Source organism: Eretmochelys imbricata, chromosome 13, assembly GCF_965152235.1.
Source record: "Eretmochelys imbricata isolate rEreImb1 chromosome 13, rEreImb1.hap1, whole genome shotgun sequence".
Taxonomy (NCBI): Eukaryota; Metazoa; Chordata; order Testudines; family Cheloniidae; genus Eretmochelys; species Eretmochelys imbricata.
Window position 1 is genome coordinate 30,523,282 of NC_135584.1, and position 144,179 is coordinate 30,667,460.

The window sequence follows — 144,179 nt, forward strand, 5'->3', positions numbered from 1 at the left end:
CGGACCATTTTTACCATTTGTTTCCTATCTAAGTTTTGGAGCGCTGGGGAAGTTCCAGAAGACTGGAAGGAAGCTAATATTGCACCAATTTTTAAAAAGAGTAAACAGGATGACCCAGGTAATTATAGCCTTGTCAGCCTGACCTAAATCCTGGTCAAGCTAATGGAGCGATGGATATGGGACTCGATTAATAAAGAATTAAAGGAGAGTCATGTAATTATGCAAATCAACATGGATTTATGGAAAATAGATCCTAGTCAATTAACTTTGATGGTGGGGGGAGATTAGAAGTTTGGCTGAGAAGGTAACAGTATTGATGTAATATACTTTGACTTCTGTAAGGCTTTTGACTCGGTACCACATAATATTTTGGCTTGGTCTACCCTACAGTTAGGTCGAGGTAAAGCAGCATATGGGGACCTAATTATGTCAGTGTACACACCACAGCCTTGCTCCCAGCGATGTAAGTGCCCTACTACACCAACAAAACTCCACTTCCACAAGAGGCGTAGGACTTATGTTGGTGTAGTTAGGGCAACACAGTATCCCTGTAGACACTGTCTTACTAATATCAGCTGTTGGTGGTCATTCTTGTCAATTTCTTGTCATGGAGCCGTGAAATTGACAAGAAAACTGGGATGTCACACCTGGGTGGGTGGCTCCAACTAGAGCCCAGCTGCCAGCCGGGCTGGGCCCAGCTGCCAGCCGGGCTGGGCCCAGCTGCCAGCCGGGCTGGGCCCAGCTCGCTTAGAGCCACGCTGCCCCCCTGGGACCCAACTCCCCCGCATGGCTGCTGCCGAGGCTCGCTGCTGGCTCCCAGGTGGGCCGCACCCTGGGCTCCCTAGGTGCTGCCTGGAGGTTCCCTTTGGGGAGCCTGTTGGCTGCCCAGAGGCTCCCAGCTCCCTGCAGAGACCAGGAGCTGCTCAGGCTCTGGGCATGGAGCTCCTTGCTGGGAGCCCACCCAGGCTCCTGACAGTGGGGAACAGAGAGCTGGGGGGTGGGAGAGGCTCCTGGTGGGGACCTACATGTGAAGCTCAGAGCCTAGTAAGGATGCTCACAACCAACGGAAGGAGGGGAGTGTGGACATGAACCAGTTACTGCAGTGGTTGTAAGTTGACCTAACAGTTTCTAGTGTAGACACACCCTTTGATTAAAAAAAAACGAGAATGATAAAAAATTAACATGGTACACATTAAAACAGATTAAAAACAGGTCTCAAAATGTAATTGTAAATGGGAAATAGCCCTCAAGCAGATGTTTGTAGCGGGATCCCAGAGGGATTAGTTCTTGGCCCCAAAGTATTTAACATTTTTATCAGTGACCTGGAAGAAAACATAAAATGATCACTGATAAAGTTTACAGATGAACTAAAAAATTGTAGAGTGGCAAATACCACCCTTCATTATTTACCATTCTGCAAATTTTTGGGTTAAAAATTCACTAATTCAGCACGATCTGGATTGCTTGGTAAACTGGTGCAAGCAACCAATGTGTATTACTAATATGGCTAAATGTAAATGTGTACATCTAGGAACAAAGAATGTCAGCCATACTTACAGGATGGGGGACTCTACCATGGGAAGCAATGCAGAAGAAGATTTGGGGGTCATGGTGGATAATCAGCTGAACATGTGCTCCCAGTATTATGCTATGGCCAAAGAGCTAATGCGATCCTAGGACACAATCAGGGGAAGCTCAAGGAGGAGTAAAAAGGTTATTTTACCTCTGTATTTGGCACTGGTGCAACCGCTGCTGGAATCCTGTGTCCAGTTCTGGTGTCCGCAATTCAAGAAGGATGTTGATAAATTGGAAAGGATTCAGAGAGCCACAAAAATGATTAAAGGGTTAGAAAACATGCCTTACAGTGATAGACTCCAGGAGCTCAATTTTTAACTTAAAGAGAAGGTTAAGGGGTGACTTGATCACAGTTTAAGTATCTATAAGGGGAACAAATATTTGATAATGGGCTCTTCAATCTCACAGAGAACGGTGGAACATGATCCAGTGGCTGGAAGCTGAAGCTAGACAAATTCAGACTGGAACTAAGGTGAAATTTTTTAAGAGTTAAGAGTAATAAAGCATTGGAACAATTTGTCAAGGGTTGTGGTGGATTTTCCATCAGTGACCATTTTAAAATTAAGATTGGATGTTTCTCTTAAAGATCTGCTCTAGAAATTATTTTGAAGACGTTCTCTGGCTTGAGTTCTCCAGGTGGTCAGACTAGATGACCACAATGGTCCCTTCTGGCCTTGGAATCTATGAATCAAGACAAGAATCCACAGGAGAAATTTGAGGCACAGACGATTCACACTGAATACCTATCTGCTGTCCAGTGTCTAAGGCAGAACACTGAATGAACCGCCACTTCTCTCTGATAGTGCCATGGTTCCCAGGTGTCATTTCAGCAGGAATGCAGTACCTGGTGGTATCTCCCTTGGACTGACTTGAATTGCTTCCAGGGACAAGGCTTTTTAGGTTGTGGCATCATGACACAGAGCAAGGCTGGCCCTGTGGTTAAGTCAATACATCTGGACTTTATTGCAGACTCTGCCATAGAGACCACGTGACACTTTGCCTTTCCGAACAGCAGTTCCCTGTGTGTAACAGGGTTGTAGTGAGCACAAATTACTGTACGTTTGTGAGGCACTACCTCCCTAGATTGTGGCTTGCGGGATCTTGGTTTACTTAAAGCCAAGCCTGTGCACTGTAACCAGAGCTAAGCTACAGAGCAGCTATTTCAGTACCTCCATTAATTAATGCTGACCGTGGCATGTTGGGTGAATGTGTTGGCTTGGACAAAAACGTGCTCACAAATTGAACACCACTCAGGTACTAGATAAGAATTTCTTTAAAATTTATTGGACTAATTGTGTTACATTCAATATTTGATGTGTTTCTTCTGGACAAATAATTGGCCTAAATACATACAAGCCTTTGTGCCTTCCCTAAACAAATAAGAGATAAAGTACTAGAGACAAGGGAACATAGTTCACATCTTCATATTTACAGTTTGCCTTTACTTTACAACTTAGCGCCAGTAATATTTACAGAAAAATACAATAGAAACAAAAAGATCATGTCTTGGCAACATACAGAAGTTCACACAAAGTGTACATGATTTTAAGCACATGATACCTGGCAATCGCATTTCAAACCAGTCCTGCTAAAACCCGGTGTGGAAACAGTATACGTTTGGTTCCTTCAAAAACATCAACCTTTAAACGGTGTGATCATTGAATCATATCTAACTTTTTCTCACCATTAAAAGTCAAATTTAGTTTGCTATCCTTCAGGCTAAACATCCAGAACACTGCATGAGAGAAATACACAGCTATCTGTTGTGAAGCCAGTGGTTTGATTAGTTAGGCTACAAAGGACTAGCTTCGCTTCCTACAACTTCTCTGAGGATGCTGTCCACAAAGGTATCTAATCTTTCACTGACATGGATTTTCCCATTCATTTGCTGTAAATTTGTAATACCCTTAGTACTTTTTACAAAGATACTTTATAACTCTTTAAATGAGATGTAAGATCCTAAAATTATTGCAACTCTAAGACAGAAATGCTAACAAGATGACAGTATGTTACCTTTTCTCAAATTCTATTGAAATAATTTATCATTAAAGGGATACTCTCAGTTTAAACATTTTTACAAACCCCAAATAGAATGTTTTCAGGATATAGAAAGGGAAAAAAGGAATATTTAAATTGAGACCTGTGTAATGTTTGTAACCCAAATACTGTAGTGCTATCCTGGTGCCTGAGACTAGACTGAAAATAAACTATACGCAAGTGAAACAGTCAATATGTTGTCTAGCAAGAATGAAATGCAAGTAGTAAGTAAGCCATGTAAGCGTTAAGAAAATTTTGTGTGTGCGGAGGGGAGGGGGTTAATTTTCAGTTGTAATAATGTATGGTGTTGTTAGAAACATGTGAGGAAATCTGGATTTTTAATCTGCCAGTGTTTCTTTAAGCATGGCCAAGTCAAATCTCTCTTATGTGGTCTAACAATTTGGTGGTAAATACTCAGGGTGATATGCTGGATCTACTAAGGAGTAGTTATGTATTTGTGTAATCACTATAGTTTTATATTGGACAGTGTTTCTCTAGAAGTTCTACCCTTCTCACTATTTCAGACAAGTGAAAAACCATTAATGGCCAAGCCGTAACAGTCACGTGGTGACGTGTTAAACAGCCAATTGTAAAACCAAATTAAGATTGTGTCAGTAAGGTATAAAGCCCTGTTGCCCAGGCTCTAGATAAATACAGCAGTGATACGGGTATGCTCATGTCTCAGTTGAACTTAGAGACTCAAAAATAAACCATGAAATGGTCTTCACCCAACAGCAGATCTTTAATCTTTCTAAAAGTAAAACGTGAAGACTATTTGGCTTTCTTGGACTGAACATCACAAAAAATACCCATGTCCCTCTCAGTACAGCTGTCTTGATGTTTCAGACTCTTATTCAGGCCTGAATAATGGACAGACTGATGACTTTTGCAGCTCATTAGTCTATATGTGAACTACTGGCTTTATCTAGACTATTCTTACATTGGTCAAACATATATGGTGGTTTGTTTTTTAAAAACAGTTCTTGATAATGTGCAGACATTTGATTGCTCAACATGTTTATTACACCACTTCAGTATACGTGCACTGGTCATGCCATTTAATCCGTGGACTAAATGTGTTTGGTCATATTAGATCAATAGGTACATAAAGACTGTGGGTAAATTTAGTGCTCATGCACTGAACGAGCATTGGCAAGATGCTACACAAGCTTCCCTCTACAGCTCTACCACTGGACTTCATGTCCGACCTGCAGCAACCCCTTTGCTATTTGAATCCTGGGCATGGCAGGACAAGCAAGGACAAGCAATCACGCAAACGTTTGCAGTGCTTCTTTGTGGTCTCATTTTTCACTTGTGATCCACCTGGATTTGAACCCAGATTCCCAGAGGTGAGTGACTAGTATGCTAGCCCACTGTAAGGAGCACACTCCATCACCCAACCCCCACTTTGTCACAGCCTCAAAAGTTCTTTCAGGTGGATTTTTAGGGCACTTTTTCAATTTATTCTTTGTAAAAGACCACTTCTTGTTACATTAATATTGTGTGATGAAATACTTTCCTTACTAAGCCTGTTTTGAAGTCAGAACTGTTGCAAAAAGTAACTTTCAAAAATAGAAAAGTTAAATAAATATCAAAACTTATTGTGATTTGCATTAAAAGTCTCTGAATGTCTTTTCATAATCCACATTTCATGCTACAGGCCTGTTTTACTTGGGACTAAAATATGCATATTTAACTGTGAGGTTAGGACACAGAAAAGGGAGGGTCTACGGTTCTGAAGAAAACGTTTGACCTGTGCTCACTAAAATGAGGGAATAGAGGAGTTTAGAGCTTACAAACCCTCTCCTTGCTGTAAAAGGCAACTGGCCATTTTCATCAGTCCTTAGGAAAGGAAAGCACTTTCAGAAACAGTAGCCACTACTTGAAATGAACAAGCTAAAAGCAGAGTGTCTTTATAGTATTTTATGTTGAATTATGAGCTAGATGTGCAATAGTCACTACAAAGGGGCTGTGGTAGCCTGGATCATCCCAGAGTGGAAGAGAAAGCACATTCAGCAGGGTGATTGTTCTTTAGGGCATAGTTTAACAGTTTGAGGAGCAGTCTGACACCTGCACAAATATCAAAGAGTTAAACATTCTTTAATGGGCAAGCCCCCAAATCTCTTCTCCCATTTGCTTTACTATTGCTGAAATGTTCTGGACCACACTCAGAAATATGGTTCCTGGTAACAGTCCTTGTACATACAGCTATCTAAACAGTCTTTCTGGAGAGAGTCATTTTTTGATCTGATGGTAAGCAAGCAGGCAATTTAACCATTAAAATGGGTTATTTAGTTAGCGACATAAAACCAAATTGTATTAAAACCAAGTGACATTTTGCAACAGACTGTAATGCCTTAGCTTTGTTTATACACAAGTGCAAGACAACTCGGTTATCTAGTAGAAAAAAATTCTTGAAAGTAAGGTAATCTCAGGTTTTCTGTGTATACCTGGTATAAGTGTAAATATGCATAAAACTCAGTCATGCCGAACACCAGCAGTAATTTTGGAATTTATTGAGAGGTAACTATGGAATCACAGCACTTCAGCTATGGATTTTGTGACTTGATGTTTATGAACTAACCTTTTTCTCCTTCAGCTTGTTATAGAAGTTGAATGCGCTCCGTCAAAGAAGTCTCTTCTATTGAGTTTGGAGGTATTTTTAAGAACTTCTATTTAACTCCTTACGGTGGATGGTTAATGCTCCGAGATGGGGTCTCTCTTCCCCAGCAGGTGTGAAGGGAAGATGACTCTGTTCCTTTCTTCTTTTGTGCATGTGTGCATTTAGACAACTTTCATTCAGATGTGGGGGCCAGGTTTATTTGTATTTCATTTTCCATCCCCCTATGCAGAGATGGAGGTGTGTCCTTCTCACTGGATGAGATATTTATTTGTTCTTTCCTCTAATTAGGTGAGAATGAAGGTTGTGCTAAGAGATGTTGTTTTGAGTATCCAGGAGGACTGGTGAGGAATGCAGTGGTTGGTTGTGGGTGGGTGAGCAGGCAAGGTAAGTTAATATCCCAGCTACCATGTTCTTGATTTCATGTCTTGTAAGGAACTGGTCTCATGATCAGTTCTTGAACCGAATCTCCTGGAGCAGCGAGGAAGGAAGCCCCAGCTGTTAGTTCCTGAACCTATGCCTGGAACCCGTCATTTTCTGTGAACATGGGAGGCTATCAGGGCTGTATTCAAGCCTCTCTCAGACATACTTGCTATATTTTTTCTAACAGAATGGGAAAATGTTTAAATGGTGAAAGTGGTATAATTTCTGCCTCTCTTGTGCAGGGGACATGGAGTTCCGTTCAAAGATGTGGTCTTATTAGGATGTTGAAGGTTGGGAGCCTATTCATTCCTGACTCCTCCTGCATGGTATCCACTGAGTCATTTCTCTCTACTCTGGAGGACTGAGGGGGAGATTTTTTGCAGGGTGGTTTGGGTTTTTTTGGTTGTCTAATTGTTTCGATTACTGTAGCCACCAAGCTCTGATCTAATTGTCCTGGAAGGATAGTGGTCTAGGGATTGCAGTTCTTGAGCCCAACCTCCTGGAAAAGTGAGGTATAAAACTCTGGCTCCAGCTGCTTGTTTCTGTATTTATTGACAATGTCAGCTATTTTCTGTTTTCGGCGGACATGTGGAGGGTTGTATGAATCACTTTCCAGCCTCTTTCTCCGACAAATATTTATTATGGTTTGTCTCACTAAGAAACCTGAAAGAGAAAAAGCAGTGTTAAGTTTAAACAAAATCAATCCCAGTTCTTCTCCTCTGCTTTCCTAGCTAGAGGACGGATATTTCAATCCGGGCTCTGTCCCAGCTAGAGCCCAATGGCAACTGTTGTCAGTGCTCTGGGTAAGTGACCCTTGTTAAAGGGTAGCTAGTGAGGAATCACAACTTTCCACCACCAAGAGGCCCCTTTGTTATTAAACATTATTTTAAAAGCAAATTTTCAATGTAATGCTTTAGAGATTGCCTGTTGGGCTCCTCGTTTGGCTGAAGCAGGGACTGCATGAAGGGCCACATCTGCTATTCCTTGACCGGCCAGCAAAAGAGAGTGGTTCGTAAACGGAGTCTCAGCCACCCCGAGTGAGGGAACATACTGCCTGCCCCGCTCTCCCAGTCCCAAGGGGCTGAATGCACCACCTCTACAGCATGTTGGCCCACCTGGGAGTCACGGGGAGCTGCAATCCTGCCCACTCTCTCGCATGGCAGGGCAGAGAATGAAAGTACTCGAGTGTGTAAAACTTAAGTCTGTTAAGGCCAAGTTCTCTGGGCCACCCCACCCCAGAGGCACAAAGCGAGGGAGGGACTGACTGCTTTTCTCTATCTGGCGATTCCCCCAGCATGGGGGAGCCCCAGCGGGAGGAGAAGTGGCTAAAATCATCATTTTATTTTCAAAGTTTTCAGGCTGTTTGTGATATTTGAAGATTTAAAAGAAAGATGATTGAACAGTCAGATAGCAAAGGCACTACTAGGTTCCCACATATACCCTTTCACAAAACAGAACTTACCAAGAGCTCTCCTACTAACTATCATTCCATCCACCAGGGGGATGACCATGTTGAATTTCCCAGTAGCGCCTTGCACTTTTATCCTGAATAACCCAGTGTTTAAGGGATGGATGAAAACCACAGGAACTTCTCTTTCAGGAGTGGTTGATCTAAAGAAAAAACCAAACCACTTGTTAAATTAGTAACACAGAGACAGTATTTTGAGAGAACATTTAAGGGAAGGGGAAAGGAGACAATGTGCTTAGCAAGAACACTCAGAAATGGTCAGTAAATAAAACAAGCTTTTCTTTGTGCGAGATGGTCAATCACATTGTACACCACATAGCTGCTGAAAGTGTCACAACCTTTTAGGACGCCAGCAAAAAGGTGCCCGTGAGCCTGGCCAATAAGAGTTTCCACTGTCCTGTGATCTGTACTTAAGAATGGTGGGATCACCTAGAATGCAGCGTTTAGAGATCTCCTTCTGTGACAAGATTCCAAAGTGCTGCAGACACCAATTTAATAAGTTTTAAGCCATTTTATAAGTGAGTAAAACAGAAGTCGAGAGGGTTCGGTGGCTGGTCACACAGCCAGAGAGAAAACCCCAAATTGTCTGATTCCCAGCCTCATAGTCTAACCCCTGCAACAGAAGAGTCCTTTCATTAGTGGCCAGAGAAAAAGGAAGACTGAAAAACCACGTGAAGAACCTCACTGCATCATTCTGAACAAGACCGCATCTTTGACGTCGTTCTCATGCAGCTGTCTTAAGAAAACTGAACAAAGCTAATGTAGCCAGTCAGGAACTATTTTGAAGCCCCACATAAGCGATTGCTCGCAAAAAGTAGAAAAATTGTAATGAAAAGAAATTCGAAGTCATACCTTAGGGAAGTGCTACTATTTGATGTAGTTTCTACACCAGTGCTGGTCTCAGAAACCAGATCAGAGAGGGGAAAGTTTTCTGGAAGAAAAAGAGGTTTACAGTACAGGTTAAGTATTCACTTATACAAATTTAGACAGAAATCAAAACAACTAAGTTTAGATAATTTAAATGCAAACTACAGTGGTAAATCACAATCTACTATTTACCTAAAAACAAAATTCTATTTAATAAAATATTTCACATACAACTCAGTTACTGGCCCTGTTATTACATTAATTCATTATAAAAAGCAGAAGTTCTACACACCTATATCATCATAACGTTCAACCCAGACCACAGACACCTTGGTTTCAGGTCCCATTGGTGGAATGGTCCGGCCCTGAGGCAACTTCTTTGATCTGGAAGTAGGACTGAGCTGTTTTGAAGAAGAGTAGAGTACAGTGGCATTTACAAAACAATGAAAATTAAATTAAACATTTAAACAAGCAACAATACTGTAGTCACTCTTAAGACATTTTTGGACATCAGAGAGACAAGAGGTGCACCACTAGGAAGCACATGTGACAGCCACAAGATGGAGCTGTTGTTGTTTAGGCTACAGCTTTCAGGGTAGTTTTCAGTCTATTATAAGCCATGATTTCGGGTTTTTTTCACACTTGGTTTATAACACTTATTTTTATTGCTTGGGAGGTTAACATTGAAATCTGTTGATGAACATCTCTCCGTTTACTTTGTTGCTATTGTCTGAGTTCAACTGGTTGAACTAACATCCTGGTTCATGCATATAAACACTGTGACATACTCCTGTGCTATTATGGAAGCCTACACATCATTCTTTGCAGCCCACAAGCTATGATGCTGCTCTGAAAACGGCAATGGGGTATTGTATCTTTCTTGTCTCAACGACTCCAGAGCAAATTTGCTCAGTTAACAAATAAAAAGATTTTTCTTAATTCCCTATATTGCAAACTCATTCTGGAATTGAAAGCTGAGCAGAGTTCTTTCTGGCTCACAAAAATCAATCAAAGATTCTGCCATCAGTTTACACATTATCAGCCCCACTGAAAACAGACACAGCTGTAAGTAACTTAAGGTAGAATCTGATGCTGCAATGGGAACGCAGCTCAGAATGCTGGGGATGATGTGTACAGCAGAATCCAGCTCCTTTTCCCATAGCTACAGGGGATCGGCAGTGCTAATGGGAGCAAAAGGCAGTCAAACTTATTTTAGTCACTAGAGTATGACCACAGAAGTGTGGAGGAAGGAAGGAAGGAAGGAAGGAAGGAAGAGCCAGGGAATGGGCATCAGACCTTTTTAGTTCTCTTATTGCTGTGCCACTAGCTCAAGTTACCCTCTTGTGCCTCATTGATTCCACTGTGCAAGGGCATTGCTCGGAGACTGTCAGATTCAAGGTTTTTAAGATACTTTAAGATCCTATAATGAAAGGTGCTAGGAAGGCAAAGGAGTGATATGAAAAATATTTCACACCTGTTAAAAAAAGTTTGACACCTCTCGCCTATCAAACCCAAATGGTTTTATTTTAACCTTTCAAACAGATACACACACAGTCCTGTAACAGTGGAGGGAGATATTTTCAAACGCATAAAAGGCAATTGGACTTGCAACTCCCATTGACTTTCAAGGGAAGTTGGGTGCCCAGAGGTCATTGGCCATTGGGTGCTTTGGACATTAGAAGAGATTTTGTTCTGAACTAAGTTATGAGCAAGGAAAACATAAGGCAGCCAGTTGGAAAATTCCATCAATTCGGGGTGCATGTGTGTGTGGGTGGGTGTGTGTGCACGCTCTCCCCAAGGTTACCTGCCAATTGTGTTTCTTAGGGAAACAACGTTTTTATGTAAGAGTATCTAGCCCTTCAGGTTCCTGAAGGCAGTCATCCAAATGTAAATGGAGATAGCAACAGCCTGGAATCTGCTGGGGGGGAGGTTTAGATTGGATATTAGGAAAAACTTTTTCACTAAGAGGGTGGTGAAACACTGGAATGCGTTACCTAGGGAGGTGGTAGAATCTCCTTCCTTAGAGGTTTTTAAGGTCAGGCTTGACAAAGCCCTGGCTGGGATGATTTAACTGGGAATTGGTCCTGCTTCAAGCAGGGGGTTGGACTAGATGACCTTCAGGGGTCCCTTCCAACCCTGATATTCTGTGATTCTGTGCAGACACATGAGCTGGAGGAGGCGGCAGAGTTCTCATCATACTTGGAGCAGCTGGTAGTACAGCTGCAATATTACACTGAGATCACCAAGGAGAGAAGGCAGTAAAATGGGCCTATTCCATGGATTCATACAATAAGCATCTAGGTCAAGATCACCAGGTGGTCTTGGCACCAAGCTAGTCTTTCACATTTCCCTCTCCTATCATGTGCCACACTCTGGATGTCATACGACCTACACTTGTTTGTGACCAGCCACTGGGAAGTAGCTCCTTGGCAGCTATTTCTCAGTGGTTTGAGATATTTGTATTCAGTCACTGCATCAATACACAGCCTAGTAGATATAATTGCCTAGTTGTCAACATTAATCTTACCACTGCTGATTGTACCAGAATTATCCTGTTCTAATGAAGTTGGATAAACCTGACACATCTTGGTGATCCCTCATTTGAAAGGATATTCTATCGTAATAAGGCTGCAAGTGAAAGAACATGCAAAAAAAGTCTTCTCTGTCTCACTAATTTGGATAACTGACCATACGAACACTACTTTTACCCTATTATTTTTAGACAGTAATATTAGGCAGATGTTGATCCCTCATTGTGGTAGGCAGGGGTTAGTGATTTTCTATAGAAATACATCCAGCATCAAGACAATACTGATCAATGGACCCTCATCATTCAGGGTTTGGGGTATGAGACTCTAAAAGCAGATAGTGCCATGCAGAACAGACAATGTCAGGAATAATCTTGCCAGAGATCGACTGTCCCTGGTCATAGCATTCAGACATCTCTCCATAGTTATGGTTGCAGCTAGTTCAGGGCCCACTGCTGCAATCTGATCTGTGCGGGTGGGCAGACAGGCAGACCCTTGCAGCCACAAAAAGCTCTACTGACTTCAATGGGGTTCTATTATCTACATGGATCAGATTACTGGCTCTGGGCTTTATGAAGCGCATTTTGATTCTAGTCCTCCCCTTCAAATACCTTTAAAAGGTTAATTGGACCTGAAAGTTTGCACATGCTGTCTTTAGCCAAGAAACATGTGCTTTTATTTTCAAAGTTTTCAGGCTGTTTGTGATATTTGGAGATTTAAAAGACAGATCACATTTTTGAAAATAATGTTTTTGGTCACATTATCTCTCAAAAATGGTCAGTCAGGAAACTTCAAAACTTGTCAAATTCAAGAGTCCTTGAGGAGATGCAATGTCATCTGAAGAGAACTGGGGGTTTAGGGTCAGAAAAACACAAAATTTAACCCTAACTTAGAATGTCCAGGCTTTCTAATGGTTTTAAAAACACAAACTATAATGTTTGCTTACTGTCTCTACCTAACCTCCAGTTTGGCCAAGTCTTGTGTCCTGGAATATATGCTGCAATAAATGTAACAATCACTTACCTAAGCTTCTAGCCTGTTACCTTGTCAGTTCTCATAAACTAAGGCGACTGGATCCGGACAGAATTGACACACTGACACAACAACTAGTACAGTTGGGGTAAAAAAATTGCCTGTCCCCATCCCCTCCCATTCTGGTTGTGTGTGGAATGATGACAAATGTGGGCATTTCCTAACTCCAGGATCAGAATAAGTATACAGCTCTACTCATTAGGAAGGACATATTCTTCCTCCTCATATTGCCCTGATTCCCCCTGCGATGACCAGCCTCCAAAGGGCAAGGAAGAACTGCATTTGCTTCTAGGCTTTAGTTACTGCAGCGACAACAGGCTCTCTGTATGAGGTACTCACAAAGCAGCATGTTTAGCAGGCATTTGTTTTTAAGTGGATAAACATGTCAGATTGAAGTCCCTGTGCTTCTCATTGACTCAGGGAACTAGAGACCTAAGGGACCACTGAAGTCAGACCAACTTAAAGATGGAAGTTTCATATGCTACTGCCTTACATAAAGAAAGGTTCTTTGCAGACAAATATACATGGAAGGCAATTGCAATTAGTTACATCATATGTTTTATCAGCTAATGCAATATATACCTTAAAGCAGAATCAAGAAATTCTGTTTAAAATGTTTAAGGTCTCAAATCAGTAACTGAATGTACTGTGACAAGGTCGGGCCAGATGGCTACAGGAGAGTAACAGAAGGCAGATATATTAGCCCCAGGCTAAGTAGGTCCCTTTTCCCTGGGTAAGGTAACAGGGAAGGTTCCAGAACAATCAGGAACCTTCTGGAGACAATTAAGATGACAGGCCAATTAGAACACCTGCAGCCAATCAAGAAGCTGCTAGAATCAATTAAAGCAGGCTAATTAGGGCACCTGGGTTTAAAAAGGAGCTCACTTCAGTTTGTAGTGTGTGTGTGAGGAGCTGGGAGCAAGAGGAGCTGAGAGTGAGAACGCAGACTGTTAGAGGACTGAGGAGTACAAGCATTATCAGACACCAGGAGGAAGGTCCTATGGTGAGGATAAAAAAGGTGTTGGGAGGAGGCCATGGGGAAGTAGCCCAGGGAGTTGTAGCTGTCACACAGCTGTTCCAGGAGGCACTCTAAACAGCTGCATTCCACAGGACCCTGGGCTGGAACCCGGAGTAGAGGGCGGGCCCGGGTTCCCCCCAAACCTCCCAACTCCTGGTCAGACACAGGAGGAGTTGACCTGGACTGTGGGTTCATGAAAACGGCCAAACTGAGGGCTGCTGTGAAGCTCCAAGGTGAGCAAATCCGCCAAACAGCGCAAGACCCACCAAGGTAGAGGAGGAACTTTGTCACAACACGTTTAGACTTTGGGCCAGTGTTTCATATAAGAAATGTGTAGTTTCTACAAATCCTTCACTTACAAAGTTATGACAGGATTGGTTCTGTACCCACCATAAACAGAACTCTTCCATGCTTGTAATTTCAGCTGCTGCTGCAGGACTCAGCACCTTGAACTTTACACATGTACTGTAACTAACATGGGATTTTAAACAGAGCAGGTGGGAAAACTCTGCAATTTCAATACATACTGGTCCATTCTGAATTTCTACAATATGGGTTAGATTCTAACCAGTTTCATAAGTACGACATGCCAGTTTTCTTTGGACATGTTTCATGAGTTTGGGATGTAGACCAAGGGTTAGGATATTTAATCTAACCGTAGGATTTTAAATATGTATATAAATACTATGACACAGCAATCTTCTACTGCTATTGCAACTGTGGGCATCAACAAAATCAGAACAGAGACTCCAGATTGCTGTTAATAATCACTAAGGCCTATTGATGAAGAGTTTCAAATACTAAAAAGCTGGATTACAAATATCAGTGCTATAAACATCTACTGTATTTGCTGTAGAAACATAACAATTTGCACACAATATAGCCCTTTGCTGCAAATGATATGTTGCCTTACCCGCTGCGAGGAATTGAGATTGTCTGTATGATTGGGGAAGAGTTCAAGTGTCAGAGATGGCTGCTTTAGTATCCCAGGCAGAAGATCCATGTTAGAGTCACTTTCTTGGTCTGAGACATTGCTTTCCAATGAATCAGCTGAAAGCCAAAAGGAAGAGGAAAGAATGTTTTCCTTCTGGCAAAAAAAGGTGAAGTTTAAGATTCTGAAGTTAAACATGCCCATGATTACTCAGAGTACACAGCAATGCTACACATATTGCTAAAAATGGGACAGGGTGGGGAAAAAACATTCCAAATCCAACCAAGGGTGTGAAGAAGAATGATAAGAGAAAAATATCAAAAGCTTGTTTCAAAGAAGCACTTGCCTTTTACAGAGCCCTCTAGCCAGTGTGTCATTAAGCTAATAACTCCAGCCAGTAACCCCAGCCAGTTCCACAGAGAGTCAACACTTCAGTCAACAGAAACAAAGGCTGTTGAATAATCTAATAAAACTACCATGACACATGACCCTTGTCCTTCATTAGGAGGTGATCAACAACCATAGATTTCGCTGCAGTCTTGAAGTTATGCTCAGGTCTCAAGACAGACTGATAAGGGACAAAGAAACTGTAGGAAACTAGAGGACAGTAAAGTTAGCCAGTCACTGCTAACCTGATCATCCACCCTTTTCCTTGGCAGTTTTCTAGACAAGGAGGAAGTAGACCACGCTTGACATCAGGAAAGATGGTATCTTGAGCAGACTCTAAACTGACTGGCCCTTTGCCTTCACAAAACAGGAGACCTTGACAATCCTAGTTAACAACAGATCCAAGCACTCTCTTCCCCCCTCCTCCATTTTTCAACAGCCATGTGCGGCAAGAGTCCATCTCCCAGATGGTAAAGAGAAGACCATTCACCACATTCAAAACTTTGGTCAGCAAAATGTAAGTGATACTTGACCAAAGCTAGCAGTCGGTTTGCCACCTTTTGTTCTAACACTGCAAATTGTATTTGCAACACATACAGGATTTTCTTTCACTATTTATTTACATTTACATAAAACAGAGTTAGTGCCTATCCAGATACTTATATAAATCTCAAAATACTAGATTTCCAGTGAGACCTGAAGGTCAAGAGACCTACCTATTTAGGATTCTGAGGGTGGTGAATTAGCGTGAGCTCTAAAATTCAGGGCCCCTCTCAGAGAATGCCCTGCCAATGAGTCTGGGAGCTCTAGAAACTGAGAGAAGCTAAGATCACTAGGCATGGGGGGTCTGCTTTTGACAATGTCCCATTAGGTTTCGTGTTTCCTATGCAGTACGATTTCTCACCCTCCAAGTCTAGCATTCTCTCATTTCTGAATTCATCTGAGATTTCATCTGGGTACTGGGGCGCAGCAGAGAAACAGCTGGATGGAATGGGCAGGGTTGGTTGGTGTGGCAGCTGGATTAAGTGAAACTGTAGTTAGCAGAGCATGGGGAGGAAGGTTTGGGTGGAGAGGGAAGACCGTGCGTATGTATGCATGCTCCGGTGGAGTGGGAACAACAGACTGGAGGAGAGATCTAAAGGGACCCCCGAGAGAGAGAAGCTGGAGATTGGGCCAACAGGAGCTAAGAGACAAGGTGTGTTCAGGGGAGGGGAGGGGAGGGACGGGACATCTGGCAGTGCAGACAACAGCACAACCACCCTTTGATCCAAGAGCGACTCCACTGCATATTTTGGGGTAAACGGTTAGCAAATGCTCTAATTCTTGGAGCGCATAATTAAGCGGGTATTTCTCCAGGCGCGTCCTAGGGGCACATTATCCAAGAAACCCCCCCCCCCCAAAGCAATCCACTGCCTGCAGAGCTGCTCTGAACTCACGAGCTCAGCAGACAGGTGCATATTGGAATCACAGCCGCGGTGCAGGGGCTGCCATCCCCTATTCTACGACAAGCTCAGGAGACTGCACTCCTGCAGTGAAAACCTGACTGGCCGCTCAAGGCTTGGGCTCCATCATACGAAGGAGTGGAAAATAGATGATATTGCCACATCAGGATTTTTCTTTTTATTATACATTTTAGGAACCAATTTTATAACAAATCACTTACAACTGACACTGCTGATTTGATCCTTCCCCCCCATTTATTTAGTGAAGAATCTGTATTTGGGGCTGTGTTTCTAACTGGGGCCTCTGGGTGTGCCAGTAATATAAATATTAAATTATCTCTGTTAACACAGGCCTGGGTCAAAGAAGAGCTATGTAAACAAAGTGTTTTTAAAAACACACATGGCATGTATACAGTGATCTTACTTAAGGACTCCACTGGGGAGGGAACAACGAATGCTATTTCTGTAAGGGCATCAGCATAATACAGAACCTTCTTCTGCCCATTGAATATGCTCGGTCCAGTGTCTTCTGAAGAAACAATTTCATCTGAGAAGGAAGAAACAAAAGTTAAGTCAAAAGAAAGAGCTTCACAACTCCTTATGCACTTCACCAGTAAAGGACTTGCAAGCACCAGGACTCACCTGGGGTAAAGGAGTAAAAGAAAGAAGTTAAGATGAAAGCCGAAGTGCACACTCAAATCTAGTTATTACCATGCAACAACCACAGCCGTGGCAATCTTTAAAATTGCCTACTTATCCCCTTCTGTACTTGCTTACTAAGAGTACAATTAATCCCTGGCCATATTGCAGTCTCCCCTCAGATATTTGTGGACAGCTATGTTTCCTCCCCTGAATGAATGCTCTCAGCTCTCTAAACCTGCCCACTCATTTCATCATTAATAGCTTTCCTCTGGTGGTCTCCAGTTTATCTCTATTGACTGAAATGTGGTGGCCAAACCGGAATTCAAGATTCCAACTATGGCCTAGTCAGAGCAGAATAGTTTCCTCACTTGTTTGATACTGCTATTACTACAGCCCAATAAAAATACTAGCCTTCTTGCAACACTGCATGGTTGGCCACTCAGTTATCAACTCATCTAAACTCTGTACCAGGGCTGTCAGACATATAGACCACAGACCAGATCCAGCCTGGATGATATATTTGTGGCTCTCATGACATTTAGGCTCCCCAGAATCTTGCCTTTACATTTAAAGAAATGGTTTGAGCCATCATAGTTGCAAAGAAAACCTTCCAAAGGTGAACCAAGTGTAAACCAGCACACCGATGTCTACCAAAGTCTCTGGACAGCCTGATACAATATCTCTGAGGGGTGTGAACTGCCACGTTCTCCAATCATCTCATTGGAGCACCAACACTAAAGCCCAAGAATACGTCAGCCTCCACACTGCATTGCTGACCATTTGAGCTGACAGAACAGGAAAATGGATGGGAATGAAGCCAGCAGGGAAGTGAGAGTTGCTGCTAGGAAGAAAAGCAGAATGAAGAACAAAGAACTCTCACAAAGAAAGGAAAAGGAAGAAAAAAAGAGGAGGAGAGAGAGGGCAGCAATAGCAGTGGCCTAAAAGCAGCAATTTTTTCACTGAATGATACTGAATGTTACAATAAGGGACTAAATATTAAACATAATTACTACATATAGGCTGCATTCTCCTACTGCTCTCTCTTCAAACACCCACTGACAGCAGTGTGGGAACTAAGGGAGTATGAAGTCCTGAATTTATATCCTGGCCAATGGACCATAATTAAACATGGAATCCGATCCTCTCGTTATAACGAGTTTGACACTCCTATATGGTACTTCTGAGTAGCCAATATTACCCTAGTCTATATTTTTGCTATTCCTTTCTATATGAACTGCTTTTAAGTTTATCTTGATCAAATCTCAATTTAATATATTTACAGTCAGTTTCTCAAGTCGCACAGTACATCCTGTGCACTGAGACACATGTCAAACCTCTGATTCTATCTGAATATTTGCTTGTATCACATCGCATTAAACTCCACCCTCCATATTGTTAATTAAAATATGGAACAGGCATGGATGCAGAATTGACCTGACTCAATATCTCCTCCCAACTGTACACAAGAACATTATTGTTCTCTACTTCAGGTTTGTGCACTGCAGACTTAACTTTAAATAAATAGCATCATTAAAAAGAAAAAAAAAAGTCTTGGGTATAATAAAAGCTGTACACCAAATACTAGCAAATGTAGGCAGACTTATATGGAAAGAAACAAGATTTACAGTGCTCCAAGGAATTAGTACATCCCGAAGCAAGAAATTTCAACAGCCTGTGCATTCTGAAAGAGCCCCAGAGTTACAATTCACTAAACAAGTACCAGATCTTACCTTGCTCAGGTCCCTCTTCATCACTGCAACTGTTAATGGACCAACTTGTTGAAACATGACCAGTCCAACCAGGGTGCTTTCCCACATCTACGGCCCAGCCAAGAGACAGCAGGAATTCTAGGAAGTGTGGCTGAACATTTCTGGAAGACTCTACATTCTTCAGAATCTGTAACATATTCCAATTCACAATATGAACAGAAAGCTGGAGGCGGCAGTTTTCACTGAATTTTTCTATACAGCAAATGTGGTGCTGACAAAACGTCCTCTAATCATACCTAGAGCAGTACAGCTTTGGCCACGTTACTCAGGTGCCTCAGTCTGGTTTTAAAGAACCTCTCTCTCTCTCTCTCTGAGTGACAATAGTTCAGTCTCCCTGACTCTTTCATTTCTCTTTGCTGAGACTGAGGGAGCCAATTACAAGTTGATGAGTTTGTTGGCTTTGTTTTGGGCAACACCGACATTTCCCATTCATTCCACACAGGTCCCAGGGCCTTAATCCTGTAATGAATGCACCAGGAACAGACTTCTGAGCCAACACAAAGCCTCACTTAGTTCTGGGGTCTTTCTGTGCAAATCTCATTGCAGCACTGAGGCACAGAGATGTCTGGTGCCAATTAACCACTGCTGACCTGGACGAAATCTGAACAGTGATATAAAGGCAAGGCCCCATGTCTTACACAGCACATTAGACTGAAAATAATGCAGCAGGACCTACAGACATGTCCCCTTCACTCTCGCCTCCTGATCCTGTGCTGTATCATCAGTATGAAGTTCCTTGCTCATTCTTGGGCTTGGAAGGATTAGATTTTTAAATCAGTAAACTTCCACCATGCACACAAACTGATGAAAAAATATTTCCATAGATCATTGAAATTTACAGTCAGGCAAAGCAAGAAAAATGCTGCTTGAGAACTCCGTCTGATTTAGGGATATTTACATTGTGTGTTTTGATATGTTGACAATGGGTGTTATAATGGTTATAAAGGTGTAACTTTTTTGAATCTCAATGTCTGCTGCCATTTAATTATTATTGGCTGAACCCACCCATTAATTGCCTGCAATTGAAAATGTAAAAAAAGAAAAACACTACAAAAATGCTAAAAATGCTTAATTTTGTGCAACTGTGAAAATTTAAATCTATTTTACAAATGCTTAAAAATAAACACTGATATTATCCACCAAAACTATACATAAAAATCTAATTCTGCCACGCCTCGTTATTTTGAGTCTGAGTTCAGTTTTACTCTCCCCTCCACGCCCAGTCCCACAGGTTTTTTATAGAACGCACAAAGAGCTGCATTTTAGGTACCACTGAGGCCGGGAGGAGGTTTTGAAAAGCATGTAGGAGACTGTGGAGCTTTTGCAGGCAGGAAGGGGTAGGAGGCACTTGTGGTGTTTAGCACATAGGAGACGGTTAGGTCTCCTGAAGAAGGAGGGGGATGAAGCTCATCTCTCTCTCTCCTTCCTGGGACATGGGAGAGAGGACTTTAAATATGGAGCAAGAAGGGTCTGCAGTATTCATACAGCACCAGCACACAGGGCCCCAGTGTGCTAGGGACTATACAACCAGAACAATGTGCTTACAGTGTCAGTAAGAGCCTCCTTGCACCCACCCATCCCAAGAGCCCCATTTCACCCTATCCAACAATGGATACACACATTACATGGAAGGCTTTGTTAACATGGTCAGTAGTGAGACAGTTAATGATAACATTCAGTGTTTGGTTATGGTTCAGCTGCATTGATATGAGAGTTCACAAGTCTCAGAAGTATTGTTCTGGGCCATCTGCAAACTCAGGCATACACAGCTGAATGGGTTTATATCTCATTCACATTAAAAAGGCTGATCTTCAGAGCTCTAAATAAGGCTAGAGATGTTTTATAGGAAAATTTACATTCTGGAGCATAACTATGTGGCTATTTTTAAAAAACAGCTATTATGCGGCCATTTCCATTTGCCTGGATAAATAATTACATCACATGTGAGGCTCTACCAAAAGGCGAAAGAAGATCACGGGTACTAACAGCCCTGCCCATAAAGATGGGACACAAGACCAGTTAGGTTGGAAAACTGCGAGTTGTCTGAAGTGTGTAGCATCTGGTAATACATTGTTATCACTGTGCTTCCTTAATGAAAGCCCAAGATTTGTTCGGAGTTTCAGAATTGTGCACACATTTGCACATGCACATGGGTGGTCAGATACACTACTTCCATACCACAACTAGGCAAGCAAATGCAACTCAGAAGATCAGGTTTTAACGACACAGACTTTACATGTTTCAGAGTAACAGCCGTGTTAGTCTGTATTCGCAAAAAGAAAAGGAGTACTTGTGGCACCTTAGAGACTAACCAATTTATTTGAGCATGAGCTTTCGTGAGCTACAGCTCACTTCATCGGATGCAAGTGAGCTGTAGCTCACGAAAGCTCATGCTCAAATAAATTGGTTAGTCTCTAAGGTGCCACAAGTACTCCTAGACTTTACATGTATTTTAATGGTTCTGTTACTACATATGGACTATATTCACACAAAAATTTCTTTTGATACAAATAGACCGCTGAAAAACAATGTAGTAACATACTGTTTCTCAGCAATGTCCTATTTTAGTGTACCTTTATGCAGCTGTTTACCCAATGTATTTCTCATGGAACCTGTTCTTACACGATGATTCAAACTGCATAATTTTCTTTCAAAAAATACTGAATACACTTTAAATTGCTGATATGTACCTATAAATCCATGGGAGAAATGGTATATAGAACTGTACACAGACTCAAGTGAAAGCTAATTTTTCCTTAAGAGGACATAAAAGCGTAGGTATTTCCAATTCCTGCATATTTCAATTCTATTCAGCAGTTTGGACTGGTTGCATACTTGCCTAAAATGAATCATAAAATTTTAAAATTAAATATATTTAGAGAAAGGGGATTACAACCCCGTAACATATGCCAGCACATAATGCTGCTCATTACTACTTCAATTTACTATTCTGCCTCCGTAGCACACTGCTACAATATGTTTTTTCTGGGTAGTTTTTGTATCAGTGATTTTCAAGGACTTTGTTGCGTGTGTACAGTGCTGTGTTGTACAGTACTATAAGATGCTATGCGTGCATTACGATAGATTCAAAGCTGTTTTGTAACAGTCCATGAATACCGTATGTGACCTGGGATATTGGAATGTTTACCGTATGCATATGGGGTTAATTCAATAGCAGGATGATCAAGAAATGTGGGCAAGAAGGAGGACAACAGCCCAGATAACTGCTCCTCAGCAAACTCCTGGGACTATTGACTCTAACATTACTACCCCCCCCCACACACACACACACACAAATATTCCTGCTGAGTTACCCAAACTGGTTTAACCAGGCTCAGAAAATACTGGAGGAGAGAACTTTGGCCTGAACTAAGAGACTCTCAGGGAGGGGAAAGGTGAACCCAGACTCCAGAGGCTAAGGGAAGTTACACCTAGCAGGGTCCCCATAAGGAGGATGTGGTAGGCCTTTGTTGTTTCAAAACCTTTTCTCTTATATTCTGCTTTGTTTCTGTTGTTAAGATTAAACAATACTTTGTTTTAAGAAGCTGTTTGGAGTCACTGATTTACTGCTATTTACACACTCCAAAACGGAAAAACTGTAGAGAGCGAGTCCAGTTGGACCTGCTGGACAAACATGGTTAATGCACAGGGTACTGTAGCCTAAGACACAATCTAGGAGTGGGAGAATCACAGGTTTCCACCCCAGGAAAGGAAACAGTACGAGGCCTAACACTTGTAGTGGTGCAATCAGAGAAGGAGTCAGAGCTGCAAATGGGACATGTGTATCTAAGGCTACAGAAACAATTTTATATTGTGCTATTTGAAAAGAGGATATGGCTACCATAAAGACAAACCATGGGACAATTTCAATGAAGCTGGTGAAGAGAGGAATAAGTTATATGCCATCCTGGCCTCTTATGATGCAAGGCTGATTCACCCGGAGGGAAGGCCAACAGAGCTGCTGCTACCTGTCCTCCCTCAGAACCTGCCAGAAGCAACAAGTTTGAAGGGGGTAAATTCGCCCCAAGAACAGAAAAAAACCCCTCTCCAGCTAGCTCAAAGAGCTCCCTTCACTTGCTGTAGAGAGTAAAAACAACTGGATAGTGTCAGCCAGCTAGCATTTCAGAGGCAATAAACTTCACTTGGTCTTTGCTCTGATCTTGTCCCTCTGCAGACAGGGCTCAGCCACTCATCTAGGGTAGCACTGGATAACACTGGAGAAGGGGTTACATTTGATCTTAAGGTGATTACGGTCAGTGCAAACACCATAAAAATTAAATCTCAGTACTTTTAGAAAGTGGAAATACCCTGAGTTCCTCACCTCCCGTTCAGTCCTGTGGAGATAGGAACAGTAGTGCATTTTTTATTAACTTGGCTTTGATCACATGACTTAGTGCACATTAGGTGATTCAGGAAATCAAGTACATTACCTGAAGACCTCAGGGAATACCCAAAACCTTTGGATAATTTGGGGGTACCAGCAATACAGAGTCTGAAACAATGTGCTCAGGGCCTCCTACCTTACCACCAGACGTCAAAGTCTACAGGACTGACCCCACAATAATAGACTGCTGGTTGGGCTCCTGAAGGCTGTCCAGCTCTGCAGGATTATGGTTTCTACTAAGAAATCTTTATTTGTCTAAGCCCATAAAAATGCATGGATCAGAGCAGCTTGCTCAGCAGCAATAAGGTACTTTAACTTACATGCCTTAGCCCTATTTTATCATACTAAGATTTCTGGCCTGGGAAAAGCCAGCTGCACAGGCTTTCGACACCCAAACATCACTTATCTGAAAGGTTGTCAGGTGGCATGATCCTGGCTTCAGGTAACAGTAACAATATGTTCCACCCGTGCGTTTAAGATAAACAAGGTTGTGCTGCATTTTGTTAGCTAAACATTTCCAAGCTTCTAAGATGTGGAGAGGGTGCCTGGAGTAAATTAATTAGTTCTGTGACAGACACCTACATTTACACTACGTACAGTGTGGAGTACACAGGGAATGAGGGGAAGGCACTATAAAAATGTCTCCTTATGATGAATTTATACACTCTCTTTTAGAATAGTGGGTTTCCAAGCTACAGTTCAGATGCAAGGATGTCGCTGTTTGGCTCTGCAGTCCTCTACCCTGATACTCTCACTACTGATAACGTTTGAACGCAAACAAGTACAGTCAGTGCAACACATACCTTACAAAGCAATAACTCCTTTTTACTTGTACATTTAGTTTTCCAATTCATTGATATTTCTGTTTGAAATGAAAGCCTACAAAGGCAAACGACTTGGTCTTTGCACACCCCTGGAACAAGTTATGGTACTGGTCGTACGCTGGGCCTGTGAACCTTGAAAGTGTCCCTTTAACATCAGGTTCTGCAGACAGGTGTCTCTATACATTTAGACCAGTACTGGATAACAAAGCATTATTAATCCTTTTGGCAAACATAACTAGTAATTGTCCTCATTTTACAGAGGAAAAACAAAGCACAGTGACTTGTTGGAGACCATACAGCAACACAGTGCAGAGCCAAGAATCCTGAGTCCCAGTCCTCTGCTCCAGCCATTAGACCACACTGCTATATAACTAAGAGGTAAATGAAGCAAAGACAAACTGAGACCAATCAGTGCTCCAATTTTTCACCTACCTCCTGGCTTGTTTTCTGGCCTGCCTTCATATAGAAAATGAAAACTGTATCAAAAGGACGACATGGCAGTAGATCCAAGTAACCAAGGTCATCAAAAAACCCAGGGAGAGTGGAGTCAAGTGCAATCAGATGAGGAGGTAGACGGCTGTTAGCAGTTTCCTACCCAGAAAACAAAGAAGTTCAAATTTTTAACTATTAAAAAAAACCCTTTCCACCAGTAATGTTCTTTGATGGTTTCAGTATGAATCATTTTAAAATACATTGACCATAATAAATGCATTTTTTTTCTAAATAAGATCAAAACCGCAACTTAAATTTCTAACATGACATAAATGTGACACCACAAAAGCCTTGTTTTGTATGGTTTTGCAAAGAAGCTTGCACTATTTGATGTCACTGTGTCCCTGGTTCACAAAAGAAATTCTAGAAGAACCAAGAGATTTCCCTGAATGGAAATGACAGAAATAATTTTGAACTTTTTAATATTAATGCTTTCCCACACACCCAGGCTAGGGAGGACTTGTAGCACACAAACACTGTGCTTAACTCCACATGCACTTTGTTTTGCAGACCATCTGGAAGGAAGAAATCACTAAGTACTTCTTGTGATTATTATTTCTGCAACAGCTCAATTCTCGGTTTGTTGACAGTCTGTACAGAGCTAGAGACAAACTCCACGGTGAGATATAGAGAGACCAAAAGCAGGAGGCAGTGTTTCCATCTGAAAATTGGATTATCTGTACTAACTCATAAAATAACTTGTACATTTAGCTAGTGTTTCCATTATATGGATCCAAAAGTGCTTTATGTAACAACTTACAAACCATATATGTATGGATAACTGGATCTGTTTAACAGAATACTGCAATCCTAAAGAAATGTTTAGGGCTGAAAGCCACTATGGCATCCAACTGAAATTGTAGGAAGAATTTCAAGTACACAATATGTAATTATCCCAATTGAGGTACCTTTTGTAAAACCAGCTTAGAGCTCTTCAGTCAAAGCTTGAAGCATTAGACCGCTATACCCCTGGCTTCCAGAACTCCTGAGACGTTCAGGGGTTCATTTCCCTACATCGTAGCAGACCACAGCTATCATAACAGTGACTAGCTCCAGCAGTATATTTACACAAGAGAAAACTCCATTAGCAAAGATGCTAAATGACACTGTTTTGTCCTACAGGGTATTGGGGTGTTTGAGATTATTTGTGAAATAGGAAGGGAGATATCAAGTCACCTTCAGTGCCTCTAATGACAGAAATCCAAAATGCGAGAGGAAGAGGCGTGCTGTCTGGAATTCCTGGGCAGGAGGCGGGGGCTTACACTCAGTGATAGGGTCAGGGAAACTCTTCTTGCGCCACTCTTCTTCACTCTGCTGATCTATAGATGTCTCATAAGTGATCTGTTGGGCCATACCATTCCTCAGCTTCTCATGCCGCTCTTCCAACTGAAACACATTATTTCACAGATATGGAATACTGATTCCAGCAACATCTCTTTCCCAGCATTTCAAAGCACCTCCCTAGCTAGTTCACAGAGGAACAAACCACAAGCTTGAACAGTTCCTGGAACACTCCCGCATGTTTATGGGAGCACAGAGTAGTGTGGTCCCACCAATGTGGAGGAGGGCCAGTGGATGTGACATGAAACTCCCCAATCAGTATCATATTTGTTTAGGACAACTGTGGCAAACGACATATCCAATATTTGTCCTTCAAATGAGCTGGAAGGATAGCACATTTTTCACTCTAATCTAATAATGCCACATTTACAAGAGCTCTCACAAGACAGAAGAAGAGGTGCTAACCTCTGTCTCTGGAGCAGCAGCAGGAAACAAGTCACTGCTTCAGGTCATTATAGTGTGTCAGGATTAGGGCAAAACATATTGTGTGGGGCTCCCCAATAGGCCAATAATAGGTAGAGTCATATCACAGGTCCTACCATCATCCCTAGATAGTTCCTAGACTTCACTAAGCTGCAGTGAGTTTGTCACCTCATTAACGGAAGTTGGTAACATTCTACTACAATAACTCTAAAGCTTTCCTGTTGGAAAAGGTAAGTGCCACGTAAAGGGTGTAATTTACCAAATGGACTCTGAAGCTGATAGGCAAAGAACAGAGGAAATAATCAAAGACCAAAACCTCTTACTTCTTCATTAACAATTTCATGCAAGTCTGGAATGCTCAGGTCAGCTTTCACAAAGGGGATCTTGTCCACCTCCTCAGGAAAGGGCCGGTGTCTCACACTGTATTTGATTCCAACATCATTTTTAGGAGCAGGTCGAGGTTCTGGTAAAAACATCTGTTACAATGAAGGGAACAATTTTATGTCCAATTTAAATGCTTTGTCCTGTAGCGCAATACATTTATATTATACACAAAGAAAATTATTTCTATCACAATATCACAGATTCATAACCACAGGTAACAATAGGCTTTATTTATTTATTTATTTAAGAAAGCATTCAGAAAACTAATTATTATTCACTTGTAAGGATTATAAAAGTTTTAAAGCAAAGTTTGATATTCAGTCCTACTCATTATGGTGGTTTGACTCGTGGTTACCTATGAACCCCGGTTTTCAACACAATCTCTACTTCAACACAATCTCTACGCCACCAATCCCATTCAATTACATGGAAGTTGCAAGCCTTTCTGGGGTTGCTTTAGTTTTAGGTTAAACCAATTCTAATAAATGTTTAAAGAGAGCTAAAGATTATTTCTGATTGTCTCCACCTAGGCCCTACTGAATGTATGACTAAACCAGGGAAGGGTGCTGCGTGTCAGGCTGATGATCCCAGGGCTGCACAGGAGGGATATTGCAGGTCAGGATGAACTCACTGGCTGAGGTATGCAAGAAGCTTGCATACAGCTTGTAATTACTGGTTTCAGAGTAACAGCCGTGTTAGTCTGTATTCACAAAAAGAAAAGGAGTACTTGTGGCACCTTAGAGACTAACCAATTTATTTGAGCATAAGCTTTCGTGAGCTACAGCTCACTTCATCGGATGCATACTGTGGAAACTGTGTTATTATTGTATTTTGCTCTCAGCAGTACGATCAGGTCCTCATGACCACCAGAGTTATCCAAACCCCAAAGTCTGAGTGGGAACACACTGCCACATAAGCTACGCAGGATAAGAGTCTTTGGGGTTGCCCGGAGCGCCACATTACTAGCTTGCCTTTTTTTTTTTAAATTTAGAGGTATAAAATGCTAAACAGTAAGCAGCGCTGTATCCTTGATACACTCCCACTGACACCAACAAGTATTTCACATGCCAAGAGAACCTTTCCATAGTTTCTATCAAACCTCACTATCTTGCCATACCATTAAATGTCCTAACTGAGGGACACATCTGCATAAGTGCTAGGGTAGCTTTAGAAGCATTACAAGGATTATATGCTGCCCCAAAGCTTGCTTAGCCATGGGTAGACTGCTAAGAGCAATTTAAGTTTTGCTTGGGGGGTTCCCTATATTTTTGGATTTGTAGAAGGTGACCTAAATATAAAAGGGACAGCAGAGGCTGACAGCCCCAAATTTCAACCACAGTCTGTGTCGTTGTTTCACTGTAATAAATCCATTTCCAGTCATCCCCAAAAACCAGAGAAATGTATGTCAAAACCATAATGCTGGAAAATGTTCACAAGAGCCAAGAGTCCCAGAAGCTATGGCATCACCTCCACTCAAACTATTAATGTCTGAACACTGAAGGACATATACAGTCCCTTCATGCGACACTTTCCAAACAATGCGGGGACTGTTTCCCTTACACACAAACAATTGAGAAGTAAGCATCATTTTTGTTCAACACTCACACTCTAGTATGTTAATAAATTTGTAAAGAGCGCCAGAGATGTGTATCATTACCCACAGTTAAGGGCACTGTGACTCAGCCATACATACAGTCACCAATTCTGTGGGTTATTTTGCAATTTTAGTGAAATTTCTGCTGAGCATCTGTATGTTACATATTTCCCATTGGGCTCTGACAGAGACCTTTTGATTTGCTTTCGCTCCTCTTGGCAAAAGGCAAAGTTGCTGGGCCCACGCAAGTCTTCCAGACACCCCACGGATCAGAACCGTGACAGAGGGGAAAGAGTCATCTGCAGAGTGCACAGATAAAACATATTTTAATATATTATGTAATAATTTAATGCAACTGGCAAACACTTAAGTGATCAGCACAGACAGACAAATGTATTCATACCCGTAAAAGTTTCAATATACTATATCACCATGTAAACTTGTGTGATTTTCAGGGTAACTCCTCCCATCTGACCCATAAGACAGATCCCTGAAGGGTAGCAAAAATAAAGGATGATCTTTGCTGCAACATGGAAATACTGTTCTGCTGGCCTCTCAACATTCCAAGTGGACTCATACCCTGGCTCCAGATCACCTTGGTTCGACTGCGAGAAGTGGTCAGTTTCATCACAACGCAGCGAACAGGTTGTAATGTCTGCGTGCAGAAGGCCAGAAGATCAAAAAAATCTGCTGCCTGCTCAGATGTGCAGCAAGTGGATTCATAGAGGGACGTGCATGTTTGTACGTTTACTTTGCTGTACAGGCCATGACACATCAGCAGCATCTGAGAACAACAACATGGATTTGGACCAGTCCTTGGAGGATTTTAATGCCAGTGATATTGGGACAACTTAGGACAAACACAACGTTATTCTGAGAGAGAAGAAGTGCTCACTTGAGAGAGTGTGTGTACTATTCTAGGAAAGTCAAGGAGTGTTATTGTAAACTTGCTTCGATTAGATAGATATGGGTGCAGGTGTTCATCAGTGTCCAAATGGGACAAAACTATCCGCTAGAATTTAAAGCTAGTGATGGTCAGTGAAGTTAGAGCAGTGCTGCGGGCACTTTGGGCCACAACCTGGTAACTGGACCCATGTTTCTTTTTGGCTGGCAAAAAGGATAGTCCCATTGTGGTGTACACTTTCAGCGTCCATCTGAGGATAGGGTGCTCAGCCACTCTCGCTGAGGCATGGGTGAGGCCCCTACTAAAGTCATCACTTCATACTGATGACCTTGTAATTATAGGCTAGTATCACATCTCCCATTTTGGGGAAAGATTACAGAGATTCGGAGTCTTCAGATTTCCTTGATCCTGGTCAGTCCCACATATGGGAATGAACTAGTCCATAGCCAGAAGGCCATTGACCAGTGATACAAGGACCATGCGCCCATGCTAACTGTTAGATCTGTCTGACATGCCTATTTATGAGACAGTCAACATTCTGCCAGAGTGGATGGAACCACTCTTAAGTGTCCCCCTTTTTATACAGGAATGCCCAGAGAGTGATTTGGAGCTAGTTTTTTCAGCTCTAGGGCATGCTTGCGCAGGGTACTGCAGAGCTCTTACTCGAATTCCCTTCTTGTTCAAAGTACACATGAAACTGCTCGCAGAGTTTGTAAGGAGACATGGGTTATGGCACAGATACCCTGTTGCACATCTCCTTTACAGCTAATGCCACTGGTGCAGTGGAATGGCTCACCCAGTGTCTGCTAGAAATTGGAGCTCAATTGAAGTTAAGCCCCTACAGATGAAAAGCAATGACGCAATGCAGCGGCTGGGAGTCCGTACCCACCGAAGTATTTAATAGCAACAGAGCCTTAAACTGAGCAAATCAATAACACAAATCCATGTAGTCTGACATACATTTTAAGCATTCACCCTTTAATGGAGTGGAATGTGTGACTTTTTAAAATGTACTGAAGTGTTACTGGTTTTTTTCCTTAAGCTGTATTTACAGAGCAGTCAGCTAAAAGCATGCGATCTCACAGGTTAGTGCACATTTTGTTGGAGAATTTGGCAGGGTTTATATTCATTGTAACTACAGTGACACTTTGTTGATCTTATTGTATAAATCCCTGCAATTACATGCCAGTGTTCCACACTTCAGTGGAACACCCTGTAGAACAGGTTTCCAGTGTGTGAAAGGCAAAAGAACAGCCTAACTAAAACAAAGTCATTTTGCAGATATGCTACAAAGAATTTTGATCTACAGAACCAAGAAGACATAAAATGTTTAACTTACTTTGCTCATTCCCTAAAGGCTGTTCCAACATTGCCAGGATGACACTATTATCAAGGACAAAGTAGCGGAAGCTGTGTTTGTTAATGGTAGGTAGACGGGAGTATTTAATTAAGGTGGTTTCATTCACCAGGCTGCAAGGAGAGGCAGGGCCACTGGGTGAAGGAAATGCTCCAAGTAACTGCATAATACTGCAAATCAGAGAAGAATTCAGTCAACAACACATCCTAAAAAGATGCATCTTGATCCTGTCTGAGATGGGAACTTTTAGATATGTTGTTCCCTTTGCATCCTGACATAGGAATTTGACAACTGATCAAACCAATGATCCACATAATCCAAGTCCTGTCTCAAACAGGGACCAATAATTGAAGGCTTCAGAGGACAATGCAAGAAACCCCGTGAGGAACAAATAACCTGTCCATGCGGGAAGTTACTTCTTTATCACAGGAAATCAGCAGTTTGGGAATGCTTTGAAGCATGAGAATTTCTACCCCTTTTTTATTTATTTTAAACTTTTCGTATATATCTGTGACTATTCTTATTGTCCATTGAAGTGTTTAACTCCTAATCCCTTCTTGAATCCCAAGCACTGTAGCAGCCATAGTAGGTGTGCTTGCTATCACTGCTTTAGTGTTACTTTGAACAGAAATTATTCAGCAGAGCCTTCATGAACCTAGGCCCCTAATTTGAGGAGTTCAGCCTTTGAAGTTTTCAGATTACAAACTCTTCAGGATGAGGACCAGGTCTTCATATGTGGTTGTACAGCACCTAGCATAATGGAGCCCCTGACCCAGGTTGGGGTCCGTGGGCACTACTGCGATAAAAATAATCAATAATAATGTGAAATTATGCAAGGTGGGGTTTTTTTTAATTATTATTTTACTATTTTCCCAGATATTATCTGTCTCCACCAATGGAACAGCACCATCTCAGGGTTTAATTTCTGAAGAAATTCCCTGGCCAAGAACAGTGAATGAGGGAATGATCATGTCTAGTGATGATACTACCTCTTGACAGAGCTTTTTTAAAAGGCATAATTTCTAGGGGATAGATCAGGTAGGAGATTGCTGTGGATCTACCTGAGCTCTCCCCCAGAAATTATGCCCTTTAAAAAAGCTGACCAGAAGTAAAATCACCACCAGATATGAGCATATTTAATAGTTAAATCTTTTCCCCCCTAATTAATAATTTTATTTACATAGATAAAGGGAAAGTGCCTGGACTACAGCAATATATGCATAAGTACTTTTATGCAATACCTAGTTTATCTGCAAGTTTCTGGTGAATAGTTACATTTATCTTGGTAACTATATGGAATCATTTTATAGTTCACATTAAACTGTATGACAATTTACTACAAGTGGAATAAAAGAGAAGGAAGTTACCCCCTTTTGCAAGCCACTTGTAAAGTTAGCAAGTGAAAAATATCTATCCATCCCAAGTTACCCAGTCTACCACCCATCATACCCACCCATTAAAACAGTGTTCTTCTGAATGCTAATTTCCCCAGCAGCAAAATCCTGCCAGGCAGCTGACATATTCTGATGAATACCATACCATGTTAATGTAGCTTCAGCTGCATCCTTCACCCTCATTGACGCAGGATTTGGTTCTTTATCTCCTTTGTACTTGACCTCTTGTTCACTGTTTTTGGATTTACTTCCTGAGATGCCCAATTCCACAATCTCCAACACCTCTTTTAAACAGTCCTAAAGTGGGAAAGGGACAAATTGTTTAAAGCAAAACACACAGATCTGGTCCTCCCTAAAGATTTCATGCAACAATGATGTATCATCACCATTATAGCCACAGATCAACACACCTACCTTCATATCCACCCAAGCACACCAAGAAATCTGTTATCTACAGCAAGGCACTTAGATACCACAGAATATGCTCCAAGGAGAAAGTCTGGGATACACACCTTAACACACTCTAAACCACCGTCACCCAACAAGGATACTCCAGAGAAGTAGAACACATCATATAACGGGCCACCCAAATACCCCAAGAAAACCGGCTTAAATACAGAAAAACCCAATCAACTGTACACTCCTAAGTTGTCACTTACCACACCACACTGGAAGCCATATGGGGTATCATCAAACAACTACAACCCATATTCAGCAAGGAACCCACTCTGAAAGAAATCTTTCCAAAGCCCCCTCTTCTGGCCTTCAAACAACCCCCCAACCTCTCTAAGATCATCAACAGAAGTAAACTCCCCACAGACCAGGACACACCAACTCAAAGTGGCACCAGACCGTGCCAGAAGAAGAGATGCAAAACCCGCAGATTTATCTTCACTGCTACAATGAGGAACACCCCCCACAACCCAACTTTCAAGATTCATGGATCCTACACATGCTTATCATAACACTGGATGAGTGCACTGGATGAGGTACAAAATAAGTGCTCCAGAAACAACTATGTGGGTGAAACCAGAATCGCTATACTCTCAAATGAACTCACACAGGAAAATAATGAAAGACAAAAGCACCCAATCATCTGTGGGCGAACACATTTCACAAAGCGATCACGCTATATCTGACCTATCAGTCCTCATTCTCAAAACTGTGCAATAGTTTCAAAAGATGAGTCTGGGAGCTTAAATTCATAACTCTGCTAAATACTAAGAATCACGGTCTTAATATAGACACTGGACTGATGGCTTATTACAATAATCTGTAACCCACTAACCCCACTTTTTGTCCTAGACTGCAGGTGTGTTAATGGACCACTTCACCTTGAATGATTCCTTGGAATATGTGCTAACTATTTATGCTAAACTATTTGTTCAATCTTGCATTTATCTGTGACACGCTGAGTGCCTTTCCTGGACCACAAGGAGAGCTCTGTGTAGCTCAAAAACTTGACTTTCTCGCCAACAGAAGTTGGACCAATAAACGATATCACCTCACCCACCTTGTCTTTCTAATGATGTACTGTCAATTCAAATGAAGTTCTGCCATGTGAGTTTTGCTGATCAAATATAGTTTTGAGGCTCTTGCACTGCTAGAACACTATCCCAACTACACACGTACATGGTAGAATGCAAAAATGTAGGCCCTCAAAAAAGCTTTGCCGAATTTGTACAAAAGCACATTAGAAGAGTGCTGCTAAATGTTATACATAAGTTAAAATTATACACCATCTCTTCACAGTTATATATGTGGAACGCAACAGAGAGGATGTTATTAGGAGAGTGATCCAGAAAAAGTCTTCTATAAAAATATTTAAGCAGACATGTATTAAATGCATTTCAGAGAGATTGCTTCTGATGTTTTAAGCAGAATCCCAGAGTGTTGCAGCTCTTTTCCATATTTCTACTATTTCTTCACAGTCAGCTTTTCTTCTTTAAAGTTTCTAACCCTTGCAATTGCAAAGAACCTTCATAATGTAAAATGAAACCCTCAGCTTGCTCATTCAGCCTCAATGAAAAAACTACAACTAAACAGCATCAAATCTACTGAGACACACAGGGAGTCAATTAGTGCATCCATAGCGGTGACGGAGAGAAGGTTTGCTGGTGACGGGGCCATTCTGCTGAACTTTCTTGAACTGCAGTCATGTCACATAAAAACCCAAAGAGTGAAATTTTTTTCTTTGGGAGCTGTTGCAAGGTAGGATGTAGCTCCCAGTGTTGTTGTAAAAGGGTCAAACTTGGATATTCCAGGGGAGAAGTATCGTTTACAGTAGAACCTCAGAGTTATGAACACCTTGGGAATGGAGGTTGTTTGTAACTCTACAATGTTTTCTTCAGGGTTACAAACATTTCAGTTCTTTCAAAAGTTTATTTAATACAGCTTTGAAACTTTACTATGCAGAAGGAAAATGCTGCCTTCCCTTTATTTTTTTAGTAGTTTATGTTTAATACAGTACTGTACCGTATTTGCGCTTTTTTTTTTGGGTCTCTGCTGCTGTCTGATTGTGTACTTCTGGTTCCAAACCAAGTGTGTGGCTGACTCGTCAGTTTGTAACTCGGGCGTTCCTAACTCTGAGGTTCTACGGTGTCTTATAGAGGAAAGCCATGGAATCTACACATGGTTTACTAACACACATTGAACTCCCTTCCATCTGGGGAGCTGTAGCAATTTTTTCTCCTTGTAATCCAGGAAATTCCTGATGATACACTGGTCTTCACAAGATACTGCCTACGAATAAGGTGCCAGGCCTCTAGCAGACCTAAGAGGTTAGGTGAGAGCTCTGCACTGCTGCCATCCCACGATAGTGGGCTCTAAAATATTTTTAAAGGGATTAAAGACCACCTCATGAATCCAGAATGAACCAACACTTGATGTGGAATATAAAGTGATGATATGAGTTAACTGCATATAGTCAATGTGTGATCAGTGTTGAAAACCTTCAATGTATGAAAGAACACACAAAGTCCACTGAGACCATGCTGCCAAAGACAAACAGCTCAGCCCCCGATTCACTGGGAGAAGCCATTTGATAAAAATGAAAACCTTTTAGGACTATGTCTGCTAACGGTGTATAAGTGCTACTTCAAAATACATATCTTCATGTTGCTGCCTTGAGATTGCGGAGCATTGTATGTATTTGTGCACACACCTGGCCTATCTGTGGATACAAAGGGAATAACTGTTCGTGGGTGCACATTAAAAATTGGCCCAGAATGTTCAAAATATGCAGACGCAGAGACAGTGATTTAAAACACCAAAATATAAGGAGCACTGGCACCGTAACGGGTGAGCTCCTCAGCTGAGGTAGGTCAGTACATCTCCACTGAAGTAAACAGAGTAACACCATCTGAGAACCTGCCCCTCGAAGAAAACCCTACACCTCTATTTAAACCTACTCTTGCTAACCACCACCTAAGAACATGATTCCCAAACAAAACACTGTTTACAGAACATTGCTGAAGGTGACCAAAGGAATTTTTTAAAAACTGGGTACATGTTCTCTTTTTTGCTTCTTTATGATGAGTATGGCAGGAAGTGGTGGTTTTTTCCTCCTGCTTATTTTATCTCAGAAATTTTATGGAAAGTCTGCTCTCCTTTCAGTTTTGCTGGAGAATTTGTTGTGGGTCTCAGAGCTTGTTTACTGTGAGCTCCCACATCTTATTGAAGGGTTAAGAATGCTAGATCTTTAAGAAAGGCTTCCTTTAGCTAAAATGTTAGGCACAGAAGTTAAATGGGAGTTAACAGACAAACCAAAGAGAGACAAGGTTGGTGAGGTAATATCTTTTATTGATATTACCTCATCCACCTTGCCTCTCTAATAACCTGGGACCAACATGGCTCCCACTACACTGCATAAAATAGTTTTAAGCAATCTGACTAAAAATCCCTTTCTCCTCTCAATTATTGGACCTCCATTTCATGACTCATCACATTATTATTTTACTAGTTCTCAAGTTATCAATCTTCCAGCCTCGGCAAATGAGAGTGAGTAATGAAGGATTGTGGGGCAGTGGGGAACTAGCTAGAGCCCTCACTTTTTCTTTTTGGACACTTGCGAAGATTGTTTTTAGGCACAGATTTTTGTAAAGAAAGTGAGCGGTTTGTGGGGGTTAGTCAACTTAACTCTTTTCAAACTCACTTTCTGTTGGGGAATTTCCCTGTCTTTTCAATGAGTGCCAAAAGTTTAAGTCAGTTTGTTGATAAGGCCTGACAGAGAGTAGTCCTGTTCAAACAGATCTCTGCCTTCAAGTCCCTTCTCCATGCCCTCCCCAGGTACCCTGTTTCCCCCTTATATATCTATGCCCTCTTACCTCCTGAATTTGCTTTCAGCCTTCCACAGCCCCAACCCATTCTGAGACCAGGGAACATAGCTCTATGACACCCCTTTAAGTCCCTACAATTCCAAATCCATATCCCCCCATCCTAACCCCATTTTCACAGGTCCCGTAGATGGCTCCATTTACCCCAATCCCCTATATCTTCACCACCACCAATGCATTTCACCCTGTTCTCCTACCCCTCACCCCACTCTCCATGCCTTCTCACCTCTAGCAACGCTACTTAGAGTCAGCCAGAAGTTAGTTTATGTTTGTAGGATTTCAAGCGGACTGCATTTCTTTAAACCTGGAAATATACACCTGAAAAAGTACCCAAGAACAGGTGGTTTAGGTGTGCAAGCCTTCTAACACAAAACAGCAAGAATTTAATTTACCTGTAATCTTCCCTCCATTAAACAGGAACAGCACAGATTCTCTCACCTTCTCATCCATCATGTCTGGGTGTTCAGTGAGCCAGACACAGAGGCACTGAAATGCTGCAACAATCATGGAGTGAAGATCTCTAGAGTGGAGTGGAGCTGGACGGCTGCATTGGTACACAATGTAACTGCACACTGAACTAATAGCTCGCTTGCTGTCAGTTGAATCAACAATCACCTTCACCTACGTAAAGCAAGCAGTGGAGACACTATCAGCTGAGAATTTCTTCAGGAACTCTTTCAGAGAAGACAGAACTTGTTTAGGTGCTTCTAAATGCTAAGAAATACAAAGAAACATTTCAGCGCTGCTCTCTGACATACATGAAAACACTGTAAGTAAGACAGGTTTAATATAATGCTGATATGCAATGGAACACAAAAGTTACAGTGAAGAGATCGTGCAAGAATCCTACCACAGTATGTACTGGTTTGCATCTAAAGAACAGAGGACACCAGTTGGTTTACTAGGGGACTTGCAGCAAGTTGGATTTCTGCTTAGCTTCCTTATTTTGGAACTTATGGGTTGTCAGCTCTCTCTTGCAGGTAATTGGACCTATCCACTTGTCAGAGGTCAGGGATGCCAAAACCTAGACAACTTTCTCTTTTGTGTGACTTCACAAAAAAACTTCAAATCCAGACTCCAGCGAGAAACTGCTGAATTGGAATTCATTTGCAAATTGGATACTATTAATTTAGGCTTAAATAGAGACTGGGAGTGGCTAAGTCGTTATGCAAGGTAGCCTATTTCCCCTTGCTTTTTCCTACCCCCCCCCCCCCGACGTTCTGGTTAAACTTGGATTTAAACTTGGAGAGTGGTCAGTTTGGATGAGCTATTGCCAGCAGGAGAGTGAGTTTATGTGTGTGTGTGTGTGTGTGTGTTCCCGGGGGGGGGTGGGGGGGTGAGAAAGCCTGGATCTGTGCTGGAAATGACCCACCTTGATTACCATGCACATTGTAGGGAGAGTGGTCACTTTGGATGAGCTATTACCAGCAGGGGAGTGAGTTTGTGTGTGTGTATGGGGGTGGGGGGGGGGTGAGAAAACCTGGATTTATGCTGGAAATGGCCCACCTTGATTATCATGCACATTGTAGGGAGAGTGGTCACTTTGGATAAGCTATTACCAGCAGGAGATTGAATTTGTGTGTGTGGTTTTTGGAGGGGGGTGAGAACCTGGATTTGTGCAGGAAATGACCCACCTTGATTATCATACACATTGTGAAGAGAGTGGTCACTTTGGATGGGCTATTACCAGCAGGAGAGTGAGTTTGTGTGTGGGGGGGCGGAGGGTGAGAAAACCTGGATTTGTGCTGGAAATGGCCCAACTTGATGATCACTTTAGATAAGCTATTACCAGCAGGACAGTAGGGTGGGAGGGGGTATTGTTTCATGGTCTCTGTGTGTATATAATGTCTACTGCAGTTTCCACGGTATGCATCCGATGAAGTGAGCTGTAGCTCACGAAAGCTCATGCTCAAATAAATTGGTTAGTCTCTAAGGTGCCACAAGTACTCCTTTTCTTTTTGCAAAGACAGACTAACACGGCTGTTACTCTGAAACCACTCCAACAGTGGAACTCTCTGCTCTCAGCCTTCATTTAACATTGCAGCTTTCTCCCAGGAAAAGAGGAAGCGAAAGGAAAGCAGTTGGTGGAGCAGATCCTTTCAGCAGTAATTACCTTGCTTCTTCTGCCAGGCCCCTCTCTGATTAATTAGTGGGAAACTCCCCAACATATAAATGGGAAGGAACTTCTGGCCTGAAAGGACAACCATGGAGCCAGAGCCCAAGGTCTTAGAAGCTAGTGAACAGTACCATAAACTGGGGGCAAAGGTTGGCTTGATAAAGAGTTAAAGATGAAGAACTGTCCTCCTTTCTTCCCTCCTCCCAAATTGGATTGCTCTAGCCAAATCAGCCCTCTTGGATTCCCCTGCTCCCTGTAATTTAGCCACATCTTAGAACGTGTAACAAGGCAGACCCCGGTGCCTAGAGCAAGGAGCTAGAATTCCTGTCCTCAGACAGTACTTTGCCTGCTAGTGTATATATCTACGTCATGCCTCTGGTGGTGGGGACACGGCTCTGAGCCCAGAGACAGGCAGCCTTTCCTCCACCCCAGAGCTGGATGCCACAGAGTGGGGCCACCGTTAGAAACTGTCTCAATGACAAGCAGGTTGAAGGGGGTAAGTCTGGTGCCTCCCAATTCTCCAACTATTCTGAAGGTTGTTCTCAGGCAAAATCCTCTCTAGTGATTACAAAAGACTTCCCAATGGCACTCTGCCAGTTATTCCCATGGTGAATTTAGATCCTCACAGAGGCTGGGATTTTTAATTTATTTACTGAGTACTAAACAGTTTTAGTGCTGTCCAAGAACAAGTTGGGGCAGATCCTAGCCAAAGAGCTTATTGTCATTTATTATGCAAGGACTTCATTGACATTATGTACATGGGGACGTCTCGTTGGAGGTCACTAGCTGACTACAGAAGGCGACAGCGGCACCAGAACAGTAAGGAGAATGGCTGCTCTGTGGGGAGGAGGCCTCAGGCAGTAGACAGTGCTCCACCTTCACCCAGTCCATCAAGGTCAAGAACCAGTATGCCGTACTGGTAACAGAAGGAGATGATCAGACTCATGGCTGAGGAAGAGACCCCATCTCCCCTGAAGCTAAGAGATTCAGGGCCACCACCCCTAAGAGGAGGCAACATAGGGTGCTGGTGATGGGGATCCCCCCCACCCGCCCTTCGGAAGGGGATGGAGGCATCTATCTACTGACCTGACCCGTCATCCCAGGAAGTTGCTGCCTGCCTACAGCCTGCATCCAAGACGTTACAGAAAGATTGCCAAGGCTCATCGGTCTCTTATTAGTGGGCACTAATAATAATGTCAGATGTAACACTGAGCAGATCTATAGTGACTATAGGGCTTGTGGAGGCAGAGTGAAGGAGTCACGCATGTAGGTGGTATTCTCATCCATTATCAAAGTTAAGGGTAAGGGCCCAGGCAGGGACAGATACATTCTGGAGATGAACACGTGCCTGCACAGATGGCACTGACAGGATAGCTTTGACTTCCTTGACCATGGGATGGTGCTCCAGGACGGAGGACGGCTGGGAAAGATGGGGTACACCTGCCCAAGAAGGGGAAGGGCATCTTCGCACACTGATTAGACAACCTAGTGAGGAGGGCTTTAAATTAGGTTCAAAGGGGCAAGTGACAATTGCCCAAAGGTAGGTACAAAAAAAGATGGTTTGACAGACAGCTGGAAGTTTTTTGGGGGTACTGGGAATGGTAAGTTACAATAAAAGGGGAATACAGTGGGGGGAAATCTGCTCAGGGTCTGGACTGCTGCAGGGAATGCCAAAATCCAGGCAAGTGGTTTGATCCAACTACTCAACTGGGAAGAGGGGAGGAGCAGCAAGCTCATTAGCTTCAGACTGAGGAGCAGAAATACAAGTTTCAAAAAGAAAGATACTATTTCCTTATTAAAAATATAATCTGTAGGTTTTCAGTTTACAAGAGTGACTGTTTCCTGGGCAGAATGGAAGGGGAAAAGCAAGGTGTGGCCTTTACAGAAAGAATTTTTAAATGGGCTCATTGCCCCGGTAGATTTTCCAAGGCAGTGAACTGCTCTGGAACTGGGGTGATAGCCTTTTAAACCAAGGATTTCTCATTAAAACCTGAATGTGTTATACAATTATCTAGCCCAGGAAATCATTCCAGGAATAGAAGCGAGACATGCTTCATATTTCAATCAGCAGAACCACTGTTTCTTCGTACAGGACATCTTGTGGCTAGATATAATATCTGAATTATTTAAAACCAAAACAAGTGAAACTTCAGCTCTCACCTTTGCCAATCCAGAAAGAAGCTCTAATGCAGCTAGTGAGATACTCATGTCCTGTCTCCACTGTGAGTTGAGTCTTTGTGTTACCAGGTGAATACTGCGAATCAGTAGTCCAGCTGCTGTATCTGTATTAAGAGCTAGGATATAATCCCAATACCACATCCCACAGGGAGGGAAAATAACTAAGCATTAGTAACAATAAGCAAAGCAATCCATCAGGCACAGGCCAAAGCAACCACAATAAGCACAGAAAACAAAATTACATACACCTCAGAAGCTAGCAATTTAGTGAATTTCACATGGATTAATTAATTAATTGGTTTATAACTCCAGCATGTTATATATCTAAAATCAGACTAGCCTCTACTCTCAAAGCAGACTCTCTGTATGCATATTTTATTGGATTTGCCAGTGGAATGTCGTTAGACTAATTCATCTGAAAACACATTTTAGGTGGCCGCTGCATGCTGCATAGTACTAGCTAATGCGTTTAACACTGTGGAACAGTGGAACGGCTAACAGCAGATTTACTTTATACAGACACTTTTCGCTATAGCGTTTAGGTTTCTGTAAGAGATCATAGTTTGAGTACCCATAACTTCAACTCATTCAGACATTAATGTGATGTACAAATATTATACAGCGTTCGACTTAAAATACATACGCTGAAAATTGCTACAGCATTTCATGGAGATTAGCTCCAGGCACGGAGAGAATTAACCCTGGAAAAAAAAGATGCAACGGCACTGCAATTCTTTCCAGACATTTGATTTTCCTGCACCCCAGGCTTGAAATTAAATGGCATGTTTTCAGTATCTGCCGTCTTTATAATTTCATATTTGAGGGTCATTTATGTTGAATTTTTTAAATCTGGAGATGGCGGGGGGGAACTGATTTCAGAAATGGACTGGAGAAAGGGACTGGAGCACCCACAGAAAAAAAAGTTAGTGGATGCTTAGCACTCACCGGCAGCCAACTCCCCGCTTCTTCCCCCTCCGCGCCTCCCGTCCATCGGCAGCCACCGATCAACTCCTCCCCCTCTCTCACAGTGCCCCCCCCCCCGACACCGTGATCAGCTGTTCCACAGTGTGCAGGAGGTGCCGAGGGGGGGGGGGGAGAGGGAGGAGTGGGAATGGGGCGTGCTCAGGGGAGGGGGCAGAACTGGGCAGGAAGAGGCGGGGTGGGGGTGGAGCAGTGGCAGGAAGAGGCAGGGCAGGGGTTAGGGCTTGGGAGAGGGATGCGATGGGGGTAGGGGCGGGGCCTGGGGCAGAGCGGGGTTTGAGCATCCCTGGGGCCCAGAGGAAGCAGGTGCCTGTGACTAAGAGGGACAGGAGAATTATGATGGAAAAAAAGGAATCTTCATTAAGAATATGTATCACACATTTTAAAAAACCACAGTAATTCTTAGTAAGACACTCTGGAACACTAGTAACAGAACTCAAGTATCAGCTATAGTTAAAATTTGAAAACGGACCATCCTGATTCTTTTGAACTTTCCTTATGAGGCTCCAGATGAAAATAAAAAAACTGCTTTTATGAACTTCCCAAATTATGTTTCTATTTTGAACACTATACTTTGTCTGTATAGGGTACAAGAACCCAATAAAATGAATGCTAATAGTGCTAAAACGTCTTTGGCCAAAACATAATGGAAGTCAGTCTTTAGACTGTATCATAGTTACAGAATTCAGCAACTGATTCATAGAAAAAAGGTCACTATGAACCCTACAAACAGATACTTTGCATAAGACATGCCAAAAGCACTTGTCTCAGTGCAAACTCATACCAATTAAAACATGCATATTAAAAACAAACCCGTGTGCTGAAAAAGCAGCATTCAGATACCAATTAAGCCATTTCCAGACAAACTGAAATCTTGCACAGATACAATTCAACAGCTGACATGAAACTTAGAGCATACATTGATTTCCCCTGCCATTGAAGTCAATGGCAAAACTCATCTTCAGTGGTGTAGGACCTGGCCTCCAGAATGTACATCTTCAGTAGACACCGTACTAAGGTGGTCTGTTCTCAGATATATCTGGTTAACATTAGTGATTTAATGAAAGACCGACAAATGGGAATCCATGCTTTCACTCAACTCAGCTGGATCACTGCATACACAGATTTAGTACAGGGTGGATTTTATTATAAGGTCAAACAAACTCCAAACTACATCAAATTAAAGCAAATCAAAATTTTAACATATTATATCAAGTGGTCTGTGTAGCTGATGTCCTGTTTTATAGGAACATAATTAATTTTCAAACCAGAATCCTTTTAACTATGATTTAAGAAGGGCAGATCATCAACTTGCGTAAATTGTCACATCTACACCAAAATCAATGGAACTATGACAATTTACACTACCTGAGGATCTGCCCCAGTATCAGCTGCAAATCGTAAGAGGATCGAAAACATACATTACAAAGATAAGCAATTTATTAACTTTTCCCATTTTTCATAAGCTTTCAAGCTCATTTTACTATTATAAGATTATTAACAAAACACTTATAACAGGACTGAAAGCTAATAGATAAATACATATAGGAGCAAAATTTAGCAGTTAACACCAGATCCAAAGGGCTACCCACCATATCCATCACCTCTGGTTGAAAATATCCATGAAGGTTCATATATCTAAAGATCTCATTAAGTCAAACACAACCTGGAAAGGAGTTTTGTAAAATTGGGATATTATGGCAATTAAAAAAAAAAAAAAAAGTTTAACTCCTTACCATAATCTCTTAGAAGTGCTTGTGCTGGTCTCTCACTATCTGGAGTTGTGGGTTCTGTGCTTCCTCCGCTTGCTGTACTAATGCCACTGTTAGTGCGACGGTGGTTTTTCAAAAGGTTATTTTCGCCACCATTCTGTAGATTGAAATCAGTATGAATGAGGGAGAAGACTGTATAGGTTAGTGTTCTGCATAATTGAAAACACTCTTAGAAGATGTACTGAGAAGAATAAAAAGGCGAAACCTAATGGAATCAGCTTAGATATCTTGGAAAAGTATGTATAATACAGTAATTACAATACACTAAAACAGTTCAGCTTTAACACAAAAAACTCACCGTTTCCATCTGACAGCCAATGGCTTCTAAAAGTGCTGAGTCTTGAACAATATTTAACATTGCTCCTGCAACATTAAAACACAATAAGAGGTGAACTGCTTACAGTTCAAATGTGTGAAAAACAGTGTGTGCGCTGCTAAAATCTACAAAAATGTGTCAGTGCTCACTTTTATAAAAGATCTGTTTAAGGGTTTATGATAGCCACAAGAATTTGCTTCAGACTCTGAAATTCAACACAGGGGGAGATAAACTAGCTCAGATTTTGCTGTAAATTATTTTAAATTCACTTGGATTGACAGAGAGGTTCTTTATGCTCCTCTCAACTCAGAAAGGCCTTTGTCTTTTAATAAAGCTTTTATGTTTTTAAATCTTCACTCGTTTTTAATTAAAAACTCCCTGAACTCAACTCCGAAAAAGCAGTCTACTCTGCAAGCACAGAAAGTATGGAGATTGGATTTTGTATGAGCTGCACACACTATGAAACCTTTACAAGGACAAGGCACCAGACACTGATTTAAAAGGAGCTGGCCAGGGACAGTTTTTTACTATGTGTATGTACAGCACCTAGTTCAATGGGTCCTGATCTTGACTCTGTCCTCTAAGTGCTACAACAGTCCTAGTGACAGATAAACAAAACTACATGTTCAGAAGGCCCAATGAGCTGGCTGTGCGGACACAGTATCTATGATTCCCCATCTGTAAAATGGGGATAATACTTACTAAACATCACTGGGACAATTTTAGTTGTCTATCGGAATGCTTTCACGGTGAAAAGTGCAATGTAAGTGATTTCTTAAGCAAAAGAATTTAAGGCTAGAACTTTGTCTCTTTCCGCTTGCATAGCGGCACACAATTATTTAAGTCCTACATGATCCCTGGTAGTTTGCACAGTATTCTGCTCTATGGTATTGAGAACTCAAATCCTAAAGTTCAGGATTTTTCTTATAATCCAGCATAAAAACAAATAAATAAATAAATACATTCAAATAACCTAGTATCATTTGAGTGTTGTTGGGGTCTGTTTCAGTTTGCAAAGCTCCTATTAGTATATTCACAAGCCTCAACTTCAAGGATAGGAAGGTTACTGGTTTATCATATGATGATGAGCTGTCATCATTGCTGAATTTTCCTTCCAGGACAACCTGAAGAAAGAATACATTTCCTTTAATATCAATTAGCATAGACATGGATTTGATCATCTCAGAGCACTTGCATCTGTTATTTGATTACTTTTACAGTTTAAGTAATTTAACTAATCCAAAATGAAAGTATTTGACTCTCTGCAGCATTACCAACATCTGTGATTACTATGGTATTTCCTCTGTAAGTGAAGAGCTGGATACAAGAAAGTCAGTGCTAAATGGAGCAGTTAACGAGATAGCAAAATTGGGCTTGGTATAATTGCAGCATAACAAAGAAAGCAGAGTAAGTCAAACATAACCCAATTCTCTCTTTCCTTGGAGGATGGAGGAACCTTGTGGATTTCTAAGATATTCAGACTTTGAATATCATTAAACTAAACTAGCCTGACATCACACTTGAGCACAGTAATATCCTAACCTACACATTTCTTCCCTCTCTCCACAAGTACATCCCCCATTGCCATAATTTCTTACTCTGAGGATGGAGGGACATCTCTTGGGAACCCCTATGAAGGCTGTTCTTATATTAGCCAGAAGGAATGCTGGAAAGCAAGGTGTGCCATCTTCTTTCAATTCCCCTACAGCCCCTGAAGAGCTGAGCTTGCTGGTTCAACAGCCCTAACAATCTGGAAGAAAGACCAAACCTGTACCCTTTTGTGCAGAGGACAAACCGCAGGACCACTGAGTCAGCTCTGCAACTTCACGTGTAACATGAACATGGATTATTTCTGAAAAATGTTGACAAAATATATAAAATAATCTCACAGAAAACAATCATGTTAATTCATTACCTCAGATTTTATGGTCCCAAAATGATGAGGGAGAGGCAACAATGACAGCAAAATATTGATAGAGGATCTTCTCAGCTCTGTAGGGTTTACGTAGGTTTTAAACTTTGAGAGCTCTCTGCCAATAAGAAAAAGCATTAGAAAGGTAATCAACTTTTCACAGGAGTTTGGAATTAAATTTAATTCCATACTGATTAAATTTAGAGGCACAAAAACCCTAACAAAGAGCACACAGTATAATATGGTAGCTGTTTCACTTTGGGCTTAGAAGCCTTACTTTGTGTTATCAATTATCGGACTTTGAATTCATGTATGTCATGAGTGATTTTCTTTTTAACAGAAAGGAGTATCTGGAGCTCTGGCTTCAGCATAACAACCTAGGACTTTAGATTCTTCATTTTAGAGCTAGGCTTTAAGAATTCAAGCTTTAGAGACAGAAAGACCCTCCAGGCAAATCCTCCAACTGCAACATGAAACAGTCCAACAGCTTGATATACAATGCAGTAATCAGCTAATAAGATCCACAGAACCATGGTAAGTGTCACGATTTCATTTTCAGTGAGTTCAAATGAAGCTTATCTACCCCAAACAAGAACACACATGCTTCCATGACTGGTTTTTAAAATGCAGTTTGAAACCCATCTATTAAGCCCTTCCAGTCTCACCACCATTTCACACCTACTATTTTCAATAGCATGTCATCTCATACTAGTCCAACAGAATGTTTTACCAGGACTAAGAGGACTAAGTATTTTATGAGGTGCCCACCCAGCAGCTGAGTGTACACTTTTTGGTACTGAAGAGCTAGACAAGGAATACAGCAGCAAATATTTCCCTCTAAACCATTCACACACTATATTTTAAACTAAGGTAACCAGTTGTGCATAGGCATACAATCACACACACAACGAGTTAGCTATATAAGGTATGGCATCTGTTGCCTAAGACCTAGAAACAGGATCTCCTTTTATGAGGGCAAGACAAATTGCCTCTTCAATCAAACTGAAGGAAAAAAGAAGCATGTGACAGTTTTAATCTGTACTTTCCTTGTTGAGCCAGAACAAGGTTCTTTAGCCTCCACTCTAATCTAATCTAACATTCAAACCCAATGTGATTGTGCATACAATCGAAAAATAGGGGCATTTGACATTTAACCTCTTACACTGAACTGCCCAGAAGGAATAAACACACTTCTGTGAGTAAATACGCAGATATACACTATATTTCAAATATAGAGATTTGGTTAAAAGCAGTTTAAGCCCTTTGGCAAAGTCAAAGACATGCTAAAAACTGGACCCAAACAAGGGAGCCCATGATTGAGAATGTGCACTTAGCTTTTTTTTTTTTTTTTTTTTGGGGGGGGGGGGGCGGAGGGGGGGATAATTGTGCTTCTGAATGGTAGTTTAGGAGCAATATGTACAGCAGGGAAATTCACCCCATTTTCCATTAAATGCCACTTCCTTTTTAGCAAAAAGGTGCTCCCTTTATCCTGTGCCACTTACTCTCATAGAATCATAGAAGATTAGGGTTGGAAAAGACCTCAGGAGGTCATCTAGTCCAACCCCCTCCTCAAAGCAGGACCAACACCAACTAAATCATCCCAGCCAGGGCTTTGTCAAGCCAGGCTTTAAAAAGCTCTAAGGATGGAGATTCCACCACCTCCCTAGGTAATCCATTCCACTGCTTCACCACCCTCCTAGTGAACTAGTTTTTCCCTAATATCCAACCTAGACCTCCTCCACTGCAATTTGAGACCATTGCTCTTTGTTCTGTCATCTGCAACCATTAAGAACAGCCGAGCTCCATCCTCTCTGGAACCCCCCTTCAGGTAGTTGAAGGACGCTATCAAATCCCCCCTCACTTTTCTCTTCTGCAGACTGAATAAGCCCAGGTCCCTCAGCCTCTCCTCATAAGTCATGTGCCCCAACTTCATCTGATTTCTTTTTGCCCAATCCTCCAATTTGTTTAGGTCACTCTGGACCCTATCCCTACCCTCCAATGCATCTACTTCTCCCCCCAGCTTAGTGTCATCCATGAACTTGCTAAGGATGCAATCCATCCCATCATCCAAATCATTAATGAAGATGTTGAACAAAACCCGCCCCAGGACCGAACCCTGGGGCACTCCGCTTGATACCGGCTGCCAACTAGACATCGAGCCGTTGATCACTACTCATTTGAGCCTGAAAATCTAGCCAGCTTTCTATCCACCTTATAGTCCATTCATCCAAACCATACTTCAACTTGTTGGCAAGAATACTGTGGGAGACCATATCAAAAAGCTTTGCTAACGTCGAGGTATATCACGTCCACAGCTTTCTCCATATCCACAGAGCCAGTTATCTCATCATAGAAGTCAATCAGGTTGGTCAGGCATGACTTGCCCTTGGTGAATTAATGTTGACTGTTCCTGATCCCCTTCCTCTCCTCCAATTGCTTCAAAATGGATTCCTTGAGGACCTGCTCCTTGATTTTTCCAGGGACTGAGGTGAGGCTGTAGTTCCTCGAATTCTCCTCCTTCCCTTTTTTAAAGATGGGCACTATTTTTGCCTTTTTCCAATCATCCAGGACCTTCCCCGATCGCCACAAATTTTCAAAGATAACGGCCAATGGCTTTGCAATCACATCAGCCAACTCCCTCAGCACCCTCAGATGCATTGCATCTGGTCCCATGGACTTGTGCATGTCCAGCTTTTCTAAATAGTCTTTAACCTGTCCTTTCACCACTGAGGGCTGCTCACCTCCTCTCCATACTGTGCTGCCCAGTACAGGAGTCTGGGAGCTGACCTTGTCTGTGAAGACAGAGGCAAAAAAAGCATGGAGTACTTCAACTTTTTCCACATCATCTGTCAGTAGGTTGCCATTCAGTAAGTGTCCCACACTTTCCCTGACCTTCTTGTTGTGAACATACCTGTAGAAACCCTTCTTGTTACCATTCACATGCCTTGCTAGCTGCAACTCTAATTGTGCTTTGGCCTTCTTGATTACACCCTGCAAACATGTCAAACATGAGGTGGACTTTGTCATAGGTCCAGTGTTTTCTCTCTAGCTTCATAATGAAGTGTTCAGCCAAACCCTGGCAGGTGTTAAGTTTCTGGTTTGTCAAGAGCTTGTACCTCAGCCATACCATGTATGACTGCTACACTGAAAGGCCTCTGCTAGCATAAGGTACCGGTGACATTGTCAGTAGTTGTTAGCCTAGGAAGACTATGCATGATGTGCATTATCTTGCTTTTCATCTGGCACATCTCTCTTGTTCTGTCAGATTCTAACATTAATTGTGGTACCACGGAGAACTCATACTTTCCCAAAGTCTCACACTGAGATCTGGACACGACCAGGAGACTAGCAAAAGAATGACCTGTCTGCGGTTAGCTCTGTAATAGTTCCTGCCACCTTCACTCTGACTTTATTCTTTGCATTCAAGCACAACTTTAGTCTGCTTTTCTTTATTGGAGCTCATGATAATTCTTTGGGTTTTGAAGGCTTCACACAAGTATCCATTCAACTGACATCTTTAGCTATCCCATCACTGAAGACTGCTTTCAATCAAAATATTAATGAGCTCCTCTGTCATATGTGAATGGGTTGCCAGTCCAAACAAGCTCAACCTGTAGCTTTAAAATTGCCCTTTTTTGGCATTTAACAGCACCTAAAGAGTCTAGCTGGTGCTTGGTTATTTCTGGGGAAGACACCCCTCAACCCCAGATTTTGAGCGAAACAGTAAGTGATGTAGTTCTAAGGTTGCCAGGAAAAACTGGGAAAGGGCATTTGGAAGCTGTGTTATGCCCACAAAACCCCTTCCTCCTCCCACCACAAACAAACCAAAAACTTTTAATGCTCTCTTTCCATGTTTTAGGGCTTCGTCTGAACCAAGCACACAGAAGGGTGTTAGTGATCTTTTAACAACCCAATTTCCTTTTCAAAATTCCTCCCATGTGTCAGGGTCAGACTTTTCTATACCTCTTATTTCAGCAAGGTCCCAGGCAACCAGTGCAGAATAGTTGGCAAAAAAGTATTTCAAAGTCTTCCAGTGCTGCAAGGTGCAAATTCCAATTAGCAGTCCTGACAGATCAAATAAAGGGCAGCAAAGACTCAATCATGTTCATATATCGCTGCACTATCTCAAAAGTTGGCTGATTCGCTGATTCAACCTCACTGAATTTCTTGATCCATTCTGCAGTACTGCAGCTCCCCATCGTGTGGCAGTAGGTCACAGAGAGCTGAATATACATTGGATGCATGGAACTGGTCTTGCAAGTCCTGTGCCCCTTGGAAAAGAACTTCAAACACATCCATCTGTTTTTCAAAGAAGACATCTAGGTATCATTTTTAAAAGGGCAACAAGTGTTCGGGTGTGTGCTTCTATACAACAGAAGGAGCACGTGTTTTTTTGAAATGCATGCCCTAGGACCTAATACAAGGCGAGTCTTGCCCACAGCTGGCAGTTGTCCCAGAATCTTCAAACTTTTTCTTGATGCACGCTCTCCCTCCAACCTCACCAAATTCAGTTTATGAGCGCACTTCTTATACTATGTAAGGTGCCACCGAGCATTGAGTTTAACCAACTCCCCTACCGTGGTATTTTCCAAAGATTCAGCTACTAGTCCAGAGGTGGGCAAACGACAGCCCACGGGCCACATCCAGCCCATGAGGTGGTCCTGCCCAGCCCTTGAACTCCCAGCTGGAGAGGCTAGCCCCCGGCCCCTCCCCCGCAGCCTCAGCTCGCCATGCTGCCAGCACTCTGGGCGGCAGGGCTGTGAGCTCCTGCTGGGCAGCGTGGCAGGCTCTAGCCGGGCGGTGCGGCTGCCAAACATGCTGCTCTGAGTGGCATGGTAAGGGGGCGGGGAGGTTGGATAAGGAGCAGGGGGTCCCGGGGGGGGGGGGGGGGGGGAGAGAGGTTCTGAGGGGGCAGATGGGGGCAGGGACCAGGCTGTTTGGGGAGGCAGGGACCAGGCTGTTTGGGGAGGCACAGCCTTCCCTACCCAGCCCTCCATACAGTTTTGGAACCCCAATGTGGCCCTCAGGCCAAAAAGTTTGCCTACCCCGTACAAGTGAGTACTCTTTGTCTCCCCATTGATGCCTGAAAATTATCAAGACCAAAGTAAAAAACAAGGATTTTGTAATCAGTTATTTTGATTATAATTCATTGTGTTATGTAATGTATGTTATGTAACTATGTGCACACCAATTATAGATTGACTCAAGTAATTTCTGGCTGGATGCTGACATCTTAACCAGTGCCTCATTACAACTCTTTTGGTAGAATAAAGCAAGCTGATAATCAGTACCACTGATTCACGTTTGTTTGTTTTTTTTGCCAATTATGGCAAATCAACTTGAAGTGCTCCTTCCATTTAGAGTCATCGGTAATATTCAAAAAATGAATTGGGTATGATGTTCTGAGCACTACCTGATAACACAGCCTTGTCAATTGAGGGCCACAATTCAACTTTGTGAGGACTGCATGTCTGACTTGTCTGTGTTAAAGAATAGTTTTTTAAATGTTGATTTTTAAACATGTTCTTGAATACATATCTACATAATAGTTCTAGGTTTTTGAATACATATCTACGTAATAGTTCTAGGTTTGTCATGTTCAGTACCATGGGCAAGAAAGGGTTTTCAAATGATACCCAACTCAACTTATTTCCAATGCTGCATTATCAAAATGACCAACCATAACACCTGGAGCAGGGAGCTAGGGGACAAGAACATGATGTTCCTTGGAAAGGTAACATGCTAGTATTGGGTCAAAACCCCAACAACATAATTAAAGCTAGGCTTGGAAGGATTCAATTTTTAATTGGTAAATGTCAATTTCACTGTGCACACACAAACAGACAATAAATATTTCCAGCAATATTAATAGAAATTTACAGATTGGCAAAGTACAAAAAATACTGTTTGAGAATTTATTAAAGTTGATTTAAGGATATTTCCTTTGTATATTTTGACATGCGATGTTGGCAATTTGTGTTTTAACTTTTATAAAGCTTTAACATTTTGAATCTCAACATATAGCGTCATTAAATAATTATTGCCTGACTCCCTTACTGGCTGAGCCGCCCGTAATTTCCCAGAAATGTGAAAACTTAAATCATTAAAGATAAAAAAATGCTTTAAAATAAATATTGATATTATCCATCAAAATTATATTTTAAAAAGATCAAATCTGCCAAGCCTTGTTAAAGGAAAGGAAATGCAAGAGGCTGTGTGCACTATGGTTATTGTTATAAAGCCAGAGTCATTACCAAGCACTAATGTTGCTGTTTAACCTAGATTTACTGGGTCAGTGACTCTCAGGGTACCGTTTTGAATGCACTAGTGAAAACTATTCACAAGTAACTTGTCAAAAGAAAAATTGTGACATCTACATGAAAAAAGTATTTACCTGTCAGGTAGAATCGTTTCAAGGGCAGAAATGAAGTAAGGAACCACCACATCAATCCCTTTCAGGTCACAGCAGAACAATGGAGGAGAGTTTAGAATAATGCTGGCCAGCACTGGGTGGCAAATGAAATCTGCTATCTGCAAACCCTGAATTAAAAGCATGTAAAATCTGAAAGAGAAAGACAGGATTAAATGGTTTGTACAAAAAGAGCCTTTGCATTAGCAACTAGACTGGTCATTAGTCAATACCTATTTTTAACCTTTTAAATTAAAATACAGACCAAAATTTTTCAATAACCAGGAGCCTACAGTTATGCTCCTCAATCCATATGAACCAAAGGGTGGCATTTTCAAATGCTCCTAAATGACTTAGGAGCACATATCCCATTGACTTCAGACTGCAAACTCTGATGGAGTAATATACCCATATCAAAGCATTTCAAGCTTTGATTTGTGGAAGTTCATATATTGGAAGATGATGTTGGTCACAAATATAGCACAGGTTAGAGTCTTACCAATTTTGTTTAAATTTGTGTTGTTCACACAGTAAGGATGCTAACAAGGCCCCAGTCTTGTCTTTTTCAGCATAGGTAAATATTGTAAGTATGAAATTTCTTAGTAGAATTTCAGATTTTTACATATTTGTTTCTACTAACATTTAGGAAACTAAAGGAAAAAGTACAAAGCATTCTACTTTCCATTTTATATTGCTAAATTAATAACGAGCAACATGCAAATAAAACTCTAAATATAAAAAACCTAATTTGGTTTAAATGACTACTTTTATCCAGCCTGCGATACTTTCTATTAAGTCCTCATGCAAAGGTTTTGGTTTTGCCATTCCTGCTTTTAAAAAAAAATATTTCCCTCCCACCTGTTTATGATGTGAATCTTTCGCAGAATACAAAATGTACAGTGCTCACTTTATGTTATTTTTTATTACAGATATTTGCACTGTAAAAATGATTAACAAAAGAAATAATATTTTTCAATTCACCTCATACAAGTACCATAGTGTTATCTCTTTATCATGAAAGTGCAACTTACAAATGTAGAACTTTTTTGGTACATAACTGCAGTCAAAAACAAGAAAAACTAAAACTTTAAAGCCTACACTCAGTCCTACTTCTTCGCTAAGACAAACAAGTTTCTTTACATTTACGAGAGATAATACTGCCCGCTTCTTATTTACAATGTCACCTGAAAGTGAGAACAGGCATTGCAAGGTATTTATGTGCTAGATATGCTAAACATTCGTATGCCCCTTCATGCTTCGGGCACCACTCCAAAGGACATGCTTCCATGCTGATGATGCTCATTAAGAAAATAATGCATTAATTAAATTTGTGACTCAACTCCGTGGGGGGAGAATAGTATGTCTCCTGCTCTGTTTTACACATATTTTGCCATATATTACGCGTTATAGCAGCCTCAGATAATGACCCAGCACATGTTGTTTGTTTTAAGAACACTTTCACTGCTGATTTGACAAAAATGCAAAGAAGGTACTAATGTGAAATATCTAAAGATAGCTACAGCACTTGAAGCAAGGTTTAAGACTCTGAAGTGCCTTGCAAAATCTGAGAGGGATGAGGCATGAAGCATACTTTCAGGAGTCTTAAAAGAGTAGGACTCTGATGAGGAAACTACAGGACCTGAACCAAACCAAATCAACCTTCTGCTTTTTTCAACATCGGAGTTAGATGCCAAAAATGAATATGCGTTGGTCCGCACTGCTTTGGATTGTTATTGAGCTGAAGCAGTCATCAGCTGGACACATGTCCCCTGAAATGGTGGCTGAAGCATACGGGACATATGAATCTTTAGAGCATCTGGCATGTAAATATCTTGTGACAGTGGTTACAACAGTGTCATGTGAACGCCTGTTCTCACTTCCAGGTGACATTGTAAACAAGAAGTGGGCAGCATTATCTCCTGCAAACGTGAACAAATTGGTTTGTCTGAGCAATTGGCTGAACAAGAAGCAGGACTGAGTGGACGTGTAGGCTCTAAAGTTTTACATTGGTTTATTTTTGAATGCAGTTTTTTTTTTGTATATAATTCTACATTTGTAACTCCAACTTTCATGATAAAGGGATTGCACTACAGTACTTGTATTAGGTGAATTGAAAAATACTATTTCTTTTGTTTTTTACAGTGCAAATATTTGTAATCAAAATTAAATATAAAGTGAGCACTGTACACTTTGTATTCCGTATTGTAATTAAAATCAATATATTTGAAAATGTAGAGAACATCCTAAAATATTTAAATAAATGGCATTCTATTACTGTTTAACAGAGCAATTAATCGCATTATTAATTGCTTGACAGCCCTAATCACAATGGTTCTGGAAGAGAACATCTCATGAGATTTCCATATTCAAATTTAAGCCTACGTGGCTTCATTATTGTAAAACTGGAGACCATATAGGAACATCTTTCAATGTCTAATGCACAAATATGCCTTGTGTCTGTGTAGTAAAAAAATTTTAGTCTTATAGTGGACAAGAGAAAAGATTACCATGGAAGAGCCAAATAAAGCCATCAAAAGAAAGGGATATATTCTGCATCCTCAAGAAAACCCCGATATAACTGAGTTGATGAGAGGGGGCAAGAAATCCCCCCTTGATTAAACAGAGGTTCCTAGATGCAGCATCTTTAAAGACCAATTATCCATTGATTAGCATTACAAGATTCAGGACCAAACTGGAGGCTGTTTACGCAAAATAAATTAGATTGTCATCACAAAACTGTAGCAATAAAGCAACTGGAAGATATTTTAGTACCGGGATAAGTAAGCTGGCAGTATATCCTCCCCAGTCTTCTTGCTACAAAATATCCTACATAGCGTTCCACATGCCTCTGCTCTTCCTGCTTCATAGTTATCAGGAAATTCACTTGCATCAAATGTGGAATTGGAAGTCATGGTGTCTGTGGACATTTGTGATCCTTTCCGACGAAACTCCATGCTAGCCTGGGTTGCTATAGCTGGAAAGAGAAAAAGTAAAAGTTTTCATTGTGTTTTGTCAACATACAAAACAGGCTCATGGGATCCAGGACACAAAGATCACGTCAAATTTAGTGACTATGATGAAGCTGCTAGTTCACTGTATTTGAATCAATGCCTGTATTTAAAAACCTATTTCAGGGTATTTGATTTTTCCCTAACACAGGAGTGATATTAATTCTTCAGACCCTATGTATGGGTATATTCACCCTCAGCATTGTGTACTGAGGAAGAGTACACTTACATTGAGTATGTGTGCACTGGTGCACATCAGACTAATTCCCTGCCTTGTGCACAAAAAGATCCACCATTCCACTCATCTCACTTCCTGCTCCTCTTCCCCTTTAGAAAATTAGACATTCTAATTTCCCTTGCCATCTCCTAAGATATCTTGTCACTATCTGAAGTTGTTCCATCCCCCTCCCGCCTCCCCAAAAAAACAGATGACTACTTTTATGCTTCCTGACTCCCTGATCTTTTTGACTGCCTCTTGAGTACAGAGCTACTCTGGCCCAGCTTATCCCTCTGGCCTCTACTGTTGAAGCAAGTCATCTGCCTATTTCCAGAAGTCAGGAAGAGGACAGGACCCATATCAGAGTGAAAGGGACGGCTGCGAGAGAGGTGGGATATGTCTGAATGTGTTGAAAGTTGCTGTTGTGATCTGGTCCCTCCACCACACAGTGCCTGTAATTGCCATGGAAATATTTGAAGTTAGCCAGTCCCGGGTGTCAGCTACCAGCAAACTGGGCAGTTGCCTAGTGGCTACTTCATAGTATTAATGAAAATTTTTAAATACACTCTTCAACATGCCCTACAAACATTTCTAAACTATCAAAATGGCTTTGGATAGCCCCATGGACCTAAGTGAGGTTGGCCATTCTTTAGCATTGTTTTCTTTTCCTGCAGAATATATCTGTGAGTGACATAACTCATGTAGTTTATGAATTCCTCTTAGAGATATTCCTAGCCCCTATGTCAGTGCCATGTGCACAACATGGAGAAAGCTAGTCACTTTGCTTGCCCCATTATTTCCTCTGGAGTGGCAGCCAAGAAGGATGTACTGAGTACTCCCTGGGCAACAGGAGAGACACTTCCCTGTGGGATCCCCAAAGACATTGCTTGTGATTTTTAGGAAAGGCAATCATGTGCCAGTATTACTTCAAAAACCATACAGGCTGGTTTGGTTTTGTGTAGGAACACATCAGAATTTCACCAGTAACAGACACAATTTAGGGCCTGGGATGCTGGGGAGGGGGAGGGGGGAAAATCACATTTGCAAAGGGTGAGGAGTTTGAAGTCATACAAACAGAAGTCCTGATTATGCTTTGCCAGTTACATTATTTACAAGTTGTATGGAGAGTTAATTTTTAGAAAGTTCCTAACAAAAAAGTCTTTATTCAGTTTTTCTTTTTAAAAATTCTTGGTGTAAACTATTTGATGTTTGTTACCTTAAAGATTTTTATGGCATAAGTGGCAAATAAGCACAAATCTTTATGCATCTTCCCATGAGCCATTTTTGTCCTAAATAAGCTATCCAGCAATATAGTATAGTTGGAAAAAAAACACTACATGCACAATGCATACAAATCAAACACTAGGTCTGTATAAAAATAAGCTTTAAGTTAAAAAACAAAAACAAAAACATGGTTAGTGCAAAGTCCTGAAATTCATGACATGATCACAGACTATAGTACATAAATGATGGGACTGATTCAGGCAGATTAATTTGCTTTTGCCAACAATCTTCCCCATTCAAAAAACATACACACAAAAAATTACTTGTCTTTCCCAAGTAAAAGTGCAAAAGCTACAAGAGACAATGACAATGACATTACAAATAAAAATATGGGATTATGAAAAAAGAAAAAAAAACATGACTGCAATTAAGGAAAAGCTACTGGTTCCTACTTACAAGATTTATAAGAAAGAAGAATTTGGATAAAAGATGCTGCAAGATAATAGAAATAAAATGGAAACAAATCAAAGGACAGCAGTAGTTATAAAATACTTTAAAGATGGTGAAATTGTAATATAAGTTAAGATGCTTTTCGCTTTTTTTAAAAAATAGATTAAAAGCTTTATGACATAGCAAGCTTGTTAAACACATAAGAAATTGGCATTCAGGTCCAAAATTATGGTTTTGAAAGTACCATGCAAAACAATGAACAAAGAAATCTACAAAATACTAATAACGTTCAGTTTTGTTCATGTTAATGTACATTTGATCTTTAAATCAATGTATTAACCCATCCCAGCTCAAGCTGTGCTTCTCCTGGACTATGCTGTACATGAAGCATATTACAGGACTACACTAGCACAGTATCATAAGACTTGCTTACTTGGGGTGAACCCACATGGGAGTGTTACTTACCAGTAATGCTGCTTGCCCCAATTCTCCTCTTTCCCCAACCACAAATTCTTTATACTAAAAGTGTTATGGCTCCAGCTTCCAGGAAGCAAGATGACAAAGAATCCTCAACAAAGGCCAGTATAAATGTACAAGCCTGCTCACTTCCATCTCACTCAAGAAGCTTCCAAAGCAGAAATAATAAACAGGTAGCAGAATAATGACAAAGATTCAACACCTTAGATGCAATTCTCAAGGAAAGGTGGAAAAGAAGGAAAACTTCAAACAATTACCAGAAAGGGAAAAATTACTTACCTTGTAAAAACTGCTTCTCTGAATATTTTGGGACAGATCATGAGCTGAGATGCAATCTCTCAGTGTTATTCTGGAAACAAACAGCTGGGAATTCCCACAGCTGGACCCCACCTCCTCATATCACATCCCCCAGAGTAAGGCATATGTTGAGGGCAGAGGGGAGCCAGAAAGGAGCATGGTGTGAGCAAATTCTACTCCGGCAATCCCCAGCTGACAGATGGCTTTTGGAGGATGTTACCAGTCACAATACTGTAGAGCAGACTAGGGGATGCTCTATAGCATACTGGGATCAGTGAGTTGCCACCAGTTCCTTGGTGGCTCACCCTCTCAGCTGCACCTTCCATGGATACACAGCTGAGAATTAGCCCCTCATCCTCCAGGATTCACCTGGTCTTCGCACATTAGCAAGAGATTGATGTAACTCCTGTAGTTCATGGTTTTTTGTCCTGTGAAGGCAGTAGAGCACATTCCCAAGTCTCTCTACTGGCTGTCATGTGCCACCCTGCTGAAAACCAGTACTGCTGACCAAACAACCCACAGTTCCTTGAACTGTGAGGGAGAAAAAGGCTTGGGACATTCTCTCTCTCTCTCTCTCTCTCTCATTATCTCCAAGTATCTAGGTTCTGACCCAAAGACAGTGAAGTCCCTTCTCCAGCTTCCAAATGGAGACTCTAGGCATTGTAATTCAGGCAGGCAGTCTGGGTGATTTGCTATGTTCAGTCCACCTAGAGTGCCTACCCATGCAAAATAAGCTAATTACAGTCAGTTTGGGGCTTTTGGTCACAATGCTGCGTACACTTACTGAGGTGGTGGTGGTTCTCCCTAGGGTGCATCTAATGAATTGGAGTTCGCTACTTCTGACACTCGAGTGTCACTCTGAAGTCTAGCAAGTGGGTGGCCCTGGAAGACGGAGCCTTAACAGACCTAAGAGCACTGTGTAGCTGAGCTCAGTGCCAGCACACCCATCTTTGTGTTGTGGATCAGGCTACCCACACTCCTGCTAAGCTCAATGATTGGAACTGCACTACTGCAGGGCTTTGTGCCATTGCTTGCAGAGTTAGGGACTCCACCAAGCCTCAGTCCCTCAGTGCACCAGGGGTCTTGGTACTGAATTCCAAGTCATTAGAGGAACACCAAGGAGAACTACTACCATCTCAGTAAGTGTAATCTCATGCCACATTTCTTCCTTGGTTGGGGTGACATTTGCCGGATGCACTGGACTTGATCGGAAGGCAGGACTAGAGACACAAAGATATCCAGTGAGGTGTGTCTGAGAATGGCTGAAGGGTTGGAACAATGGCTGTTGACACATAGCATCTCTACAAAGGGGATCCTTTGCTGTCAGTCAAGAAGGAACTGTCTGGAACGGTCAGAGCTGCATATGTATTTCTCTGACATGTGCGACAGTCAGTATGTGGCCTGGTTTACGATGTACCTCTGGAATCCTGCAGAGCTTTTTCTTTTCTTTTCTTTTTGGGGGGAGTGCGGTGGGGTGGGCATAATTTCCCTTCATTTGCTCATTTCCTCTTCCAGCACCCTACAACATATTCTCTATACGAAGGCTAGCCATTGAGCAAATAGCTGGGTTTTTGGTTCGGTGGATTAAAAAAGGTTCATTTCAAACCAAAAGAAACGGTTACTCACCCTGTGCAGTAACTATGATTCTTCAAGATGTGTCCCCCTATGGGTGCTCCACTATAGGTGTACTTGTGCCCCCTGCACCTTTCATCAGACATTTCACATAGCAGTGTTGGTTCAGCCCACGCAGACATATTACTTGGTCTCGTGCTCCACTCTGCTACACAGCATTGCGCTGGCGAACCACCCTCATCTCGTCTCTACCACGAAGCTCCAGAGCAGAGAACTCTGACGCACAGGGGAAGGCGGGTGAGTAGTGGAGCACCCATAAAATGGCACATCTTGAAGAATCACAGTTACTGCACAGGATGAGTAACCATTTCTTCTTGAAGTAGCGTCCTTCCGGGTGTGCCTCTCTAGGTGACTACCGAACAGCTCCCTTTAAGGAGGGGGGTGCTTCAGAGTAGAGTCCAATATTGAAGAAAGTAAAGCTGAGCCAAATGCAGCACTGGAAGCAGAGTCATGAGTTATTGCATAGTTCTCAGCAGAGGTATGTACAGAGGCCCAAGTTGTGGCTCTACATATTTCAATAATGGGAACATTTTTCAGAAAGGCTGCTGTGGTAGAAATAGACCTTGTAGAGTGAGTTTGTATGCCCAAGGGAGCTTGGAGACTGCGAGACTGGTAGAAACAAATGCAGTTGGATGTTCATTACTAGTGTTGGATATCTACTTGGAAAGTCTTTATTTAGAAATTGCAGACCCTTCTGATCGATCTCCGATCGAGACAAACCATTTGGGAGACTTTTAAAAGATTTAGTCCTGTCAAAATAGAAGGCCAGGACTCTTCTGACATCGTGTGTGCGTGCATATGTATAACAGCACTTCTTCCTTACCCATGTCAGGTTTAAGGTAAGAGACAGGAAAGTGAATAGGCTGGTTAATATGGAACTCTGAAGATACTTTTGGTAAAAACTTGGGGCATGGCTGTAATGTGACCTTATCTTTGAAAAACATGCCACATGTGCCCCTATTTCCCCAACTTGCCAAGCCAACGTAACGGCTACCTCAAATGCTGTTTTCATCAATAAATGGAGGAGTGAACAGGTAGTCTTTGCTTCAAATGGCGATTCTGTAAGGCCTTTAAGAACCAGACTGAGGTCCCAACCCAGAGTAGGACATTTGGCTGGCAGGAAGAGATTTCCAAGTTCCCTGAGGAATATCATGGTCGTTGGGTGAGGAAATACAAAATAACCCCCTTTAAGGGACAGAAAGCCAGGTGGCTTCCAGGTGAACCCTAATGGAGCTCAGCAACAGACCCAAGTGTTTCAGTTCTTGGATGCAGTCTAATATATCTGACAGCAATGAGGTTGTTGGTGGAATGCATTTGAGGTCACACCAGCAGCCAAATCTTGTCCTTTTTTTCAAGTAAGTAGCAAACAGACAGCTTCTGCTGTGTAACAGCACTATTTCCTCTGCATAGGTTGTTTCTAATCCCATGAATCATCAACCAGCTATGCGTTGAGACAAAGAACACTGAGACTAGGGTGAAGAATCTGCCCACCTTCCTGGGAGAGACGATATGGGGTTGTCCGGAAAGTGATCAGTGAGCAAGTGGCCAGCTGTCTTAAGTAAGGAAACCATGTCTGTCTGGGCCAGATTGGAATGATTAGAAAACTCTGGCTTTGTCCTTCTTTAGAGGAGTCGGAGGGAACGCATACAGTAGACCCAAAAAGACACTGAAGGTGAAAGGCATCCCCCAAGGATCGGTAACCCAGCCTGCCTCTGGAGCAGAACTGAGCACATTTCTTGTTTGTGGCTGTGGCAAACAGGTCTATCCAAAGGGTGCCCCATTGCCAAAGTACAATGAATCTATTTCCCACTTGCAATCTTGAAATAAAAGTGCCTGCTAAGCGTATCCATGGTCACACTCTGAGCTCCCAGAAGGTAAGCTGTTGTGATGACTAACTGATTGCATATGCACCAATTCCAAAATTTGACAGCTTTGATGCAGAGGTAAGGGGCTCTTGCCCTCCTGGTTGGTTGGTATAAAACATGCATGACATGTCCATCCATCATGACCTTTATGTGTTTGCCACTATCAGTGGTAGAAATTGGAGAAAAATATATCGGACAGCCCTAACCTTTGAAAAGTCCCTTGGGGAAGATGAGAGGCCGAAAGGGAGCACCCTGTACTGAAAATGGCCACAACCAACAATAAAATATAGGAACCTTTTGAGAGATGGGTGGATCGCTATACGGAAATATGCGTCTTGAAGGATGAGGGCTAAGAACCAGTCCTCTTGATCCAGTGATGGAATTATTGCTGCAAGTGTTACCATTCTGAATTTCACAAAAGGTGTCGAGTAGCCTTAAATCTAGGCTGGGTCTCCAACTGCCTCTCTTTTTTGGAACCAGGAAGTACCTGGAATAAACCCCTTCTCTCTGTTCTGCCTGGGAACATGTTCTATAGCACCCAAGAGTAGAAGAGAGAGTTGATTTCCTATCTTAGAAAGTGATCATGAGATGGGTCCCTGAAGAGGGATGGGGAATGGGTGCTGGCAGGCAGAAGAGAAGTAAAGTGGATGGTACCCTTTGGGAACCTAATCTCCAAAATACATTTTTCACATTGATAGACTCAAAAGCCCACTGGAAGTGGTAAAGACAGATGCCAAAAAGGGAGGAAGGCAGGTGAATCATTGCAGTGAATAGGGATAGTAGCTCAGGACCTCAACCACCCCATCAAAATTGGTGCTTAGAGGTGGAAGTGTGTGAGATCAAACGCTGGGAAGCAGGACAGGATCTCTGCCCTGTCTGAGACTTACTAGACTCTCTTGTGGGCAGGTTATAGATCCCCAGAGAATACAAAGTGGCCCCTGGAGTCCTTTAACGTGTACAAAGATTCATCTGTGCTGTCAAAACAGTTAAGTGCCATCAAAAGAAAGGTCTTAAACCATATTCTGGACCTCCTTTGGAAATCCCGTGAGCTGAAGCCAGGAGGCCCTCCTCACAACTACTATCATAGAAATCAGAGTGGGAGTATCAGCAGCATCAAAAGAGGCCTAGAGAGATGTTCTGGCGAGCAGCTAGCATTCTGCAATAGCTCTCTATGTTCTGCTTGTAGATGCTCAATAAAAGGAGATTATCTTGGTATAATTTGTATGATTGTACTTTGCCATCAATGCCTGGTAGTTGCTGATTCTGAATTGTAAAGCAGCTGGTGAGTATGATTTTCTATCAAACAGGTCAAGGTGCTTATGATCTTTATATAGTGGTGCTGCTTTCCATGTTTATTAACTGCCTCAACCACCAAGGAGTTAGGGAAGGTATGAGAAAATAAAAATTCTGAGTCCTTAGAATAGACACGTTTCTAATCTGTTCTCTTGCATGGGCAGAATTGTGGCTCGGGTGTGCCAGATAATGGAGCCCCCCGAACCCTGCAAAGGTTAACAGACAGGGTAATGCGGGAAGATGAAGCTGTATGAAAGATGTCAAGAAGCTTATGATGTGATTCTTTAACGTCCTCAAGAGAGATCTGTAAAGAACCCACAACTCTCTTGACAAGATCCTGAAACTGCTTAAAATCATCAGCCAGAGATGTTAGAGGTGGCATAACCACTTTATCCATGGATGAGGAGTAGGAGTTGTTGGCTGATGGAGAGACATCTATCAGCCATCGCTTCCTGTTCCTCAATGGTTTCTTCCTGAGGTTCTGGTCTCCTAGAGAGGAAGCGTGATGAAAGCGGTCTCTCTCGGTCAGGTGTTCAAAGCACTAGAGAACTGCTGGAGAAAGACAGCTGGGGATCCCAGTATGGCCAAGGGGGTGAGTCATATAGCATGGGTTGAGGCATCCATTGGTATGGAGTGCTCATACCAACAAGATGGTCGTTGTAGACATCTCTCACAAGTGAGATCAATTTCCTCATACACTCTGGAAAAAAAGCCTCTCTTGGGATGGAGAGGAAAACCCTGGACAGATATTCAAGAAACCAAGGCATGGCCTTCATCAAAATCTTCCTCTTCCAAATCACTGGACTGGAAGAAAGCACTGGAAGAAACATGAGGTAAACAAAACATGAAACAAAGCACTGGAAGAAACATGAGGTAAAACTGTCCATACTGGACAGGTGTTTGGGGATCTCGATCGAAACCAGATCACAGCTGAGCAATGGTGAGCCAGGCACCTCAGGCACAGCAAGGTCTTAGGGAAAACTAAACTCCTGTGATACACAGAGTGTCATGGGTACAGTGTTCATGGCCTGAGCCAAAGTAATGGTGGCTGTGGGAGTTGACAGTACAATGAGTCTCTAACGCTCTGAGGGAGTCCAGATGGGCCTGAGTGAACATCTTCAGTATCGAGTGAGCAGAGACACCTCATGGCTTATCGGACACTGATAGTTTTGAAGTCTTTAAGTGCCCTGGTACTTGAAGAACAAGCAGCTTCATAGGTATTGGGTCGAAGACTGATGAGTGGCTGGAGTCATCAGCAACTGCGACTTCTTTGAGGGGGATTCCCTACCTGGAGAACTCAAAGCACGGTCTTCAGATATCTTATGAGAAGAATCTTGGCTCGTCCTCTTAGTGGTCCTCAAGGAGTGAGGCTCAGAGGCAGCAGAGGTAGCCAACTTATTCTGAGACTGGCATACTGGACGGAGGAGTCCCCCTTGCATGGATCAGAGGCGGGGCACAGCAAGCTCCCCACCATATGTAGTTGAAGTTTGATCTCCCTATTTTCTCTGGCTCTAGATTTTAATTTCACACAGAAGCTGCACTTTTGGGAAACCTGAGAGTCCCCAAGGCAACTGATGCACTGAGAGTGTCTTTCACTGTCTATATTGCAATTTTATAGCCATGCAACCCAAGCCTGCTGACCCGGGCTCTGAGACTTGGTGTCATATGTTTATCATCACAGTGTAGACATACTACAAGAGGCAATCAGATCTCTGTCATTTAACCGGACACAAGGGATATCATCCCACATGCACTAGAGAAATTTAGTCTTAAAAGATAAATTGTCGAGAGGGCTGGGTTAACATCATTACATGTTACTTGACACATGGTCTGGAGAAGTCAGCAGAGCAAAGCTCTATTAAGAAAATAGATTCAGCCATAACTGTAGTACTCAGGGGATATCCTTTCAAGGTCTCCCAAATGCCCAAGAAAAACCTGTTAGCAGCTGACATAGAACAAATGCTTCCCCTCAGTTGTGTAAAGTCAGCCATGATAGCAAGCTGAACAATTACGAAGATCCAATGCATCACCCATCTGGAGTTTCCAAACTGCACAGCTGAAAGTATCTGCTGCCCAGCATGTTGCATAAAAAGTCATACAGAATTCCTCACTGAATTTAAAATCACTGAAGCAGTTACAATGTACAGAGGAGAAATTGATATCTATTGCTGATCAGGTAATTAGCCACCAGCGGCTAATGGGCAGCTCTGCTGACACAAAGACGAACTGGACATCAGACAAGGAACAGTCCCTGGAGTGGGAACCTGCCACGTGGTCTAATTCTAGAGAATGACACACACACAAAACTGACTTTCCCCACAAAGCAAGTGCCTGAATCTAGAACAGATCACCTCTCCTTTACTCCAAGACTTCATAAAAGGAAGTTAAGTCTTTTGGGTGCATATTATGAAGCAGTAGATCTTAATACCATCCATCTCTGATAAGAGATGGAAATTTCTAGCCACCTGGAATGCAACTCAGTCCATTGAGTTCCTGCACTAACTGACATAGGACCCCCAAAGCACAAGAATCTTGGCTAGCCAGCAGACAAGTTGCTGCTTCTGAGTCAGAATGCAAGAGACAGGCCTGAGAATGCAGAGTGGCAAAGGATCCTCCTGGGCCATGAGACTCTAGATGTACTCAGAATTATACAGAAGTGGAGTCTGATTAATACTCTTTGCTTGAAGGAAGACACTCCACACATACCCCAAAGCAGAAGCAGACAAAAATGGAGTGTTTGAAAATAACTTATAAGATGTTGCAGGCTATAATCAGCTGTGCAAGGGGCACTATTGTAAGCTTTCCCAATGACAATGAAGATTAATCTGAACTGGCAGAAAAGGGGCAGTGATTGCATTCATTGTGAATGAGGGTCCAAAATCAGAGACACAGAGCCCCGGAAAACAGTGAGGGCTCATTACATTTGGGTTTACCTTGCTAGCTGCTGTGGTGGCTAGTAATCTGTCATTCAAACAAAGACTGCAGAGAGCTCTCAGCTCAGGGAGGAGTTTGGAGGCTGGCTGCCTAAACAAGCAGAAAAGTCATGCCATGTTCAAGGAGCCAGATGATCTGTAGGAACAGCTCAGGCTTGCCAAAGGAGGCAGGCTAACCCCAAGCTCCCCTCTGGTCATGAGAAGGTTAGGTGGAAGGGACAGAGTTTTCCTGCTGGATCCTTAGAAGATTCTTTCCTGTTTGACCCAAGAGCTTTCAGCCGTGATCCAGCTGTGGAATCTGTAGGAAAGCTTATTTGCTTGCTGTCCAACCCTCCCCTCCCTTCTTCTCCCCAACACCCACATTTTTCTCATTCTTGCCTTCTCTATGGAACGAGAGAGAGAGAAAAAGTTAGAGAAAAAAATTAAAGCGGAGTCATGAGGTATGGAGTTCCAGGACAAGGAGACAAAGAACTGAGGGGGAACATTTATGGGTTAGCTCCTTTATACTGGCTATGACTGACAGCTCTTTGCCTCCTTGCTTCATGGAAGACAGAGCCATAAAGACCATCACAAGGAATCTACTGTAGGATGGGAGAAGTGATGTGTCACAAAGTTTAGTAAAGGGATCCTTTTGAAATTGCCTAAGTTCTCAGAATGCACTTTGTTTGTATGGCAACACATACTGTGGTGCTCTCTGGCAGCAGCCTCTCAGCTCGGGTACACAGACTCATAACAGCAGCAGTGTGGATCTTGCTGCACTGGTGGAGGCTTTGACCAGCACCCAAGCTTGGACCCAAAAGGTCAGGGAGGGCAGGGGTCTGAGCTTGGGTGGCAAGCCCAAGCCTCTGCTGGTGCAACAACATCCACACTGCTATTTTTAGCATGCTAGCTCAAGCCCTGCTTACATGAATTTGTCTCCTCGGGTTGGGATGGTCTCTCAGCCTTAGCTAGACAGCATTTTATTTATATGGGGCCTACATGCTGAAGCATTCTGGGTGTCTCACACAATACAAATAAGGTAAGTACAGAATTCTGGAAAACAAAAAGGTCTTCAGGATCCTTTCAAAAGGAAAAGTTTTAAGTGTGAGCGTCTGAAGGATTAAGTAAAATTTTAGTGCTACTAGTGGTAATTTCCCCCCCTTATTTTGGTTACTTCAAAATTCTCTCTATTCCATTCAACAAAGTAGGTATAAGTCCTTCAACCATCAGATGGACACAGAAGCATAGCTCTGTGGTGTTACTCATCTATATGATGAGGATGTCTGGCTAACACTCTGCAGCTAAAAGACCTCCTGAGCACTAAAATTTTTATAAAATAATAATAAAAAAAATTAACATTTCTGCACTGATATCACAACAGGCGTGAATTACAACCGACGTAGTTATTTAGGTGCTAGTTCACGTGCAGACAAGTCGTAAGCATACGAGTCATTGCGATGAGCCGAAAGCCAAAGGCCACAAATTATCAATACTGACGCAGAATGAAGAAGAAGAAGGGTTTCAGCAAGCTGGATTAATGTACAGGTGAACAGTCTGTAGGTGGCCAGCACAAAGCAAGACCTGGACTGCCTGGCTGAGTCATGGAGCTTAGAGTCTTCATTTCGCAGGGCAGCAAGCGGAGAAGGGACTTTTTACTGACTTCAAGTTCAATACAGAACAGATCAGAATCCAAATGCCTCGACATACCAAAGAGTATGTTCTCCAACTGTTTTGTACTAGAGCTTGAATCTTTACCAGAAGACTCAATTTCCTGGATTGTATTCCTTTTTATATGAAGATGAGGAAAAAAGTTCTCTCACCAGGCATATAGGCAAATTCAAGTAAGAAGCTATGAGGCACAGTGACTAGCATTCAGTTCACGTGAAGGCAAACCACTAGAGCCTCCTAAGAGTATGGCTGTTGTGGACCTAAGTCCATTCGTATGCAGGAGCTGCCAGGGCCAAACTAGTCACTCTTGACCTGAAGAAAGATCGATCAGGCAATCTATAACTCTGAAAAGGAAAGGAACTGTATCTTCCTTAGTCTATAGGACTTGGGAGTCTCAAAATCAAAAGGGCTGACCCTGAAAAGGATTTTTGTTTTCTGAGTGTTACATTAGCTTTCTCCTTAAATGATATCACGACATAAATAAAGCTGTCCCCCAAGAAGGCATTCCTCCTTGTGGGAATGGGAGAAATGCACAAAGTAGTGAAATCAAGGAATTGCATGGACTGGGTCAGACTTCCAAATTCAGGAGGTTTCTGCTCACAAACCAAACCTCTACCTTCCAAGCCACAGAGAAATAGAACACTATTTTCTGTCTATCTGGGTCTTCATCAGGTGGCCTATCATCATTGTATCTTAAGTGCCTTCTTGCAGGGAATCAGCAGGACATGTCAGGCAAAGGTTGGCCTCTCCCTGTAGGCTCTGGAGAGCATAAAAGAGGGACAGAATTGACTGCAAAGCACTCCATTCATGGGCAAAAAAAAGATTGGGGTTAAAATAGTCTATGCAACTACAGACACAGGTCTGCCTCACCCATCCAGACAGCTATGTCTAACTGCTTGAGACAGGAAACTGCAAAGCATCAGCCAGAAAGCCATGTCCCTCCACTGGGGCACAAATATTACAATCTCCCTCTAATGGCATAGGACTTACATCCACTGGCTAGGCTAGCACAGAGCAGCTTTGGAGAATGAAAGATTTACTTCAACCAAGATACAATTTTTGGACAACGAGATGTTTTAATTAACACCCCCAAACTATTCCTTGGTCTCTCTCTCTGTCTCAGATTTACTGGTACGTAAAAAGTAATTTGGGTGTAAGAACTACTTCTAAAAATCCACGTAGCAAAAGTATTTGTAAGGAAGTGAGTGGAGTAAACGTACAGCTCAGATGTTGTGCACACTGCAATTTTATTTTATTCAAAATTGCTCATACTATATTTATATCTACATCCAGTTCTAAGAGAACACCTGTAAACTTTTAAAATAGTCCAACTTAAGAAACAAATAGACCAAGTTGTAAATTCAGTGTTTAAAGTGATATGAAACCCCTGTTAATAATAAAGGTATTCGTTTGCTCACCTGTGCATGCAGGTGAGAATTTACTCTTAAATTGTTCAGTTTTCCTAAGCTCAGCCACTTCTCTCTCTCTAAATATGTACTACTGGCTTGATTTTTCAGAGAAACTGAGAACATACATTTCCCACTGAAGTCAAGGGCACCTCTGAAAATCAGGCCTTATACGCCTGACATACGTATTTAGAACAAACACTGCAAAACTCACTGAATAATTATATCATATCAGCTTAACACATCAAAGAATGTATTTTCTGCAGGACAAACATGGAAGCTAGCCAATTTAATTGCTATTGAGTCCCACCTCTAAACCTAAACTTGCTAATACAAACCTCTCCTACCCGGTTATGGATTTGATTTTTTCTTTTTTAAACCACTAAATCTGACCTATTACTTGAAGAACATGTTGAACAGACCACCACCAATACAGACAGCACTACTTCTACAATATGTCGTATCTCACACAGATCTAGCCATGGAAACCAGGTTCTCTACACTACTGAAAACAAATCTAACAGTTAGGAGGATTGAAAACTACCAGTCTGTTGATGTGGTTAACCATCACTGAAAGGGAATGATTTTGCTTGAGTTTTTCCTTTTGTGAAGATGTAGAAATCCTGTTCTCCCATACTAAGGTCAAGTGAAGTTACAAGATGCAGAACGGCATCTGTAATGATGCTGCCAGTCTTTTCATGTGAATGTATTAAAGCACTGCCATTATAAGAAAAAAAAACAAACAACTTTTCTTACTCAAAGTGATGCTTTTCCAAGATACAAAGGGAAACTCCCTCACTACACTGTATTTCTTTTGTTTAATAACAGTCTCCTAGCTGACATAATGGAAACTTCCTGGTTATCTAATTAGTAACATGTGATTTAACAAGTATGTACTAAAGTCTAGGTGATATTTTATTTCTAAGATAAAACCAAACTCAGAAGAGATCTCTGCTGAGCTGCTAGCAAAGGTGCCAGTTTGGGTTAGTTCAGCTGGAAAGGGTTAACCATAATACAGTGCTTTATCAGAGAGCATTCAAATTTATTTATTTATTTTTGATTAAGCAAATATTAATCTTGCAGGTAGGAAATGTCAGTAAGCAAGGAAAGAGTTACATATATTTGGTCAGCAATATTTACCAGTCATGCTGCTGTCTCTATTTATTCCATTATGAAGTTTACAGTGAACAAATGCTGCATCAAATAACCATGATCCAAAGAGGTTCAAGATGCTGTTAACCTTTGGTCTGCGGGGAGCTGGTAGTGGTCGAGGCTCAGAGCTAGTCTGGTTTGGACTAGACAATGGAGAGGTGGACGACGACGGCTGGTGCTGCACTTTTGATGTGTGAACAGTGCTAACCTATTTGAATAAAAGAAAAGTTTCACCCTATTAGAAATTTTTAAGACAATTTTATATTCCTTTATACACAGAAGCAGAAGAAACCATCAACAAGATCAAACGGAAAAATACTGAAGTACTAAGCATAACATCTTACAGTGCTGGTTTTCATTGTTGCCTTATTCACAGTCACGGCCCGATGCCTTCGGTTATGAGGTGGGGTTGTGTTGATAGCAGTATTCTGTGGCATGCTCAACCTATTTACTGGCGTGGGGGGAGCACTGTCTGACCGGGGTCGTGAAATGCCTGAAGAACAAAATAAAGCTAAACTCAGTGCAAAGTACTTTTAGAGCCCTATGGCATAATCTGTATGACTAGATATTAAGGCATTCTGTAAATCATTAGCCTCAAAGATTCCCCCAAACACCACAGAGTTAAAAAAGCATCTATCATTCAGTATTAGTAGAGATTGACAAGCGGTCCACAAAAGCATTTGAGTTAAATCTACATGACAGACCACTGCTTATCAAAGGTGACCAAACACCCACATAAGCACCTAAGAAAGTGGAGGAGTGAGGGCACCAGACGGTAGAATGGAATGCAGACAGTTTGTAGAAAGCCACTTTCTTTCTAGTCATGGGTTCAGAACAACCAATTCACTTTTACTCTACATAGAGAGGTCTGAATGAAACTAACAAAGGACAATCCACTTCACCCTCCACTTCAATTAAAAGCTCCCCCTCCCCCAACATCCGCCTTAGAAAATGTAACGGGAGATCATTGTGGGATAGAGCGCTTAATCTTTGTGGTTTGCAGAGAAACTAATATCTTTAAGGCCAGTCTGAGAAACCAGGATACAAGGCGAAAGTGTGTTTGCAAGATTAGGGGAAAGAAAAGAAAAAAAAAGAAAAAGAAATTAATAGGCTATGGCAGGGCATTTAAGAACGACCATACTGGGTCAGACTAATGGTCCATCTAGCCCAGTATCCGGTCTTCCAGCACTGGCCAATGCCTCAAAAGAAATGAGCAGAACAGGGCAATCAAGTGATTCATCCTGTCCCAGCATCTGGCAGTCAGAGGCTTAGGGACACCCAGAATATGGGTATGCATCCCTAACCATCCTTGCTTATATTGATGGACCTATCATCCATGAACTTATGGAATGTTTTTTTGAACCCAGTTATAGTTTTGGCCATCACAACATCCCCTGGCAAAGAGTTCCACACATTGACTGTGCGCTGTGTGAAGTACTTCCTTTTGTTGGTTTTAAACCTGCTGCTTACTAATTTTGTTGGGTAACTCCTGGTTCTCGTGTTTTGTGAAGTGGTAAACAACACTTTCTTATTCACTTTCTCCACACATTCTCTGTGAGGTGCTTAAGTACTGAACCTGTCCAGATACTAATCACAGAAAGTCTACCAATATTTTCAGGACAAAGAGAAAAAGTTTAGTTACCACTATCATAGTTTATTACACATATTTACTCTGAATAGTGTAAAAAAAAAAAAAAATGGAAATCAGGTGGGTAATCTAAGGCTCCATGCCCGCAGAGGAATGGAAGAATGTAAAAAGAAAGCTATAAAGAAGCAATATTGCATATCTGAAACAAACATTTGTAGTTAGCCCATCGGCTTCTGCTCCCAATCCCAAAGTGACAACCCTGTCTTCTGCTGGGTACAGCATTCCAGGCTGTGATACATAACTGGAAGCAGGGAGCTGCAGTTGGTCCTTATTCACTTTCACCCCTCACCTTTCATTGTAAGGTCTCTCTGACACTACTGGACAAAGTAGTTTTGCTAATTAGTTATTAGGTAGCAACAAAAGTCTCAAGACCAGCCTCCCAATCTAAGGCAGGAGTTAGCCAGCCCAAAGTCTGTTTTTCCCACCTGGGGAGAATCAAATACGTGGGAGCCGGCTTAGAAATGCACAATCAAGCACTATATTTTAAAGATTCATCCCTTTGTAAATATTTATACCAGTGAAGCTTCTTTTAGAGATTAAAATGTAAATTCTATGTCTGCACTGTTCAACAACTTACAATAAGTTTGCTGTGTAGAAGGTTACTAATCTATTATTTAAAAGGCAGTACCACGTTATTAATAGACATTTTTATCAAACTGCTGAATTATAAATTCTTCACATGTAATGTATTAAAAATAAAATCAGCGCCAGGACATTTCCTATATCAGGGCAGGAAAACAGTGCAGAGAGTCAGGAATGCAAGACTTGGCAACATTACATAGCCCTGTACAAACTGAGGAGGGCAGTACGTTATATTTATTTTCAAGTACTTTTACCATGAAAATTCATCCTGAACACAATACGTACTTCAAACTCTTAGTCACTGAGTAACGTATCAAGAGTATATTCAAAGTATATATGAATCTAAGCAAATTCAAAAGCTTAACCAATGTAAAACTGAAAGGACAGTGGCAGTTAGCCAATGTGTAACGTGACACCTCTGCACTTCTGCCTGCACTGGTGCAACATGTAGCACAATACACGAAGCAAATACGATTTACACAGTGTTGCGAGGATTATTCATTTTGTAATTACAAAGAAGCAGTATTCTGTGTTAAACTAACTCAAACGTTCAGTTTGAACTTTATGCTTGATAGCAGTAAAACAAATGGTTTGAAGGGACACCATGGCAGGAACCCAGGAGCAGGATTAACCTTGTTTTTTTCCTATAAATGACTAAGGGCACCTCTTTCATACCGGAACAAACTCGAAAGGAGTCTATATACAAAGTGAAAGTGGCCTGGAGCACTCTGTGTTCCTCACCAGAACTAAACCTATTTTTGATTTTAAGAAGTCCACATTCCACAAAACCCAGCTTCTATTAGATCTTGCAGTGAGGTCATAATTCTTCATTTATGATATTCTTAGCATGGTTATTGCAGCACAATTGCAATGTTATGACTTCACTGAAGCTCAGATAAATAGCAGCAATAGTTTAGGGATAAAAATGTAATCCGTAGCAATTCTGAGAAAGTTTATGCAAAATAGATAACATTGTTAATACAAATATTTTTAAAGTTGATGCATTTGGAAGTTTGTTCCAATGTGAAAGTTTTATTCTATATCTGTTTGCAAAATCACTGCAATTAATGTATAATGTTTTAAACATCAAACACTTCAGAGTTTTGTTTAAAAACAAAAACAATAAAAAACAAAAAAAACAGCCCTATGACAAACCAATGGGTAAAAAAATTGGAACAGATTTCAATTTTAGACCTCTTCAAGGCGATAATAAATAGTTAACATTTTTAAGTTGCCATACCATAACAATGTCCTTTTAACAAATTCAAATATTTCCTTATAATACAAAAGATTGAAACAACACTTTTACAAATAATGACAGAATACTGCAGCTTTTACAACTTTGTTTTGTACATCAGTATTAGTTATCAGCCCTTCTGCCCAGATTCTTGCTACCAAAATGAGAGCAACAAGACTTAATACCATATCTGGGTAATCTTTCACACCCACTGTTCGTAAAGGCTGCAACTCCTAGAGAAGAAAGAAATCAATTTGCTGCTTTCTGCAATATACAATAGAAGCATTTAATAAAGCCATTCTTTAGAAAATGAAATATATGCTCATTGAATTATGTTTGCAACAAGCAACATCCTAATACAAACAGATTATATTAACATGTAACATTAGTATACTACTAAACAAGTATTACTAGTCAAAAGAATATTAGTTGCTTTATAAAAGCAGTGTGGCAAATACATTTTTTTTTAATTTGAGGGAACTAAACTGTCCAGGTTCCTTCAAAGGAAGAAATGTAAATTAGGTAGCATTATGTTACAGATTAACTTTTTTTCCATGAGCATAGTAGTGACATGTATTTACTCTATAGTCTTCCACAACCTGTTTTATCAGTTCAGACTTTTGGGAGTCAGAACAGATTATTTATTTGTTAATATTAAAAACGTCAGTCAAAAAGCGGAGAACAGGCAATAAGAGCTGAAGTACAATATAGCACACAAAAATCTGAGGAAGTTTTAAGTCTAGATAAATCTTCAGGAAAGTAAGAGGCATAATACCTAATACATCAAAAACTCTACATAAATTATATCATGTTACCAAACAACATTTTGAAACCTGGAGGCCTAAATTAGACTCCTAAGAGGCACCTAAACAAATGTGGCTTGTTTTTCACCAATGCTGAGCACCTGCAAATCCCATGGACTTCAACGATTATTAAATTTGTATTCCAAGAGCAATACAATCAAACATCAGTGCTTCATAGTAATAAGCACTGTGCCTCAAAGAGCTTTATAAACTAAATTGTTGGTGCTCAGAACTGCTGAAAAACAAGGTGACTTAGAAGCCTGATTTTGGAGGCCCAGTTTACAAATTTTGGCTGTACTATATTACCAGCTTTTCAGAACTGTGTACACATTTGTAGGATGATTTAGGCAAATGTAATAACTATGCACACATAACTGGCCAGTTAGAAGTCTCATTTGCCATTTGCAGGTAAATGTGCTGTGAGAACGTGGGCAAAAGCATTAGTTGTGCATGAAAAAACCCAATGCACACAATTCTGAAAATCCAGATCTAAAAGCATAAACAAAGATTACTTGAAGTCTTGTATTAAATTAGGACAGATGGTGATGTTCTAACTATATACAAATAAGTGGAGAGATTACCTAGGAACGCATCCACTAAACAGCTGATCCCACGCATGGCACGAAAGAATATATGAGGCAGATGTTTAAGGCAGGGATACTGATTCAATTCTTGAGTCATTCCACTCACATTCAGAAACTGCTCCTGAAATTTGGGGGTAGAGCTTATAATGGCTGGGTTACTCAAATCCACTGGATTACTACCAAAAAAAAAAATAGTAATATTTTAGTGTACTCATAGCAGTTAAAATCTTAACACCCAAATATGCAACCTTTGATAGTCAGACAACGTGTGTAAGTTATGAAAATTTAAAAGGACACTCAATTTAACATAGCTTGATTTTACAAAACTAATTTCTTTGCGAACACCTTAGATTATAAGAGAATTGTTTCTAGTTATTCTCTCAGCATGGACAATAAAAATCAGTTTCAGGATCTTAATGCTACAACACTTTGGTTCCTAAGGCTGCAAGAGCATCTTTCAGGTGGTATAATTACAATAAAAAAATCTGTAAAAAGCAGAGAAACATTTCTACTGACCTGAAGTTTTATAAAAAAAAAGTTTATAAAAATTATAATCACGGTCAGTGAATGGAGCTACCATCTCAAATTAAACCTGGTGAAGATCCAGAGAATACACTGTAGATAACAATCCTGCAGTTGCAGATGGAGCAGTTACAGAAAAGGTCTTTTCCATCCAAATTCTGGACTAGCTAACAGTACCCAACACTGGTTAAGAGCCATAGCACTTATTACGAATATTTAAATTGCTGCCATCAGGTTTCAGACTTGCTAAAGAAGACCCACAAAGAAAAAATGTGTGCCTTTTTCTTTTCTTATGATTGATATAAAACACTTGAAAGCCTGTCGAGGCTGGAAGACTATGGCAGATGGAGAACTAGCCCAATGGTGACATCAAGAGGACCACGAATGACAGGTGAGCAATTGAAGGGGTGAAGGGGAAAACGGATTTTTAGTTACTGTTAAAACTAACATCTATATAACTGCAATAACTAGTTAAATAAAAATTTCCTTTAGCTAAAATGTGAAGATAGAACAGCCTTGCCATTCATAAGATATCTTAAAAAGAAAAGGAGTACTGGTGGCACCTTAGAGACTAACCAATTTATTTGAGCATGAGCTTTCGTGAGCTACAGCTCACTTCGCTGTAGCTCACGAAAGCTCATGCTCAAATAAATTGGTTAGTCTCTAAGGTGCCACCAGTACTCCTTTTCTTTTTGCGAATACAGACTAACACGGCTGTTACTCTGAAACATAAGATATCTTAGTTCACAATGAGCTCCTAAAGTTTCTTTAACTAAACCAATGCAGACCAAACCTGACATATTTGCATATTTCTGATAAAAAACAACAAGCAATACACACACTGTAACAACCTTCCAGGTTTTCATCATCATGGATAAACAGTGACTAACCTTCCGTAACTGCTGTTCTTCAAGATGTGTTGCTCATGTCCATTCCAACATAGCTGTACAGGTGCCACGTGCACCACCACCAGAAGTTACCCCTCCGCGGTATCTGTCGACTCTGGTGCCCCCTAGAGTCGTGCCCTCATAGTGCCAGTATACAGGGGCCTGCCACCCTGCCAATTCCTTCTTGCCAGCTAACTCCGACAAAGGTGCAGGATGCTGGGTTGTGGAATGGACATGAGCAACACATTTCGAAGAACAGTTATGGAAGGCTAGTAACCTTTTTCTCTTCTTTAAGTGCTTGCTCATGTCCGTTACAATGTAGGTGACTCCCAAGCAGTTATATAGGTGGAAGGTTCAGAGTTCATTAGCATGCTGACTAATAGCAAGCCCACATCATCTCTGGCTTGTTGCATGATGGCATAGGGTGACGCAAACATGTGGACTGACAACCAAGTTGCCGCTCTACACATACCCTGATTGGAACTTGTGCCACGAATGCCACCGACAATGCTTGAGCTCTCGTACAGTGGGCTGTCAACCAAGGAGCTGGAAGCTTTGCTAGGTCATAGCATGAGCGGATACAGAAAGTGATTCATGATGACATTCTCTGGGCCGAGACTGGATGGCCTTTTGTTCCGGCTGTAATGGCTATGGATAGCTGGCCAGTCTTCCTAAAAAGTTTGGTCCTCTACAGAAAAAGCTAGTGCACGCTTCAAATCTCAGGTTTGTGTGTGGTTTAGGATAGAAGACTGGCAGAAAGACGTCCTGGTTACTATGGAATTGTGAGACCACCTTTGGTAGAAAGGATGGGTGTGGCCACAGCTGTACCTTGTCCTTGAAGGCAACAGTATACACAGTGGCTTGGAGGTAAGAGCCTGGATTTCTGAGACCCTTCTGGCAGAAGTAATGGTGACTAGGAAGGCCAACTTCCAAGACAGATAGAACAGGGAGCATGTTGCCAGTGGTTCAAATAGGGGTCCTGTTAGCCTTGTCAGCACCATATTGAGATACCTGTGGATACAGCCATTCACTGATTGAGTTTGAGAAGACCGACCTGCCGCCCACCCAAGGGTGAAATGCAGAGATCGCATATAGATGGACCCTTGTGGATGACTGTCGTCAGACACTCCTGCTTTAAGTGAAGCAGGTAATCTAAAATGAAGGGCAGCGATGACTCAGTAGGCAAAACACCCTTCTGCATTGACCAAATCAAGAATCTCTCACTTTGCCAGGTAAGTGGCTCTAGAAGACAGCTTCCTGCTACCCAAGAGCACCTCATGAACCGGCCCTGAGCAAGCCCATTCTGCTGGGCTCAGCCATGGAGCTTCCATGCTGTGAGGTGGAGATATTGGAGGTTTGGGTAACATAGGTGACCGTGATCTTGAAAGATAAGAGTCCAGAAATAGTGGTAGGGTGATTGATGTGTCCATCGAGAGATCTAGGAGGGTGGTGAACCAGTGCTGGTGCAGCCAGGCCAGGGCTATCAGGATCAGCCCCGTCCTATCCCTTCTGACCTTCAGCAGGACCCTGTGTATGAGAGAAGTGGGAAGGAACGTGGCGAAGACCTGATCTGTCCAAGGAAGGAGAAAGGTGTCTGTGAGCGAACCCAAACTGTGGCCTAGGAAGGAGCAGAACTGAAGACATTTCCTGTTGTACTTCATCACGAACAGATCTACCTGGGGAAATCCCTGCCTCTGAAAAACATGACATCTGTGCAAGTGGACCACTCGTGACTGTTGGAAAAGGATCTGCTGAGATGATCCACTCGCTTGTTCTGAGACCCCGAGAGGTAGGAGGCTTTGAGGTTAATGGAATGGGCTATACAGAAATCCCATAGGTGCAGATCCTCCTGACATAGGGGAGAGGAGCGAGCTCTGCCCTGTTTGTTTATGTAAAACATTGCTGTTGTGTTGTCTGTGAGGACAGACATGCAGTTGCCAAGCTTGGCAGGCTAGGCACACCACCCTCAATTCTCTCACATTGGATGTGCAACTCAAGTTCCTCTGGGGACCAGTAGCCTTGAGTCCTGAAGGTCCGTAGGCGGGCCCCCATCCCATCTCCGATGTGTCTGTGACAAGAGACCTTGATGGTGGAGGTCTCAAGAATGGAACTCCTGCACACACTGTCTCCAGGTCCAAAGGGAGGGTGGAAATAATCAAAAACAGGGGAAATGAGACCACCTTGTCCAGGTGATGCCAACTTGGTGTTTATACAGATGCCAACCAAGACTGGAGAGGTCTTAGTTGCAGTCTTGCACATTGCACCACATAGGTGCATGATGCCATATGCCCCAGAAGCTTTAAGCAGTTTCTTGCTGTGGTGATCCCTCAGGCTCTTTAGGAGTGCCTCTATAGCTCTTAACCGACTTCCTGGGAGAAAATCTCTGGCCTGGTTTGCATGGAGTACCATAAACTGGTAATGTCTGTGGTTTACCACAAATCGTACCTTCTGTGCCCTTGAAAGACAGCAATCTAGAAATATATGTCCTTTAAATCAAGGACAGCCTACCAGCCCCCTGGATCTAGAGATGGATAATGGAGGCCAAGGAGACGCGGAACTTCAGTTTCTTCATGAATCTGTTGAGGTTTCACAAATCCAACAATTGTTCTGAGGTCACTGTGATGCTGTATGGAACATGAAACATTTATAAACACTATTGATACCAATATTATAAAATTGCAAGGAATCTGATCAGATATGCCATGTAAGGTATCAGTGAAAATGTTATGATTTGCCAAGTATGATAATCTTGTTTATATGTTTGTATTACCTTTGTATCATGAGTTAGATATGTAGGATATATCTGTATTTCACACTGGTTCTGTGCATCCAGATGACACCCCAGAGAGACAGGCTAGGCAGTGCTGATGCCTATTTGATGACCCATCAAGGGTCACCATCTGTACAATGAATCCATTGAAAGGAGCCAGGGAATAAACTTTATGAGTCAGCAGGACTTTTAGGGGCATATCTAAGGATAGAGAAGAACTCTGAAGCTTTTCCACATGCTCTGAAGCTTATGTTTGGGACACAGGAAGTACAAGCCACATGGCAAAAGGAATATAAAGGGTAGCTGCATTGTCTCCATTTTGTCTTCATTCCTGCTTCTTACCTCTGGAGTAACTTTCCTACAAACAAAACTCTGAACAACCTATCCAAGCTGTGGATGTATTCCAGAGGGACTTTCAAGCCAGCAAACTCACCAATACTGCTAAGAAACTGATATATGGACTTTGAAGTCTCTGTATGTATCTTTTTTCCTTATAATAAACCTATGGTTTTAGACACTAAAGGACTGGCTGTCAGCAGAATATTTTGGGTAAGATCCAAACGAATATTGATCTAGTAATGTGGCAGACCCTTTGGGGTCAGAAGAACATTTTGTAGATGTGAGCAGAGTTCCTAAACTTCTCACTGTACTGGATCTGCATGCTGATTGGGAGCCAGAGAACAGAATGCAATAAAGGGGGCGGTGTGATTTCTTTTTTTAGCTTCTTCATAACCAGTGGGGGGGGGGGGGGAAATCAGCAGCACAGTTTGTGACGGGTTGGTGAGTTTAACTTCAGCGTTAACCACCAGTTTTGAGAGTCTCTGCACTCTTTTGCAGCCTGCCCTGAGCCTGGCATTTTCAGTGAGGGCTTCCCCAGGCACCCCAGGTCACAGTCGCCATAGGCCTTTGGGATTAGGAAGTAACAGGAGTAGAAACCCCAACCCCTTAGCATTGTTGGAAACGCCACCACTGCTCCCATGGATTAGGAGTGACTGCACCTCTTCAGCTAGAAGTCTCTCATGAGAAGGGTTCCTGAAGGAGGATGGGGAGAGTGGGAGAACAACTGAATTGAAGAGAGTATCCCACTTCCACCACGCACACTACCCAACAATTTGCAGTAATGCAGGCCCACACCTGATAGAAGTGGGACAACCGGTCCACAAAATGTAGGAGAAATAGGATCGAGACACCGTCCTGGTACACCATCCTGAGGCGTACCCTCAAAAGGCCTACTTAAACCCTGACAAATGTCTCGGGAGGGGTGGGGGGCAGGAGCTAGGGCAGATGAGGACTGGGACAGGTTCCTCCTTCTATAGCCTCTGTTCTTTCTCCTGCTGTATTCCTGTCTCTTCTGCATAGGGTAGAACCTGTGCTTCTTAGCAGGAGCTGGTGTATGCAGACCCAAAGATTTCAGAGTAGCCCTTGAGTCTTTCAAGCTATGGAGCTTCAAATCAGTTTGCTCCAAAAAGAGTGATCTGCCTTCAAACAACAGGTCCGGGATTGCCTGCTGGACCTCACAGGGTAGACCCGAAGACCGAAGCCACAAGCTTTGCCTCATGACCACCACCAAAGCCAAGGAGCAGACTACCGTGTCCAGAGCCACCTGGAGAGATGCCATAGCCACTGCTTTGCCTTCTACACTATGGCTGAAAACTCACCCCTGGATTCCTGCAGCAAGAGCTCCCTGAACTTTGCCATAGCACTCCAGGAATTAAAGTCTGCCAACCACCAAGTGCTTGTAGGTTGGTATATCTTGAGCTGGTGGCTCAGTAGAGTAGACCTTTCTGCCAAAAAGATAGAGTTTTTTGGCATCTTTGGCCTTAGGGGTTCGCCCCTGTTGCCTCTGTCTCTCCCTTTTGTTCACCACCAAAACAACCAGTGAGCCGGGGGTGGGGGAGGGGTGTTAACATACAAAAATGTATACCCCTTGGGAGGGACAAATGTACCTCCTCTCCATCCTCTTCAATGGCAGGGCAGCCCATGATGGTCCTGAGGCCATTATAATATCCACTAAATGGGGGAGGAGTCAAAGATCTCCTCTGGTTGAATGCCCAGGTTCTGGGCTACCCTCCTTGGGAGTTCCTGGTGCACCCTATAATCCTACTGGGAGGGCACCATACCTGTTCCCACCACTGCCTCGTTGAGAGAGAAAGATGGAGAAGCTTGCACAGGCACCTGGACCTGTATTTCTCCCTCTGCTCCAGATGGGTCCGGTAAGGAGGCAACCTCCTGTCCAGCACCAGGCTCGGCACAGGGGGACTGATCCCTGTTTCCAAGAGGGATGGAGCTCGTGCCTCTGATATCGCAGAATACAACCTTATGGACTGGGACCCCTGGATAGGTTGGAACGCTCAGGGATTTCAAAATGGCCACTGCAGGGGCATTTGCCATTGTGCTGGTGGCCATGTCGCCGGCGGCATGCCCTGGCCCATGTCCGGTCGCAGAGTGCTGCCTACAGGAGCAATGTCTGCTCCTGCGTGAGGCTTAGGACTCTGCTCCCAAATCAGAGTCTGAGGAGTGGCTTCTTGGCAACCAAGGCGGGCGGTACAGACCAGTGCCAGAGAGTGGTGCCATGAATGAGGGGATTCGTGTCACAACATCATGACCAGCTTGCCGTTCGCCAGTGCCTGTCTCCCTGCTACGGTGGCCCTCAGTTCTGGCGTGGTCACTGTGGCCAAGGATGGTAGCACCATGGAGAAAAGAAGGTCCCTTACAGCCTCCGGCATAAACGGTAAAGCCAAGGCTGTTGTGCTGCAGTGGCTCTCCCTTGGCAGGGAGTCCAATGGTACCAGACTCAATGACACCCTTTCCAGGGCCAGAGTCGATGATGCCGCACACTGTGTTGGTGCCTCCAACTGGCCCAGCATGGGTCACACTCTACCAGAAGCCCTATCGCCTGCAGACCTTGGGGTTGGACAGCGCCCCCAGTCTCTCTTTTTCTGCTTTTTCTTAGGCACCGGCGATTGTGAACGGTGCCGGGAGTCCCATGCCAGAGTTGATTTCCTCTGTGCTGGGGACTCATGTCGGTGCCGGGAGCCCCAGACTATCAGTAGCAAACTCCTTTCTCGGTACCGGGGATGTGGAACCGCACTGCACCACCACCAGAGACGGCAGGGCACTTCTTACTAACCTAGAAGTACACGGTGCCGATTCCACCTGCGTCAGCTCCGAAGCGGGACGGAGTGCTGCCTCCGTATGGAGGAACTTAAGTCTAGCTTCTCTGTCCTTTTTTGTCCTGGGTCTGAAGCTCCTGCACGTGGGTCTCTCCCAGGCACTTAAGATAGATATCATGTGGGTCGCTAACCGGCATTGGTTTGTGGAATGCTATACACAGTTTGAACCCTTGGGACCGAGGCATACTGTGGTGCAGGGCGGCCTAGCCCCGCTAAGCAGGGACCACTACTACCTATATTACACTACTTAGCTACCCACTAACTTAATCCTAACAGTAACTATTTACAATTTTTACAGAAAAAAGTCCACTGAAAGAAGGCATTTGCAGAATGCAAGAGACGAGCCGAAGTTCCAGCAACCACGAGAGGCGGTAAAAAGGAACCGAAGGAGCGGTGGGGTGGCAGGACGCTATATGCCGGCACGACTCCAGGGGCACCAGAGCCAACCTGACGGATACCACTGAGGGAAAACTTTCCCATGGTGGTACATGCAGTGCATGCACACCGGCGTTGGAACGGACATGAACAAGCACTTGAAGATCATCATAAACAAGAAAAGGATACACACCCATTTTAAAAAATGTGACCTACAAAGATTATTTAATACCCCACTGAGATGAATGGAAGCAATTCACATCTCCTAGAGCTATTGTTTTAGTCTTCCTGTTTACAGTCTTAAAAGACAATGGTGCATCAGGTCACATTTGCAATTTTTTTTCTCCAAATCATAAGTTAGAAATTGCTTTTTTTTTTTTTTTTTTAGGCAAACTCTTAAATTCTGCAAAAACCATTAAGTTCAAAGTTGTACGAGAAAAACGTTTTCTAACTCCCACCCACAGCCCTTGTGGCACTGTCACAAGGAGCACTTTTTTAGTAGTCTTTATTAATTTCAGACACTTAACATTAGGTCTCTCTCCTTGCTGGGATAACTTCACTCACATCCAACATGGATTTGTTGATATTCTTTCTTGCATGCTTTATATCATGTTCATATACAAGTATTACATTACCTCAGCATATGTAAAAAGCGAAACCAAGTCTGTGCAATGCACTCGTTGTCCATTTCAGGAGGAATCAGACTGGCATCTTCATCAGGAATTTTAAATGGAGGAAATGAAGGTCCATATGTAAAACGCAGCAATCTAGGGGACAAGTCAGTAAGGCTGTCATTGCATTAGTACTCCTCACACTTGGCACTGTTCGTACATATGTAAAAAGATGCACCATATATTGCTTTAAGCACATGTAAAATAAAAACCAATTACAAACCTTACTAAATAAACCATGAACATTTTACACAGTCATCCATTCAAAATTAATCATCAATCCATTTAACCCTCTCTATCCCACCCTTCTCAAAAGCTACAGCCTTGGAGCATGCCTGAAAGTTCCGTGTGCTTGGACTCTGTCAGACTAAGAAGGCATTCCACATGCCGGGACCCTCTCTGAAAACATTCTGCCAGCACACCACCCTCGCTGTTTAAAACCAGGGGACTACCAGCTTGTGTGCCATGTGTTTTGTTTTTTTTAACTGACAAGGTATTGCAAAAGGAGAGAGGCAGTTTCTCAAGTAATTAGGTCCCAAACCACTTCGGGCTTTTATTGATTTGAATCAACACATTGAATTACACCTGGAAACAAAGAGCCAGTGCAAATCCAGGTATAATATATGCTCTCCATGAGTTGCCAAGCTTATCAAGCAGACCCACTACAATCTGCAGAAGCTGGAGTCTCCAAGTGGTCTCGAAGTATAGCACCACAGAGCACATTACAATGATCCAATCTCAAGATGGTAAAGGCCTGGATAACTGAAGTGAGGTCACAGATGGAAAGAGTGATAACCTTCTGGCCAAGCAGCGATGGAACAAACCTTTCTTGTGCTTTCTGACCATCCAAAAGAAACTTAGGATCCAACCTGCCACCTCCAATTCCTCTATCTTGCAAACCGGTGAGAAATGGCACAGATTCCAATCAGAATGGTCTCATTCTTCTCCAAACTGAGTCCCTGCCACCTCAATCTCAAGTTTTTACTCTTCTTAAAATTATGCTTTGCACACCCCCAATCTGGAAAAAAAAACCTTACTTGATATTTTCCTCTCCAACTAGTGCCTCATCTGAGCTAATTGAGACTGCTATCTGTGACCCTGTATGGAATGTGGGTGAACATTTAAAATACTGATACCAATATTACAAAATAGCAATGAATAGTATACAAGATAGGCCATGTAAGGTATCACTGGAAAAGTTATAATCTGCTAAATATGATAATATTGTTATATCTATCTAATCTTATCATGAATTATAAATGTGTTATATCTGTATCTCAAATTTGTCCTGTGTTTCTGGGCGACTCCCCCAGACAGACTGGCATTAGTACTATCCAACCTGCTTGATGGCCCATCAAGGGCAATCAGCTGTACAAGGAACCCACTGAGAGAAGATAGGGGCTACACGTAGTCAGCAGGACATGCAGGGACTCCACCTACTTTTCCATACCCATGCATAGGCGCCAACTCTGTGGGTGCTCTGGGGCTGGAGCACCCACGGGAAAAAATTAGTGGGTGCTCTGCACCCACCAGCAGCCAAGCTCCCCTCTCCACCCCCCCACCTCACCTCTGCCTCCACCTCCTCCCATGAGCGCGCTGCATCCCCACTTCTCCCCGTAGCTCCCAGCTCTTGCCGCCGCAAGACAGCTGTTTTGCAGTGTAACAAGCTCTGGGAGGGAGGGGGGAGGAGCAAGAACGTGGCTTGCTCAGGGGAGGAGGTGGGGAAGAGGCGGGGCCAGGGCAGGGATTTGGGGAAGGAGTCCAATAGGGGCAGGGAGGGGGCAGAGTTGGGGTGGGGACTTTGGGGAAGGGGTTGGAATGGGGGCAGGTCAGGGGCAGGTTGAGCACCCACCAGCACCAGAAGAAGTTGGCGCCTATGTACCCATGTGCTGTGAGCTTGTGTTTGGGACAAAAAGGATATACAACTGCATGGGAAAGGATATAAAAAAAAGCAGCTGCATCATCTCCAGTTTGTCTTCAATCCTGCTTCTCAGCTCTGGAGTGAGTTTTCTACAAATTGAAGCTATGAAAAATGGACTGATAGACCTATCCAAGCTTTGGATGTGTTCCACAGATACTTTACAAGCCAGCAAATTCTCCAATGCTGTTAAGAACGTGATATATGAACTCTGAAGTCATATGTATGTATCTAATTGCTTTGACTCTTAACAACTCTCTTCTCTTTTGTTTCTTTTCTTATATAATAAAACCTTTCGTTTTAGATAACAAAGGATTGGCTGGCAGAGTTGTCTTTTGGGTAAGATCCAAACAAGTATTGATCTGGTACTGTGTCTGGTCCTTTGGGGATAAGAAGAACATTTTGTAAAGGCAACAGAGTTTGAAGTAACTTCTTACTTTACTGGACTTAGTCATGGATTGGGAGCCAGAAACTGGAATGCAATAAAGGAGGTTGTGAGATTTATTTATTTTTAAGCTTCTGGATAACCAGCATGGGGGATCAAGAGCACAATGTTGTGACTGGCTGGTGAATTTAACTATAGGGTTACCATCAGTTTTCGGAGAATCTGCTCTCCTTTTGCGGCCTGCCCTGACCTTGCCATTTTCAGTCTGGGCTACTCTAGGCACTTCGGGTCATGGGCCACACTTTTCATAGCAGCAAATTTGTTATACTAGGAAGAGCAGGAAAGAAGGGAAGAAAATCAAGTCAAAGAGGCCAAACTGTAGGACAGCAAGAGCAACGTCCAACTGGGTGATTATGCTTTTCTTGAAATTGTATTTTCACACCTAGATATTTTAGTGGTTTGCACCTGGTAAATGCTGAAGACAGATTCATGCCGGGTAGTAATTTAATTGCTTTCAAAGTAAGAGTATTTTAAAGTTGAACTCTTGAACCAGTTCCTCTAACACAATGAGGGTATATCTTTACTGCAGAGTTAACTCAGGTGATCAGATTCAGAACCCAAGGTCGCCTAGCCCAGATCTAAGCAACCACACCGCAAAGCCCTACCCAAGTTAGTGTCCTCACTGGTGCTACATTTACCCATGTGTCTCACTAGGGGTGCTATAGGGGACATCCTATGGTTCTTGGTGCTGTAATAAGCTGAGCTGCTCTGGGATTCTTTCCCAGTGAATTGTGGGAGAACTTGTCTTTCCTTATGAGCACATGGAGCGAATTGTGGGAAGGCACTGGAAGACTACCAGCACTTGAGCAATTTAGCCTGTGTCCTCACTGCAAAGTGGGTGGGTTACCAGCTCAAGTGAAAGCAGAACCTGAGCCTAGCCTATACTCCAGCAGGGCCAGCTAGCCTGGATTTAGAGCACCACTAAATTTGGGTGAAAAATTTGTTTTCTGGTGGGAGAGGCAGTAAAGGGCAACATCTCAGAAGATTCCCAGTTAACTCTGAAGTGAAAAAATACTCTTAGATACCAAAATATTAAATTTACACATACACATGCACCCCTATGGGACTAACCAATCACCATTGTTTTGATTCAGGAAACCTATTCTGAGCATATTACTAGCAGCCAAATTCAGGAAAGTTGTTGATTAAAAAGACACTTTGCTCTTTGGAAGTTGGATTAGAATTTCTTTGGGCTAAAGGTACTCATGCAGACTAGAAGCACCGAGCTTAAGGTTGGCATCAAAAAACCTCAGCTCTTTATATATTAGATTTAAATAAGCAAACAAATCCACAACAGAAGTACTACACTTTACACAAGTGTCACAGAACCCACAGGTTACTCTATATCAGTGGCATTAAAACTGTTAGACATCAGAGGGCAGTAAGATCTGAGCATAAAGCACATGGAGCAGCAGTGGAACAGAACACTGATGCATGCTTTACAACTGTTTACAACAGGGAGTTACAACTGTTCTTTCCAAACCAACGAATCATAAAAACACATCATAAACATCATATACTACTACATCTAAGCAGCTACAAATAGCCAGAAGAATTGTGTATTTAGTTGTACAAAATAAAAGATGCCACACAAATGTGTGTGTATATATATATATATATGTATATGTATGTATGTATTGGGAGGAAGTGAGTGTCCCTTAGTGGTGAAAGAACGGGTTAAAGACTATTTAGAAAAAATGGACATGCACAAGTCCATGGGGCCGGATCCAATGCATCTGAGGGTGCTGAGGAAGTTGGCTGATGTGATTGCAGAGCACTGGCCATTATCTTTGAAAAACTCATGGTGACTGGGGGAGGTCCCGGATGCTTGGAAAAAGGCAAATATAGTGCCAATCTTTAAAAAAAGGAAGAAGGAGAATCTGGGGAACTACAGAATAGCCAGCCTCACCTCAGTCCTGGGAAAAATCAAGCAGCAGGTCCTCAAGGAATCCATATTGAAGCACTTGGAGAAGAGGAAGGTGATCAGGAACAGTCAGCATGGATTCACCAAGGAAAAGTCATGCCTGACTAACCTGATTGCCTTTTATGATGAGATAACTGGCTCTGTGGATATGGGGAAAAGCAGTGGACGTGATATACCTTGACTTTAGCAAAGCTTTTGATACGATCTCCCACAGTATTCTTGTCAGCAAGTTAAAGTATGGATTGGATGGAGGGACTATAAAGGTGGATAGAAAGCTGGCTAGATCGTTGGGCCCAGCGGGCAATGATCAACAGCTCGACGTCTAGTTGGCAGCCGGTATCAAGTGGAGTGCCCTAGAGGTCGGACCTGGGGCCGGTTTTGTTCAACATCTTCATGGATAATGGGATGGATTCACCCTCAGCAAGTTCACAGATGATACTAAGCTGGGAGGAAAGACATAGATATGCTGGAGGGTAGGGATAGGGTCTAGAGTGACCTAGACAAATTGGAGGATTCCGCCAAAATAAATCTGATGAGGTTCAACAAGGACAAGTACAGAGTCCTGCACTTAGGATGGAAGAATCCCATGCACTGCTACAGGCTGAGGACCAACTGGGTAAAGGCAGTTCTGCAGAAAAGGACCCGGGGATTACAGTGGACGAGAAGCTGGATATGAGTCAACAGTGTGCCCTTGTTGCCAAGAAGGCTAACGGCATACTGGGCTGCATTAGTAGGAGCGTTGCCAGCAGATCAAGGGAAGCGATTATTCCCCCTCTATTCGGCACTGGTGAGGCCACATCTGGAGTACTGCATCCAGTCTGGGGCCCTCCACTACAGAAAGGATGTGGACAGATCGGAGAGAGTCCAGAGGAGGTCAAAGAAAATGATCAGGGGGATGGGGCACATGATTTACAAGCAGAGGCTGAGGGAACTGGGCTTATTTAGTCTACAGAAGAGAAGAGTGAGGGGGGATTTGATAGCAGCCTTCGACCACCTGAAGTGGGGGTTCCAAAGAGGATGGAGCTAGGCTGTTCTCAGTGGTGGCAGATGACAGAACAAGAAGCAATGGTCTCAAGTTGCAGTGGGGGAGGTCTAGATTGGATATTAAGAAAAACTATTTCATTAGGAAGGTGGTGAAGCACTGGAATGGGTTACCTAGGGAGGTGGTGGAATCTCCATCCTTAGAGGTTTTTAAGGCCCGGCTTGACAAAGCCCTAGCTGGGATGATTTAGTTGGTGTTGGTCCTGCTTTGAGGAGGGGGTTGGACTAGATGACCTCCTGAGGTCTCTTCCAACCTTAATCATCTTCTTCTAAATACATGTGATGAGAAGCTGTACAGCATGACATGACATATATTTTCAGATTTTAAGAAGCACTTGGACAGCAGAAGTTTTCCTAGAGTTGAACTGAAAGCGACTGTAGACAAGATAAAAAGTCAGAACAATGGAACATGATATGTAACAAGACTAGGTAACATTGTAACGTTTTGGATAACAGAGATATTAAGATTATACACAGACACAAAGAGACAATACACTGAACTGTTCATTTATGGAATGCTAACATTTATTAAAAATATGAACAGGAAAAAAAAATATCCATAGAACCAAACTTCATAGATATTGAAGTTTACGTGGTTTTAGCAGGTATTTGCTTTGCTTACCAAAAGATTTTGGATGAGCTGCTTGTTATTCAAATTTGCTACTGTCTGAAAAAGCGTGATCAACCATACAATAGATATGGTTACTGTACCTGTAGTTATGAAATAATGGACATGCAGTTATTCTGCAAATATTGGAATATATTTGTCTCTTTAAAACTGCATTCCACAAACAAACAGAAAATACAGACAGATGAAAGACTCAATCATCACAGAAAACTGGCTGAACAACATACACTGCAAGTGTGTTCATCTCAATGTCAGTTTCTTTTGAGGTTTCACCTACCTGGAAGTAAGGGCACAGATAACCTTGCTCCACTGCTCCACTACAGCAGGGTGATGCCGCCAGTTGGCCACCATTTCTTTGGCAGTTTTCCAATAAGGGGGTGTTGGGAAGCACCGAGTGCAAGCTAGCAACCACACTTCAAACAGCACACCAATCAGTTTCTCAGCCAGATTCTCAGCAATGCCACCTTATGCAGGAACAAAACAAGCATTTAAAGCCATTTAAGATGCTAGATCTCTTTCAGCCATCTCCCCTAGGAAACCCTATTGATCCTAAAGGAATCTCATGGCTATCATGCTCATACCACTTTGAATTTGTATAGATTTCAGTTTATAAGCAATGTTTAAATACCCTTAAACCTATTCTGATCTACAACAGTACCATTTGCTCATTTTCTACATGTGCATCCAGGTTTTTAAAAAGTCCAAATGTTATAACTGATAGTGCAAAGCCTAGCCATATAGGTAATGCGAACACCTGTGCAACAAGGGATTCACCTACTTAGACACGTTATCATCACAGTAACGTGTGTGTGTGTGTGTGTGTGTGTGTGTGTGTGTGTGTGTGTGTGAGTGTGTGTGTGTGAGAGAGAGAGAGAGAGAGATCTGACCATGTACGTATTAGTTTACACTTGGGTAGGTACTGACGTGTCTTCACACTGCCTCTCTAGCTAGGGGAAAAGAAAGAATACAGAGCTGACAGACAGAACTATGGGACCCCGAAGACAGAAGACCCAGTAATCTGGGATGGACCATCAGATGTCTTGCAGAGTATGTTTTGACCCCAAAGACAGAAGACCCAGTAATCTGGGATGGACCATCAGATGTCTTGCAGAGTATGTTTTGACAATTCATACAGGACAGAAATTGTTTAAGCAGGTTCAATTTCAGGCCATCCAACTTTAATTCAGAGTTTAAATACTAGAGATGGGTGGTTGTTCTTACATGGCCACCAGCAACTTTTGATAAGTTTTTCAACATGAAAACAAACTACATTTGGGGGCCAAAACCGTTATATCCATAAGAGATGCAAATGAAAAAAGTTAAGACACAAACCTTGCACAGTGGGAGCTGCCAAAAGTGTGTCATTAATCTGTAGGAGAAACAATAATAAAACCTCCCAAGTTTCTCGAGCCATGATGGTTGACTCACGAGCCAATTTCTGGACAGCCTTCAAAACCTGCAAGCATAGTCTATTCTGACTGGACCCCACGTCCTGCCTACAAGAGAAAAAACACTATTTGAGTCTCTTAACAGAACACAAAAATGAATCTATAGCTTTGAGATTGACTACAGTACCGAAAATTCACTGTTATATGCAAAAGAACTTAAAATGGCAATATTATTGAACCAAACTTTGAGTTAAGGTGATTCATGGGAATCCAACTCTGCCTCAGTGCGGAAGGTATACAGCACAATAGCTCTTTCATGACACTACACAACAAACATGCACTCCTACAAAATGCTACACCATGTATACATTTTCAGTTAGAGAAAGTACAGCTCCTTTGCATTATATTCCAATTGTTAAGTGAATGGCTCATCACTTAATGCCATGAGATCATGTAAAAACACAGAAAGACACATATGGGATAGGCAGAATTAAAGTGTAGTATGTATTATTTTGATTTTTAAGAGTGCTCCTAATTATTCCAGGCACATGTAAATTACAAAGCTTACCAAATAAACCAGTTCCCAATCTTCCTCACCCATTCATCCCAGGAATGACAACTTTCACCTACTCCTATCTATACGCACAGCATCCTTATTTAACATGTATATTACACTAAGTTCAGTCAGGATGGGGATCCTATTGTGCAATATGCCGTATAAACATGGACAGTAATGTGATCCTGCTTTAAAGAGCTTGCGACGTAAAGAAGGGTATTTTGAAGTCACAGTTAGACCAGCAAAGATGAAGGAGCTGATTACCACATTAAGTATTTTTTTTTAAATGGCATAGGGAGAGCAAAAGGGATCCGGACTTCCTCTTTGTGGAGGATATGCAGATTAGACTGACTCAGTACCTCACATGTCACCAAAAAGGAGCCCACTTATCCAAGAGAATATCTCCTAGACAAGACAAAGATAAACCTGAACATAATGGAGATGTCAGGACTTACTTATGGCCAGATATCTAATTCAGAAGAGAAGTGTTGTATTGGGAAGCAGGAGAGAATGGTGCTGGCAAACTAGTTTGGCTTCTTTGCCACCTCCTCCAACACTGCCTATCCCCAACTTACCATATGCCTAAAACCTCCTAAGCTTTTTAAAATTCTAGAAAAGTCACTGGAATAGGAAAAGCAGATTAGGGAGGTCCTCTGCATATAGAGAAAGCTTGTTCGCGGAAGCCAGAGTTTTAATATATTAGCTCTTAGGGTTATCCCATCATGAAAATATTATTGACTCTCACATACCACAACAGAGTGAGATTTGATGAGATTGTCTGGATTTCTCTACCCATTCAAAAAGCCATTTTGTGAAATATAAAGATGAGATAGGGCAAGTGACAATGACAAAAGCTTTTCCATAGCACCAGCCATTACATATCTTCTGTCACTCCGTTCTTGATGACAGGATGCCATTAACATCATAAATTTATAGCATGCAAATGTCATGCATGAATCCCACTTCATTAGGAAGGACAAGGCAAAAGCACTCACTCCACGCTCACAAGATTTCTGTGATGGAGGCAAATAGTTTGCAGCAGCAGAAAACTAAAGGGGTTAAGGGTTTACAGAAAAGGGAACTTTGAGCCAGATTAAGGGATTTCAGCAGAGTACCATCTACAGAAGATGCTCCATACTTACTTTTAGGACAAGATCTGCCAGAGCCTGAGCATTTTGTTCATCTAATGCAACTGGAAGCCTGTGTGGCACTGGGGCATTATCTAACAGCCACTGCTATTGCATTTTAGTAGTTCAATGCTTCTTGAATCAAGCGGGTTTTCCACGGCAGGCATCCAATGAAGTGAGTTGTCGCTCACGAAAGCTTATGCTCAAATACATTTTTTAGTCTCTAAGGTGCCACAAGTCCTCCTGTTCTTTTTGAATCAAGCAGGGTAGCTAGGGTTAGGGTTCATTTCATTAGGGCTAGAAGTTAGAGGCTGACATGAGAGGGAAGGACGTAGGGGACTTCTTTCTGGTTGATCAGTCAGCTAGGAGCGATTACAATTTACCCTGCTCTCTCCCTCTCTCTCATTCATATTCATTGCTCTTGACACTATTTCAAAGCTATAGGTCTCAAAAGTGAGCACAGACTAACTGTTTTAGCACTGTGGCTATTGCAGGCATGGATTCTGTACATATTGCTGTTTTAGGGGACTAAATGTTGGACTATTATAAAAATGTTTATGAACATTTACTTCTGGGGGCATAAAGCCTTTAACCTGTCTGTTCTCTACCTGCCATTTCAAGTCTGCTCATTTGTAACCAATTAGGTTGACTCAGGATAGCCACCCTTCCTCATGCATTCATCTCTTAGATGGAAGATGTACACTTGAGCTATTTTAGATATCAGCACCCTCTTATCACAATTCTGGACCATTGCCCTCCTGGCAGCCAATAGCTACATCACCTCCTGGGGGTGGGAAAGGAAACTATTTCACCAGGACCAACACTAAGAAAATATATTTATGGTGTGGATTGAATACTGTAATACAGGGAATGCTTTTATTCCACAAAAAGAGGGGGTAGGAAGTATTATCCTGAATTCTATCCCCACCAGCATTCCCCATAGTATCTGAGACACTCCCACTTAGGAAAAAAAAATTAAAAGAATAATACCATTCTGAGTTTTAAGTTTCTTCCTTCCTTCCCAGCCTGCAGAAGGAACACCTCATGGGTAGTGTATATACACAGAGCTTACTGGGGGAAAGCCAATCCATGAGCTCAGCTGTGCATTTAACTTTGACTATAGCAGACCCTGTGATCATTTTTAGCTCTCATGAGACAGTTCTGAGCCAGCTCCTGGGAAAGCTGTATTCCACCTTTGATTTGAACTCATTTTTGTTTGGGGGAGGGAGAGAGGTAGGAAAAAAAGGGGCTTGAAAATAAGGTAGAAGCTGCCAACAATTCTTAACGTGCTGCCCTACTGCAGTGGGGCAACAGGAAGCCACTTTTGCTTCTCTCCCAGGAGCTCAGAGGTGGGCTCCCTTGCCCACTGACTGGGCGCTGCTTCTCTTCCTTGGAGCAGCCACCAGCTCCAGTTCTTGCCTCCTTGTAGCAATCTGTCAGCTATTTGGGGGTGGGGCAGGGACAGGAGAGAGAAAGCAAGTAAGACCTGGTACCAAATGGAAACAGGCAATAGGACTGCTGAGCTGCCAAAAGCAGTCTAGAGGAGACAGAGTTCAGGTTCTGAAACATAGGGGAAGAAACTATGGGGAGCATAGCAGGAGCCATAAGGGATAGAGTGGGTACATCATCTCTCACCATCATCCAGCAGTCTCTCCGGCCTACTTTATTTCTATCCTACATGTGTTAGGTAAAATTCCTCTGAACTCTGACAATGCGGACCTTAATTCTGTAGCAAGGCACCTGGAGCTGTAGCCTTTGCGGAAATTGTGGAATTGCTCTGGAAGCTTCTCATACATTATAACTGATGTTTTTATTGAATTAAATATGAAAATGCAATCCGCAGAGCCTTGCTCATCTGGATATAAATTCAATTGATTTTATGCAGACTCCCTGTTTTCCGGTTTTCATTGTGCCACAGAATTTTAGGTTGATAATGCACAACTTTCAGAGCTGTCAGGGGAAGCTGCAAGTTTTAGCAGCCAGGTAGGAAACAGTTCGGGCTTTTGGCACCTGGAGAGGCCCAGGGGACCACTGGGATAAGCACATTGGCTGGGTGTTCCTGTTAATGTGATTTATGTCATTGCTGGACAGCTGAGTCAGTACTGACATGAAGAGAGAATTTTACACCTCTTAGTCTCTTGTACTAGGCTTTTTATAGACTCATGTAGACAACACTTTAAGGATGCACTTGGTTCATGCTTTCAAAGTTTTCATGACAGCTTCAAAGGGGGGCTAGGACTCCTAGGTGCTACCATAATACTTTTTTTTTTAAAATTGATAAATCAGAAGCCTAATTTTAATGTTATTTTTCGCAGCCCTCACTTTTTCCCTTGCTTCTGAGAAGGGTAAGTATCAGAAAATTAACTAGAATTTAAGTCTGTAGTAAGTCTAACATGCTTAGAAGGATGGTCCAGTGGTTAGAGCATTAGCCTAATACTTGGAAAACTTTGGTTCAAGTTTCTGTTCCACCAAACAACCTGCACAATCCTTGGCAAGACACTGCCTCTCTGTGCTTTAGTTCCCCACCTATAAAATAGAGGTAACAGCACCTCCCTACCTCAGGCAGTGTTGTGAGGGTAAACATATTAAAGATTGTGAAGGCCTCACTGCTGTAATGGGGGCCAGTAGGACTGCCTCATACAACTGAGGCTGCTGAATATTTCCTTCGTACCCTCCACCAATCTTATTTAATCTTTAAGGATAACAATCATATCTAGGTTTCTCCTTTTTCTTAAATCATATCTAGATACTGCTGCTTCTCTAGCCTGCAAGACCAGCTTGTGAAATCTCACCCACAACAGGCACTGACTTAACAGAAATTGTGCCATCAAAGAGCATCTACAGCTGCAGGGAGCAGAGCCATTACAAAAAGACAATGCAATAAAATTCACTAAATGCCTTTGAGAATTTCCCCTAGTCAGTGCTTGAGAATGCAGATAGGAGGATGGGGTTGGGAATTTCTCTGCCATAGTTTTTTGCTTGTTTAAATAGTCTGACTATCATCTTATGCTTACTTTTGACCTTGCTTTAATATAAGCTAAAATGCCACTTATCTGTGGTCTGAGACCAAGTCAAAAACTAAGATTATTAAATATTCAGGTATTAGAATTTGAAGCAAGTTACTGAATGTCCTTTTGCTTTGCACTTTAGAGCTAATCGTACAGATTAGGTCTAGTCCTATGCTACAGGAAGAGTAGGCTGTGGTAAGTGCTTACTGTGTGGCCATGACGTGTGTTTTGAACTCACTCTGCAGGCATGCAATACAAGAACAGTATATCCATCTACACTAATATATCTTGCAAGGCAAATGGTTTAGTTGCCAAAAACTTTATTAAACAGGTATGTGAACTGATGTGTTAAGCTTGGTGATAAATGTAATTTTAGAGTCAGCCATTGACAGATGATGCTCTTCTTCCTCCTCCTCATTTAATACTTGTGAAGTGCTTAAACAGATCATTGATTTGTATGTTGTCATAATAGGCCAATTGTTCTTAATCACTAGATCAGAGTGTAGATTCAAACTATTGAAAAAACACATGAATGGTGGTTGCTGTAGCCTGGAAAATCTGGTATCCATGTATTCAACAGCGACTTCAAGGATATACATCTGATCTTTTTGAAGCTTTGCTTCAACAACCAGAAGTTGTTACCTCTTCAAATTTACCCTCCCTGTAGACATAAAGGTTAGGATAGCCTTTATCAGTTTCATCAGGCACAGCACTTCCTAAAACATTTTTATGCCCTGTGTTACAGTGGTCCTAAATTCCAAGTCTACTTTGACAAAGTAAATTTTCTAGCCCACAAAGATCTGATGTAAATTGACACCTGCTCAGCTTCTGACATCAGTGCCAACAAAGTAATATGTCTAACTCTCAATGTGCACCTGAGACCTCTAAGATTTTTCCAACAGTTCTCTTAAATCTTAGTTTTATGCAAGACTGACTTCATTTTGTTTCATTTGCAGAATATTTCTTAATTTTTAAAACTGAAATCCATATTCAGTGAGTACGTAAGAGGTGATGGAATAAGGTGGCAAGTTTTTGGAATTCCACATATTGCATTTTATGGTGCAGTTTATTAACAAGAGTTTTCGATGGACAAAATTGATAGTTTGTGCTTCCATGGATTTCACGTGAGCAGCAGAGCCATCATGTATCTGTAGAGAATCAGTACTAAAATTCTTGCACCCACTTATAAGAGGATCTCTCTTATCAAAAAGCTTCCTATGCTGTCTGCAAATAAAAGCCATGTCATCTTTATGACATGAAACCTATTAATATTTAATCATGAATTCTGGAAAGTGTATTCATAGATATTAAGGGAGGACTATGATCACCCATCCTAACCTTCCTCATAACCCAGGCCAAAAATCTCATTCAGTGTTTCTTGCATCAAGCCCGTACATTTCTTTTAGAGCTAGAGCATCTCTTTTAGGATGCTATTTAGTTTTAATTTAAAGACTGCAAAGGGATGGAGAGTCCTCCACATCCCTAAGTAAATTGTTCCAGTGATTATTACCCTCATTTAAAATCTGCACTTTATTTCTAATCTGAATTTTTCTAGTTTCAACCTCAGATCTCATTATGATAGATTTCATTTTAGCAGAAAAAGGCAGATCTCTATTTCCCCCATAGGTAGTTGGGGATCATAATTAAGTCAATTCTTAACCTTGTCTTGGATAAGCTAAACTAAATAGATTGTGTTTCCTAAGTTTTTTCTGCAATAAGACACGTTTTACAGACCTCAAATCATTCTTATAACTCTTTTCTGAGCTCTTCATTCCCCCCCCCCCCCCCAACATCCTTTTTAAGTGTTGACACCAGAACTGGATATAATATTCCAATAACTGTCTAATACCATATACAAATACATCTTCTGTCTCCCAGTTAAAAAAGGATAAATAAGCAGGAGAATATCAAAACTATCTGCTTCCATTGAACCTGGCCTTACTATATCTGGAAGGTCATGCCCCCCATACAGTCAGCAAATGAGCAAAACTTATTACAATGATTTTATGGTATGTTCTACATGGAATGGCTTCATGGATTAGGCAACAACCCTACCAGCATCAAATCTGACAAAGGCACAAACCTTGTTGCAAGAGAGCTGGTCATCACTGGCAAGTCTGATTTCAATAATTGTCACAAAAAGCAACTTGCAGAGATCAGTGGAGGGTACACTTTCTTCTAACAAGACTGTCCATCCACAGAGCCGTGACAGTCGCATATTGGCTTTGCCATTAGCAACTGCATTGGTACCAAGCTTTTAAAATAAATTAATCTAAAGGCGTAAGTGATTAGCTCATGACTCTATGGTTGCCACTGAAACAAGTGGTGCGCTATCATGATTAGTGCTTACACTCCCATCATGACAAATGCAGACAAAGAAAGAAAAGTTCTACAGTGACTTAGACAAAAGCCCTCAGTGTTTACAATGGCATCAGAAACTGGTCATCAAAAAGGGGTCTTCAATGTGAGGGCGGAAATAATGCAGTAAAATGGCAGAATACAATAGGACAGCATGGGACTGGGAAAGAATAGCAATGAAACTCTGCTATTCAGTGAATGTGTGACATAGCAGCTAGTGATCATGAAAGCCTTTTTCCACCTACCAGACCAAAAAGAAATCCTCATGGACACACCCAGAATCAAACAATGGCATCTTATTGACTATACTATCATCTGGTGGCAAGATCTACGGGATGTATGAATGACTGCCTGCAGCCTTGCACATGACAGACTGATGGATAGACCATTGTATGATAAAATTCTGGAGTGTATTTGTTAATATGGCAAGTACATGGCAAATCATCATTTAAACCAGTGGCGAGCAACCTGTGGGCTGCATGCGGCCCATCAGGGTAATTCACTGGCGGGCCATAAGACAGTGTTTACATTGACCATCCGCAGGCATGGCTGCCTGCGGCTCCAAAGTGGCTGCGGTTCGCCAGACCCGGCCAATGGGAGCTGCAGGAAGGTCAATGTAAACATTGTCTTGGGGCCACTGACCAGATGCATGTTGCCCACTGCTGATTTAAACCAGACAGCTCAACGTAAAGCAATTACAAGATGAAGCTACATAAGCTCAGCTCTGCAACAAACATCAGAGCTGCTCTACCTGACCTTGCTGGCTTGACTACTAGTGCTAATGTAAACAGCAAATGGGCAACTCTTCACATACTATACATGAAGCAGCTTTTGCCATCTTGGGTACAGCAAAATGACATCACCAAGCCTGTCATGATGAGAATGACTCAGAAATCCAACAGCTACTAATTCCTCCTCTGCTCACCCCCCAGTCCTTCCCCCCTGGTTATTTTTAGTAAAGTCAGACAGGTCGTGGCTCCCGTGAATTTGTTTATTTCCTGCAACTGTCCATGACTTTTACTAAAAATAATTAACTACGACAAAGTCTTAGCCTTAGTCATGAAACCAAAGACTTCTATGCGGCTTTGAAAGATGTATAATGGTCACACACACACACAGTGCCTTTAAAGAGTGCAGACAGCCTCTTGCTGATCACCAATAAAGGAGAAATACTATCAGGGATGCCAACAGCATTTCAGTGATCTTCTGAACACACCAGCCAACACTATAGAAGAGGCACAAAGAAGAGCAGTGGATATGTCAACATCTGCCTGGTCCCTTGATGGAGTCAGCACTGCAACCAGTGCCATGAAGAACTGCAGGGATCAGATGGTATTCCTGCAGAAATAGTCAAGCACTGAGGAGAGACCTTAATGAGGCAACTACATGGAAATTCTCTCAATATATAGAGAGAGTATTGAAGAAGATGTACTGCACGAATTCAATGATGCCACCATTGTCACCACATACAAGAGGAAAGGTGAAAGTCCAACTGTGGCAACTTCCACGGTATCTCATTACTTATGAGCACTGGAAAGATTCTGGCCAGAGTACTCTGATTGTCTGCTATGCAACATCACTAATCGTGTGCTATCAGACTCACAATGCTGTCTCAGGACAATGCGAGGAACAGCAGACATATTTGTAGCTAGTCATTTGCAGGAGCAATGCAGAGAACAGCAACAGAACCGTTACCAATGAACCAAGTCTTCATTGACTTGGCTAAAGCATTTGACACTGACAGCAGATCTGGACTTTGGCAACTATTACAAAAGTTTTGTTATCCAGAAAAATTCACCAACATTCTGAGGCTATGGCATAACGAAATGCTTAGACAAGTCTGTTGCACACTGGTTCAGTATGACCCATTTCCTATCACTAATGTTAACTAGAGCTGCATAATTAATCCAACCCTGTTCAATGTCTTCTATGCAGTAATACCCAGTGATGCTACAAGAGACCTGAATGCTGGTATCAGGATAGGTTTCCTGTCCTCTGGAAAATTATTCAACCTAAACATGCTGCAACCCTCCACCAAGATCTGAGGTAGTTGATGAGCTGCTGTATGCGAATGACTGCACTCCAGAGAAAACGAACTCAAGAAGAGATACGATTGATAACAGACAAATTTGTAGAGTCTACAAAAACAGAGGCTGAATCTAAAAGAAAAGTCACGTATCAACCTGCACCAGGAAAACCCTACAAGAAACCAGAAGTCACCATCAGCAACACATAGCTGAATGCTGTTACAGACTTCTGTTATCCTGGCAGCATATTGGTGAATGATGCTACTCTAGACAAGGAGCTGACAAGTTGCAGTAACAAAACCAGTTCATCATTGGCAGACTATCAGGCAGAATCTGGCAGCAATACTGTATTAAGCTTCAAACAAAGATAAGAGATTAAAGCAGTTGTGCTGTCCTTCCTGTAGCAGGGCTCGCACTCATACATCACCTCAAGTTTCTAGATAAATACCATTTTTGACAACTGCATACCAAACTCTGCAAACAGCAGAATAAAGTTAAAAATAAAGTTCTGGAATGCAGCCACTCCACAAAGACTGAAGCCATGCTCATGGCATCAGTTACGCTGGGCTGGTCATGTGTTCAGGATGGATGACACCAGAATGCCAAAGCAGCTACTGTACAGCAAACTGGAAGCAGGTAACCACACATAAGATGGCCAGAAGAAATGCTTCACAGACACACTGAAGCATAACTTGAAGCAGTGCATCACTGATGTCAACAGCTGAGCATCAACAGACAGATCACCTGACAAGCACTAGTCAGCAATGGGGTTACTCAGAGACTAATCACCATATGGCTCTTGAGGTACAGAGGCTGAGTTGTAAACAGCAGCAGCTTCAGCAGACTGACTGTAATCCCTTCCTTGATATTGAGCTACATATGCATTCAAAGTAGAAAGGACAAAGTGTATTACCACTGTCAGCATCATCTTTGGTCATGGACAACCACCACCTATCCAGGAATCATGTTTGCCCTCTTCACTACAGAAGAGCCAAAGGAACATGAGCTCCCAGTGTGATCTTCCATAATCCTAAGTCCTTTTCCATGTCATTGCATTCCAGGACAGAATCACCCACCTTGTATGACCTACAAGGTTCCTATGTAACATGATCTTGCATTTGGATGTAATACACAAGTTTCTCATGTCAATCTGCTCAGTCTCACGTGCTTTGCACTTATTTGGCACAGAGCCTTTAGTATCCCCCTCTGTTGATTCAAGCTGATAAGTGCTTTTTGGTTTTCGGTTTTTGAAACTATACAACAAAAGCCCAGCAGGGTGCTCTGATGTGATCCAAAAACATTTTTCAATTTTTTTCCCAAATCATGCAACTATCCATGGACGTAGTTCTTGTAAGAAATGTTTAGAATAGTTAGCGTGTAAGTCAAGGACTGATTTGCAAATTAAGTTGTCTAACCATTGCAGCAAAAGCAGCTGCAGAGAGTTTGCAATTCAAAACTGTAACAAATCAGAGTGGCCACCCCACTCCTAACTTCAGGCCCAGTTGTGTTTTGCAGCAGAGACAAATAATAAATCAGTTTTATTTTACTACAAATCCTACTCTTGTTTGGCTGCCAAATGAAAGAAAAGAAAAGAAAAGAAAAAGAAAAGAAAAAAAAAAGCTTGCCTTTCTGGCAAAATAACTACGTGACTATAGCTAAGAAGCCCAGACCCCCATCTCTTCCCTCCCCGGTCACTACAGATCTGCTTCTCACCTTGGTACGAAGAGATTTTGTAGATGTCTGAGAATGCTCTGAACATAAAGATTTGGTTCCTTAACAACAGGTAAAGGAATGGAGTCTTTAGGCAATACAAGAGCCATAATCCAGTCAGTATATACATCAACACAATACTTCACAGTATCGCCCTCCAATGGGAGGGTCAGTCCATAACAAACCACCTCCATGGTCCATTTTACCTAAACAAAGAAAGGGGAGGTTGTTAAAATACTGTATGTACCAAACATAAGAGCATGTCTACATGTTTCTAAAACAAGCCCAATGGTGCCAACAGCACCCCTTTTAGGCAATATCATCTGAACATATGCATCCCTTCAAGAAGTATTTCAGGCTGTGTGTGTTTATAACATATGTAAAGGGACAGTTTCCCTTAAGGGACAGGCTGGAGCCTGCAGCCTGGAGATAATCAAGGAGGCCCTGCCACACCCTGGGGTCAAGCTATATAAAACACAGGAAGGCAAGGAGAAGAAGCCAGGCAGGCCTGCAGTCACTCCTGTCCTGAAACCTTACTAAAAAGGGGACATGGTATTCGGTTAGTGTATGTTGGCATCTCCTTGCCTTGGTCTGTAAAAGCAAACCCATTCTTCCCCAACTAAAGGAATTAAGGCAGGGCACCACAAGGGGTTTGTGGGGATGGCCCACAGCTTTAAAAAATACTTTTTAAACAAACTCCAACTTACAGATTGTAAATCATGCTACCTAGCGGACTTAACATGGAAACTAAAGCAACACATAGTAAAAGCTGTTTTATCCAACATGTTGGGAAAATGGGGGGTGTGGATAAGTGAAAAATGCTGGTTAACTAAGAGGGAGTTTGGGTACAGGAAGGGGTGCAGGCTTGGGGCAGCGAGTTGGGGCACAGGAGTGCAGGGTGCCATATCCAGGGTGGATGGTGTGCTCACCTCAGGTGGCTCCCCTCAAGTAGCGGCCTGTCCCAGATGCTCCTAGGTAGAGGTGTGGCAGGTGGCTCTGTGCACTGCCTCCACCTGCAGGCGCCACCCCCGCAGCGCCCATTGGCCGCAGTTCCCAGCCAATGGGAGCTGCAGAGCTAGTGCTTGGGGTGGGGGTGGGGCAGCTACATTTAGGAATTTAAATGTACTTCAGAAAGCTTGGATTATTTAAAAAAATTCAAAGTTACACTGCAGAAAACTACACAGATGAGCAACACTGAGTTAACATGTGAACAGAACCAGAACCTCTGTAGAGAAACACTTACTTCTTTATCTGTTTTTAGTAAACTCTCGCTCCCAGCTGCCGATGGTGTATTTAAGGCTTGCCCAAGAGGACGCACCACTGCATTTGCCACCTCTCTCCCCACATTATCAGGATAGCTGTGAAGTACACTGGTGTGACCCTGATCATTTTGAACAACAAGATGCAGGGACCTCCACTCTGAGTACATAGTGCCTCTATGCTACACACCAAGCAATACCTGGGAGAAGAGAAAGAAGCAATTATTAAATATGCTTATGGTATACATTACTAGAACTCTGGCTACACGACACAGAACATACCCCATTACACATTTAAAAATGCAAATGAATGCTTCATGCTCACGGAGAATTGGAAAGAAAAAAAGAATCAAACCGCAGCCATTCAACTCCAAGAGGTCCCTAATGTAGCCCAGTGAACGAGTATGTTGAATATATGGAATTTGTTCAAAAACGTTGATTTAATTACAGGTAAAAATCAGATATGAAGACAATCTTAAGACCTCTCCTGCATTGTATCGATGGTCCACAGTCACCTGAAATGACCCCTGCTCTTTCCCAGCAATTATGGAACAGATATTGCTCTTACTCTAACACCTTTTCACTTGGAGGTCAATTCCAGAAGTACTCAGTGAATTTAAGTGCAAGCTCCAATGTACATTCCTACACATTAGCTCCTGGCAACACCCGTGATACCAAGGAAAGGAACATGACAGATTTCAAGAAAAGGGCAGGCTAAACAAATGTTAAGAAGGATCTGTAGAAATGATCTTGTGGGAAGGTAAGTTAAATCCTTCCCCTTTATAGGTAAAGGAACTGGGGCTACTGGGGAAGAGTTGGCTAAGAAAATGAGTAAATTGTAGTGTGCACTCTCCAACTAACATGCCACTTGAATAAGCCCCCTCTTTTGTTGCAAATTAATCAAAAATGAACCTCCAGAAAAGGTACTTTAAAGCCTCATTGAATTCTCATTTCACTAGCCCACAAACCCAATGACACTCAAAAGGAAAAACAGTCAATTTCCACCTCTCTACAAGATTTGTTGTGATGTCATAGAAAATCAGGGTTGGAAGGGACCTCAGGAGGTCATCTAGTCCGACCCCCTGCACGAAGCAGGGCCAATCCCCAACTAAATCATCCCAGCCAGGGCTTTGTCAAGCCTGACCTTAAAAGCTTCTAAGGAAAGAGATTCCACCACATCCCTAGGTAACGCATTCCAGTGCTTCACCACCCTCCTAGTGAAAAAGTTGTTCCTAATATCCAACCTAAACCTCCCTCACTGCAACTTGAGACCATTACTCCTTGTGCTGTCATCTGCTACCACTGAGAACAGTCTAGAGCCAAACTCTTTGGAACCCCCTTTCAGGTAGTCAAAAGCAGCTATCAAATCCCCCCCTCATTCTTCTCTTCCGCAGACTAAACATCCCCAGTTCCCTCAGCCTCTCCTCATAACTCATGGGTGCCAGTCCACTAATCACTTTTGTTGCCCTCCGCTGGACGCTTTCCAACTTTTTCCACATCCTTCTTGTAGTGTGTGGCCCAAAACTGGACAGTACTCCAGATGAGGCCTCACCAATGTCGAATAGAGGGAAATGATCACGTCCCTCCATCTGCTAGCAATGCCCCTACATATACATCCCAAAATGTCATTGATGGCCTTCTTGGCAATAACAGCACACTGTTGACTCATATCCAGCTTCTCGTCCACTATCACCCCTAGGTCCTTTTCTGCAGAACTGCTGCCTAGCCATTCGGTCCCTAGTCTGTAGCAGTGCATGGGATTCTTCTGCCTAAGTGCAGGACTCTGCACTTGTCCTTGTTGAGCCTCAGATTTCTTTTGGCCCAATCCTCCAATTTGTCTAGGTTCCTCTGTATCCTATCCCTACCCTCCAGCATATCTACCACTCCTCCCAGTTTAGTGTCATCTGCAAACTTGCTGAGAGTGCTATCCACGCCATCCTCCAGATAATTTATGAAGATATTGAACAAAACGGCCCCAGGACCGACCTTTGGGGCACTCTCCTTGATACTGGCTGCCAACTAGACATGGAGCCATTGATCACTACCCGTTGAGCCTGACAATCTAACCAACTTTCTATCCACCTTATAGTCCATTCATCCAGCCCATACTTCTTCTTTAACTTACTGGCAAGAATACTGTGGGAGACTACATCAAAAGCTTTGCTAAAGCCAAGGAACACCACATCCACTACTTTCCCCTCATCCACAGAGCCATAGAAGGCAATTAGATTAGTCAGGCATGACTTGTCCTTGGTGAATCCATGCTGACTGTTCCAGATCATTTTCCTCTCCTCTAAGTGCTTCAGAATGGATTCCTTGAGGACCTGCTCCATATTTTTCCAGGGACTGAGGTGAGGCTGACTGGCCTGTAGTTCCCCAGATCCTCCTCCTTCCCTTTTTTAAAGATGGGTACATTAGCCTTTTTCCAGTCATCTGGGACCTCCCCCGATTGCCATGAGTTTTCAAAGATAATGGTCAATGGCTCTACAATCACATCTGCCAACTCCTTTAGCACCCCCAGATGCAGCGCATCTGGCCCCATGGACTTGTGCTCATCCAGCTTTTCTAAATAGTCCCAAACCACTTTTCTCCACAGAGGGCTGGTCAGCTCCTCCCCATGCTGTGCTGCCCAGTGCAGTAGTCTGGGAGCTGACCTTCTTCATGAAGACAGAGGCAAAAAAAGCATTGAGTACATTAGCTTTTTCCACATCCTCTGTCACTAGGTTGCCTCCCTCATTCAGTAAGGGGCCCACACTTTCCTTGGCTTTCTTCTTGTTGCTAACATACTGTTGGATCATATTAAAGAAGTTCTGTATTAAAATCACAAATGAATTTGATTCCCCACAGTTTAAATTCCAGGGTATTACTAATTAAGAGGTCTCTTGGTTTTTGGTACTGTTTCTCTCCCTCTATGTATTAAACTTGCAAGCTGCTAATTGTGTTAGTACATTCTAAGACAGAGTCTGTTCTCAAAGCAATTCTTTGAAATAGAAACTACTCACACAGAGAGAGAGACTCAAAACAATACTCTAACAACAGAAACAGCACCCAGAGACTCCCCACCCTTTTGTTGTATTTATCTCTATTTTAATCACAATTTTTAACAAAGCAAGATGGAGGATGTATGTGGATGCATGCTTGGTGTGGATAATAACTGAATGATCAGGGAGGTGCCAGCCTAAGAATCCAGTGTCCATTGGCTGAAGAAGGCGTCAAGTGGAAATAACCAGAGGACCCCCGGAGGGTAGACTGGAATCCACCCAACAGCCTCAAGAATGGGAGAACCAAAGAACAAGATAACATCTAGCAGCATGGAGCTGTCAGGAATGTGCTATCTGCTGATTGATTCAGCAACAGCATGATGAAGCAATTCCCATAGACTGGCATAGAAAGAAATTCCTACAAAAATGGACTCTAGTAAGTGAGAACTTTGGGGTCTGATTCTGCAAACCAACTTCCAGGAGCATCAGATGAGCATCTGCCAAGGCCCTGCTCCCTCCTCATGTCCAGGCCACCTGGCCAGTGGCTTGGCATGAGCAACTCTAAGGCTGGTAACTATGATAACAACCTTGGCGGGGGGGGGGCGAGAGAGTGTGTGTATAAATAGGAGATTGAATGGAATGTTATAGCTATAACTAACTGCTTACTATGATCCTTTCTGTATTCACAATAAATGTGGTATTTTGCCTTTTTCCCTTTAATAAGATCCTGCTGGTTTTTGTTTTTATTGGTATAACAATACCTGAAGAAACCCTTCTTGTTACTCTTAACATCTCTTGCTAGCTGCAACTCTTCAAGTGTGATTTGGCCTTCCTGATTTTACTCCTGCATGCCTGAGCAATATTTTTAATACTCTTCCCTGGTCATTTGTCCAATCTTCCACTTCCTGTAAGCTTCTTTTTTGTGTTTAAGATCATCAAGGATTTCACCGTTAAGCCAAGCTGGTCGCCTGCTATATGTACTATTCTTTCTACATATAGGGATGGTTTGTCCCTGTAACCTCAATAAAGATTCTTTAAAATACAGCCAGCTCTCCTGGACTTCTTTCCCCCTCATGTTGTTCTCTCAGGGGATCCTGCCCATCAGTTCCCTGCAAGAGTCAAAGTCTGCTTTTCTGAAGTCCAGGTCCGTATCCTGCTGCTCTCATTTCTTCCTTGTGTCAGGATCCTGAACTCGACCATCTCATGGTCACTGCCTCCCAGGTTCCCATCCACTTTTGCTTCCCCTACTAATTCTTCCCAGTTTGTGAGCACCAGCTCAAGGAGAGCTCTGCCCCTAGTTGGTTCCTCTAGCACTTGCACCAGGAAATTGTCCCCTACACTTTCCTAAAACTTCCTGGATTGTCTGTGCACCGCTGTATTGCTTTCCCAGCAGATATCAGGGTGATTGAAGTCTCCCATGAGAACCAGGACCCACGATCTAGTAATTTCTGTTAGTTGCTGGAAGAAAGCCTCGTCCACCTCATCCCCCTGGTCTGGTGGTCTATAGCAGACTCCCACCACGACATCACCCTTGTTGCTCACACTTCTAACCTTAATCCAGAGACTCAGGTTTTTCTGCAGTTTCATACCGGAGCTCTGAGCAGTCATACTGCTCTTACATACAATGCAACTCCCCCACCTTTTCTGATATATGTCATGTCTCATATCAAGACTTCACTACATGCACATACATAAAAAAAGTACATTAACAAGTAGATCAAAACAGTAGTATTTCACATATGCCAGTCACTCAGACTGTAAACTCTTTGGTGGTAGAGATGGTCTTTTCCAAAGAGGGAGGGAGGGAGGTACGCACACACTTTGGCTAGCAGAATGGGGTCAATAAGTGCTACCGCAATATAAGTTATGAAAACCAATACTCTAGTCAAAAATACATACATACAACATTTAGTGGTCTTGATTTTATCCTGTTCTCTCAGGACTTGCCTACACAAAGAAATGTACTAGCTTAACTCCTTGTGTGGACACACTTATTCTGGAATAAGAGTCCATGCAGTGAGCTATACCAGTATAACTAGAATAGTACAATTATGCCAATAATTTAAGAACATAACAGCCATACTGGATTAGACCAATTGTCCATTTAGCCCAGTATCCAGTCTTCAGACAGCAGCCAACGCCAGGTGCTTCAGAAGGAATGAATAAAACAGGTAATCAAGTGATTTATCCCATCGTCCACTCCCAGCTTCAGGCAATCAGAGGCTAGGGACACTCAGAGCACGGGACTGCATCCCTGCCAATCTTTGACTAATAGCCATTGATAGGTTCCTGGAGGATTGGTCTTTCAAGTTTTGGCTTTCACAACATCCCCTGGCAAAGAGTTCCACACGTGGACTGTGCATTGTGCAAAGTAGTACTGCCTTCTGGTTTTTGTTGTTGTTTTTATTTTTTAAACCCTATGTCTATTAACTTCATTGCGTGACCCCTGGTTCTTGTGTTATGTGAAGGAGTAAAAACATTTTCTTATTCACCTTCTACACACCAATCATGATTTCATAGACCTCTATCATATCCCCCCCTTAATAGTCTCTTTTCCAAGCTGAAAAGTCCAGTCTTTTTACTCTACTCACACAGAAGCTGTTCCATATCCCAAATCATTTTTGTTGCCCTTCTCTGGACTTTTCCAGTATATCTTTGTTGAGATCTGCACGCAGTATTAAAGGTGGATTTATATAGATGCATGCTGGTATTTTCTGTCTTACTATCCATCCCTTTCCTAATGGTTCCTAACACTGTTAGCTTTGACTGCCGCTGCACATTGAGTGGATGTTTTCAGAGAACTATCCACGACTCCAAGATCTCTTTCTTGAGTAAAGAGAAAAGGAGTACTTGTGGCACCTTAGAGACGAACCAATTTATTTGAGCATAAGCTTTCGTGAGCTACAGCTCACTTCATCGGATGCATTCAGTGGAAAATACAGTGGGGAGATTTACATACACAGAGAACATGAAAAAATGGGTGTTTCCTTATAGTGTGTATGATGAAAAAATGGGTGTTATCATACACACTATAAGGAAACACCCATTTTTTCATGTTCTCTGTGTATATAAATCTCCCCACTGTATTTTCCACTGAATGCATCCGATGAAGTGAGCTGTAGCTCACGAAAGCTTATGCTCAAATAAATTGGTTAGTCTCTAAGGTGCCACAAATACTCCTTTTCTTTTTGTGAATACAGACTAACAGCTGCTACTCTGAAACCTGCCAGTAAGCTTTAAGTTACAGTTCCAACATAAAATAATCAAAAGTGGCATTTAAAAAATGCCTCAGATTCTCTTCCCTTCAATTAAGGTTTACAGTTTGGGTTTGGTTTTCTTTAAGTTTGAGCTACAGGAGGCAGGACTTCACAGCTCTGCTTACAGTCCTAAGATCCCTAAAAATTGCAGGCAGGCACTAATCCAGTGGTTCTTGCTGGAGGTACACAGATGTCTTCCAGGGGGTATGTCAACTCATCTAGCTAATCGTCAAGTTTTACTACAGGATATGTAAAAAGCACTAGCGAAGACCGTACAAAACTAAAATTTCATATAGATAGTGACTTGTTTATACTGCTCTATATACTAAAATCAGTGTTTCTCAACACAGGGGTAGCAATCCCGGGGGGGTGGGGGGGATCAAGTGCACAGCCAGTATTAGGGGGTAGCAAGGAGGGGCCCCACGAAGCTAAGGTTCATGCTGAAGCCAAACCCCTGCCACTCTGGGCTGACATCAGACTCCTGAAAAGGGGTATGGTAGCCTGGGAAGGTTGAGAATCACTGCGCTAGCCCATCTTCCAGGAAACAAAGATGTGAACGTTGAAGTATGGCTTGCAAGCCAAGAGTAATAAAAGCCCATTTGTTCAAAACATTTACACTCAACCTTTCCCCTAAAAGACGCTTGGACCAGTACCAAACAGGGCAGGGCTTGCAGGGATATTAGTCTTTTCAAAGAGCGGGCTCACCACTGAAAAGCTTTGTAAGTTAGCAAAGCCTCAGGTTAGCAATCCCCCATGCTGTCTTCCCAAAGAGCACTGTAGAAAGCCTAAGTGTGATATTTATTTTGCTATTTTCCAGACTCAACTGTTGCCTGGTTTGAGGCAGAAGCCGGATGCACTGCTGATTAAGTCAATATCAAATGCATAAGAACATAGATTCTGCAGGAAAGATATCCCTCCCTACACTTCCGTAAGAAAGCAATTTTTATTGTTTTGAAGTGGTGGGAGCACAGGAGCCAGAGACCTAAAGCTTGGAGAGAAGAGGACGATCACAAGACCCAGCTCTTTGAAGGGGAAAATGGATGAACCACAGGTAGAAGCAGGAGGAGGTGGTGGTGGTCAGGAAAGCAGACAGTGCCAACTAGTCTAGGACCAAGGCCTTGTCTACATGGGATATTATATCAGTAGGCAGGGCTGTCCTTACCCATATGCAAACTATGCAGCTGCACAGGGCACCACGAAATTTGGGGCACCAAACCAAATTTCCTGGTACCCTACGCAGCTGCGTGCTGCTCCAGCGGCCAGCCCAATCCCGCCGGCTGGCTGAGCCTGCCAGGAAAGCTGACCCCACCCCTGCCCCAAAGCCCCTGTTCTGCTCCACCCCTTCCCCCACTCCACCCCTTCCCCAATGCACCCGATGAAGTGAGCTGCAGCTCACGAAAGCTTATGCTCAAATAAATTGGTTAGTCTCTAAGGTGCCACAAGTACTCCTTTTCTTTTTGCAAATACAGACTAACATGGCTGCTACTCTGAAACCTATTTCTAAAACGGTTTGTGCTTTGGTATCCAAAAAGCCTAACAGAACTTTTTCTGATGCTGAAAAAGATCTTTTGTCAGATTTAAGACACAATTTTATAGTGCTCAAAAAAAGTGTCAGGGAGAGGAAATATCTTTTTGGTAATCAATCTAGGACCACTGCCTGGAAGAGTTTACTGATCAATAAAGCATTTGTAAACAGTTTATAGCCATGGCAAGTTGGCAGAGACGAGATTTAAAACATACATTTATAAAAACAATTTAGTGTGTGTATATTTTGATGTGTTCTTGAATTTTAACTTTATCAAGCCACTAAAATTGGTCCAAAAACAACAGTTAGTATTTTTACTTCAGCTGCAGTTCCCTGTCCCTTTGAAACTTGGGAGGATATTCAAGTTTCCTAGTGATGTAATCACAGCTATCTTCAAGTTCAACTTGCTAACAACACCCAAAGTTAAAGAAAAAACATCTGAAACGTATTTCTCCACCTAACTTCATTAAACCATTTCACAGCCTCTTAAATTTGGAAACAGGAAGTGCTTATGTCCTCAGAAGAAGCACAGAGCAAAAAACATCCTCTCAAATTTCACAGGGAACTACAGAGGAAGTACAAATAATAACTTTGTTTAGTGGAGCAATTGAAAGGTTTTCAAGCTAAAATATTTTTGTTGAATTTTATTAAATCTGGGGATCTATTAACATATTTCAATAGGGCAGGTCATTCAGATTTTCATCTGGCTTCCTCCACATCCATTTAAACTCTGGCATGATTTTAGTAGCTGTTATCTTAGGAACCACTGCAATCAGAAATTAATGTTTTGTCAGTTGAAAACTAGAATTCCCAACTGCTTTTTAGCAAGCTTAAAACACGGATTTCTTGCTCTTGTGAGAGAAGCCTCTTTAAAACAAAACAAAAAAAAAAAAAAAACCAAAAAAACCACACACACAGGGGTCAGGGGGGAAAAAAAAAAAAAAATCAAGAGATTTGGGTTTTATTCCCTACTTTGACAGGCCTTGGGCAACCAACTGTGGCCAAAGTCTTCAAATCTGGCGAACTCTAGCTAGGCTCCTAAATCTATAAGGTACTCTGTTTTCTTAAAAAGTTACCTGGTTTCCAGAGGTGCTGAGCACCTACAATATCCAATTACAGGAGTAGTTAAAGTGGAATTGAAAGGGGGTGGGAAATAAAAAAACAAGAGAAGAGACTCCCTTCTTTTGGAATAAAATGCCTCCAGAGTGTATCTTGACCTCTCCAAAAGTTTGTAGCTGGGGCCCCCAAACTTCTGCCATCCTGACATTAGGATTTAGTCTTGCACATCTGCCAGCTGACTTTCATTCTGTATCTACTCTAGCTAGACCAATTACATCAGAGGACTTTACCGGCACCCCACTTCCAAATCAAACCACTTAATTTAGGCTCCTAAATATGGAGATTAACTTTAAGATCACACATTTCAAATGCAGTGTCTAGTCTCCATAAAATGGGATAGTACTGCGTAACTACACCACACCACAGGAGGGCTGGGAGATTTAACATGGTTTGTAAAACCATTTGACATCCTCAAGTAATTTAAAATCCCTATAGGAGGGCAAAATATTGAGATATGTGGAACTGCCTGAATTCCACTGGGACAGAGAGGCAAAGCCTTCATGGGAAGCTTCAGGGTGGGTGATAACATTGAAGCTAGAGTAGATACAGAATGAAAGTCAGCTGGCAGATGTGCAAGACTAAATCCTGATGTCAGGATGGCAGAAGTTTGGGGGCCCCAGCTACAAACTTTTGGAGAGGTCAAGATACACTCTGGAGGCATTTTATTCCAAAAGAAGGGAGTCTCTTCTCTTGTTTTTTTATTTCCCACCCCCTTTCAATTCCACTTTAACTACTCCTGTAATATGCTGGAATCTGCCCCTTTAGAATCTGCATTTACTGTCACAGGAGATGGTGTTTCCGCATCTAGGAGCGGAAGGGTACGTCTACACTACAGCAACTACAGCTGTGCTGCTGTAGTGCCATAGTATATGTGCATCCTACATTGATGGGAGGGGGTTGTCTCTTGACGTAGTTAATTCACCTCTTCAAGAGGCAATAGCTAGGTCAACAGCAGAATTCCATCAACCGAGCACATCTACACCAGGGGTTAGATTGACCTAACTATAGTGATCAGGGCATAAAATTTTTCACAGACCTGAACAATGCAGCTAAGTTCATGTAATAAAGCATAGACATAAAGCATAAACCCTAAGTCTTGTTGAATATTAATGGGACTTAGATTCTTAAGTGCCTAATCAGTTTTGAAACTTCTACCCTTTGTCTTGTTTTGCTCTCCCATTTATAAAATCACACCACCACATTTCTCCCCACCACCTTCATCTTTCTGTCAATTAAGAGTGCGATTGAATGACATGGTTGCTTCTGATGGTAGGGGGCAAGCCTCAAGAGCCTTGAGGCTCACTTTTGGTTTATGTCTTATATTCCTAAAAGTTACCTACAGGGATCAGGAAGGGATTCCTCCTCCCCCCAGTATATTCTGGGTTTGTTTTAATCTCCTTCCTCTGAACCATCAAGGATGGACATTGCTGGAGATGGGACATTAGACAGGGTGGGTCAGGGCTCTGAGATGGCACCAAGCATTCTCGCTCAGGTGCTTAGCTGGCCAGTTCTTGCTCACATACTCAGGATCTCAAGGATTGCCATATGCGGGGTCAGGAAGGAATTTTGCCCCAGACCAGACTGACATCAACTTTGGAGGTTTCATCGTCTTCTGCAGCATGCGCATGCAGGTCACTTGCCAAGATTACTTGGGTATACCTTACTTAACCATTTCCCAACTATTGACAGGGTGGTAAGGCATTGATGCACATCAGTCCCTCCTACTCTCTGCCTGTGGCACATAACAGTCTAGTCTCCGGAGGGCCACGGTATTTTGGACTGATTTCTGTTGTTGGGTTTAGTGTGCCGATGCTGGGTGGTGTTGGTGACCTGTGCTATACAGGATGTCAAACTAGATAGTATTAGGGTGACCAGATGTGGAATCCAAGATATCGGGGCCACCGCAGGGGAAGCACCTTTTCAATTGTTACACTCACCCAGCACGTTCGGCAGCGGGAAATAAATCTTGCTGACGAAGAAAGAAGTACCCGCCACCAAAATGCCGCTGAAGCCCATCAGCGACTGAAGTACCCGCCGCCAAAGACCCAGACATGCCAGGTGAGTACAACAATTGAAAAGCCACTCCCCCTGCCTGTCACTGCCGCGTAAGCAAAAAGGGCTACCGTGCCCGAAACAAAGTATCGGGACAAATGGAGTCCCGACCATACTTCTTCCGTCAGGACACGGGACAAACTGCTCAATATTGGGCCATCTGGTCACCCTAGATGTTATGGTGGTTCCTTCTGGCCTTAAACTCGAGGACTATGACTTGTCTCCTCCAGTCCAGTCTCCTGGATGTACCAGGGAGCCATGCTGAAGTGGGTCAGATAGAGATCACACTTCATCTCTAACAGGATTGGCTGAGTTCAGCTGAGCCATTTCAGCTTGGTCCACTGGAACCTTCAAAGGAAGCTCACAAGGACAAAAAAAAAAATCTTATAGGTTAGCCACAATAATGAACACTTTGCTATAAGTAGGTAGGCTGAATTTCTGTACCTAGCTAGCACTTTGGCCATTCATGAGTAGATAGCATTATGGCCAATCCCAGCTCTTCATAAACCAGATGCATCATTTCTTCGGTCTCTAGTTTTAGTATTATCTTAATACTATCAAAAAGAACTGCCTTTCTGAGTCTACAGTCACCTTCAATGCTTCTGCCATTCTCATAAGAGCAGAGTTCACTGATACAAATAGTTCTGAATATCAACTGTGAAAAATCAAGAATCCTGAAAACGTCCTATTGCAAATACTTTTCCTGAGCAGCAGCAACAGAGGCAGGCACTGAAATTATTCACGGGGGAATCTAATGAAAGGAGAAAGTAACAGAAACCTTCCTTTCTCCATCCCCACACACTGTACTCTGACTTGCAGCAATCAAGGAGCTGTGAACAGGAGAAGAGAGAGAAAGCTTGCTCACTCTTTCAACAGTGAGTTAAGACAAACTTTCAAATTTATAACACTTAATCGTCTGGAGCTAATATAAAAGATGGACCTCCCTTCCCACAGCAGGATTCAGAGCAAGCATCATTGCAGAAATCCCAGCTTTGTTCTCCCAGCAGTTTGGGTCATGGGGCACCTGGGTTTCCCAAATGGTGCTGGCCCAGGGCCTACCCAAAGAGGGGATCCTCTTTTGTAGCCACTTATGGCTAGTCGATGTCTGGCAATTCCAAGGTACTCCCCTAACGCAGTTTTATATTATAAACCAGTTGAAGACTAAACCCCGACTCCCAATAAGCTGTTCAAACCCCTTCCTAGTTCACTGCCTCTTGCTCTGGCCAAGGGCACTTCTCTGTTCACCACCCTCTTGCTCTCCCTGTATCACTTCAGCCTAAGCCAGAACCCCTAGTGCAGGCAGTTGCCAGCATGCCCGAGATGTAGGCAGCTGCCTGCGCTCACTACAGGGGCCGCGAAGACTCGCCACCCGCCGCCAGTCCCCAGGGACCCGCTCCTGAGCCCCTGCTGCTTTGCCGGAGTCTCGGCGGACCTGCCCCGCCAGGCAGCGGCCAGCAGGGTGCCCACGACGGGCCCTGCCCGGCGCTGCCTCCGGCGGTGAGCCGGGCCCGGGAGCGAAGGAACGTCACCCGCTGCGGCGGGACTCCGCTCGGGGCAGGGCGGGTCCCCGGGCCCGGAGCGCTCGGGCCGCGGAGCTAGCGCCTCCCGGGCGGCGCGGGCATCGCCGGGGCTCGGCCCGCGGGCTGGCACCTCTCAGCGCGGGCGCCACAGGCGACACCCCGCAGCCGCCGCGGCGAGGCCGGGCCCAACCTGCCGGGCCCGCCCTGGGGCAGCCGGCCGCAGCCCCCGTACGCGGCCAGGCCCTGCTGCCCCCGCGGCGCCCACAGCCCGAGGGCGGAGCCGGCCCACCCAGGGCCCGGGCCTCCCCAGGGCAGCTGCCGCTGTGCGGCCCGGCCCGCAAGGGCGCCCGGGGCCCGTCGCTGCCCGCCCGCTGGGGAAGGCCAGTTACCTGCGCCGATGAGCCCGGCTGGCATGTCGGGGGCAGGGCACCGCTCCGCCCTCAGGCGCCCGGCTCCATGGTGCCCGCAGTGGGTGAGGCCGGCGACACAGCACGGGAGGCTCCGCTCAGCTCGGCTCGGCTCTCTCCGGACACTTCCGGCAGCGCCAGAAAACTCACCCGGGGGACCCCGGTTTCTCGGCACACAGGGCGCGTGCACCACGCCACACTGAGTGCTTCGCGAAATAAGTTCCCCCTTATCTGCGCTCCACTTATTGGGAAGTGCGCGTGCGCGTGACATTTTCCTCGCTGTCAAATAAGTCTCTGGCATAGTCGTTTGCGCTTGCGCATTTTATACTGTCAACCCGCTTTCTCCACCTTTATCTTATTCTTAAAGGGACAGTGCGCACTTTGACAGGGCCTGGAATGTTGCCCCACAGATTACCTTTACACTAAGTCCTAAACCTTCCTTGACCCCCCCCCACACCTGCCAGCAATGGGGTTCAAACTGTTATGCTCTGCTCAGCTCCCTAGGAATATGTAACTCATTTGTGTATGTATGCCTGCTTTAACCCTGTGATAACTCTCTCTCATTTCTTTTCTTAGTTAATAAATTCTGAGGTAGTTTACTGTAGGTAGGGACCTACCAAATTCACAGCCATGAAAAACGCCTCACGGACTGTGAAATCTGGTCTCCGCCCATGAAATCTGTATAGTACAGAGTAAAAGCACACAAAAGACCAGATTTCACAGAGGAGACCAGCGTTTCTCAAATTGGGGATCCTGACTGAAAAGGCAGCTGCGCGGGGGGGGGGGGGGTCACAAGGTTATTTTAGGAGGGGGCTACAGTATTGCCACCTTTACTTCTGCGCTGCCTTCAGAGCTGGGTGGCCGGAGAGCGGTAGCCGTTGACCGGGTGCCCAGCTCTGAAGACAGTGCCCCACCAACAGCAGCACAGAAATACGGGTGGCAATACCATACCATGTCACTCTTACTTCTGCCCTGCTGCCTTCAGAGCTGGGCAGCCAGAGAGTGGCAGCTGCTGACTGAGGGTGCTGCTGGCAGCGGCTCTGCCTTCAGAGCTGGGCTCCCAGCCAGCAGCTGTCGCTCTCCAGCTGCCCAGCTCTGAAGGCAGCGCCGCCGTCAGCAACAGCGCAGAAGTAAGAGACCCCTACAATTACAACACCGTGAAATTTCAGATTTAAATAGCTGAAATCATGATATTTACGATTTTAAAAATCCTATGGCCATGAAATTGACCAAAATGGACTGTGAATTTGGTAGAGCCTTAACTAGAGGATTGACTACAAGCATTGTCTTTGATGTGAGAGTTACCAAAACATTTGGTGAACTTTGGTGTATAGCAACTATCTATCACTAAATCCAGCTTACCTGGGTGGCAAGATAGACTGGAATGCCCAAGGGTATTGTCTTTGGCTCCATGGTAAAACTGTTACAGTGCTTTAGGAGTTCACACTTGTCACTGGGCAGGTGAAATCGAATTATAGAACATAAAACCAGTTTGGGTCCTCTGCCCTGCTTCTTGACAGGCTGCCCTGAAGTTGGCACTCATGCTCATGAGGCACTCCAGACAGTGTGACATGTCTCTGTAGCTCAGCATTAGGCTCCTATCTATGTGAGAGGGGAGGAACTTAGCACACACCCTTCTGGTCGGCATCTCCCCACCTAGTGTGTTGACTTTTGTGGATCGCAGTCTAAAGTGCATCTGTCTCCCCAGTCATTGTATAGGGCGCCTGGGCATCTAACTCAGCTTTGTGGATAGCAGTGTCATCCCTGTGATTTTCTAGATGCTTAAAAGTTAGGCACTGTGATCTCAGAGCTCCCCAATACCGGATGCAAAAGGGCTCCCCCCAGTATGAACAATAAAACTCAGCTAACCTGACCAGCTCAATACACCTCACATCCTGTCAACGTGATCTTTATTTGAAAGGTGTCATGTAAAACATCATCTGAAAAGTAATAACACACTGGTCATTAATACTCAGTGTGAAATGTCTATAAAAGCACTGTACGTGAAATTATGGATACTCCCTACATAACCAAATCTCATTGTAGCCCTGACACTTGCTTTTGTTCAATTTCCAGTGTTGGATTTGGTGTGGTTTGAGGGTTTTTTGCATGTTACACAATCACATATTGTAGTTAACTCCTGTCCTGAATCAGCAAATCCTCAGAGATGTGAGACATGCTGTTTTGGTTTCACTCACATGCAGCAGTAATCTAGAGAAGTCACCTAAACACAGGGGCCAAAAGGGGAAGTGAAGGGGAAGTCTAGCACTTCAAGTATGAAGCCAGAATTTTTGGCTCGTTTCCAAACCTGAAGCTGGTGTCCTGGGGTAGTGTTTGTGTTTGATGGCCTTATTCAAGTATTCTGGATCTATAACAAGTTAAATCCTTAACTTGTTTGGGTTTATTACAATGTCCATACTGTTAATCTAGTCAGTCTTAATGTGCCCACTCACATCTAGTTTTACCATCCAGTCAAGTTCAGTTTTATTTCTCAGAGCTAATAGGACTTCCTGTGGTACATGCATTATATCCTTAATACAGTGATTTCAGCTGTTAGTGGGGGAGCCTCACTGCTGGTGCACACTAAGTAGTCTCTTGCATCAGAGATATTGTCCCAAAGCAGGTCTAACACTCAGATCTCGGTATCAGTGATTTCAGCTCTGTGGTGTGTAAAAAGACTCTCAATTGAGTCTAAATTAGTTCTTTTATTACACAGTGGAGAGAGAACAGGTCAAATGGTGTCTAAGACCCTTAAGCCGGGCCCACACCACCCTCTCTCTCAACTCACTGGGCTTTGGAACCCATGTCCCCTGCCTAGCGAGTCCCTCAATTGGGGTATGCCAAGTACAGTTCCGCTGCCCTTGATTCACACAACAAGGATAAGAAATGTTTTTACAGGTCCTACATGCTGCCTGGCTAAGGAACCTGACTCACGGAAGCTGGCTGACCACATTAGAAACACGTGTCCCCTCCTTTGCTTCCTAGCTGGCTGTCTCCCAAGGTGCTTGTCACTTTTGTAGCCATCTCTGCTCACCCCACAGTGCCTGAGCCCTTCCTCATTCCCACCTCTGGCTGTTCAAGGATGAACTGCTGCATCTTGTGAGGATGTTTGGTGAAATGCTGGTTGCATGAGTTTCAGCCCTGCTGAGGCAGGTTTGTAATGCCTTTTCCTGGGATAGTTAATTGCCACAAGCCATGTTCAAAAGCCTGCCATGCAGAGTCTGGCTCTGGATCCTGTTGTCTTTGCTTTCTACACAACATTCAGAATATGGGGAACCCACACTGGCACAACTGGATTCCAAACCCAGTAGAACCTCAGAGTTATGAACATCTCAGGAATGGAGAATGCGTCTGAAATGTTCGTAACTCTGAACAAAAAGCTATGGTGGCTCTTTCAAAAGTTTCAACTGAACATTGACTTAACACAGCTTTGAAACTTTACTATGCCAAAGAAAAATGCTGCTTTTAACCATCTTAATTTAAATGAAACAAGCACAGAAACAGTTTCCTTACTCTGTCAAATCTTTTTTTAAACTTTCCCTCTATTTTTAGTAGTTTAGGTTTAACACAGTACTGCACTGTGTTTGCTTGTTTTTTTATTTGCCTGTGCTGCTGCCTGATTGCATACTTCCATCTCCAAGTGAGATGCGTCTGCTACTATGGTGTTCGTAACTGAGGTTCTTACTGTAGCCCTGTTTATTTATGTGCAAAGATACCAGCCTAGCTCCCTGTGTACACTGCTGCTCTGGCAGGGATCGCAATGGGTACATTCTGCAATAGAAGGCAAGGAGGCCCCATAGAGGGCTCCCAAATGATTTAAAGGGATACCACCCAATTCCTAAACACCAGAGACCCCAAGCACTGATTGTTCCACTGCTTGTGCTGGCAGGTGGTTCTAAAATAACCCTGGAGATGCTAATTTCTTTAACAAGGCAACACATTCTAATGAAAACTCTGCTGCCTAGCAATAGTTCCCAAGTGTTTGGATCAGGCCGAGCAAGGGAGCCTCATGCTCCACGGGGGGAGCCGTGATAGCCCCAGTACATTCATACAGCTGTAGGGCAACGGGCACAGCCGTGCAGTGCCTCTTTAATTTCTTTGGCCAGAAGAGGTAGCTGTTCTTACAGCCCCTGTGCCCATCTCTCACGCTCAATGCCAGGCACTTTCAGCCAGCCAGGCATTCTCTGGCAGACTTCGAAAGGGCCTATCCACACTGTGGTGCCCCTTCAGTAACTGACCAACCCAAGGGATAGGATGGGAATGGTCCCCAGCATGTTCACGCGCCTCGTAGCGGCCAAAACAAAAATGGGCTGCAGCTCCTGTATTTCTGTATTTAGATCCTGCCCTCCTGATGTCAGCCTGTGATGCCTCTGGAGAAGTGAATTGGCATCATTGGCCTGAAAGGGCCAGTGTCCCATTCCATACGCCTTCCATTCCATCTGCCCAAAGCAGCACACGCTACGCGTGGAGGATGCATTGGCATTAGGGTTCATGGTTCTCAAATGTCATGGTTACTCTATGGTAGGAAAATTATTCTCCTCATTGTCCATAAATCCCTTGTCAAGATATTTGGGCCTAGAACAGGGCTACTCCCCAATGACAGTGGCACTCTTCCAGCAGTGGGCACCAGACCCCACTTGTGAAAGGAGGGCTCTGCTTGTATGATGGCAGGCATCTCTCCAGATTACCTCACCCAGATGTTGCCAGCACCCAGTGCCGAGAGGCTGAACAACAGCTTGAGTTGGTTCGTTACCCGGTGTGCTACGCCCAGTAATCACAACGGGGTGGAGAAGCAGAAAAGTTTATTTGCAGCTGCAAAAAGGTACAGGGAGAATAAAATCTCAAATCCTGCACACAGACATGAGAGTGTTTCCTGCATCAAGCAATGGGGTGTCACTGGGGAAAGACAGACCCCTTACAGCTAAACAACTAGTCGTAGCTACTGTCACAGAGCCCTTCTTTCACAGGGTATGAATTTGTAGCCAGGAAGTGGCCACACAACCCTGTGATGCTGGTGTTAGGGCCATTCTGGCATTGCAGACATGAGTAATCTACATTGCAAGGCTGTTTACTGTGAGGCCTTCAAATGGTAGCTCAAGATGTTAGGAGTGAGCTCCTTCAGTTGAGGACTAGCCAGGCCAGCCTCCAGGCAGATTAATCAGCTCAGCTGGGTTGTAGCTGAACCACCTGATTGGCTAGCCCATCTGATTGGCTCAGGGTGAGGGGGCAGGCTTGCTTTTAACCCCAGCAGCAGGTCATTGGCTGCTCAACAGGTAGTTCTTCCTGTGTCTGCCTTGTTTCCTGTCTTGCTCCAGCCTTATTCCTAGTCTGCTGCAGTCCTGCGTCCCTGCTTGCTTCTGCTTCTGCTTCTGCCCCTCAGCTTGAGTCCTGACTCCTGTTCTAGCCCTTAGGCATGACAGCTCATGCCCCACTAGGACACAAGATGCCTTACAAAAGGCAGTGCTGTGGGGTTTTCACTGTGGCCTGGCAGAACTAAAATGCTAATGTGCAGCTTTCTGTGATTGCTGTCCAGTAGAAGACAGTTAAGTGAGTTTGGAATTACTTGCCCCCCATTCAGTTGTTCTGTGAATAGCCAGCAAAGACCGCCATGCCTGAGCAGGAAACTGGGGTCTGGCCACGTCTGCATGTAGATCTTAGTGCAGAGTCTGTGATTGTATTTATTGGTTGATAGTGGGTGTCTCTGTGAAATGGGTGGGAGTTTTGCTAATGGTTGACATCTCCAGTGACCTGATAGTCAAACTCTTACAGATACTAGTCTTCCAGAATGAGTTATTGTTGGCCCTCAGGTCTGACCACAAGCCACAGTTCATGATCAGCCAGTCTCATACACTTAGCTAGCCAAACAATGTGGCGCAGGTTTGCATTGGAGCACCTGGTGCAATGTTCAAATGGGAAATGCTGGGACTGGAGTGAGTTTGGGGCAGCTTTGGCATTCCCATGCTCTGACATGGGTCTACTTTTCTTAGCTGCCTGCTGTGAAGCCGGTTCTCCCTCTTTCTCACCATTTCCAGTTTGGCCACTCAGGCAGATCTAGCTTCTGCCATTGGGTCAAGTAAGTTCCAGTCTAAGGAGCAGGTGTTGATCTGCCGCCAGCACCGAGCCCAGGGACTGACCAGGCTTCACTAGGTCAGTCACACACTTGGTGCAGCTAACTGGAGCTCTGGGCAGTCTGATGGTTCATGTGCATCAGTTGTAGCCACATGGAATCCCTGGAAGGCAGAAGTTAATTGGAGGATGTCAATTCTTGGGTTGAATCCAAGGTGGTCCCCTTCCTCCTCTACAGCACCCTGAAAAGGTGTCTGACACCTGTCCTTCCCAAGGTACCAGTGAGTTCTGTGGGCATCACTACAGGGATCCAATCTGTGCAACACTTGGCCTTGTTACCCTTCAGAGTACGGGTTGTGGATGTTTTATTTATTGTTCCTATAACCTTCTGTCTAACCATTGTGCTAGGAGGGCAGAGTTCAGGGAAGGTTAGTTCTGTCTGTAGATGCTTTTGGGTGTGCTTCATTCTCATAGAACCTGACCTCTCTGACTTTCCTCGGGCTCTCAGACAGGGAGTCCACTCTGGGCAGCCCTGAGCTAGGCAAGAGAGTCTCCTCTGCAAGAGGTATATTGTTAACAAACGGGTTCCACTGGATCTGCTGCATGCCTCTTCCCCAGCTGACACAATAATCATCAAAGGGAAGAGTGTTACAAAGCAAAATCAAAACCTCCCCACAGCAGCCTTCCCGTTTGATCACATTCTTTGAAGACAAGATCTGTTTGTCAAAGCTAGCATCCCTGGCAGATATTTTCACGTTTGAAAGAGCTCAATGCAAGCATGCGGGGGAAATGCTCCAGCATCTAAGAACATGGCTTAAAAAAGCCCAGCATTCAAAAAAATGTGACTTTTTATTGGGTGATTCACCCCTTTGATGTTCCTGGAAACACAGTTTATAATATTAGCCATAAGGAGTGTTTAGATCAAATGTCTCCTTATCAGCACCCGAATAGTGTCATTTCTTGAGCTATTGTTAGGTCCAGCTCTAGGATTGATAGATCTAGGTTCCCCCTCACTGCCCCAGAGACATGAAGGGGAGAGAAAAGAAGACAGGGTAAGGCAGAGGAGGAAAGATAAAAGATAGAGAAAGAAATGAAGTGATCAAAATTGGCCAAGGACCACTTACAATATACACCTCTACCCCGAAATAACGCGGTCCTAAGGAGCCAAAAAATCTTACCGCGTTATAGGTGAAACCACGTTGTAGAGGGATTAGAGTGTATAAAGAAATAATGTGCTTTGAAATTTTACTAGGAAAGATATTTTTATTCCTTTAGGATAAAACTGTTTGTAAACTTGCGAAATTAATCATTTGTGTTAGTAGGGGCAGAGGGTCTGCGGCGGGGGAGCGAGAGGGAGGCAGGAGCTGAGTGAAGAGGTGGTGGCAGCAGCGGCAAAACCGCCCAGCGTGGCGGAGCGTGCAGCACCCCCTGGCCAGGGTGCGGGAGGTGCGGAGCCGGGGCTGGGGCTGCAGCATGGACCTGCTCCCTCCGGCCGCAGGCACCCGGGCTGGGGCATGAACTTCCAGCCGTGAGCCGCCTCCCGGGTCGCTGCAGCCTGGCCAAGCCCCGTCGCAGCCCCGCTGTGCTGCCCCTGCACATCTGAATCGACCCCTGTTCCCCTTCCCCCCAAGGCCCCATTATCCAACCCCTCGGCCCCGGCCCGGCACCCTTAACACTCGGCTCAGAGCAGCGTATGGGAGCCAGATGCACTGAGCCTCGCCCCCCAGAGCGCTGCTTTACCGTGTTATCTCTGAATTCGCGTTATATCAGACCACGTTATATCAGGGTAGAGGTGTACTTGACACTTACCCAATCAGAAATAGGACCTAAGTGCAGAGTGTAGCCTCGTCTCTCCCCTCAATCCCCCAAAACATCCAACTGGGGTATAACTTGATTCCTTTTAACAGTCTCATCAAAGGAGGGCCTAGTTTCTGCACTAGTCACAACAACAAAATTCCTCAGCGAGCGTGGATGAGTCAGTAACTGGTCTCTCAACAGGGCTCTGGTGGGACAGGTGGTGGAGTTTGCCAGCTGCTGCAGTGCAGAAGCAGCAGGGGATGATAGGCAGTCTGCTTATTGTAAGCTGGTAGGGCTCATAGCCTTTAAGGTTGGAAGGGACCATCATAATCGTCTAGTCTGACCTGCATCTTGCAGTCCTCAGACCCTCACCCACCCGCTCCTGTAATAGATCCCTAATCTCTGGCTGAGTCACTGAAGTCCTCAAATCATGGTTTAAAGATGTCAAGTTACAGAACATCCACCATTTATACTAGTTTAACCCTGCAAGTGACCCAAGCTGCAGAGGAAGGCGAACCCCACTTCCCCCTCCCGCCCCAGGTCTCTGCCAATCTGACCTAGGGGAAAATTCCTTCCTGACCCCAAATACAGCGATCAGTTAGATCCTGAGCACCTGGGCAAGACCCAGCAGAGACACACCTGGGAAGAATTTGCTGTAATAACTCAGAGCCCTGCCCATCTAGTGTCCCATCACCGGCTCCTTTGGAACAGTCTGCCACACATGGACGTTGTGGGTCCTCTCTCCTTGTTGTTGCCAGCTACTACATTGATCTGAGACTGTGGCTCAGTGCTGTTGCTGCTGCTCCTCACATTGTTGAGGAATGTCTCTCTTCACTTGGTTTCAGAGTAACAGCCGTGTTAGTCTGTATTCGCAAAAAGAAAAGGAGTACTTGTGGCACCTTAGAGACGAACCAATTTATTTGAGCATAAGCTTTCGTGAGCTACAGCTCACTTCATCGGATGCATACTGTGGAAAGTGTAGAAGATCTTTTTATACACACAAAGCATGAAAAAATACCTCCCCCCACCCCACTCTCCTGCTGGTAATAGCTTATCTTGCAGGGTTTGGTGCAACTGCCTCTGGATTGTTTCCCTCCTTCCTCATAATGGTCCCTCCAAACCTTCTGAGTTAGGCAAGGTCAGGAATCCTTCATCTCTCTAATCCAGCTCCTATACTCCAACTCTGCTCCATCCTGCAGGCCAGAGGTACAACAATGATTAAGGCTGCAATTCTTTCACGGAGGTCACGGAAGTCACGATTCTGTGACTTTGCATGACCTCCGTGACTTCCGCAAAAGGCTGGTGCAGCTGATTTCAGAGCCGTCCCTAGCCATTTTGGTGCCCTAGGCAGCCCCCCCATGGGGGGGCTGTGTGGGGTTTCAGGATTCCGCGGGGATGGGGGGCGTGCTGGCCCCAGGCCTCTGTGGGGGGGGAGCTGGGAGGCAAGAGGGAAACCGCCCCCCAGCACTCACCAGCGGAGTGGAGCACACTGAGGCCGGGTCGCTCTAGTTACTGCCAGTGAGTGCAGGCCTGACCCCAGCTGCAGTCCTCAGGGGAAGGGGGTGGGGCGGGCGCGGAGCAGGGACACGGGCTTTGGGGAAGGGGTGGAGTGGGGACGGGGCGGAGCAGGGGCAGGGGCCATGGGTAAGAGGCAGAGCAGGGGCTGGAGCAGCACGCAGCTGTGCAGGGCACCAGGTAATGTGGTGCCCCAAATTTCCTGGTGCCCTACGCAGCTGCATACCTTGTGTATGGGTAGAGATGGCCCTGACAGCTAGCCACACCGGTCGCTGCTGGAGCGACCCGGGCCAACTGCTCTGGCAGTCCCAAGGGCCAGCTGCACCCGCCACTGCTCGAGAGGCTCTGGGCAGCTGGCTCTGGGGACTGCCCGAACAGCGGCCGGTGCGGATGGCCCCACGGACTGCCCAAGCAGCAGTCCTGGGGGTGCCACTGGGGAGCACCAGAGCAGTGTCCAGTGTGGCTGGCCCTGGGGCAGCCCCCAGGACCGCTGCTCAGACGCTTCCCGGGGCCGCCCCTATGACTGCTGCTTCAGTGGTCCCTGGGCCTATCACACCAGCCGCTGCTTGCGCAGTCCCCAGAGCCAGCTGCCCTGGGCCACCTGAGCAGCAGCCGGTGTGGCTGGCTCCGGGGAGTGCCCAAGCAGCGGTCCTGGGGATGTCCTGGGGACACACGAGAAGCAGCAGTCCTGGGGTGGCTGGAGCAGAGACCCCAGAGGTGCTCAGGGGCCATCCAGAGAGTGGTCCCAGGAGCAGCAGCTAGGGGGCAGTCAACCCTCAGCACTGGAGCAGGGCCCCCCGGATCAGTGGGGCCCCAGAAGTAGAGATTTAGTCATGGGTATTTTTGGTAAAAGTCATGGACAGCTCACAGGCGGTGAATTTTTATTTATTGCCCGTGACCTGTCCACGACTTTTACCAAAAATACCCATGACTAAATCTATGATTACATATTATTTCCATAAAGATTAAAGCAAGAAGAAACCATTAGATCACCTAGTTTGACCTCCTGCATATCACAGGCCATTATATTCCACCCAGTTACCCCTCAATTAAGCCCAATAACTTGTGTCTGACTAAACTAGAGCTTTGAGAAGGGCCTCCAGCCTCGGTATGAAGACATCAAGAGATGGAGAATCCATCATTTCCCTTGGCACTGCAGTTTGTTCTAACTGTTGTTCTCACTGTTAAACATCTGTACTTTATTTCTAATCTGGATTTTTCTGGTTTGAGCTTCCAGCCATTGGTTCGTTTTCTGTCTTTCTCCACTAGATTAAAAGAGCTCTTTAGCACTTGGGATTTTCTACCCATGAAGTATTTTCTCCAACCCTCAAATAATGTTTATGCCTCTTTCCTGCATCTTCTCCTATTTTTCATCAAATGTGGACACCAGACCTGTATGCAATATTCCAGTATCGGTCTCTGTATATGGCATTGGTGAGGTAAAAGCACCTCCCTACTCTACTCACTACTCCCCTGTTTATCCATCCAAGGATAGCATTAGCCCTTTTTGCTACAGCATCACACTGGGAGCTCATGGGTCAGGCTTTTTTTGTCTACTATGACCCTTAAATCCTTTTCAGAGTCACTGCTTTCCAGGACACAGTCCCCCATTCTGTATGTATGGCCTGCATGCCTTGTTCCTGAATTTATAACTTTGCATTTGGCAGGATTAAAAATCTATTTTGTTTGAATGGTCCCAGTTTACGAAGCAATCTAGGTTGCTCTGTATGACTGCCCTTTCCTCAGCATTATTTACCATTTCCAACAATCTTTGTATCATCTGCAAATTTTCTCAACCGTGATTGTGTTTCCTTCCAAATTGTTGATGAAACTGGTGAATATTGTCAGGCTGATCCCTGCAGAACCCCACTAGAAACAATCCCATTTGATGATGCTTCCCCACTGACAACTTCTTTGAGATCATTTAGCCTGTTCTTACTCCATTCAACAAGTACCGTAGAACCTCAGAGTTACGAACTGACCGGTCAAGCACACACCTCCTTTGGTGCAATGTACACAGTCAGGCAGCAGCAGAGACAAAAAACCCAAGAAACAAATACAGTACAGTCCTGTGTTAAATATAAACTACTAAAAAAGGTTTCAGAGTAACAGCCGTGTTAGTCTGTATTCGCAAAAAGAAAAGGAGTACTTGTGGCACCTTAGAGACTAACCAATTTATTTGAGCATGAGCTTTCCTTGCATAATGACTTAGCCATTCCCAGTCTCTGTTTAAGCCTAAATTAATAGTATCCAATTTGCAAATGAATTCCAATTCAGCAGTTTCTCGCTGGAGTCTGGATTTGAAGTTTTTTTGTTGTAAGATAGCGACCTTCATGTCTGTGATTGCGTGACCAGAGAGATTGAAGTGTTCTCCGACTGGTTTATGAATGTTATAATTCTTGACATCTGATTTGTGTCCATTTATTCTTTTACGTAGAGACTGTCCAGTTTAACCAATGTACATGGCAGAGGGGCATTGCTGGCACATGATGGCATATATCACATTGGTGGATGTGCAGGTGAACGAGCCTCTGATAGTGTGGCTGATGTTATTAGGCCCTTTGATGGTGTCCCCTGAATAGATATGTGGGCACCGTTGGCAACGGGCTTTGTTGCAGGGATAGGTTCCTGGGTTAGTGGTTCTGTTGTGTGGTATGTGGTTGTTGGTGAGTATTTGCTTCAGGTTGGGGGGCTGTCTGTAGGCAAGGACTGGCCTGTCTCCCAAGATTTGTGAGAGTGTTGGGTCATCCTTCAGGATTTTAAAGAGAGTGGTCACTTTGGATGGGCTATTACCAGCAGGAGAGTGAGTTTGTGTGTGGGGGGGCGGAGGGTGAGAAAACCTGGATTTGTGCTGGAAATGGCCCAACTTGATGATCACTTTAGATAAGCTATTACCAGCAGGAGAGTGGGGTGGGAGGAGGTATTGTTTTATATAATGTCTTCTGCAGTTTCCACAGTATGCATCCGATGAAGTGAGCTGTAGCTCACGAAAGCTCATGCTCAAATAAATTGGTTAGTCTCTAAGGTGCCACAAGTACTCCTTTTCTTTTTACTAAAAAAGGGAAAGTTTTAAAAAAAAAGATTTGACAAGGTAAGGAAACTTTCTGTGCTAGTTTCATGTAAATTAAGATGGTTAAAAGCAGCATTTTTCTTCCGCATAGTAAAGTTTCAAAGCTGTATTAAGTCAATGTTCAGTTGTAAACTTTTGAAAGAACCGCCATAACGTTTTGTTCAGAGTTACAAACATTTCAGAGTTACAAACAACCTCCACTCCTGAGGTGTTCGTAAATCTGAGGTTCTACTGTGTGCTAAAAAATAGCACTATGCAATATCAATAATCAGAATATTATGCGGTACTAAGTCAAAGACCTCACCTAAGTCTAAGTGTATTATATCTATGCAACTACTTTTACCAACCTAACTTGTAATCCCCTCACAGAATTAATTCAGGTTTCTGTTTTCCATTAAGACATGTGGACAGCTCTCAGCTTTGCTTTGTTCAGGGCCCCATTCTCACTATAATCAACCCCTCTGGCCTCCACGAAGCAATGTTAAAAATGCAGAGCACACCACTTCTTTCTAATGCTGAACAAGGAGCTTCATCATAACAAGGAAACATTATTATCCCTAAGGCTACTCTAGTTCTCTCTGCTACACTGCAGTGCTTCAGCTAGAACCTGCCTCAGCCATGTCCTGCCTGGTTTCCTGCTACAGTTTTAAAGAAATAGTACACACTCACTCATTCTGTTCTTGGGGAAATGCTTAATCTCCCTTCCCCTCCATACAGGGCGCCCCCAAGCCCACTCAGCCTGCTACTTCTCTTAGGCAGTCTGCTCTATTTTATTAAGGGAATTTAATTGGAAATACTATACTTGACCAGTCGATGGCGCCAGAAACCAGAATTTGGGCCAGGCTATCTTGTGGGGATGTTGTTTTTCTAACTATTTTTGGCATATTTACTGAGAATGAATAAGAATAAGTTGACTGTGCGCTGTGTGAAGTAGTATTTCCCTTTGTTTTAAACCTGCTGCCTATTAATTTCATTGGGTGACCCTGGTTCTTGTGTTATGGAAAGGAGTAAACAACATTTCCTTATTCACTTTCCCTACACCAGTCAAGATTTTATCTACCTCTATCATATCCCCCCACCCCCTTAGTCATCTTTTCCAAGCTGAAAAGTCCCAGTCTTTTTCATTTCTCCTCACTGGAATGTAAAGTAAGAACAAACAGATGTGCAAGTCTCCGTGTCTGTCTGATAATACAGGACAGGATGGCACCTGCTCTTCCAAGATGGTAGGCATGTTAAAAAAAACACTTAGGATACAGAGAAACAGCCGTGTTAGTCTGTATTCGCAAAAAGAAAAGGAGGACTTGTGGCACTTTAGAGACTAACCAATTTATTTGAGCATAAGCTTTCGTGAGCTACAGCTCACTTCATTCTAGTAATTCCAAACCTCTGCTATCCCAAATATTTTTTAATGTGCCCACCATCTCAAAAAAACAAGTGCCATCTTTTCCTGTACCATCAGACACTGAAACTTGCATACCAGCTTGTCTTCCTTTTACCTTCATTTTCATGAGGATTTGAAATTTCTCCCTATAAAAATAATTAGTTTTCTAGAACAGGAATGTTTACTATTTCACCAATTCTAAATTACTTTTAAACAAGTTATACTTGTTGGGTGTTACATTACTGATTATAATGAAGGGCAGTTTGTTTAAGCATTCATTTTGGAGATGGATCCACGCACAGGGATACACTATGCTAAAGATCTATATTCAGACTATTTTGTTGGAAAATGTCTATTGAGAAAACAATTCCTAGTCCTTCATCTTTGTTTAGCAGAAGCTATGAGATCACTAAGTGTATGTTATTGATAGAAATAGTGCTGAGAACCTGAAGAAGAAATATTCCACTAATAGAGCTTCATACCACCAGTATGCAGGGACAAACAGTAAAAAAGGTGTGTTAAGGTAAAATATTCAAAGCTGATGTGTTTTAATGGACTGCATCCAAATTAAAGCATCTAACATGCTTGGATCTAAGAGCAAAGGAGTCAATAGAGGAGTTGGCTAATCAGCATTCAAGGTCAAATCAAGTCTCACTGGCAGTGAGAAGAAATAGGTTTCCTACTCAATAAATACAGGAGATTTGGTCTTGGACATGTAAAATTAGATGATACTTTGGGACTAATCTATCTTCCACTCTATCTTAAGCTCCTAACTATGCTACAACTTAAATTTGTAATTAGGTCCTAGCACAATTGGATCCAAGTATAGGTAATGTACACATACCACATAGCTAGAGGCTGTTACTACCTGAGACAGTTAACAGCATTTCATTCCTGCTAGATGGTTGTCTTCCTCTAACCAGTTCAACACACTTTCCTACAGCACGGACAGGATCCTATAACCATATATGTGTAACCAATTTAACTGGCCTTCCTTCTTCACAACAGCCTATGTACTGCGACACCCCAGAGCACATTACCATACGTATCTGCAATACAATTCTGTGAGCATGGCCTGCTGGTAACTCTTTTCCTGGCTAAGGCTGCCTAGATTTTCCTAAAATGCATTGCTACAAACAGTAAGTGTTGACACATATGCACAGTTGAGATAACAAACGCTGTTGTGTGGACAACCTATATTACTTATAACCAATTAAGGTGACCTAACTAACTGGATATAAAAATGACAGTAAAATGCTGTAATGAAGACAAGGCCAATTATATATAAGTACATTAGCATTAACCCAAGAACAATGACAACGGCAAGCTGAGGTGGCAAGAGCACTAGTTTCACAGCAATAATGCAAAGAGCGTTGTGACGTGCAAATGCTGAATTTCGTATGGAGTTCTAGATCCCCTCGGTTTACAATTCATTACTTTCATAAGAACATAAAAATAGCCAGCCTGAGTCAGACCAATGGTTATTCCAGACCAGTATCCTGTCTTCTGACAGTGGCAAATGCCCACTGCTTCAGAGGGAATGAATACAACAGGTAATCATCAAGTTATCCATCCCATCACCCATTCCCAGCTTCTGGCAAACAGAGGCTATGTATACCTCAGTGCATGGTTTTCTCTGCCCATACAGGCTAATAGCTAATGATGGACCTATCTTCCATGAACTTATCTAGTTCTTTTTTGAACCCTGCTATAGTCTTGGCCTTCACAACATCCTCTGGCAAAAGAGTTCCATAGGTTGACCGTGCGTTGTGTGAAGAAATACTTCTTTTTGTTTGCTTTAAACCTGTTGCCTATTAATTTCATTTGGTGACCCCTACTTCTTGTGTTATGAAGAAGAGTAAATAACACTTTCTTACTTACTTTATCCATACCAATCATGATTTTACAGACCTCTGTCACCCAGTTTTGTGAGATCCCTTTGTAACTCTTTGCAATTTGCTTTGGACTTAACTATCTTGAGTAGTTTTGTATCATCTGCAAATTTTGCTACCTCACTGCTTACCCCTTTTTCCAAACCATTTATGAATATGTTGAACAGTACTGGTCCCAGTCAGACTCATGGCGGACACCACTATTTACCTCTCTCCATTGTGAAAACTGACCATTTATTCCTACTCTTTGTTCCCTATCTTTTAACCAATTACTGATCCATGAGAGCACAATCCCTCTTATCCCATGACAGCTTACTTTGCTTAAAAGCCTTTGATGATGGATCTTTCAAAGGCTTTCTGAAAATCTAAGTACGTTATATCCACTGGATCACTCTTGTCCACATGCTTGTTGACCCCCTCAAAGAATTCTAGTAGATTGGTGAGGTATAATTTCCTTTTACAAAAACCATGTTGACTTCCAACAAATCGTGTTAATCTGTGTCTAATAATTCTGTTCTTTACTATAGTTTCAACTAATTTGCCTGGTACTGAAGTTAGGCTTACCGGCCTGTAATTGCTGGCATCACTTCTGGAGCCTTTTTAAAAATTGGTATCACATTAGCTATCCTCCAGTCATCTGGCACAGAAGCTGATTTAAGCAATAGATTTCATTGCACAGTTAGTAGTTCTGCCATTTCACATTTGAGTGTCTTATTACTGTTTAATTTATCAATTTGTTCTAAAACCTCCTCTACTGACACCTCAATCTAAGACAGTTCCTCAGATTTGCCACCTAAAAAGAATGGATCAAGTGTGGGAATCTCCCTCACATCCTCAGCCATGAAGACTGATGCAAAGAATTCATTTAGTTTCTCCGCAATGGCCTTATCCCCCTTGAGTGCATCTCATCTGTCCAGTAGCCCCACTGGTTGTGTAGCAGGCGCCTTGCTTCTGATGTACTGAAAAAAATTTGCTGTTAGTTTTTGAGTCTTTGGTTAGCTGTTCTTCAAATTCTTTTTTGGCCTTTCTAATTATATTTTTACTTCACTTGCCAGAGTTTATGCTCCTTTCTATTTTCATCAATAGGATTTAAATTCCACTTTTTAAAGGACACCTTTTTGCATCTAACTGCTTCTTTTACTTTGTTTAGCCATGGTCGCACTTTTTTGATCCTCTTACTTGTTTTTTAATTTGAGGTATACATTGTGACAGGGTCGGGCCAGATGGCTATAGGAGTGTAATTTGGTTTTTTTGAAGCAAAAAAGATGTTTTTTTATTTGCATAACACACTTACAAAACAAAACAACAGCATATGCAATGTGTAACACAGCAACCAATCACAATTGTTCTCTCATTAGCTTCAGGGGAGGGAAGTGTTCAAGCTTGCCTGGGCCCAGAGCTGGGGACTTCCTTGACTCTCGTGGTCTTCCACCCTTCCAAGTTACTTGGCAGTCCACAGCAAGGGGGCTTCATCGACTCTCAAGGTCTGCCACCCCCTCAAGTTACCTGGCGCCACGCCCTAGTGTCACCAACAATTCCCTCCTCTGAAAACACCCAACAAAAGGGGCAGGCTGTGGGGTGGACAACCCGGGCAGGGGGCATGTGCACCCACGTGTGAAAGGACCCCTCTAAGGTGGTGGTGTCCGCAGCAATGGCTGGGGCTGGGGTCCCTTACTCTCTCCCTCAATCAAAGGGTCAAAACAAAGGGAGCCGGATGGGGACACCGAGCAGAGAGCCTCGGACAGCGCCCACCGCTCCTCAAAAGCATCAAGGGAGTCGGTGGATGCCGCCTAGAGGAACTCCGCCCGGATACGTGAACGGACCAAGGATCGGTAAACAGCCCCACAGTCACAGGAAATTCCATCGGCGAACCTCCTCTCTCTGGTTTTATAGATGGCCGTTTTAGCCAGGGCCAGGAGGAGGTTAACTAGGAGATCCCGCGACTTTGTGAGGCCACGGATGGGGAGTGCATAAATAAAAAGGTGAAGGGAAAAATGCAACCAAAAACGTAATAAAAGATTTGTGAGGAGCCGAAACAGGGGCTGCAGCCTGGCGCACTCCAAATATACGTGCGCCAGGGTTTCCCTCACACCGCAAAAGGGACAGGTATCTGGGATGGGGTTGAACTGCGCCAAGTACGTGCCCGTGCTCACAGATCCGTGAAGGAGCCGCCAACTGATGTCCCCAACGAGCCTTGGAACCAAGGTGGAATATAGGCTGGCCCACAGGGGCTGCTCACCCTCCAAAGGTGGCAGAAGGTCTCGCCACTTTGTGTCGGGGCGGGACACTAGGGTGAGGGCGTGAAGGGTGTGGAGCACGAGCGTGTATAGATATTTCCTTGGAGCGGTTTGGAAGCATACCGGCTGCAGTTCATGCAGCCGGCTCGCCATAAAGGGGTGAGGGGGTCGATTGGGTCTACGGGGCAGGGGTCCAATTGAAAGGTCCGGTGGGCCTGGGGTAGAGGGTGGGCGGGGCGTACCCTCGAGCAGGACCTGATCGAGGTAAGCTCTAGCAGCGGGCGGCAAAGTGGCCTTCACCTCCTGAAGTACACGCTGGGGGGTACAAGGTCTGGAGAGCCCCATGCGCCGAGTGAGCTGGGGGTTGTGTAGCAGGGGCTCCGCAAGGAGATCTGCCCCCTCGGTGGCCGCCACGGACCTGGTCGTTAAAAAACGTTTCCAAGTCCGGAGGAGGTCCTGGTAGAAGACCGGCAGCCTGGAGAGGTCTCCGGGAAGACCTCCCAGACAGAGATAAAAGAGCTGCCGGTCATATCGGAGCCCTCAGATGTGGCGCAGGATGGCGTGCGCCAGTATGCTCCACGCCGAACTGCCTGCACCATAAAGGAGCCTCTGTAGGGCCTGGAGGCGGAAGGCGCAGACCTGAGTGTGCAGACACTTCAGGTCCTGTCCTCCTTCCTTCAGGGGTAGATGAAGAACCCCTACAGGGGCCCAGTGCATTCCTGACCAAAAGAACGCCAGAATCGATGTCCGGAGGTTGGTCAGGAAACCTAGGGCCAGGACCACGGTGTTGAGCCAGTACCAGAGCTTGGACAGGACTAGTTGATTAAGCACCAGCGCTCTCCCATGAAGGGAGAGACATTGGAGTAGTCCCGTCCATTTACGGAGCCGCTCTATCACTCCGCCCTCTAAATTTTCCCAGTTCTCCAGCGGACAGGGATGCGTGGCAGAGAGGTAAATGCCAAGGTAGAGCAGCGGACCCGCGCTCTACTGGATGGTCTGAAGCGCGGGTGGGAGGGAGCTCGCCTGCCGCCAGTCTCCTACAGCCAAGCCAGAGCTCTTGACCCAGTTGACCCGGGCAGAGGAGGCTGCCGAATAGATGGCCTGGCATGCCTCCACTCGCACCAAGTTGCCCGAGTCCTGAACCACGAGGAGCACGTCATCAGCGTACGCCGACAGGACCAGCCGCAGCTCCGGCTCTCGCAGCACCAACACTGTCAACCTCCTGTGGAGGAGGCAGAGGAAGGGCTCGATCGCCAGAGCGTACAGCTGGCCCGAGAGGGGGTACCCCTGCCGTACTCCTCGTCCGAAGCTGACCGGTTCAGTCAGGGTCCAGTTGAGCTTAACCAGGCACTCTGCAGAGGCGTACAGCACCCGGAGAAAACCCACAAACTGGGGTCCAAAGCCAAACGCCCGCAGAGTGCTCAGGAGGTACCCATAGTCCACCCTATCGAAAGCCTTCTCCTGATCTAGGGACAGGAGGGCGAATGACAGACCATCTCTACGCCCGAGTTCCAAAAGGTCCCGAACCAGAAATAGGTTATCAAAGATACTGCGGTCCGGAACGGTGTAGGTCTGGTCTGGGTGGATCACGTCTGCCAGCACAGACCCTAGTCGCAGCGAGATTGCTTTCGCTACAATTTTGTAGTCCGTGCTGAAGAGCGAGACGGGATGCCAATTTTGTAAATCACGGAGATCCCCCTTCTTCGGCAGTAAGGCGAGCACAGCTCGCCTGCACGAAAGAGGGAGGACCCTGCTCTGCAGAGACTCGGCCCAGACGGTGACTAGGTCTGGGCCGAGGATGTCCCAAAACACGCGGTAGAACTCCACGGTCAGCCCGTCCTTGCCTGGAGACTTATTAGTGGCCATATGATGGAAGGCTTCCGAGAACTTGGCCAGAGTGAGAGGCAACTCTAGCTGGTCTCGGTTGCTCACACTGACCATAGGGAGCTCCTCCCAGAGCACTCTGCAAGCGCCAGGGTCGGTCGGATCCGGGGAGAAAAGACTTGCGTAGAAGGTTTGGGCCCTCCTGCACATCTCCACCGGTTCCGTGAGGGGGGTGCCTTCTTCTGCCAGGAGGCAGGTGATGTGTTTCTTGGCCCCCCTCATTTTCTCCAGGGCATAGAAGAAGCGGGAGCCATGATCCATCTCCCGAAGGAGGCGGATGCAGGATCGAAAAAAGGCGCCCCAGGCCCGATGGTCCTCGAGGGCCCGGAGCTCCTCCCGCTTCTCCCGGGACGCTCCGCAGAGAAGCGGGTCCTCAGGGCTGGCGGCCAGACATCTCTCCAGCTCTAAGACCTCCCGTTCCAACTGCTCTATCGCTGCATTTCTCTGTCGGCTGGTGCCCTGGGTGTAGTCGCGGCAGAAAAGCCTGGCGCGCACCTTGCCCAGGTCCCACCATCGCCGCGCCGAGGGAAAGGCATGCCGCCGCCCTCGCCAGCCCAGCCAGAATTCCCAGAAGGACGTCACGAAGCCCTCATCCTCCAACAGGCTGTTGCTAAAATGCCAGTAGGCCGGCCCCAGCCTCTCTGCACAGAGGGAGACTATCACAGTGGCTAGATGATGGTCAGAAAATGGGGCCAGCCGAATGTTGGAGGAGTGGGCTCGTGAGAGATGGAAGCGTGATAAATAAATGCGGTCCAACCGGGAGTGGCTCAACCGATGGGCTTCCACCCGGACAAAGGTGAACGTGGAAGTGTCATCCAGGTGGTGGTCGCGCCAGATGTCCACTAGGGAGTGATGTTTGACTATCTCCCGGAGGGTGTCCACGGTGGCCGGGCTCTGCTTGGTCCCTGAGCAGTCCTGTTCCTCGAGGGTGGTATTAAAGTCCCCTCCCAGGACCAGGCACTCGTGAGAATCTAAGGTGCCAAGGAAGGCAGACGCCCGCTGGTAGAGTTGCAGCTGCTCCGGGCCCGATGTCAGGGCATAGACGTTAACGAGGTTAACCATGGGCCCCTCCATACGGAGCCAGAGATGCAACAGGTGACCCAGCACAGCCTCGCCGACCCCTAGCACCTCGGGCCGTAGGTCGGGGGAGAATAGGGTCGCCACTCCAGCCTGTCGAACCGTGGCATGGCTAAAGTAGACCCTGTCCCCGCACTCCAGCCATCAACTGTCTTCGGTGGTCGGGTCCGTATGGGTCTCTTGCAGGAAAACCACAGAGTACCCTCCCTCCTGAAGGAAGGAGAGCACCTGGGACCTGCGGAGAGCCATCCTACAACCCCGGGTGTTCAATGTTGCAATGGTTAGAGGTGTCATGGGGAGGGTCGGGGGGGTCCTCACTGGCAGGGACGCTCGTATCTCCCAGCGGGCCGCACAGCAGTCCGTGACCCATCCCGTAGGTGAGTAATTGTTCACGGAAGACGCAGACCCGCCAGTAGGCCGCGGCATCCTGCTTCCCCGTCCCTTTACCTTCCCCCATGAGGGCCCTTGTGGCTGGAGCTTCTAGGCCCGCCTCAAGCTCTGGGGTGATAGGGGGCGGTGGAGGGAAAATAGCTGCCCCTAATGGGTCGGGGCAGGAGAACATAAAGGCCGCTTCCTGGGGGTCATCAGTTGGGAAAGGGAAGGAGACAGCCCCGGGGGCGGCAATGACATTGCAGGAGGTAAATTGGATAGGGGTAGGGGCAGGGGCAGAGGCGAGGTTCTGGGTTTCGGGAGGCAAGCAGCTGGATGGTGGTGCCTCCCGATCAGGCTCAAGGGTTAAGGGGTGGGGAGGGAGCTCTCAGTGACACTGGGCATGCGCTCTGTGGTGGATTTAGCAGCCACAGCATCAGGAGGTGGATTATCTTCTGTAGGGCCCCCGCCCAGGAAGGAAGTCGATGGCTCTGCACCAACGGGGGGTGCCCCTGGCGACTCGTGTCCCAGCCGCGTGGCTTCAGCTGTTACCTGAGCAGGCTCAGTGGTCGTCAGCGGGGTGCCATCGGTGGCTGGGTCGGCGAAGGAATCCAGGGGCTCCTCGGAGGTGGGAGCGGAAGCAGCAGTTAAGGGGAGGGAGCATGGGGAAAAGAGGGGTGGAGTGAGGTCACCCAGATCGAGATTTGCTGGCAAAATGTCGTCCTCCCCCTGGGCAACTGAGGTCAGATCTAAGGCCTCGATCTCCTCGAACATGGAGGAGAGGACACTCTCCGCTGCCCCAGGGTTCTCTCCGCCGGCACCCGCCACAACGGTTGCCTCGGGGTTCACAGGGGCTTCAGGTAGTGTCAGGACAGAAGGGGCTTCCTTGAGGGTCTCGGACGGGAGGGTCTCCCGTGGAGGAGAGACACTACCCTCTGGTGCTGCCACGTCTTTCCCGCCTGACACCGGTGGATGGGACGCACTCGTGGGCAAAGTGGAAGGTTCGGCATTGGTGACCCCCTTCCTGGTCTTCCGGGGGGCCTCCGCCTCGGGTAGATGAGGCGGAGCTCGAGCCTTCCACTTGCCTCTTGCCTCGCTTCCCCTGGACTAGGGCCCAGCCCTCCATGGCATCATCTGGGGGCTGGTTAGCAGGGGTCGCGTCAGGGGGTAAAGGCGATGGCTCAGGGACTTGCGGGGGGGGGAAACGGTGGGGCAGCATAAGGGAGGGAGGATTCTCCCTGGGGCAGGCTCTCTCCCATGCCTGGTGGTATCTCTGCCACACCCTCCTCCATAGGCCCCGCTATATTGTCAGCAGCGAGGGCGGGGCGCTCCCGCTCATCTGGGCATTGTAGGGGAGGTGCCCCTTGGGCCTGAGCGGGAGAAGTGGTGGTCTGAAGGGGGGGGGGGGGGAGTTTGGGTATCGGGCGGCCAGGGGCATCAGCAATGATGGGGCCGATGTCCTCCCAGATCTCGAGGATCCCAGGTGCCCCTCCTTGCCAGGCTAAGGGGCAGTCCCTCTGGACATGCCCCAACGCCCGGCAGAGGTAGCACCGGGCTTCCCCTGTGGAAAAGTACACCCGGTAATGGGCCCCCTGGTGGGGGACTAGGAAGGACCCTTAGAGCGCCACTCCGTCACGCGCCACCGACGGCAGTAAAAGTTGCACTTGCCGGCAGAAGGAAAAAATGTGACGGAGGGTGGGGTCCTTGCAGCCCAACGGGAGAGGGCTGATAACAGAAACAGGTTTCCCCAGGGTGGAAAGGGCAGGTAGCAGGGCAGCATTGGGGAGAAAAGGAGGGACAGAGGTCAGGACCAGGCGGACGCCCAGGTCCTCTATCGGCTCTAGGGGGACAAACACGCCCCCCCCACCGCCAGGCCCCTCTCCACCGCTTCCTGGGCGGCAGCCGCCGATGCTAAGAAGAAAACAACCTTCCCATACATTTTGGAGGCCGCCACAATAGCCGAGGGCCCCACCACCCTCGCCAACGCCTGCACGTAGGTCTCCACGTGGGGCGAGGCGGGCACCAGGAGGCATCGGATACCGTGCTTCCTTGTCATGGTGGGAAAGGGGCCCCGGCCACTATTGATGGTGGTAGAGGCGGTGGGTGGGAGAGATGATGAGGCGGCAGGCCGGGGGGCTGCCGCCGCCCGGGCATACGTCCTGGGGGCTGAGGGAGGGACATCCGCAGAGCTGGTGAAGGGGGCAGCGGGGGAGGATGCCGTGGCCAGTGGCAGGGCTGCAGCAGTGGGGGTGGCCCCTGCCATGGAGGGCCCGGTGGTTTTAGCGGGGCCCTTCCCCTTCTTCTTTCCCTGGTTTTTTCCGCCGGCTGGGGGGGCTTTCTTAGAATCTGGGGAGGCGATGTGCATGCAGCGGCAGAGGTCACCCCGGTGCCCTCCATTGCCGATGCCCCAGCGGGGGCGGTGGCAGGTGATTAACAGGAGTTGGGGTCAGGTAGAAAGGGACAAGCTGTGGGGTGGACAATTCAGGGGGGAAGGGGCACATGAACCACCATACGCTTGTCCAGAGAGTCCTGTTTGGTTGGCTGGTGCTTCTGGCTCACACAGTGGAATCAGGGCGAGCAGCTGAGTCCAGAGGCAGATGTTAGACAGCCAGCAAAGATGGTGGAGTGGGGGGGTGAAGATCGTAGTGTGGGGGTTGGGAGGACACAGATGGATCGGGGGCAGCTCCGTGCCACACCCCCTGTGTCCCTACAAACACAGTTAAGACACAGTCAAGGCCTCCCCCCACAAGAGAGCACAGTTCGAAAGTTACTCAGTCTTAGGCCCCCTCTGTGGTGATTTGTAGATTCCCCGGGCAGTGTTCCTCCAGTGGATGGCTTTTTCTCTGTCTGTTCTGGGCTTTCTTTTTTGCATTCCAGAAATGCTGGAGCAAGTGATAAGAGTCCTCTCGACCAGAGACGGGTCTGCAGACAAACAGCAAGCGGCTGGGTCTGGGGGCTGGGTCCTTCCACTCCCCCCCTCTCTCGGGGGGGGGTGTTTCAGCTGGAGCAGCAGCAGCGTCCGAGGGCGGGCGGGGGGGGCGGCTAACAGCCGGCCAGCACTCTAGCAACAGCAGAGAAAGAAAAAAAAAAAACAACAAAAAGAAAAGAAAGGGGGGAGAGCGTCTGGCCCGGTTTGGGGGGGGGAAGCCAAAAGCAGGGGCAAAAAGCAAGGAAAGCCCAGGCCAGAGGGCAGCAGCAGGAGAGCAGGCTAAGTAGTTCCCTTTTCCCTAGGTAAGGTAACAGGGAAGGGTTTTTTGTTTGTTTTTTTTTTGAAACAGAAAGGAAGTTTATTTGTAACACTTACAAAGAATTACCAAAGGAAACAAAACAAACTATGCAACAAAACAACGCAAACAGAAGGTATAACACAGCAGCTTTCAGGAGGGAGAAGTGTTCAGGCTAGCCTGGGCCCAGAGCGGGGGGGCTTCCTCGACACTCGTGGTCTTCCACCCTCCTGAGTTACCTGGTGGCCTAGAGCGGCGGGGCTTCCTCGACACTCGTGGTCTTCCACCCTCTCGAGTTACCTAGTGCGACGCCCAGTGTCACCGATTATCCCTCTCCTGAGAGTGCCCGGCAAGATGGGCACGGCTGCGGGGTGGGAGGTTTAGGGGTGGGGTGGTAGACACCCATGTATTATAGGACCCCTCCTAGATGACAGTAATGATGGTATCCACAGCTGCAACGGCTGGGGCTGGCATCTCTCGCTCTTCCCCTCAATCAAAGGGTCAGACGGAGGGAACCGGATGGGGTCACCGAGCAGAGAACCTCGGACAGCGCCCACCGCTCCTCGAAGGCGTCAAGGGAGTCGGTGGATGCCGCCCAGAGGAACTCCGCCCGGATACGTGAATGTACTGAGGATCAGAAAAAGGCCCTACAATCGCAGGACGCTTCATGGGCCAACCTCCCCTCTCTGGTTTTATAAATGGCTGTTTTAGCCAAGGCTAGGAGGAGGTTAACCAGGAGGTCTTGCGATTTTGTGGGGCCACGGATGGGGAGTGTATAGATAAAAAGGTGAGGGGAGAAATGAAGCCAAAAGCACAATAGAATATTTGTGAGGAACCAGAAAAAGGGCTGCAATCTGGCAGACTCTAAATATACGTGCACCAGGGTTTCCCTCACATTACAAAAAGGGCAAGTATCCGAGATGCGGGTAAACCGTGTCAGAAACACGCCCGTGCTCACAGGTCCGTGAAGGAGCCGCCAACTGATGTCCCTGATGGGCCTCGGGACCAAGGTAGAATACAGGCTGGCCCACCGAGGTTGCTCACCCTCCAAGGGTGGCAGGAGATCCCGCCACTTTGTATCGGGGTGGGACATCAGGGTGTGGGCGTGAAGGGTGTGAAGCGTGAGTGTGTATAAATAATTCCGTGGTGCGATTTGAAAACTGACCGGCTGCAGTTCATGCAGCTGGCTTGCAGTGAAAGGGTGAGGGGTTTGTTGGGATCGGCAGGGTAGGGGCCCAATGGAAAGGTCCGGCGGGCCTGGGGTAGAGGATGGGCGGGGTGCACCCTTGCACAAGGCTCGGTTGACATAAGCCTGAGCAGCGGGGGTCAAGGCGGCCTTCACCTCCTGAAGTACGCACCGGGGGTTACGAGGGCTGGAGAGCCCCATGCACCAAGCGAGCATCAGGGGATCCAGCCAATCTCTCCGGTCGTAGTCCAGGAGGTCTCCGACCCTCGTGACTTCCGCCAGGACCAACCTCTGGCTCACCGAACGGGACTCCGCCACCTGCACACGGAGTTGGGGATTGTGTAGCAGGGGCTCCGTGAGGAGATCTGCTCCCACGGTGACCGCCACGGACCCGGTCATTAGAAACAGTTTCCAGGTCCGGAGGAGGTCCTGGTAGAAGACTGGCAGCCCGGAGAGGTCTCGCAGAAAACCTCTCGGACAAAGATAAAAGAGCTGCCGGTCATATCGGAGCCCTTGGAAGCGGCGCAGGAAGGCGTGTGCCAATATGCTCCACATTGAACTACCTGCACTATAAAGGAGCCTCTGCAGGGCCTGGAGGCGGAAAACGCGGACCTGAGTGTACAGAGACTTCAGGCCCTGCCCTCCTTCCTTCAGGGGTAAATGAAGAACTCCAACAGGGGCCCAGTGCATTCCTGACCAAAAGAACTCTAGAATCAATCTCCGGAGGTGGGTCAGGAAACCCGGGATCGGGGCCAGTGTGTTGAGCCGGTACCAGAGCGTGGACAGGACTGGTTGGTTAAGCACCAGTGCTCTCCCACGGAGGGAGAGACATCAGAGTAGCCTCGTCCATTTCCGGATCCGCTCTATCACCCACCCTCTAAATTTTGCCAGTTCTCCGGCGGGGAAGGGTGCGTGGCGGAAAGGTAAATGCCGAGATAGAGCAGTGGACCCGCACTCCACCGGATGGTCTGAAGCACTGGTGGGAGGGAGCTTACCTGCCGCCAGTCCCCCACCGCCAAGCCAGAGCTCTTGACCCAGTTGACTCGGGCGGAAGAGGCTGCCGAATGGATGGCCTGGCATGCCTCCACTCGCGCCAAGTCGCCCGGGTCCTGGACCACGAGGAGTACGTCATCGGCGTACGCTGACAGGACCAGCCGCAGCTCCGGCTCCTGCAGCACCACCCCTGTCATCCTCCTGCGGAGGAGACAGAGGAAAGGCTCGATCGCCAGAGCGTACAGCTGGCCCGAGAGGGGGCACCCCTGCCACACTCCTCGCCCGAAGCTGACTGGTTAGGCTCAGCTGGACCCTAACCAAACCGAACACTCCGCGGAGACATACAGCACCCGGAGAAAACTCACAAACTGAGGTCCGAATCCAAACGCCTGCAGAGTGCTCAGGAGGTACCCATGGTCTACTCTATCGAACGCCTTCTCCTGATCAAGAGACAGGAGGGCGAACGACAGACCATCTCTCCGCCTGAGTTCCAAAAGATCTCGGACTAGAAAGAGGTTGTCAAAAATGCTGCGACCCGGGACAGTATAGGTCTGGTCTGGGTGGATCACGTCCGCCATCACAGACCCTAGCCGCAGCGAGATTGCTTTCGCTACGATTTTGTAATCCGTGCTAAGGAGTGAGACGGGACGCCAGTTTCGTAAATCGCGGAGGTCCCCCTTCTTCGGCAACAAGGCGAGCACCGCTCGCCTGCACGACAGAGGGAGGACCCCGCTCTGCAAGGACTCAGCCCAGACAGTGACTAGGTCTGGGCCGAGAATGTCCCAGAACGCGCGGTAAAACTCCACGGTCAGCCCGTCCATGCCCGGAGATTTATTGGTGGGCATGCGACGGAGGGCTTCTGAGAACTCGGCCAGGGTGAGAGGCATCTCTAGCCAGTCTCGGTCGCCCACGCTGACTGTGGGGAGTTCCTCCCAGAGCACCCCGCAAGCGCCAGGATCGGTCAGATCCGGGGAGAAAAGGCTTGTGTAGAAGTCACGGGCCCTCCCACACATCTCCTCCGGATCCGTGAGGGGGGTGCCGTCTTCCACAAAAAGGCAGGTGATGTGTTTCTTGGCCCCCCTCGTTTTCTCCAGGGCATAAAAGAAGCGGGAGCTGCGGTCCATCTCCCGAAGGAGGCGGATGCGGGACTGAACGAAGGCACCTCGGGCCCGGTGGTCCTCAAGGGCCCGGAGCTCCTCCCGCTTCTCCCGGCACGCTCCGCAGAGGGACGGGTCCTCGGGGTTGGCGGCCAGGCACCTCCATCTCTAAGACCTCCCGTTTCAACTGCTCCATCGCCGCATTTCTCTGTCGGCTGGTGCACCGAGTGTAGTCACGGCAGAAGAGCTTGGCGCGCACCTTCCCTAGATCCCACCATCGCCGCACCAAGGGAAAGGCACGCCACTGCTCTCGCCAGGCCAGCCAAAACTCCCGGAAGGACGTCACGAAGCTCTCGTCCTCCAACAGGCTGTTGTTAAAGTGCCACTAGGCCGGCCCCGGTCTCTCTGCACGGAGGGGGACCGTTATGGTGGCTAAATGATGGTCGGAGAATGGGACCGGCCGAATGGTGGAGGAGTGGGCCTGTGAAAGATGGAAAAGGGATAAGTAAATACGGTCCAACCGAGAGTGGTGTGACTGATGGGCCTCCACCCGGACAAAGGTGAACGTGGAAGTGTCATCTGGGTGATGGTCACGCCAGATGTCCACTAGGGAGTGATGTTTGACTATTCCTCGGAGAATGTTCGCGGCAGCTGGGCTCGGCTCGGCCCCTGAGCAGTCCCGTTCCTCGAGGGTGGTGTTAAAGTCCCCTCCCAGGACCAAGCACTCGTGCGAATCTAGGCTGCCGAGGAAGTCGGACACCCGCTGATAGAATTGCAGCCGCTCCGGGCCCGATGTCAGGGCATAGACGTTAACGAGGTTGACCACGAGCCCCTCCATACGGACTCGAAGGTGCAGCAGGTGACCCGGCATGGCCTCAGTGACCCCTAGCACCTCGGGCCGTAGGGTGGGGGAGAACAGGGTCGCCACTCCAGCTTGCCAAGTCATGAAGTGGCTAAAGTATACCCCGTCCCCCCACTCCAGCCGCCACCTGGCCTCGACGGTCGGGTCTGTATGGGTCTCCTGCAGGAAAGCTACAGAGTACCCCCCTTCCCGAAGGTAAGAGAGCACCTGGGACCTGCGGAGAGCCATCCTACAGCCCCTGGTGTTCAAGGTTGCAATAATGAGAGGTGTCATGCGGAGGGCTGGGGGGGGTGGGGGTTTCTTATTGGTGGGGGTGTTCGTGGCCCCTGGCGGGTTGCGCAGCAACCCGTGACCCATCCCGTGGACGAGTAAATCTTTTCGGAAGCTGCGGGCCTGCTCGTAGGCCACAGCACCGCACTTTCCTTGCCCCCTGCCCTCCTTTATAAGGGCCCTTGTGGCCTGAAGAATTTGATCAAAGTCCCCCCATAGCTGAAGAGCTAGCTGTACCCTATTGCGGGCGCTACGGGTGTGTTCTAGGAACTTCCGTAGTGCATGCCGCAGCTCATGGGGGG

The 144,179-nt window shown here is 44.4% G+C and overlaps 1 protein-coding gene across 5 annotated transcripts; it reads right to left on the reverse strand.

Annotated features, from left to right (window-relative positions):
- Window positions 1-2,833: 2,833 nt before the first annotated feature.
- On the reverse strand, window positions 2,834-115,075 carry RALGAPB (Ral GTPase activating protein non-catalytic subunit beta). Of its 5 annotated transcripts, none has more exons than XM_077831813.1 (30): window positions 114,940-115,075; window positions 102,081-102,296; window positions 100,841-101,043; window positions 89,996-90,159; window positions 88,941-89,127; window positions 82,672-82,803; window positions 74,307-74,485; window positions 69,800-69,948; window positions 69,444-69,663; window positions 54,627-54,828; window positions 51,840-52,007; window positions 45,449-45,563; window positions 44,507-44,657; window positions 43,516-43,580; window positions 43,182-43,314; window positions 40,447-40,568; window positions 36,609-36,791; window positions 31,982-32,133; window positions 30,425-30,612; window positions 28,374-28,480; window positions 26,527-26,679; window positions 25,616-25,825; window positions 24,380-24,538; window positions 18,701-18,866; window positions 16,753-16,875; window positions 14,482-14,618; window positions 9,283-9,391; window positions 8,976-9,054; window positions 8,118-8,266; window positions 2,834-7,318 (listed from the first exon to the last, which is right to left on the reverse strand). In XM_077831813.1, exons 2-30 carry the CDS (start codon window positions 102,264-102,266, stop codon window positions 7,125-7,127), a joined length of 4,485 nt encoding a protein of 1,494 aa, XP_077687939.1. In that variant the 5' UTR covers window positions 102,267-102,296; window positions 114,940-115,075; the 3' UTR covers window positions 2,834-7,124. The 5 variants fall into 5 exon arrangements, 4 of the variants coding, with proteins under 4 accessions (XP_077687939.1, XP_077687938.1, XP_077687940.1 ...); XM_077831812.1 differs by having other exon boundaries at window positions 40,447-40,580; XM_077831814.1 differs by lacking the exons at window positions 102,081-102,296; window positions 114,940-115,075 and having other exon boundaries at window positions 40,447-40,580; window positions 89,996-90,032; window positions 100,841-100,971.
- Window positions 115,076-144,179: the final 29,104 nt, after the last annotated feature.

Coding starts and splice junctions, on each gene's coding strand:
- RALGAPB (XM_077831812.1), bottom strand. CDS start 102,266: ATGTACTCAGAGTGGAGGTCCCTGCATCTTGTTGTTCAAAATGATCAG. Junction 90,160..100,840: donor CAAAATCTCTTCGTACCAAG/GTGAGAAGCAGA, acceptor TTTCTCTTGTAG/GCAGGACGTGGGGTCCAGTC. Junction 28,481..30,424: donor GCCTTTAGGGAATGAGCAAA/GTAAGTTAAACA, acceptor TGCACTCTGCAG/ATGACTCTTTCCCCTCTGTC.